Consider the following 110,745-nt stretch of genomic DNA (forward strand, 5'->3'; position numbering starts at 1 on the left):
ATAGAGTGAATAATATAAGTAACAAGGATAGATAAAATAATTTTGGCTAAAAATAGCTTTAAAGGAGAAGTCTCCTACCTTAATCAAGCTCCTTTGGCTTCAAAGAATAGATATCCCAGTGATGTACTATCAGAAGAGAGGCATATTGCATGAATACATAATACCTGGACCTGGAATTGCAGGACTCAGTTTCAAGGCAGCTCCAGGAACTAATTTTTATAGGTAGCTCTGATTCATTCTGCTTGTTTCTTTTAGTATCCAGTGTTTATCAATGGACTCACTTCAGAACTTGTCTATGGGCTATGTTACAAATCATATAAAACCTAATGCAAATTGGCATTAATAATAAAGAACTTTATTGGCTCATGTATTTAGAAAGACTAGAGATGGGGTAGTGTTGAGATAATCTGGAGGCTCAATGGTGTCAACAGGGAATAGAAAGGATTTATTTATTTATTTATTTATTTATTTATTTTTGAGATGGAGTCTCGTTTGGTCATGGAGGGAGCAGCCAGCCAACAAGCCCTTCCTTGGAAGATCTGGGTAGTGAATCTCTCGACCATCCTAGATGAATATTTGGTAATGTAGAGAGATGCTTAAATCCCTGTAAATTTTCTTTTAATCACACACCAAGAGTAAGGAGCAAAAGACTTCTACATCCATGGTAAAATTAGAGAATCTTTTGCAAAAAGTAGTACAGCAGATGCTGTTGAGAAAACTGGGCTTAACTGAAGCAATCTGCTATTGGTGCCATTTACTGTGAAATGCTACTGCAGAAACCTGGTCTGCACAGACAAGCAGAAGGACTCCTCTAGTTATCCTAGTTAGAAAGGTTATTTTGAGAGGTGGATAAGGAGGAAGAAGAAAAAATGACAGTGCTTTGGTCCATTTTTAGGAAATAGCCCAGAATATTAGTTAGCCCTGTAACACCCTGCTAAAACTTGGGAGAGGGGCTGAAAGTGGGCATGACTCAGCTGCCTGAGGCTTTGTTCCCTTGAGAGTAGAGATAGGCAGGTTTCTCACTTCTATAGATGTTCTCCTTAGGCTATGCCCTGAGAACTGACATGTGACCAAATTTTCTAATTTGTTACAGGTGTGGGTCAGCCAGCCACAAATAGTAATGACCAAAAATGCAAATTGCTCCCTCGTGCTCATGAAACAATTAGTTCTGTGTGGGGTGGACTGCTGCCAAGAACTCAGTGACTCGGGGCTTTGTGCAGACATGTCCAGGGATCCCCGAGACACAGAAAAGGGATTATATCCAACTCCAATGAGGAGTGCTCCAGAGCAGGGCCTTGACACTTTGGTGGCAGCAACATCTATTCTTTTAAGTTTCTGAAGAAGACAGACATTTCTAAGCAAACAATTTCCTTGCTGAGAAACCAACTCTGGTTATATAGAATATAAACCTTCCTGAAGGGGACGAAGATGGGAACAGGGCCTTACATGTGAATTCTCTGGACATATCAAGAATGTAGATTACTGGTTGGGCACAGTGGCTCATACCTGGAATCCCAGAACTTTGGAAGGCCCAGGCAGGCAGATCACCTGAGGTCAGGAGTTCAAGTCCAGCCTGGCCAAAATGGTGAAACCCTGTCTCTACTAAAAATACAAAAATTAGCTGGGCATGTTGGCGGGTGCCTGTAATCTCAGCTACTGGAGAGGCTGAGGCAGAAGAATTGCTTGAACCTGGGAGGTGGAGGTTTCAGTGAGCCGAGATTGTGCCACTGCACTCCAGCCTGGGCAACAGAGCAAGACTCTACCTCAAAAAAAAGGATGTAGATTATTATGAAACCACTGGCCTAGCTGCTAGTGAGAGGCACAGATCTTGAGGTGGAGGGTTGAAGAGAGAAGGAGATTCCTAACAATACTTCTTCCCAAGTGTTGGGGTGTGTGTGTGTGTGTGTGTGTGTGTGTGTATGGAGGGGTGCAATTCAACCTCTCTGTTGCCCTCTCAAGTATTAGGTTGACACAAAAGTAACTGGGGTTTTGGTACCAGTCACTGCAAAAACATACCAAATTGTAAAGACCATCGACACTATGAAGAAACTGCATTAAATGACAGGCAAAATAACCAGCTAGCATCATAGTGACAGGACCAAATTCACATAACAATACTAACCTTAAATGTAAATGAGCTAAATGCCCCAATTTAAAGACACAGACTAGCAAATTGGATACAGTCAAGACCCATCGGTGTGCTGTATTCAGGAGACCCACGTTGCATACAAAGACACACATAGGCTCAAAATAAAGGGATGGAGGAATATTTACCAAGCAAATGGAAAGGAAAAAAAAGCAGGGGTTGCAATGCAATCCTAGTCTCTGATTAAACAGACTTTAAACCAACAGAGATCAAAAAAGACAAAGAAGGGCATTACATAATGGTAAAGGGATCAATGCAACAAGAAGAGCTAACTATCCTAAATGTATATGGACCTAATACAGGAGCACCCAGGTTCATAAAGCAAGTTCTTGGAGACCTACAAAGACTTAGACTACCACACAAAAATAGTGGGAGACTTTAACATCCCATTGTCAATATTAGACAGAACAACAAAACAGAAAACTAACAAGGATATTCAGAACTTGAACTCAGCTCTGGACCAAGTGGACCTATAGACATCTACAGAACTCTCCCCTCCAAATTAACAGAATATACATTCTTCTTAGCAACACATGGCACTTATTCTAAAATTGACCACATAATTGGAAGTAAAACACTCTTCAACAAATGCAAAAGAACAGAAATCATAAAGTCTCTCAGACCACAATGCAATCAAATTAGAACTCAGGATTAAGAAACTCAATCAAAACCACACAGCTACATGGAAACTGCACAACCTGCTCCTGAATGACTACTGGGTAAAAAACAAAATGAAGGCAGAAATAAATACGTTCTTTGAAACCAATGAGAACAAAGGCACAATGTACCAGAATCTCTGGGACACAGCTAAAGCAGTGTTTAGAGGGAAATTTATATCACTAAATGCCCACAGGATAAAGTGGGAAAGATGTAAAATCGACGCCCTAATATCACAATTAAAAGAGCTAGAGAAGCAAGTGCAAACAAATTCAAAAGCTAGCAGAAGACAAGAAGTAACTAAGATCAGAGCAGAACTGAAGGAGATAAGAGACACGAAAAACCTTTCAAAAAAATCAATAAATCCGGGAGATATTTCTTTGAAAAGATTAACAAAATAGATAGACCACTAGCCAGACTAACAAAGAAGAAAAGAAAGAAGAATAAAATAGAAACAATAAAAAATAAAGGAGATATCACCACTGATCATACAGAAATGCAGACTACCATGAGAGAATACTATAAATACCTCTATGCAAATAAAGTAGAAAATCTAGATGAAATGGATGAATTCCTGGACAGACACACCTTCCCAAGACTAAACCAGGAAGAAGTCGAATCCCTGAATAGACCAATAACAAGTTCTGAAATTGAGGCAGCAATTAATAGCCTATCAACCAAAAATTGCCCAGGACCAGATAGATTCACAGCCAAATTCTAAGAGAGGTACAAAGAGGAGCTAGTACCATTTCTTCTGACATGATTCCAAACAACAGAAAAAAAGGGACTCCTCCCTAACTCATTTTATAAGGCCAGCATCATCCTGACACTAAAACCTGGCAGAGATACAACTAAAAAAGAAAATTTCAGGCCAATATCCCTGATGAACATCGATGTGAAAATCCTCAATAAAATACTGGCAAACTGAATCCAGCAGCACATCAAAAAGCTTATCCACCATGATCAAGTTGGCTTCATCCATGTGATGCAAGGCTGGTTCAACATATGCAAATCAATAAATGTAATCCATCACATAAACAGAACCAATGACAAAAACCACATGATTATCTCAATAGATGCAGAAAAGGCTTTTGATGAAATTCAATACCCCTTCATGCTAAACACTCTCAATAAACTAGGTATTGATGGAACATATCTCAAAATAATAAGAGCTATTTATGACAAACCCACAGCCAATATCATACTAAATGGGCAAAATCTGTAAGTATTCCCTTTGAGAACCTGCACAAGACAAAGATGCCCTTTCTCACCATTCCTATTCAATATAGTATTGGAGGTTCTGGCCAGAGCAATCAGGCAAGTAAAATAAATAAAGCATATTCAAATAAAAAGAGAGGAAGTCAAACTGTCTCTGTTTGCAGATGATATGATTGTATATTTAGAAAACCCCATCATCTCAGCCCTAAATCTCTTTAAGCTGATAAGCAACTTCAGCAAAGTCTCAGAATACAAAATCAATGTGCAAAAATCACAAGCATTCCTATAAACCAATAATAGACAAACAGAGAGCCAAATCATGAGTGAACTTCCATTCACAATTGCTACAAAGATAATAAAATATTTAGGAATACAATTTACAGGGGACGTGAAGGAACTCTCCAAGGAGAACTACAAACCACTGCTCAAGAAAATAAGAGAGGAAACAAACAAATGGAAAAACATTCCAAGTTCATGGTTGGGAAGAATCAATATCGTGAAAATGGCCATACTGCCCAAAGCAATTTATAGATTCAATGATATCCCCATCAAGTTACCATTGACTTCCTTGACAGAATTAGAAAGAACTACTTTAAATTTCTTATGAAACCAAAAAAGAACTTGTATAGCTAAGATAATCCTACCCAAAAAGAACAAAGCTGGAGGCATCATGCTGACTTCAAACTATACTACAAGGCTACAGTAATCAAAACAGCATGGTACTGGTACCAAAACAGATATATAGACCAATGGAACAGAACAGAGGCTTCAGAAGTAACACCACCCATCTACAACTATCTGATCTTTGACAATTCTGACAAAAATGAACAATGGGGAAAGGATTCTTTCTTTATTTTTTAAAATTTATTTATTATACTTTAAGTTCTGGGGTACATGTGCAGATCATGCAGGTTTGTTACATAGGTATACATGTGCCATGGTGGTGGTTCACTGCATCCATTGCCCCATCATCTACATTAAGTATTTCTCCTAATGCTATCCCTCCCTAATCCCCCCACCCCCTGCTATTCTTCCCTTAGCTTCCCTCCCCCCAGGTCCCAGTGTGTGATGTTCCCCTCCCTGTGTCAATGTGTTTTCATTGTTCAACACCCACTTATGAGTGAGAACATGTGGTGTTTGGTTTTCTCTTCTTGTGTCAGTTTGCTGAGAATGATGGTTTCCAGTTTCATGGACATGAATTCATCCTTTTTATGGCTGCATAGTATTCCATGGTGTGTATGTGTCACATTTTCTTTAACCATTGATAGGCATTTGGATTGGCTCCAAGTCTTTGCTATTGTGAACAGTGCCACAATAAACATATGTGTGCATGTATCTTTATGATAGAATAATTTATAATCCTTCGGGTATATACCCAGTAATGGGATTTCTGGGTCAAATGGTATTTTTAGCTCTAGATCTTTGAGGAATTGCCACACTGTCTTCCACAGTAGTTGAATTAATTTACACTCCCACCAACAGTGTAAAAGCGTTCCTATTTCTCCACATCCTCCCCAGCATCTGTTGTCTCCTGATTTTTTTAATGATCGTCATTCTTACTGGTGTGAGATGGTATCTTAATGTGGTTTTGATTTGCATTTCTCTAATGACCAGTGATAATGAGCTTTTTTTCATATATTTGTTGGCTGCATAAATATCTTCTTTTGAAAAGTGTCTGTTTATATCCTTTGCCCGTCAAACAACGATGGGGTTGTTTGATTTTTTTCTTGTAAATTTGTTTAAGTTCTCTGTAGATTCTGGATATTCTCCTTTTGTTATATGGGTAGATTACAAAATTTTTTTCCCATTTTGTTGGTTGCTGGTTCACTCTGATGATAGTTTCTTTGCTGTGCAGAAGCTCTTAAGTTTGATTAGATCCCATTTGTTTCTATTTTGGCTTTTGTTGCCATTGCTTTTGGTGTTTTAGTCATGAAGCCCTTGCTTATGTCTATGTCCTGAATGGTATTGCCTAGGTTTTCTTCTAGAGTTTTTATGGTGTGAGGCCTCATGTTTAAATCTTTAATCCATTTGGAGTTAATTTTTGTATAAGGTGTAAGGAAGGGATTTAGTTTCAGCTTTCTGCATATGGCTAGCCAATTTTCCCAACCATTTATTAGATAGGGAATCCTTTCTTCATTGTTACTTGTGTCAGGTTTGTCAAAGATCAGATGGTTGTAGTTGTGTGGCATTTTTTCTGAGGCCTCTGTTCTGTTCCATTGGTCCATATTTCTGTTTTGGTACCAGCACCATGCTGTTTTGAGTACAGTAGCCTTGTAAAAAGTTTAAAGTCAAGTAGTGTGATGCCTCCAGCTTTTTTTTTTTTTTTTTAATTAGGATTGTCTGGGCTATGCGGGCTCTTTTCTGGTTCCATATGAAGTTTAAGGTGTTTTTTTTCCAATTCTGTGAAGAAAGTCATTGATAGCTTGATGGGGATAGTTTTGAATCTATAAATTATTTTGGGCAGTATGGCCATTTTCACGATATTGATTATTCCTAACCATAAGCATGGAGGATTCCTTATTTAATAAATGGTGTTGAGAAAACTAGTTATCCATATGCAGAAAACTGAAACTGGACCCCTTCCTTAAACCTTGTACAAAAATTAACTCAAGATGGATTAAAGACTTAAACGTAAGACCTACAACTATAAAAGTCTTAGAAGCAAACCTAGGCAATACCGTTCAGGACATAGGCATGAGCAAAGACTTCATGACTAAAACACCAAAAGCAACGGCCACGAAAGCCAGAATTGACAAATGGGATCTAATTAAACTACAGAGCTTCAACACAGCAAAAGAAACTATCAGCAGAGTGAATAGGCAACTTACAGAATAGGAGAAAATTTTTGCAATCTATCTAACAAAGGGCTAATATCCAGTATCTAACAAGGAACTTAAACAAATTTACGAAAACAAAACAAAACAAAAACATCAAAAAGTGAGTGAAGGTTATGAGCAGACACTTCTCAAAAAAAGACATTTATGCGGCCAACAAACATATGAAAAATAGTTCATCACTTGTCATTAGAGAAATGCAAATCAAAACCACAATGATTTGATGCAAATCAAAACCATCACTAGTCATTAGAGAAATGCAAATCAAAATCACCATCTCACACCAGTTAGAATGGTGATCATTAAAAAATCAGGAAACAACAGATGCTGGAGAGAATGCGGAGAAATAGGAATGCTTTTACACTGTAGGTGGGATTGTAAATTAGTTCAACTATTGTGGAAGACAGTGTGGTGATTCCTCAAGGATCTAGAACTAGAAATACCATTTGACCCAGTAATCCCATTACTGGGTATATACTCAAAGGATTATAAATCATTCTACTGTAAAGATACATGCACACATGTTTATTGTGGCACTGTTCACAATAACAAAGACTTGGAACCAACCCAAATTCCCATCAATGATAGACTGGATAAAGAAAATGTGGCACATATACACCATGGAATACTAGGGAGCCATAAAAAAGGATGAGTTCATGTCCTTTGCAGGGTCATTGATGAAGCTGGAAACCATCATTTTCAGCAAACTGACACAAGAACAGAAAACTAAATACCACATGTTCTCACTCCTAAGTGGGATTTGAACAATGTGAACACATTGACACAGGGAGGGTAACATCTCACAAACAGGGAGGGATAGCATAAGGAGAAATACCTAATGTAGATGATGGGTTGATGGGTGCAGCAAACCACCATGGCACATGTATACCTATGTAACAAACCTGCATATTCTGCACATGTATCTGAGAACTTAAAGTATAATAATAAAAAAAAAGTAATTGCAGTTTTGGGCCATGAATTTTAAATGATTATAACTAGGCTCAAACACATTGTTATTAATCAAAATAGGAACCATCACAATCAACACATTTTTGCCAACGAGAAATAAGTTTATTCCTGTTGTGTAACCATCTGTGCTTCAGGATTCGCTGAACTCTTGAAAAGCATTTTCTGCATCCTGTTGGTTGTAGAAGTGTTTTCCCTGCAAAAAGTTATTGAGATGCTTGAAGAAGTGGTAGGTGGCAACCAGTCAGGTGAATATGGCAGATGAGGCAAAACTTTATAGTTTTCATTTGTTCAACTTTTAAAGGGTTGGTTGTGCATATGCGGTCAGGTGTTGTTGTTGTTGTGGAGAACTGGGCCCTTTCTGTTGACCAATGTCGGCTGCAGGCAATTGCAGTTTTCAGTGCCTCATTGATTTGCTGAGCATACGTCTTAGATGTAATGGTTTCACCAGGATTTAGAAAGCCGTAGTGGATCAGACTGTCAGCAGACCACCAGTGACCAATCACCTGTTTCTGGTGCTTTGGGATGTGCTGTAGAGCTTCTGCTGGGTCCAACCACTGACCTGGTCATTGCCAGTTGTTGTATAAAATCTACTTTTCGTAGCATGTCTCAATCCGATTGAGGAATGTTTCATTGTTGTGTAGAGTAAGAGAAGACAACACTTCAAAATGATGATTCTTTCAATTTTTCAGTTGGCTCACAAGGCATCCACTTATGGAGCTTTTCACCTTTCCAATTTGCTTCGAATGCTGAGTGACCATAGGATGGTCAACATTGAGTTCTTAGGCAACTTGTATAGTTATAAGAGGATCAGCTTCAATGACTGCTCTCAATTGATCATTGTCAACTCTCTATGGTTGGCCACTACGCTCCTCATCTTCAAGGCTCTCGTTTCCTTTGCAAAACTTTCTCTTTCTTTTTTTTTTAATTGCGACAGAGTCTCGCTCTGTTGCTGGAGTGCAGTGGCATGATCTTGGCTCATTGCAACCTCTGCCTACCAGGTTCAAGTGATTCTCCCACCTCAGCCTCCAGAGTAGCTGGGATTACAGGTGTGTGCCACCACGCCCAGCTAATTTTTGTATTTTTAGTAGAGACAGGGTTTCATCATGTTGGCCTGGCTGGTCACGAACTCTTAACCTAAAGTGATCCACTGGCCTTGGCCTCCCAAAGTGCTGGGATTACAGGCATGAGCCACTGTGCCTGGCCATCCTTTGCAAAACTTCTTGAACCACTACTGCACCGTGCGTTCATTAGCAGTTCCTGGGCCAAATGCGTTCTTGATGTTGCCAGTTGTCTCTGCTGCTTTATGGCCCATTTTGAACTTGAATAAGAAAACTGCTCACATTTGATTTTTGTCTAACGTCATTTCCATAGTCTAAAATAAACCACTAGCCAAAAAAAAAACTGCAAGGTGAGAAATGCCCATTAAACTGATGTATAACATACATTTATTAAAGCATGTATTCCAATATCAAACGGCAAATTCCAACAACGCAAAAACCAGAATTACTTTTGCAGTCACCTAACAGTAGTTGTTTTTTGTTCCTTGCCCCTCTGGGTGGAGGTAGGATGGGTTTCCTTCTTGTTATTTGGTTACTCAGTGCTATCGCTAAACTGCCTCCTCCCTTTTTCTTAATCTCACCTTTAACTTTAAACCTCATGTCACCAGACTATACCATGCTTGGCTTTCCAAGCTATACTTATCCACCAACTTCCAAGCCTTTTCCTGAAATTCCTTGAAAATTGTTGCTCCTAGCTCTCTCCAACATCATTCTTATTATATTTTTTGGTGATTTCAGTATCCTCATGGATCATCCATTCAACGCTCTGGTGCTTTTCTCCAGTGATCTTTTTTTTTTTTTTCTGAGATGGAGTTTTGCTCTTGTTACGCAGGCTGGAGTGCAATGGCACGATCTCAGCTCACCGCAACCTCCGCCTCCTGGGTTCAGGCAATTCTTCTGCCTCAGCCTCCTGAGTAGCTGGGATTACAGGCACTCGCCACCATGCCCAGCTAATTTTTTGTAGTTTTAGTAGAGACGGGGTTTCACCATGTTGACCAGGATGGTCTTGATCTCTTGACCTCATGATCCACCCGCCTTGGCCTCCCAAAGTGCCAGTGATCTTTTTCTTTAACCTACCTTAGCTTTCCCTTCGTTGGTCATACCATAGACTTTGACAGCACCAATAACCACAGCCTCTCCATACACTCAGCTTCAAGCATCCTACTGTCAGATCACCAACTCTTATTTTAGCACATTCTTTTGATGAGCTCTAACAAATCTTAGACCCCCACAGGGACGTACAACTTACTGACTCTACTGACTTTTCACTGTCTCTTACCTTTTACTTGTCTCATATAACAAATGACCCTCAAATTTAGCATCTTAATACAACAAACACTATCTCACACAGTTTCTGGTTGGGCGGTCTGGCTCAGGGTCTCTTATGAGGTTGCAGTCAAGTCATTGGTTGAGAGTACAGTCTCTGAAGACTTAATTAGGGCTGCAGGGTCTACTTCCACGTTCATTCACAGGGCTGCTGGCAGAATGTTTCAGTTTCTAGCCATGTGATCCTCTTTATAGAACTACTAATGATGTACATGGCTTCCCTCAGAGCAGATCTGAGAAGGAGGGAGGGAGGGAGGGAGGGAGAGAGAGTGAGCAAGTACACGTGAGCATGTCTATTATAACCTAACTCAGTAGTAATATACCATCCCTTCTGCCATATTCTGTTGGTCATATGGACCAACTTAGGTACAATGTGGGAGGGGACTATACAAAGGTGTGAACACCAAGAGGTGGGGATCATTAGGGGCCATCTTGGAGGATGGCTACAATACTATTTTACAGAGAAAACAGAATAATCTGAAGAAAATTTCCATAAGCTCCTACCACCAGATTACCTAATTATCACTATACTCTAACTTGACTGCTATCATTATAATTAACTACATCTCCTGGTATCTAAAGCCAGTCCCTCCACTTGTTTACTAGATTCCATTTCCTCTGCCCTCTTAAGGATATACAGTCATTTGCCACATAACAACATTTTGGTCACTGAAGGACCACATATATGATGGTGGTCCCATAAAATTATAATAGTGTATTTTTACTGTATCTTTTCTATGTTTAGATATACAAATATTTACCATTGTGTTATAAATGCCTATAGTATTCAATACAGTAACATGCTGAATAGCCTAGGGACAATATGCTACACCATATAGTCTCGATGTGTAGTAGACTATAGCATTTAGGTTTGGGTAAGTACACTCTATGAGGTTTGCACAAAGACAAAATTACCTAACAATGCATTTCTCAAAATGTATCCCCATCTTTAAGTGACATGTGACTGTAGATCCCCAAATTCTCTCATATCTCTCCTGCATTATGTGTTTTCTCCTGTCTACTGGATAATTTGCACCAATGAAGAATATATGCTATGATCTTAAAGACCTCTCCTATGATCCTACCTCTACATTCAGCCACCTGTTTCACTGTGTAACTTCACAACAAAATTCATGGAAAGAATTGTCTAAAATTGCTGTCTCCAATTTCTTCTCCTACTCTTTCTTGCCTAACCTATCAGGTTTTTGCTCTCCAACTGCTCTAAAGACACTGCTCTTTTTAAAGTTGTCAATGACTTCCACGTGGTCAAATGCAAAAGTCAATTTTCAGTCCTCATCTTATTTGATCTATCAGCAGGATTTAACACAGATGGTCTGCCCTCAGTGGACCATTTCTTTTTCACCTGGCTTTCAAGGTATCACATCCCTGTGGTTTTCTTCCTTAGTTTATGGATGAATCCTTCTCAATCTCTTAGCATTGTCCTCCTCTTCTGCTCAGTCTCTGTAACAGTGACATACCCCAGGGCTGTTTTAAGATCTATTCTTTTGTCTATATTCAACCCCTTGATGATTCCATCCAGTTTCATGGCTTTAAATCTACAGGCTAACAACTCTTAGATTTATATTTTCAGCCCAGAACTCTTCTCTGAGCTCCAGACACTTTTCCTTATACTATCTTCTTGGATGTTGATTAGGTAAGTAAAACTTAATCTGCCCCAAACTGAACTCCTGATCTTCCCCTTTCCAAATCTACTCCTTCCACTGTCTTCACTGTGTCAGTAAATAGTAATTTCATCCTGACAGTTGCTCAGGATGAAGCCCCTAGTTTTCCTTGACATCTCTCTTACACAATCCATATCCAAACATTTAACAGATCCTGAAAGTTTTGCCTCCCAAATAGATACAGAATCCAATCACTTAACGTGATCTCAACCACCACTTCCTTGATTCGACATCATAATCCCTTATCCGAATTATTGCAATAGCCACCTAATTGGTCTTCTTTACCGTCTATTTTCACTATAGCACTCAGAATTATTTTTTTAAATTTTAATCACATTATGGTGTTCCTTTGCTCCAAACCTTGCTCCAGTGGCTCCCCATCTCAACATCTATGGTGGCTTACATGTTGGATTCGATTCGGTTGCCTGCCCTTCCATTTTTGACCTGTCTCAGCATTCTTCGCGTCTCCCTCTGCTCCAGTCACACTGTCCCCACCTAAGGGCGTTTGTACTTGCTGTTTTATCTGGAACACGTTTATAAAGCCTCCGTTGAAAAGCACAGTGGCTTCTTCTATTACCTCGCTTAAGTCTTTGCTCAAAAGTACCTCAGTGCAGCTTCTCTGGACATTCTAGTATTTTATCCCTCTCATCCCCACCCTGCCCACCACACTCCCTATACTTTTAGCTTTTACTCCACATCACACACGTTTACTTACTCATTGTTTATTCGCTTATTTCCCCCTCACTCTACTGTGAATTCCCTGAGCAGGGATATTTGTTTCGTTTATACCTGTGTATCTCCGGTGCTTAGAACAGTACGGGTGTACAAAAAAGCTCGCAGTAATGTATGTTAATCGAATGAATAAATTATCCCACAGAGATAATCGAGTGTCTCTGGATTACAGCAGAGCTTGCAGCAGAGAGGAAGACCACTCAGGACGCCGTGATGTCCAAATATAATAACATGCATGAAACAGCGTGGTAAAATGAGCTGCACAAAGAATCCGAAAAAGTTGTTAGCTTAGTTTGTTTCTCCAGGAAGCCGTGCCTCCCTGTTTCATTCTTTTCCAGTGCTTCCCTCTACTGCGACCTCTGCCCCGCCCAGTCGGCCAGATCACAAACCCAACGCATCCCTTTCCCGAGAGATTTAGGAGGTCTCGGGGCTGGAACTTCAGTCCCACCACGCCTCAGATGGCGCATTACCCAGCGACCTCGCGCACCCACACATTCCCGACCCCTCAGCCGGACAGGAAAAGGAAGTGACCAAACCACGGAAGCCCGAGACCCCGCCTCTCACGTCTTCCCAGCTGCGGGAGGGGACGCGGGGTCCGGAAGGGGCGGGCACAAGGCTACGGAAGGGCGGGACGGAGCGGGCTACCCAAAAGTGGCGGTTTACTTGAGGCCGTTACCTTAGTACCCGGAGTAGACTGAGTCTGTGGCTAGCTGCGGGCGGACTCCTGGCCAGTGCTGTCTCAGCCGGAGTGGGCCTCGGGGCCTCAGAAGCAGGCTTTTATCTGGCCCGAGGCACCTAGCCATTTAGCGCGTCTTCCCGTAACCGGATACCGATAATTGGAACTCTCGGCTGCAGACCCAGGTTCCCGCCCCTCCCTTTGCCCCCGGGCTGCTGCTGTCATTCCTCACTTCCCGCCTCGCTGCGCCCACAGCTGGGCACAATCTTCGTTCTTTCATTCCCAACCTTTCTCTTCCCTTTCATCGCCATTTCTTCTAGAAGGCAACTTAAAAACCTTTCTTGCCTTTTTATTTTTTCCCATGTCTCTTCCCTTCTTTTCTTCCTTTTTCTCTAGAATCCTTTTTTTCAAATCCGTGCCAGTCTTCTGCTTCCAGGGCTTCTCTCCTTTTCACCGGCCTATGGCTCATGTGTTAGGAGGTTGAACTTTTAATGCAATCGTTTGAAGATTTTAAGCTTTTTCTTTCCCCTAACCAGGAGTCACGGATGCTGGGAAGTATGGCCCGAAAGAAACCTCGAAATAACACACGGTTGCCCCTGGCTTTAAACCCTTCGAAGAGCAAGGACGTGTTGGCAGTGCTGGCTGAGAGGAACCAGGCTATAGTACCAGTTGGGGCATGGGTGGAACCTGCCTCACCAGATAGTTCGGAAATCCCAGCATATGTGAGTGTCAGTTTGATCCAAATATGGTGGGGTTTCCCACCACCCTTTTTATTAGCCTTCTCTAATCTGGGTTCTTAAAGATGAACAGTCCGAGGATGCTGTTTCTATTCTGCCATAAATAGATTATGTCCTTACATTAGAATTATAGAACAAACAAGTATTTGCCAAAACTTGACTGCAACTTCCGTTGGCATAATCAAATACTACTCACCTACTATAATATATAGACCATAATCTACATGCAACAGGTTATATAGATACATATCTGTATATCAGTTTACTTCGGACTCTTGATTGCTTGCTATGCCCAAGATGTAAGCACTATCTACATCTTCCAGACACTGCAACTTAGTATGGATGATAGTTGACATACTTTAAGTAACATTAATTGGTTGCTTAAGGTTTATGATAAATTTTGTAATGAGGATTCAGGCAAAAATCGGGTGATAAAGGAGAAGGGGATGAACTCTGGTAATCTGAGAAAGTCTAACTAGAAATTCCGCAATTTCTGATAGTCTTTCACTAAACTTTGCCCCTTAGCTATTTGTTCAAATTTAAATTGGCACGTACCACATTGTGTTATAATAGATTGTTTATATATCTTTTCCTGATGCAGTGTGAACTCCTTGAGCTTAGAGGACAAATCTCATTTATCATCACATTCCCACTTTTATCTTAAAGACTGCCTAATAAATATAGACACTCATGAAATATTTATGAAAGGCACAAAATGCCTTCTGTATATATAGACAAGGTGCTGAACATGGATGAAAAAAGTATGAGGTATGTTCCCTCAGTATACTTGATCTCAGAGGAGAAATGAGACATATTTAAAGTAAATGTTAAAGTAATGGAATATACTATATTCATCTTACTTTTGTTTGCACATATGTATGTATATTCATTGATTTATTCCTATTCTGCCTATTTCCAAAACAGATTTTAAGACTCTAGGTGGTGTATCTAAGTTCTAAGAATATAATGCTTAATCAAAGAAGAAGCTCTGACATTGGGTTGATGTGACCCAGGAAAGTGTAATGAAGAATTTGAATCATTGGAGAAGGGAAGGGAATGATTCTCCTATTAAGGAGAATGGGGAGAGTAAGAAGTAAGAAAGGTTCAGGATTCTAAGGGCAGATTAGATCGGTTGGAGTGGAAAATTTAGTAGGAGAATGGTTGTTGACAGGATTATGGAAAATAGAGATGGTAGAGAACCACAGGAAATTTTGGAGAAGGGATTGACTAATTGTTTAATATTTACAGGTGAATTTTATGATCAACCAGTGTTTTGATTAGATTAATTGCTTCAAAGATTTTGAAGGATACAGAGTGATTGGATCCTGGGAATAAATTATAATTATAACAATTTAAGCATGAAGTATGGCATCAAAACTTTGTTAGTGGTAAGGAATAGAGAAGAAAAGCCTTGAAAAAGGATAGTTGAAGTGCTTGACCCCACGAGTTTTAGGCTGCAGTAAGCTGTGATCATGCTACTGCACTTTAGCCTAGGCAACAACAGAATGAGACCCCATCTCTGGGGAAAAACAAAAAGAGAGAAAAGGAATGGAATGAGAAGGGATAAATGCAAGAAACACCCCACAAGACTCAGTAAGATTTGGTATAAAGGTATTTTGGTATTTAAGTTGTTGACACCTCTTTTTGATTGCTCAAATTATATCTGTATAATATCAGTAGTATCATCATGCCTAAAATTTGACACCATCAGGCTTTTTCTATGTTAAGAAGTATTGAATATTGTATTCACAGACACTAACTTAAAATAGTCTTGGAACATGGATAAACGTATCACATTTTCCTGATTTAAAAATTTCTGATCAGTTCCGGCCAAAGGGAGTTTGATCAAACATCTAATAGAACTCCTTATAGCTTTAGCATATCTAGTCTGGGTATCCACCCTTATTAACAGATGTAGCTCTGTCAGCTCAAAATAAATGGTGAATAGTTTACTTCTAAAGCTTGGCCCTTAGATCATGTCTGTTCTAAAGGGAAACTTCTAATCATTTTTCTCCCCAAAATTTCAGGGGTCCATCAGGATTCCTAAAAATATCATAGCTTTAGACTACCTCCCCCCAATAATTACTAATAAATTAACATCAAAAGACACTGCTGTTCTATCATCATATATGGGTATTGCATTACTTTATAATTTGTTTTGGTTATCTTTTGCTATGTAACTAACCACCCCAGAACTTAGTGGTATAAAGCAGTTAATACTATGTATCAGGAATTTGAGTAGGGTACAATGGTAATGGCTTGTCTCTGCTCCATAGTGTCTGGTGCCTCAGCTGGGGCTCAAGTAACTGGACATATCTGGGACATATTGACTGTTTTCTGGCTGTTGGTTGTAGCTAGAAAATAGTCAGGCTATCCCAGTCATGTGGCACCTGCTAGGCTGTAATGTTCAAGATGGCTTTCTTATTCACATATCTGACACTTGGGCTAGGTAGGATAACTAGAATGTCTGGATGCTGGCTAGATATGTTTCTCTTTTCATATGGCTTCTCTATTTGACTGACTTGGGCTTCCTCACAGCAGGGTAATCTCAGGGTAGTCAGAATTTTTGTAAAGTGCTGACTTTCTTCAGAATGAGCACTCTAAGAACCCAGGTGGAAGTTGCTTTGTGACCTGGCTTGGAAAATCACAGAGCCCATTTGCCTCATTTTGTTAGATATTTGGAGTCAGAGCAAATTCAGTATGGGAGAGGACTACCCAAGAGCATGAAGGCTAGGAGACTTGATTCATTGAAGAGAGAGCTAACTGCTTTGTCATTAAGCACCAACTCCATCATATGTGAATGTGTTCTTTAGATGTTGTGAGAAACACTTGATTCCATATGGCCCCCTTGGATAGTCCATAAGGTGCATAAAGGCTATGAGAAGTTAACTGTACAATCAAAACAACATTTCACTGTGTTTAACCCTGTATTTCCAAAATTTATTTCAATCTGGGAACCTCTGAACATCCCACAGAACAAGTGTTCTTGGGTTTTGGTGGCCTTGCACTATGGTACTTGCTAAGAAAAGTACATTTCTTAAATCTTGTATACTCTTATATTTGGTTTACAATTGAGATCCAAAATCTGTAATCAGTCATACATTTCAGCAAGATGTTTGGTAATCTTATGGAGCAAAAGAGGAGCAGAGAAAATGGAAGTAAAACAAAGAGACTGAATGGCTTAAACTTGTCTGGGGCTTGAGTTAATCTGGGTCAGTTGTTCAGGCTTTATTACATATAAGTTTTTCCTTTGGAATTATTTTACCCAATTGTTCTTTGACACTTTATACTCCACTAGAATAGTTTATGCAATAGACTTCTTGGAAATTTTAACTTAAGTTGAAATTTGAATGCATTTGATTTTGAGAATTTAATGGCAGCCTATAAAACGATCTGAGGCACCCTTCAGAATTAGAAATCGGAATCACTGAGTTAGAAGAAAGAATAGGTAGGAGATATTATGATGATTTTATTTAATTAGAAAATTCCTATTGAAAGAGAGATGTAGTCAAGAGAAAAGCAGTGTAGACAGGAACTTAATTGTTGGAGTCAGAAACTTCTAGTTCTGCTACTAGTCAGCTATATTAAAATTACTTAATCTTTCTGAATCCCAGTTTCCTCATCTGTAACATAAGGGATAAGAATACATACTACCAAAGGTGGTTTTGAGAATAGAAAATATAGTTAAAATATTTGTCACATAATAGATCCATAATAATGATAAGTGCTGTTGTGATGATGACTGATTGTTATTCAGAGCACTTAGAGGAGATGAATGCAGATCAAGCACTCAAATGGGATATAGTGTGCCAGATTGTTTAGAATAAGCTTGTCCAACATGTGGCCATGGGCCCAGGATGTGGCATGCTGCATGTGGCCCAGGATGGCTTTGAATGTGCCCCAACATAAATTAATAAATTTTCTTTTTTTTTTTTTTTCAAGACGGAGTCTTGCTCTATTGCCCAGGCTGGAGTGCAATGGCACAATCTCAGCTCACTGCAACCTCCACCTCCCCGGTTCAAATGGGTCACCTGCCTCAGCTTCCCAAGTACTTGGGATTACAGGTGCCCACCACTATGCCTGGCTAATTTTTGTATTTTTAGTAGAGACGGGGTTTCGCTATGTTGGTCAGACTGGTTTTGAACTCCTGACCTCAGGTGATCCACCCGCCTTTGCCTCCCAAAGTGCTGGGGTTACAGGCATGCACCACTGTGCCTTGCCTAAATTAATAACTTTTCTTAAAACACTGTGAGTTTTTTTGTGATTTTTTTTTCTTTTAGCTCATCAGCTGTCCTTAGTGTATTTTATGTAACAGTTCTTCCAGTGTGGCCTGGGGAAGCCAAAAAATTGGACACCCCTGGTTTAGAATATGTTTTGGAATTAAACAATTATATAAATATATATTGACTAGCCTTATAGTCAAGACTCTGTGCTACATGCTGTAGGGGAAACAAGTGAGAATTGAATACATATCCTGCCCTCGAAGAGTTTATAATCTAATAGGGGAGTCAAGAAGTATGATACTCAGTTAACATTGGTGAAATGAGAAGTGTTATAGTGTAAGAGGGCTTAGAGGAGGAAAGTGTTGTGGGAAGTGCTGAGGAGTGGGTATTAAATGGTTGTGAAAACTGAGTAGGCCTTTACTAGGTGGAGATGAGAGGAAGGGCATGCCAAATTAAAAACGGAGCATAATGCAGACTATGAAGACATTTTGCAATAGGACATATTTGGTGAGTGGTAAATAACCTGGTGTGTCTTGACTATTTACTCCATTTTAGAAAATGTGTAACATATGATAGGTTTAATTTGGTTCATTAAGAATTAATGAAGACACCTTTAGTTCTAGTTCAATAAAAATATTAAGATTTGATTTGAGTACTCATGCATTCCAATTTTTTTTTGTACAGAATGGAATTATTTTTTTCAGGATTGTATCCTGACTGCTCTGTGTTTACAACAGCCCTAATGGACAAAACTGCTAACATTTAAGTTCATTTTCTATCTTTCATCTTTAAAGACATCAGCATATTTGATTGAGGAAGAACTAAAGGAACAGCTAAGAAAAAAACAAGAAGCTTTGAAACATTTTCAGAAACAAGTTAAATACCGAGTAAATCAACAAATTAAGTTGAGAAAAAAGCAGCAGCTTCAGAAGTCTTATGAAAGAGTAAGTTCAAAAGTGAGCCTGAGTAAAGATTGAACGGAAAGTATGTGTGTTATGTGATAAGCTATTCGGCGGTAACAGAATTACTTTCCTTTGATTATGTGCTTGACATAATCTGATTAACTACTGAGGACAGTAGATTTTTATGTAGAGAAACCATGTTTTATTCCTATGTCCTGACTCATTTTTTTGCTTTTACCAAGTAAACACAATGTCAGAATTTTGGGTTCAGACTTGAGTTTGAATTCTGGCTTTGCCACTTACTAGCTATTGACTTTTGGCTAATTACTTAACTTCATTGATTGTAGTTTCTTCATCCATAAAATAAGGATATGATACTTCTCTCATAGGATTGTGTGTGAGTTAGATGAGATAACCTAAATTATTAGCACATGGGAGGTACCTGGTAGATATTAGTTCCTCTGCCAGCCAAAGCCTCTCCCCTGCCCCCACCCCAATTTAAAATCCTGAATTGCTTAGAGGCATTATTGGATTGCTCTGTATTGGAGTAGAATGTTACTATCCCCCTTTCTTCTTTTTGTAGGCAGAAAAAGAAGGCTCTATAGCCATGCAGTCTTCACCAGCACACTTAACTTTCAAAAGAACAAGTGTTTTTCCAAACAATTTAAATGCCGCTATTGGAAGTTCTAGGTTATCTCCTTCCCTGATGCTTGGGGAGGGAACAGATGATGAAGAGAATCAGAATGAATTATTCCAACAACAAGCCCAGGCTGTAAGTACCTGTGCATTTTATTTCATGTCTGTGATATTTTCCGCATCCCCTAAACTATAAATATGACATCTATGGTATGAGATAGGGATTAAGAGTTATTGCATTCAGCTTCACTTTTTATAATCAATTCTTTTTTGTTTTAGCTTTGTAAAGTGGAGAATAGTGGGATAATGCTTTTTAAAATTTTTAAATTTACATTTATTTGTTTTTTGTAAGATACTCTAAAATTATCTAAAGAAAAGCGCCAAAGTGTTGGAATTCAAAAGCACTTTAGGTCCAGAACATGGATTTTCCCAATTATACTGAAATTATATTCTGGGTAAGCTACTATTAGTTTGTAGTATACAGAGAGAAATGATTCTTACCTTTGTTTCGAAGAAGTTCAGTACACATGGGAGCATTTCATTTATTGTTTATGTTTGTCTCATTTTTCTGTTTTTTAATCTGATTATCACAATAAATGAATCTATAGTTGTAGGTTAAGGAATAATATAATAAATGCATAACGTATTTAGAGTTTTTGGAAAAATGTAATTGTTATTTAGTGACTCATTTTATATAACTAATATTTAAAAATTAACCACTGTGAGTAGACTCATCTATTCAAATTGCTTGACTTGTCCATTTAGCCCCAAACATAGTATACCTGAGCTTTTGTCCCATTGATATAGTCTTCAAATGTGTTTCAGGAATTGTTCTTCATCTTATTTAAAATGTATTCCTAGAAATAATGAGAGGAAGAGAGAAAACATGGAAAATTATGAGTATTTGAAAATAACAGCTGTATTATTGCTTAAGTTAACATACTTGGTCATAATTTAATTGTGCTATTTGCTATTAATAGGAAAAGCTTTAGAAGCAAACATTATCATGTTGAAATACTATTAAAATTTTTTCTTTGTCCACGACTATTTGACTCCTTCTTGTCATCATTCAGTTTATAAGAATCATTTTTATTTGTTAGGAAATATTTATTGAGCTAGGCACTGCATAAAGTACAAGGAATAGAACATTGACTTAAGACATATAGTTCTTGCTTTTGTGGTGCTTGATAGCTATTACTTCATCTGTATAATATGTAAATAGAACTCATCAGTCAGCAGTGTTTGCATATGCTGTTTGTTATGCATTGTAGTGATACTAAGGAAATGTGAAATAGGACCCTCCATGGGTTTATATTTTCAGGTAGAGATACAAAACTAGTAGACCACTCATTCTGTTGGATAACAATATAGAGAAATTTTCTATATTTTGCAATAAAGTTGTGCTATGGGAGTTCAGAAATTTTTAAGGAAACTGTAGGGGAAGAATTCATGGAAGAGATAGAATTGAACTACACATTACTCTGTTGCCCAGGCTGGAGTGCAGTGTAGAATCTTGGCTCACTGCAGCCTCTTCTTGCCTGGTTCAAGAGATTCTCCTGATTCTCCTGCCTCACCGTCCTGAGTAACTGGGATCATGGTACTCGCCATCGTGCCTGGCTAATTTTTGCATTTTTAGTAGAGATGGGGTTTCACCATGTTGGCCAGGCTGGTCTTGAACTCCTGAGCTCAAGGGATCTGTCCGCTTCAGCCTTCCAAAGTGCTGGGATTACAGGCATGAACCACCACACCTGGCCAAGATATTTTTTTCTTAAAAAAAAAAAAAAACCTAGAAACTGCAGTGAGCTTGGTGTATTTGGGAATAAGTGATGGAGCCTTTCTAATTGATAGTTTAAGTTTTTATAACCATCCCCGCGGCTTTCTTTTGGTGGGAGGAGGGGAAAGGACATGAACTACTGAAGAATATTCAGTGACTTAACTATTTTGAACTTGTAAACTTTGTCTGTATATGACTCCATGACAATAGATGCTTTTTAATCTTACCACTTCTGTTGCAGTTTTTATCCACTAGATGTCACTGTGAAACTAAACAATGACACAGTTCCGGCACTAATTCCCTTAGTTTATCTAAAACTGTTGGGTAAATGGTACACATAATTTACTTTCTGAATGTTAGTACATGTCTCAGGTTTCTTGTGTTGGAGTTATAGAAACATGGAATCTTGGAAGGGTTTTAAAAATTCCTCTGATATGTTGAAACATGCATAAAATGATTTGATGTCTGGAATATACTTAAATGATATAGTAGGAAGTTACAGATGAAGCAAGATTGGCTAGGAGTTGATAATGCTAAAGTGAGGTATCCATATCTGTCCATGGCGGTTCATTATAGTGTTCTGATTACTTCTGTATATGTTTGAAGTTTTCCATAGGTTTGAATTTATTTAAACTTTAATTAAATGTTAAAAAAGGATATTATCTGGTCCTACCTTTCTCTCTCTAAGGAATTCAATTCTCTTTATATTATCTCTAATATATATGTGGCCATCTAATTCCTACCACAGCACCTCCACTATTGGACAACTTACTACTTTTTCAGATGGGTCATTTTATTTTTAGAAGACTTGAAATTATTATAAGTATTTTTTTAATATGTTGAGTCAAAAATCTTCTTTCCTATAACTTTTATCCATTGGTCCTAATTTTGCCCTCTCAAGTAATAAAAAATAAAGTGTTATCTGAGAGCACTTAAGTATTTGATTATAGTTACCATTTTTCTTTTTTGGGTTTCCGTATTCCTAATGCCTTGTTGATTTCTTCTGAATGTTATTTTGTTTTTCAATATTATTCCGAAATAGGGCCTCAAAAACAACAAAACACTGTATTTCAAATATGATTTGGCCAGGATCTCTCTTAATCTGCACCCCCACCTCACCCTCTACTTGATAATACTTGGTATTATCTGCTTGTTCAAAGGTCAGTTAAGATTAGTTGCCTAAAGTTAGGAGCTGGAATTGTAGACAGGAAGAAGTTTCAAGTGATCTTATAATATAGAACCAGTATTTTCTTTTCGTTAAGACTGATACCATCTTTAGGGATTGAGTTTCTGTGATGTCTCTGACAACTGCATTTTGGGGGGGAATTGAAGAACAACTGATCATTGTTTTAATCTCACCATATAACTTTCTATTTTTCTGTCCCTATTCAGTTTTGCTACTATTTTGTAGCATGGTTTATTCCAGCTTTTGGTTTCTCACTGAATCTTTTACTATCTTATTTTTATTTTGATTCTGTCTTTACAGTGCTAGTTCTCCAGCTTTTTAAAACCATGGAAATAATTACTTTTTGTAGTAAAGCTTTAAGTAATGTGAAATAACCTGCTACATTCTTGTAATCTACCATTAAAAAAACGAGTATTTCAGTCAGGCACTTTTGACTGCAAGAACTCAGGCTAACCAAAGCAAGGGAAAGTTTATTTTAAAAATACACATGGGTTAATAAGGGAACAATCAGCTACTTACACAAACCCAAACTCCCTTGAGGAATGCAACTGGAGAGTTTTTCTGGATGAGGTAGCTCCAGTGACCCCAAGAGCATGGGATCTTTGATCTTCACACTAAAATTTGATCATTAGCTTGATTGTCTCAGTTCTTCTCATAGGGTGACCAGCCTTCCCTATTGGTCTAAGATCAAGGGGTTTCCAGGACATGGGATTTTCAGTGTTAAAACTGGGACAGTTCTAGGCAAACTAGTATAGTTGGTCACATTGTGTCTACATGTATGCTTCTCTCTTACGTAATCATTTTTCTACTACTAACTGGTATTGTCATCTCTTTTCATCACAGCTTTGTAACTTTGGTATACTTGAGGTCCCTTTAGCTTTTTTTTTTTTTTTTCCATTTTAGGACCTTTTATGTTCAGGTCCTCTCTCTAACTTTTCTCTGAATATTTCCTAGTTTATGATCTGAGGTAAGGAATATTTATTGGCCCAGCTTGCCTTTTTGCGCTAGGTCTACATTACTGGTGATCTTACAGGTTGATAGCTACAGTGACAAAGAAAAGATACTGCAACTTGCTGCATTACATTGGGATTCATGGGTTATAAAAAATGGCTCATATGAGTTCAACTTTTAATGTGTAGTATTTTCTGGCCACTGAAGTTTAACACATTTAAAAATCAGTATGATATAATTTGCAAATAAACTACATTGTACTTGAATAGAATTCAACTTTGGTTAGATTTTTATGGCATTAACAATACACTTTAAATTGTTAAAGTGGACAATAGTTTATTGTCCATGACAATGAAGTAGGTAAAATTCTATAAATCTCATCTATACTCTTTTCTCATGACCTGCATAATATTATTAATTGATTCATTTTGTTTCATTTATGCAGTTACATATAAATTCTATCTTATCCCTGATTGGCCAAAAATTTACACAAAAAGAACTGAAGAAAATATGAACAATATCATAGTTAGATATCCATATTTTTCAAATTTTATCCTTCATACTTGCTTGATGTTTTAAATTTTACTGTCTAATCATTGTTTGCTTTAGATTTTAAGATTTAAATCTCAAAATGTTTTATATAGTACAATTTTTGTTTTGTTACAAAGAGGTCCTTTTGCTAATTGTTTATGTTTCTGTGTACAAAATAGACATTTGGTGTGCAGAAGACACTGCATCAAGGCCTATTTTTACTTGATATACTGCTGTACAAACCTTGCTCCAATCAGCTAAGGCTAGGTAGGAAGTTGCCTAAGGCTGCCCTTTTAATAAGGCTTGTGGGCCTGGCAGTATTCCTTAGAAGCTACTGTGATTTGGTTGTCTGGTATATCTGGGATATATAGTCTCTAGGGCTCAGTGCAAGCCAAGTTTTGTTGGCAGTGGTTTGCCTACTGAATGGAAGAAAATATTGGCCCATGTTCTCTAGGATATTCCTGAGGTCTGATAAATATTCATATGTATATATGCAATATGAGAACGAAAAATGCATTTATATTCTTATGTTGTTCATGGAGAGGAAGCTTTTTGAGGGATGTTGTCTGGGATTTTTTTCTCATTTTTTATACTTTTAGTTTTATTAAATGTATATATGTACATAGTTTAAATAAGTAAAATAAATAGTTATGTGCATTGTTTGTTATTAAAAAAGAGAAGTACTTTGCCCATTGCCTCATTTCCTCTTCCTCGAAAGCAAGTAGTTTTCTCTTTTGGTGTTAATATTCATATTTCTAAGTAACATGCTAGTAGTGCTCCTTCTTTTTTTTTTTTTCTTCTTTGTATGAGCTGTGTGGCTTTGTTGTAGGAACTCCTTCTTAATAAAATTTTTTTTTGCCAGTTTTATTGATTTCACACTAGGAAGGATGAGGATTTATTCCTCTTTCTGTCCCTTGCTGCCACTACACATGTACTCTTTTCCACCCCCATCCTCTCTTTACAGTTATATTGTAATTTTGCTTAGATCTATATTTAGCATTTATATTGTAATGACTAGAAAAACATTAATCACAGCTGGTCCAGGAGTAAACTATGATTACTTTTCCTTCTATGTGTGGCTTTTTGTTTTATCTGGAGTTATATTGATTTTTCATTTGCTGTGTTTTCTATGTAATTATGAGTAATTCATATGTAATTATGAGTAATTCATCTCTATCAGGGAATCGAAGCCTTGGTTAGAGATTTAGTGGTAGTCTTTGTTAATAACAGTTAACAACTACAAAAAAATCAATAGTATGCCTAAGGTTCTAGATAGAAAAGACTTTTGGTCAAATTTTATGTTTTGAATATTTATACACATACAACACATGCACATATGCATATATACATTTAAACATAAACATGTTAAGTATACATGCAAATGTATGTATACCACAAACATTCACACAATTACACATATATATAATGACCACCATTGTCTTGAAGAGAAATGTACTTATCTACTTGTTCATTTTAATTATTATATAATTTTTAATATCCACCTATGTCTATGTTTTTGTTTAATTGCTTGTTAACATTAACTTCAGTCTTTGTATTAGTTTCTAATGGCTGCTGTAACATATTACCTCAAATTTAATGACTTAAAAAAATGACAGAAATTTATTATGTCACAGTTCTGGAGACCAGAAGTTCAGAATCAGCTTCACTAAACTAAAATGCAGGTTTCATCAGGGCTGTGCTCCATCCTCAAGGGAAAGTTTGTTTCTTGACATTTCTAGCTTTTGGTGTCTGCTGACATTCCTTTTCTTGTGGCTGCATCACATCAATCTCTGCATGCCATTTTCGTATCACCTCCTCTTCTGTATGTTGAATCTCTCTCTACCTCTCTGTTGTAAGGACACTTTTGATGGCATTTAGGACCCATATGGATAATCCAGGATTATCTTCTCAACGTCTTTAAGATCTCAAGATTTTTAACTTAATCACATTTGCAAAGGCCCTTTTTTCTTATAAAGTAATATTCACAGGTTCTAGGGATTAGCACCTGGTATCTTTGGGTGGCCATTGTTCACCCTACGACTGTCCTCTAAGCGTGTAATTGAAAAAGCCCTTCCAAGATTGAGGCTTGGTGAAGGGTCATGGTACCTGCCGAGAAACAGAGGGAAAATACTATATATTTTAGCTGCTGGACCAGTTGAAATTCCTGCTTAAGTGCCTGTAATCAATGCGACTCTAATAGAGGTTTGGACTTGATGGGAAATGAAGATTCTGAACCCCTATTTCAAATTTGTTACAATGGGGATTTTTGAATCCTTGGTCACGTGGTGTGGGGCAATAACACCTACCTTGTCAGTGAATAAAAGCAGGCATCGTCATGGCTCTATTTTTAATAATTTCAACTATACGTATCTCTTTTTGCATTGTGAACAGCTCTATCTTGATCCCTTTGGCCGCTGCAGCTGACTAAATCTAGAAGTCTTCCTTTTGGCAAAACCAAGAGTAGTATGTTTCAAGCTGATTTCTCTAGCTAGAGGTATAAACTTCTAGAAACAGGTATACATAGAGGTGATGTGCTCTAAAAAGTCTGGGCTGTTAGAGTGTTTTCATCCTTAGGTCATTATTAGTAAAAGCCATAAAGTTTTTTTTTTTTTTTTTTTTTTTTTTTTTAAGACAGAGTCGTGCTCTGCTGTCTAGGTTAGAGTGCAGTGGTACAATGTTGGCTCACTGCAGCCTTGAACTCCAGGCTTAAGCAATCCTCCCACCTCTCCCACCTCAGCCCATCGAGTAATGGACTACAGGCATGTGCCACCATGCAAATTTTTTTTGTATTTTCTGTGGAGAAGTCATAGCCATCATTTCTCTTCAAGGGAGAATTGATATTATTAAACTTTCAATGAATGGGTTAGTACTGGTCTTGACTTTGCCATAATTTTACTGACTAGTATGGGATATACTTTTCCTCTATGAGATACAGTGCTTATCTTAAAATTATACATATTTATTTCTTTGTTTCCCTAATGAGATATTCCTTCCAATTTATAAGATATAAAATAGGCGTGCTTCTCTGAAAAATAAATCAAAATAGCTACATACTGAAATTACTAGAGATAGGGAATGAACACAAAATCGACATTTACTATTAGTAGTCATTTATCAAATGTTACTTAAAGTAGTTGAAACAGATTGGTTCTTTTGAGATGTTTGAATTTGTGCACTAAATTAATTTTGAAAGGCTTCCTGGAGGAAGGGAGATTGAAGAAAAGACTTTAAGTAGCTATAGTCTTCAAATGTTGAGGGAGAGAAAGGAGTCGTGTAAATTGGGGATAAAAGGGTTTTAAGGAAACTAAAAATAGAGTCTCCTAGCAAGCAGTGATGAAAGCAATTAAGTATATAAGGACCACTTGAAGAAATAACTCCTTATTGAAAAAGGTGGATAGTAGGTAAGGAATATGTCTGCTCAGTGATCTCCAAGTATATTAATTCAGACTTTAGGTTCTCATATTTTTGTGTACATGTTTTATATAAAGTCTACATTATTTTTTAAAAAACAATTTGAATAACAGCCCTTAAGCCAAGTTACAAAGTATAGTCTAGAATAATGACAATAATGTTATGCCACACTATCAGCAGATAAAAGTCTCCTTCACAAGTAATCCTGTTGTCTTAGATCTGGCATTTTTTTTTAAATAATAGGGACCTGTTTTCCTGTTGAAACACTTAGTACATTTGGTATTAAAACTTACCCTACTTTTGTTTGCTTTTTTTCCCCTTTCCCTGGCAGCTTAGTCAAACTATGAAACAGGCACGTCATCGGCTAGCATCCTTTAAAACTGTGAGTGAAAAAAAGGGATCAGTGTTTCCAGATGATGGAAGGAAAAGCTTTCCCACCCAGGAGGTAAATTAATTTCTAATACATGATTTTAAAAAATATAGGTAAAAAATACAGATAAAGGTTTACTTATATCTCAGCATAATTTAGAATTGTAAAATAACTGGAAATAGTCTTAAATACCCAATAGTAGGGAACGCTTGAGTAAATTGTGATATGTCCATATGCAGTCATTCTAAAAAATATAATTTTCAAAGAATATCTGAAGATAAGGGAAAGTGTCTGTGATACAAAGTTCTGAAGATAAGGGAAAGTGTCTGATACAAAGTTAAGAAAAAAGTTGGATAGAAAATTAAGTATGATATTAATTAAAATATATGTATATATTTTCAACAAATACTTATGGAATGTCTATGATTGCCAGCATTGTTCTAGAAACAAGACTTACAGTGGTGAAAAAACAGACAAAGATCCCTCAAGGAGCTTTTGTGCTAGTAGGGAAAGCGTATAATAAGCAAATAAATATAGAACATAATTTCAAGTGATAAGTGCTACAAAGAGAAATATAGCAAAATAAAGAGATGGAAAGAGTGCTGTGTGCATAGACAAAAGCCCAGGTGGAAATTGCACAAGAGATTTATACTGATTATTTCTGGATAGTAGCATTTTATAGGTGATTTTCTTCTCTTTGTTTTTTATTTTTAAAAATTGTCATAAAATATATTACTTTCTAATCAGGAAAAAAATTGATACTATTAATTTTTAAAAAGATAGACATTCTTTTGATTCAAAACTTGAAAGTGAGAGTATGGAGCTAGGCTTAGGAGGATATGTAAGTCTACACTTATAAAATGACATTGTTTTGGTACCTACCTCAGAATTCACAAATTTGGATCCCAAATTTATGTGTGTTCCTCTGTTTAGTTAATTTTGGCATTAATTTCAAGGTTTGATAGGCAGCATCTAGTAAAATAGACCATTAATTTAGGTTTTAATTATTTTTTTCCTGTCATCAACTGCCTCATTTAGTTCTTTCCTAGTTTTACTTCCTAATTAGTACACTCTTATATTTTCCTGAAATATATCTATATATCTATATATTCCAGGAAAATATAATATATATATCTATATATTATATATCTGTATATTATGATACAATGTATATTATATATTTTTTATTAGTTTTTTATTTAAAAAATGAATTTTTATTAAAAAAACAAAAAAAAAACAAAAACTGGGAAAGAACTAAATGAGGCAGTTGATGGCAAAAAAATTACATATCTATATATTTAGATATATAGATATTATATTACATATAATATATAATACATATAAATATATAATATACAAATGTTATCTAATACATATAAATATATAATATATATTAATATCTAATAAATATAAATATATAACATGTATTATCTAATACATATAAATATATAATATGTATTATCTAATACATATGAATATTAATATTAAATAATATATACACATGTATTATATATAATATATGATTTTTGTATTTTTTTCTTAAGTATCTTGACACAATCATCAAAAATGTTTGTCTCATGTGTGTTGGCAATTGGTTGAATACTAAACTGTAATGTTTTCTCTTTAAGAAATAATCTAATTTAAAAAACAGGTGGGTGTGGGTATGTGTCCACATATGGCAATACATCCCACATGCGTTCAGTATGATTGTCTTTTTCTAGCATTGCCTCGTGGCTCTCCAGATAGAGTTTCTTTTGTACCTAAATTACTTTCAGAGCTTGGTTTCTTGACAGTTTTCATACCTATTGTGATTTGGCAGTACTGTAGTTTGGGCCATTAGACTGACTCCAGGGTACTGTTAGAATGAGGTGTTTAGACACTTTCTACTAAATCAGAAAAAAACAAACGGTTATCAGATCTTAGAGATTGATATTTTATATTGTTTGGAACATGCTCAGACCTTTCAATTGGTATTTTTCCAGAAAGAGTACTATTCACAGGTCTGACTGAAATAATTATTCAGTAGACGGGAGGATTAAGTCTGAGATAACATCTTTGTATAAACCAGTTTTATATGTCAGAGGTGCCATTTAAGTGTAATTCATTATTGTTATGGTGATAACAATGAATTCAGGCTACCTACTTGCTTCTAAATAATGCATATATGGTTTTCAGTTAAAAATATGAAAAATCTACTCAATACAATTGGGAATGATCTAAGAAATTAGTGAAATTTTTCTTATTACTTATATCAAGTCTTTCCTTCAAATCTGAACAATTTTCTACCCTCTGGGTATTTGCCAGTCAGAAAGAACAATCTGTGATTGAGTTGAACCCTGGTTTTATTTCCTTGTTAGTCTTTAGTGACATTAGAATCTGTCCAGTTGTTATTGATCCAGATTTGGAGATACAAGTTGAACACATACTTGCTTGTACTCTGTCAGGTCACCAAGACTAAAATCATGAGTCTTCTGAAATTGTTACTGGCCAGAATAGGTGCAAGTTGTCATTTATAAAGTTAATACATTCTCCTGTCAGTCTGTTTCATTCCATATGTTTTCATATGTGAGTGCTTTGTTTGTACATATGAAGTAGAACTCACTTTTTTCCCCTTTATTGTGTATCAGACTACCAAAACCTACTAAGATAATTTTAGATCTTTTACTGAACCTCAGCTTAGGCTCATGAAGATATTGCTTCCTCTAGACCTATTTATATTTGTATTTCTTTTTTTTTCCAGACAGAGCTTTCTAAGAAACCAGCATCCACTGGGATAAATACAGGAATAAGAGGAGAATTGCCCATTAAGGTCCATCAAGGTTTTTTAACTGCTGTACCTTACCAGAATTATATGGAAAATCAGGTAGCAAAATATAAAAAGTAGAGGGGAAAGACATTGGCTTATTAGAACGATCCACAGCTAGCTAACTAAGGATAAGGTAAAGGGTTAAGATGTTCAGTATTTTTTTTAAAAGACTTTACTGAAAAATAATTCATATACCATACAATTCACCCATTTAAAGTGTACAATTCACTGGATTTTAGTATATTTACACGGTTGTGCGACTGTTACCACAGTCTAATTTAGAACATTTTATTTTTTTAAATTAATTTTTAAAAATAACTTTTACTTTAGATTCAGGGATATGTGTACAGGTTTGTTACATAGGTAAATTGCATGTTGCAGGGGGCTTGGTGTACAGATTACTTTGTCACCTGACAGTACCCGGTAGGTAGTTTTCCATCCTTACCCTCTGTTACCCTTCACTCTCAGGTAGGCCCTGGTGTCTGTTGTTCCCTTCTTTGTGTCCACATATACTGAATATTTAGCTCCCGCTTTTAAATTAGAATATGCAGTATTGCGTGTTCTGTTACTGAATGAGTTTTCTTAGGATAATGGCCTCTAGCTTCGTCATATTGTTGCAAAGGACATGATCTCATTCGTTTTTATGGCTGCATATTATTCCATGGTGTATATGTACCACTTTTTCTTTATCCAGTCTACCATTGATGGGCATTTAGGTTGATTCTGTGTCTTTGCTATTGTGAATAGTGCTGTGATGAACATATGTGTGCATGTGTCTTCAAGGCAGAGCGTTTTATATTCCTCTGGATATATACCAGATAATGGGATTGATGGGTTGAATGGTAAATCTGTTGTAAGTTCTTTGAAAAACCATCAAACTGCTTTCCACAATGGCTGAACTAATTCACATTTTCCCTAGTGGTGTATAAGCATTCTTTTCGTCCACAACCTTGCCAACATCTGTGTTTTTTTTGCTTTTTACTAGTCGCCATTCTGACTGGTGTGAGATGGTATCTTGTGGTTTTGATTTGCATTTCTCTAGTGACTAGCGGCAATGAGCATTTTTTTCACGTGTTGGCCATGTGTATGTCTTCTTTTGAAGTGTCTGTTCATGTCCTTTGCCCTCTTTTAAAGAGTTTTTTGTTTGTTGCTTGTAAATTTGTTTTAGGTTTCTTGTAGATTCTGGATATCAGACCTTTGATGCATATTTTCTCCCATTCTTTTGGTTGTTTGTTTACTCTGTTGATGGTTGCTTTTGCTGTGCAGAATCTCTTTAGTTTAATTAGATCCTATTTGTGAATTTTTTTTGTTGCAATTGCTTTTGGCATCTTCATCATGAAATATTTGCCAGTTTCTGTGTCCAGATTGGTATTTCCTAGGTTATCGTACAGTGTTTTTTATGCTTTTAGGTTTTACATATCAGTCTTTAATCCATCCTGAGTTTATTTTTATATATGATATGAGGAATGAGTCCAGTTTCTGCATATAGCAAGCCAAATATCCCAGCATCATTGGATTGGGAGTCCTTTCCCCATTGCTTGTTTTTGTCAATTATGTTGATGATCATATGTTTGTAGGTGTGCAGCATTATTTCTGGGCTCTCTAGCTGTTCCATTGGTTCATGTATCTGTTTTTGTACTGATACCATGTTGTTTTGGTTACTGTAGCCTTATAGTGTAGTTGAAGTAGGGTAATGTGATGCCTCCAGCTTTGTTCTTTTGCTTAGAATTGACTTGGCTCTTCAGGCTCTTTTTTGTTTTTATGTGAATTTTTAAATAGTTTTTTCTAATTATGTGAAGAATGTCATTGGTATTTTGATAGGAATAGCATTGAATCTATACACTGCTGTGGGCAGTATGTCCATTTTAACAATATTGATTCTTTTTATCCATGAGCATGGAATTTTTTTCCATTTGTTTGTGTCATCTCTGATTTCTTTGAGCATTGTTTTATAATCTTATTGTAGAGGTCTTTCACCTCCTTAGTTAGCTGTATTCCTAGGTATTTTATTCTTTTTGTGACTATTGTGAATGGGATTGCATATTTGATTTGGCTCTTAGCTTGGATATTGTTGGTATATAGGAATGCTACTGATTTTGTGTTCTCAAACTTTGCTGAAGTTGTTTATCAGATCAAGGAGCATTTGCAGATATGATTCTATACCTAGAAATCCCCGTAGTCTCTGCCCAAAAGCTCCTTGGGATAGTTTGACTTTCTCTCTTCCTACTTGGATGTCATTTATTTCTTTCTCTTGCCTGATTGCTCTGGCTAGGACTTCTAGTACTATGTTGTGAGAGAGGACATCTTTGTCTTGTTCTGATTTTCAAGGGGAATGCTTCCAGTTTTGCCCATTTAGTATGATGTTGGCTGTGGGTTTGTTATAGATGGCTCTTATTATTTTGAAGTATATTCCTTCAATGCCTAGTTTATTGAGGGGTTTTTTTGAACATGAAAGGATGTTGAATTTTATTGAAAGCCTTTCCTGCATCTGTTGAGATCATCATGTGTTTTTTGTTTTTAGTCTGTTTATGTAGTGAATCACAATTAATGATTTGTGTATTTTGAACCAACCTTGCATCCCAGGGATAGATTTATCATGGTGGATTAGCTTTTTGATGCACTGCTGGATTTGGTTTGCTAGTATTGTGTTGAGTATTTTTGCATCTATGTTTATCAAGAATATTGGCCTGAAGTTTTGATTTTTTGTTGTGTCTCTGCCAGATTTTGGTATCAGGATGATGCTGGCCTTGTAGAATGAGTTAGGGAGGAGTTCCTCCTCCTTAGTCTTTTGAAATAGTTTCAGTAGAAATGATACCAGCTCTTCTTTATATTATCTGGTAGAATTCAGCTGTGAATTTGTCCAATCCTGGGCTTTTTCTGGTTGGTAGGCTTTTTATTACTAATTCATTTTAAGACCTTGTTATTGGTCTATTCAGGGATTCAGTGTTTTCCTGGTTCAATCTTGGGAGGTTGTATGTTTCTAGGAATATATCCATTTCTTCCAGATTTTCTAGCTTGTGTTCATAATAGACTCTGAGGTTTTTTTTTTTTTTTTGTATTTCTGTGGGACCAGTGGTAATGTCCTCTTTGTCATTTCTGATTGTGTTTGTTTGGATAGTCTCTCTCTTTTTAATTTGTCTAGCTAGTGCTCTATCTTATTAATTCTTTCAAAGGACCAGTTCCTGGATTAATTTACTTTTTGTGTGTTATTTTGTTTCTCTGTTTTTATCAGTTCAGCTCTGATTTTGGTTATTTCTTGTCTTCTACTAGCTTTGGGATTGGTTTGCTCTTGTTTCTCTAGTTCTTCTAGTTTGATGTTAGGTTGTTAATTTGAGACCTTCCTAACTTTTTTTATGTGGATGTTCAGAGCTATAAACTTTCCTCTTAACACTGTTTTGGCTGTGTCCCACAGATTTTGGTATGTTGTATCTTTTTTCTCATTAGTTTCAAATAATTTCTTGATTTCTGCCTTAATTTCATTGTTTACCCTGAAGGCGTTCAGGAGCAGGTTATTTAATTTCCGTGTAACTGTATGATTTTGAGTGATTTTCTTAGTACTGATTTCTATTTTTATTGCATTGTGATCTGTAAATGTGGTTAGTTTGATTTTTTTTTTAATTTGCTGAGGATTGTTTTATGGCTGATTGTGTGGTTGATTTTAGAGTATGTGCCATGTGCAGATGAGAAGAATGTATACTCTGTTATTTTGGTGGGGGGAGAGTTTTGTAGATGTATATAAGGTCCATTTGGTCAAGTGTTAAGCTCAGGTCCTTAATATCTTTGTTAGTTTTCTGCCTCAGTGATCTCTTTAATCCTGTCAAGGGACTGTTGAAGTCTCCCACTATTATTGTGTAGTTATCTCAGTCTCTTTTATTTATTTATTTATTTTTTTGAGACAGGGTCTCACTCTATCATCCAGGCTGGAGTGCAGAGGCATGATCTGAGCTCACTGCAGCCTCTGCCTCCTGGGTTCAAGTGATTCTTCTACCTCAACTGCCTGAGTAGCTTGGACTACAGGTACACACCACCATTCCTGGCTAATTTTTGTATGCTTTGGTAGAGATGGGGTTTTTCCAGGTTGGCCTGACCTCAAGTGATCCGCCCAACCTGGCCTCCCAAAGTGCTTGGATTACAGGCATGAGTCCCCTGCACCTGTCCTATCTGAATTTTTTCATAGGTTTCTAAGAACTTGCTTTATGAATCTGAGTGCTCTTGTATTGAGTGCATATATATCTAGGAGAGTTAGGTCTTCTCATTCAGTTGAGCCTTTTACTATATTATGTAATACCCTTCTTTGTCTTTTTTTTTAATCGTTTGTTTAAAGTCTGTTTTGTTTGAAATTAGAATGGCAACTCCTGCTTTTTTATGTTTTCTGTTTGTTTGGTAGATTTTTCTCTATCCCTTTACTTTGAGCCTATGGGTGCCATTTCATGTAAGATGAGTCTCTTGAAGACAGCATACCTTTGGGTTTTGCTTCTTTATCCAACTTGCCACTCTGTGCCTTTTAATTGGGGCATTTAGTCCATTTACATTGAAGATTAGTATTGTTTTGTGCAGATTTGATCCTGTCATCATGTTGTCAGCTGGTTATTATACAGACTTGTTTATGTGGTTGCTTTATATATCACTGGTCTATGTACTTAAGTGTGTTTTTGTAGTGGCCAGTAATAGTCTTTTCTTTCCATATTTAACACTCTCTTTAGCATCTCTTGTAAGGCAGGTCTGATGGTAACGAATTCCCTTAGCATTTGCTTTTCTGTAAAGGATCTTATTTCTTATTCACTTTATGAAGCTTAGTTTGGCTGGATGTGAAATTCTTGGTTGTAAATTCTGTTCTTTAAGAATGCCCCAATCTGTTCTGGCTTTTAGGGTTTCTGACAACAGGTTTGCTATTAGCCTGATGGGATTCCCTTTGTAGATGACCTGCCTCTTTTCTCTGGCTGCCTTTAACATTTTTCCTTTTTATTCAACCTTGGAGAATCTCATGGAGAATCTCATAACTACGTGTTTTGGGGATGGCCTTCTTGTGTAGTATTTTGCAGGGGTTCTCTGCATTTCCTGAATTTGAATGTTGGCTTCTCTAGCCAGGTTGGAGACTTTTCATGGATTATATGAAAATATGAAATACGTTTTTCAAGTTGCTTGGTTTTTTACCCTTTCAGGGATGCCAATGAGTCATGGATTTGGTCTTTTTAAATAATTCTATATTTCTTGGAGATTTTGTTTATTCTTCCTTATTCTTCTTTCTTTATTTTTGTGTGACTGAGTTATTTTGGAGAGGCAGGCTTTGAGCTCTGAGATTCTTTCCTCAGCTTAGTCAATTCTGTTATTAATACTTGCTGTTGCATTATGAAATTCTTGTAGTGTGTATTTCAGCTCTGTCAGATCAGTTTGCTTCTTTCTTATAATGGCCATTTTGTCTATCAGCTTCTGTATCATTTTATTATAATCCTTAGATTCCTTGGATTGGGTTTCAACTTTCTCCTGAATGTTGATATTTTTGTTCCTATCCGTGTTCTGAATTCTATTCCTGTTATCTCAGCCATTTCAGCCTAGTTAAGAATCATTGATGGGAAACTAGTGCAGTCATTGGGAGGTAAGAAGACATTTTGGCTTTCTGAGTTGTTGAAGGTCTTGTACTGGTTCTTTCTAATGTTTGTGGGCTGTGTTGTTCCTTCACTCTTTGAAGTTGCTATCATTTGGATGCTTTTTAAAAAAATCCTCTTCGATACCCTTGGGGGTTTGATTCTGATATAAGGTGGATTCATTTGACTGGCTTTATTTCTGGAAGATTTTAGGGGCAAAGACTAAGCTCAGGACTCTTGGACTGCGTGCTCTAACTCTGGGGGGCTGGTATTAGCCCTTGCTTTGTTCTCTGGCCCCTCAAGGTTAGGAACCTTCTGCCCTGGAGGAGCTGAGGTGTTCCTAGGCTGCTGGTCACAACACTCCAATGGATGGTGCCAGCCAAAATGCTTTATTGGGTGGTAGCAGTGGGATTTGTGCTTGTTTTCATGTGCCAGCAGCAGTGGCAGCATGGCAGGGTGCATGCTGTGGTAGAGTACTGGCAGGTCAGGGATGCTGGCCTCCTTGTGGGCGTTTGCAGTGGTGGCAGTTGCAGTGCTGCACTGGAGGGTGGAGCAGGGGTGGGGCCTGCTGGCATCAGTGTACATGTTCACTCTGGTGACAGTATCAGCATGTGGTGGGGCGCTCATGGGCATGGGGCTGGTGCCCTCCATATAGGCGTTCATGTGCAGCAATGGCCATGCAGAGCAGGGAGATGGGGCTGCTCATCTCCTTGTGTGCCTTCGCATTGGCAGTAGTGGCACAGCATTGTGGGCAGGGTGCTCTTACACTGGCAGCAGTGGCATGGTGGGGTACATGCACACTGGTGGGGAAGGGGAAGCAAGGTCTGCCTGTGCACACACATGAGAGCAAAACAATGTGGGGGTTGCCGTGGGTGAGTTCATGCTGGAAAAGTGGCACAAGGGAGGATGCCATTGGAGAAGGGCATAGGCAGGCTCATGCTGATTGGTGAGGGCTGCTTTGATGGTCAGGCATGGTCTGCCAGCACAGGAGTTATTATGTGGGCCTCTGGGAGGCACCTCTGTGGTATCTGAGGTTGCACTTCTAGCAAGTGCAGCCAGGCTGGGGCCCTGGGAGAGGCTAGTAGACAGGGGTGCACTCAGGTAAAACTGGCCCTGTCTCATGGGCAAGATCACCCTGCACTGTTCATGTCTGACAGTTCCCCTATGGCTAATGTCTCCTAGGGGAGCAAGGTGGGCCTTGGGGATGGGAAGCCTGACCATGCCCTACTGCAGATACTCCTGTACCAAACCCTCTAGGCTCTGCATCGGCTGGAGTTCTGCCCCACCACCTCTCTAAGCAGCTCTCCCTGCCAGTGCAAGTTTTGGTGGGGGTTGTGGGGTCTCCTGCTGCCGGGATTCCAGAGGTCTGTGGAGTGAGCAGGTTGTTCCTCACTTGTTCAACTCACCCTTTCTCCAGGAGTCACTGGGTGCCAGGAACAAGTCCTGGTGCATGGTAGCTCCATTCAAGGTTCCCAGGTTCCTCCCCTTCAGCCCAGCATCTGTGTCTTCCCTCCGTCCACTATTAATGCCTTCTCTCCAAAGATCTGCTAGGAGTGTACCATCTTCCTATTGTCCCAGTCTCTCGGTAGCAGATGTTCCTCCTGGCTGCTTCTAGTCAGCCATCTTGCCTTTGGGATTTGCTCTACAGCATTTTCTTCATTTCTTCATTCCTAAGAGAAACCCTGTACCTCATTCTCTCCCTGCCCTTAACCTCAGTCCTAGGCAACTACTAATCTACTTTTTGTCTGTATAGGTTTACCTATTCTGGACATTTCATATGAAAGGAATTATATATAGTCTTTTGTGACTGTTTTTTTCTCTTTGCATAATGTTTTAAAGTTCATCCATATTGTAATGGATGTATCAGTACTTCGTTCCTTTTATAGCTGAATAATTGTATGGATGTACCACATTTGGTTTATCCATTTATCAGTTGGTAGACTTTGGGGTTCTTTTCACTTCTTGGTGTTTATGAATTATGAATGATTGTGTATGAGCAGTTGTATACAAATTTTTTTGTGCACATTCATTTTTTAGGACATTCATTTCTAGGAGTGAAATGGCTGGATCATACAGTATTTATATGTTTAACATTTCGAAGAACTACTAAACAGTTTTCCACCAGCACTATGTGAGGGTTCCAGTTTCTCTATATCTTTTCCAATACTTATTATTGTTCATCTCTTCTGTTATAGCTATCCTAGTAGATGTGAATTGGTATCTCACTGTACTTTTGATTTCTATTATATTTTCCTGATGACTAGTGATCTTCAGTATCTTTTCATGTGCTTGTTGCCCAGTTGTGTAACTCTTGTGGATAAAATGTCTATCCATATGTTTTGCCCATTTTTTTAATTGGGTTGTCTTTTTATTATCAAATTGTTAAGTAAGTGTGTGTGTGTATTCTGGATACAAATTTCTTATCAGATAGTTGATTTGCAAATAAATAATTTCTCCCATTCTATAGACTATTATCTTTATTAGTAGTATTGTTTATAGCATAACATTTTTAAATTAGTCACTTCTTTTTTTCTTATGTTGCGTGTGCTTTTGATGAAGTATCTCCCAATCATTGTTTATCCTAAGATCGTGAAGATTTATTCCTGTGTGTTCTTTTAAGAATTTTATAGTTTTAACTCTTAGTTTTAGGTCTGTGATCCATTTTGAGTTAATATTTATGTATGCTATAAATAAATGGTTCATCTTCATTCTTTTGAAAGTAGGTATCCAGTTGTCTCAACATCACCTGTTGAAAAGACTGTTCTTTTCCCATTGAATTTTCTTGGTACTCTTGTCAGAAATCAACTGACTATAAATGTGAGGGTTTATTTCTGAACTTTCAGTTCTGTTCCATTGTTCTGTATGTGTCAGTATTATAATGTCTTGATTCCTATAGCTTTGTGGTAGCTTTTGAAATTGGGAGGAATGAAACCTTCATCTTTGTTCTTCTTTTTCAAGAAAGTGTTTTGCTACTATGGGTCCCTTGCATTTCCATATGAATTTTATGATTAGCTTGTTAATTTCTGCCAAAGAAAAGTCAAGTGGCATTTTGATAGGGAGTGTTGAATATATAGGTAAATTTGATAAATATTACCATCTTACCAATGTTGTCTCTTGATCCATAAACATATTATGTCTTTCTTTTTAGTTGGATCATCTGTCATTTCCTTCAATTATCTTTTTAGTTTTCATTATACAATCCTACACTGTAAAGATTTTATAACATTTGACTATGCTGACCTCCTAACATTATATTAGCAGTGACCTGAAACCTAGAATTTTATTGCAATCATGTTGTTTCTGCCTACAATAGCTACATTTTGCGTGTGTGTGTGTGTGTGTGTGTGTGTGTGTTTTCATTATTTTTTCTTTAGGAACTTGACTATGAGGAACCTGACTATGAGGAAACTTCATCTATTATAACTGATGAGAAAGGGAAAGAAAATTTGTTTGGGAGAGACCAGCAGGACGAGCAGGATATTCTTTCTGAAGATAAGAACAAACTTTTCAGCAGAGTTCAGGTAAAGTAATAAGAGAAATTAAATGAATTGCGACTTGGACTAGGTATTGCCAGTACCATTGTACTGATTTAGGATTGTAGATTTAGCTTTTGTTAAGTTGGACAAAGATTGTAATTTCACATTTTATTCTAGTAATTTGCTTCACTGCCACGTCATTTTGAGATTATTTTAGGAACCTTTTGGAAAACTTAAGAGTATTACTACTACCTCACATTCTATATTTGGTGTTTATGTTCACTTTTAGAAAGTAAAATTCAAAAATCCATTATTTGTTGTGATGGAAGAGGAAGAGCAAAAGCAGTTACATTTTGAGGGCCTTCAGGATATTCTGCCAGAAGCCCAGGATGATTTTCCAGAAGCCGAAGATGATTTGCTGGAAACCCAGGGTGATTTGAAAGGAATCCAGAATATTGAGCCAGATACCCAGGCTGTTGAGCTGAATGTTCAAGTTACTGAGCCAGAAGGCCAGGCCATTGAACCGGAAGGCCAGCCTGTTAAGACAGAAACTCATGGTATTAGGCTGAAAGCCCAGAGTATTGAACTAGAAGAAGGGAGTATTGTATTGGAAACCCAGGATTTTCTACCCCCAAATCAGGTTTTTCTGTCTGAAAACCAGGATGTCTTACTCAAAGGCCACTGTGTTCTCCCTAAAGACCAGAATATTCTACTCAAATATCAGAACCAGGACTTCCTACCCAGAGACCAGCATGTTCTCCCCAAAGACCAAGATATTCTGCCAAAATATCAGGACCAGGATTTTCTACCTAGAGACCAGGATTTTTTATCTAGAGACCAGCATGTTCTCCCCAAAGACCGGAATATTCTACCCAAATGTCAGGACCTGGATTTTCTACCCAGTGACCAGCATGTTCTTTCCAAAGACCAGCATATTCTACCCAAATGTCAGGACCAAGATTTTCTACCAAAGTATCAGGTAAAATAGAATGGAAAGGAGATTAAAAAAAGAAGAAATAATCTACTTAGGGTTTGGAGTGGGATTTGTAGGGACTACAGGTATACCTTGCAGATATTGTGGGTTCAGTTCTAGGCCATTGCAATAAAGCAAATATTGGAATAAAGTAAGTCACACAAATTTCTTGGCTTCCCAGTATATATAAAAGTTATGTTTATACTATACTGTACTCTATTAGTGTACAATAGCATAATGCCTAAAAAAAGTTCATGCCTTAATTTAAAAATACTTTATTTCTAAAAAATGCTTACAATTAATCTGAGTCTTCAGCAAGCCATAATCTTTTTGTTGGTGGTGGGTCTTGCCTCAATGTCGATATCGGCTAACTAATCAGAGTGGTGATTACCGAAGTTTGGGGTGGCTGTGGAAGTTACTTAAGACAATAATGAAGTTTGCCACATCATTTGACTCTTCCTTTCATGAAAGATTTCTCTGTAGCATGTGATAATGTTTGATAGCATTTGATCCACAATAGAACTTCTTTCAGAATTGGAATCAGTTCCCTCAAACCCTGCCACTGCTTTATCAAGTAAGTCTGTGTAATACTCTAAACCCTTTGTTGTCATTTCAACAATGTTCGCAGTAGATTCCATCTCAAGAAAACATTTTCTTTGTTCAGCATAAGAGGTAACTCCTCATCCATTTAAGTTTGAACATGAGATTGTTGCAATTCACTCACATCTTCAGGCTCCACTTCTAATTCTAGTTCTCTTGCTGTTTCTACTACATTGCAGTTACTTCCTTCACTGAAGTCTTGAATGCCTCAAAGTCCATGAGGGTTGGAATTAACTTCTTCCAAACTTCTGTTAAAGTTGATATTTTGGCCTCCTCTCATGATTCATGAATGTTCTTAATGGCATCAAGAATGGTGGACCCTTTCCAGAGGGTGTCAAATTAACTTTACCCATATCTATCAGAGGAATCACTGTCTATGACACATATGGCCTTATGAAATGTGTTTTATAAATAAGAAGACTCAAAAGTCAAAATTATTTCTTGATCCACAAGCTACAGAATGGGTGTTGTGTTAGCAGGCATGAAAACAACATTAATCTCCTTGTATGTCTTCATCATAGCTCTGGGGTGACCAGGAGCATTGTCAATGAGCAATTTAAAAGGCATCTTTTCTTCTTTTTGGATCAGTCTCAACAGTAAGTGTAAAATACTCTGTAAACCATGCCGTAAACAGATTTGCTGTCATCCTGGCTTTGTTATTCCCTTCACAGAGCACAAGAAAAGTAGATTTAGTATCATTCTTAAGGGCCCTAGGACTTTTGGAATGATAAATGAGCATTGGCTTCAACTTAAAGTCACCAGCTGCATTAGCCACTAACAAGAGAGTCAGCCTGTCCTTTGAAACTTTGGCCAGACATTGACTTTTTCTCCCTAGCTGTGAAACTCCTACTCATCTTCTTCCAACATAAGGTTGTTTTGTCTACACTGAAATCTGTTGTCTAGTGTGGTCACCTTCATTAGTAATCTTAGCTAGATCTTTGAGATAACTTGCTGCAGCTTCTACATCAGCACTTGCTGTTTCACCTTGCCCTTTGATGTTATAGAGACAGCTTCTTTCCTTAAACCTGATGAACCAACCTCTGCTAACTTTCAACTTGTCTTCTGTAGCTTTTTCAACTCTCTTAGTCTTTATAATATTGAAGAGAGTTAGGGCCTTGCTCTTATCAGGCTTTGGCTCAAGGAGATATTGTGGCTGGTTTGATCTATCCATACCTCTAAAACATTTTCCATTTCAGCAGTGAGGCTCTTTTGCTTTCTTATCATGTATTCACTGGAGTAGCTTTTAATTTCCTTCAAGAACTTTTCCTTTGCTTTCACAATGGGGCTGTTTGGTACAAGAGGCCTAGCTGTCAGACTGTCTTGGCTTTCAACAGGCCTACTTCACTAAGCTGAATAATTTCTAGCTTTTGCTTTAAAGTGAGAGACATGTGGTTCTTTCTTTTACTTGAATACTTAAGAGGTCATTGTAAGCTTATTAACTGGCCTAATTTCAACATTGTTGTGTCTCAGTGAATAGGGAGGCCTAGGGAGAGGTGAGGGCATGGCCAGGTGGTAGAACAGTGAGAACACATACATTTATCAGTTAGGTTTGCTGTCTTACATGAGTGTGGTTATGGTACCCCAAAACAATTAGGATAGTAATATCAAAGATCACTGATCACAGATCACTGATCACCATATCAAATATAATAATAATGGAAAAGTCTGAAATATTGTGAGAATTTCCAAAATGTGACACAGAGACATTATGCGAGCACATGCTGTTGGAAAAGTGACGCCAATGGATTGGCTTGACATATGGTTGCCACAAACCTTCAGTTTGTGAAAAACTACAAAACATAATAAAATCAAGTATGCTGTATATCTGCAAAGTATGCTATATATCTGCAAAGCATAATAAAACCAAGTATGCTATATATTGTACCGGATTTGGAGATCCATACTTGGAAAAAAACAGTTTCTTGATTGGTCTCTTAAAACTTTGGTGCTCTTACTAAGTGTTAAAGTATTATCAGCAGCATATTACTCCTAATGAACAATTTGCTGTTTCTTTTCTTTTCTTTTTTAAATCAACACTCTACTCAGATTTTATGAACAATTTAATTTTTTATTTTTAATCTTCTTCATTAGGAAAAATATTTCTGGCAGCCATTATCTGCTTAGACAACTGAAAGGTGGAAAAAGGAGTGGCCCATAAGTACTCAGCAGTATTTTTCACACAGGTTCCAAGGCCAGCTCTCCACCAGAGATCAGTTAGACTAAAGGGAAGAAGAAAGAGAGCAATAGGAATTAGATTATGTAGGGCTGTGGTTGGACTTTTGTGGAATGTAGTATAGTTTTTTGTTTTATTCCATAAGGTGCCCAATTATATTCTGATCTCAGTTAACTCCAGAATTCTCACTAAAGCCTGAAGTATTAACCTGTCATTCTTAACTGAACAATGATATTTTGTGTTTGTTCCTTTTTAGAAAGCAAATCCAAAGCAGCCAATATCTATTTTGATAGGTAGGAGAGGGAGAGAGGTGCCTTCTCTGGATGTCCATCAGGATCTTCTATGCAGGCATCATCAGGCCTCCATCGGAGGCAAGGTAGAAAAGAAAAAGGACAGAGACCAACAGGGACCAAATTGTTTAGTTTGAAGCTTTCAAAGGTTATTCCCAGCTAAACTTCAGAACTGACAAAAAATATGCGTTTCTGTTTTATTCCATAATGTTTTATATTATCCTGAAAAAGCTATGCTTAGGTCTTCAATGAAGCCTAGAGTATTATTGCCATCATGTTACTCTTACTAGACAATTTCTAGTTTTATGATAATTTTCTCTTTTAGAAAGTACACTTTAAGGAGTCATACTCTGATACGACAGTTGAGAAAGGGAGAGAAGACTTTTTTTCTGGCAGATTATCAGTGTCTACCTCCCAAATCCCAGGGCCAGGATAACATCAGAAATCAGGTAGAGCAGAATAAAAAAGATAGAAACAGGAAGAAAGTACCAGGTTTTATAAATCCCAAGCAGTAATTTAGAATGAGGGACTTTGGAGCTAACCTAAGAATATAGTGTTTGGTTTTTTCAGACGGAGTCTTGTTCTGTCACCCAGGCTGGAGTGCAGTGGCACAATCTTGACTCATTGCAACCTCCGCCTCCTGGGTTCAGGCGATTCAGCTTCCTGAGTAGCTGGGATTACCGGCGCACACCAGCACGCCTGGCTAATTTTTTTTTTTTTTTTTAGTAGAGATGGGGTGTCAACATGTTGACCAGGCTGGTCTTGAACTCCTGACCTCAAGTGATCCACCCGTGTCTTCCTCCCAAAGTGCTGGGATTACAGGCATGAGCCACCATGCCTGGCCAAGATATAGTATTTTTTATTCCTTCCTACATTAGTGGGAAGATGGTCCCTGAGTCCTTTTAGAACAGAGGCCCTGCTTTAGGAGCATACAATGTTAAATCCTAAACAGTTCAGTTCTTCCTGGTCTCTCTCCTCTTTTTTTTCTTGTCTCTTCTACTTTGTATTTCAGTGGTACAAAAGACCCTGGTCTAGGGAACAATATGAGTCAAAATCAGTTCTGTGATTTCTAAGGCTGATGTATCACATTCATATCTTATTCCAGAATCAGTTGACTATTTTAGCAATATTACTCTTTAACTCTTACCAGAGCCAACAGTATCACTGCAAGCATAATGCCCTACATGAACAATGTAGGAACTAGCAGATACTTAAGATTTGGTGAGTTTTCAGACTATTCTGTCTATGGATGGAATTAAGAATTAAGGTCTACATAGTTGAGCTAAAAGTGTAACATCATCCTCATATCAAAATGTATCAGCATATTTTTACTTGGTTTCATTTCTCTGGAGTTTTCACTGAAGCTTATGATATTATGATTAGCATTACACAACTTTTTTTTCCTGTTGTTGTTTTTCCTTTAAAACATGTTTCTAAAGCAATCTGTATCTTTTAGTGAAAGAAGAGAGTGAGAGGAATTGCTTCTGGACTATCACCAATATGTTGTACCTAAAATTCAGGACCAAGACTCCCCTAGAGAACAGGTAGAACAGAATACAGTAGGAAGACTGTATACTTTCTAAAAGAGGAACAAGGCTAAATTACATAACATTGAGGCCGAAGCCTGTCAAGCTAGCTTGTTTGTGGGATACATAGAATTAAGGCCTTCAGAATTAAGCTAAGAGTGTAATGTTTTTGGTTATTTCAAAATGTGCCAGAATAATCTTTTAAATAAATTCACTTTAAAATACTCCAGGAAAAACATTGGAGAAGAGACAGATGAAAAAGCAAAATGTTGCTAATTGTTGAATCTGGGTAATTGTTGAACTTTGGGATTCATTATACTGTTTTTGTTTTTTTCTGCTTTGATGCATGTTTGGAAATTTTTATACTGAAAACAAACCACACACACACACGCCTTTAGCTGTGTTCTGTTATCCTCACCTAGTGTCATTACTGTGGGATTGCCACCGCAGTCTATAATATTGTCATTAGCCCATCATTTCTGCTTAGACAATCAGTTTTGTATTTTGTTGTTCCTTTAGAACAAGCATATCAAACCACCCTCATCTTTTGCGAAATGGAAGATTGCAAGAAGAAATACTCCTGGAGTGCCATTGGTATGTTTCACCCAATATTCAAGATGTAGTGTCTCCTAGAGAAGTAGAGCAGAATATAGTGAGTAAGTAGCAGAGTGTAAATTGCTTAGGTTTTGGTTCAAGATTGACAGGGCAATGTAACTGCTTCAGGATTTTAGTGTTAAGGTCAGTAATAACAGGCTAAGAATATAATGGTTTTCTCTTCTGTGATGCATCACACCATTCTGACCTATTGAAACTACTTCAGTCTTCTCCACTGAAGCTTTTACTACTGCTACAGGAATGATGTTCCTGCTTAGATAATTTATGTTCAATGTTTATGTTGTCTTTTAGCACAGGAACTATGAGCAGGCCTTGCATGATATGACAGATAAGAGATGGAGAAAACTTTCAGAGCACCATGGATATATTTTACATGAAAGCCAAGATACAGGCTCTGCCAGAGAGCAGGTAGAGCAGGGTACAGTAAAGAGTAAGCAGCAGAAAGCATATTAGAGTTTGGGCAGGGCTTGTCAGAGCTTCCATTACCAAAAAAGATCATGATGATCATGTTATCTGTTATTAATATTAGCAATAGTATTATTAATATTATTATGAATAACAGCTTACTTTCATTGAACACTTATCACCGCCAAAATGGTTTTAGAATTTTATATGAAGTATCTTATTTGATTTTCATAATAACCATAGAAGATAGATACTATTATTATCCTTGTTTTATAGATGAAATTTAAGATTGCTTTGCATGTAGAGTTAAGATCCAGAATGGTGACAAGAAGTATGTCTACTTCCATGCCATCATATATCAGACCATTCTGACTTAATTAGATTATTATCCTAATTCTAAAATTATTTTAGGTCTCTCATTGAAACCTATGGTTATTTGGGGAGCATTTGTTGCCCATTTGAAAAACTATACTTTATATATATTTTTATAAAAGTTATATTTCTGATGGCCATTGTCTTTTACAGTGTGAGAGGGGAAGAAATGAGCAGTTTCTGAGGGGCAGAGGTTATGAGGATCTTCTACCGCATGGCCAGGATTAGATCTCCATCAGTAAGCTGGTAGAGCACAAGGCAGGATTGCTAAGAAATAAACTAATCAGGTTTGGGCTGAAGCTTGTTAGGTTTCTCTTGCCTAAGGTTTGGGGTCATTGAGTTAAGATCTGTAGTTTTTCAAGAAAATGTTACAATATCCTGGCCTATTAAGATTTTTCTGTGGCTTAAATGAAGTTTAGTTTATTATCACTGGAATTTTGCCCCTCTCTGGATAATTTTTATTTTCCGATTTTAAGTTTTTAAAAACAAAGGCTTAAGGCCACCAGCAGAGTTAGGCTGTATGAAAGAGATTGAAGAGAAATTTTCTCTTGGCCTCTTTGAGAGAGCAGAATTCAAAGGCAAAGAAGCAGAAAACAGAGTTTGGACTGAGGTTTTCAGGACTAAACTGCAACTCTTCATGATTTTTAGTTTGGGTCTATAAGGTTGGTGTAACAGTATGGTGCTGTGTTTTAGTCTGCATTGTTATTTATACATCCTGAGCCTTGCCAGACTCTCTCCTACCTCAGGTCTTTTGCATATGGTTTTTCCTCTTGTCTGGGTAGTCTTCCCTTTTTTCTTCATGAAGTCGGTCCCTTCTTATCCTTGAGGTTTCAGCTTAAATGTCACCTTCTTGGAAAAGACTATCCTTACCACCTTATCAAAAATAGATCTCCCCTTTTTTGTTTTTCTCTATGCTTGCATTCTATTTGTTTCCTTCTCAGTACAAAACAATTTGTAGTTATTTATTAATTTATGTGCTTTTGTATTGTCTAGAGTTTCCCACTAACCCATAAGCTTCATGAGAGAGGTACCATACCTGTTTTGTTTACCATTATATGAACAGCGCTTGGCACAGTGGCTGGTACCTAGTATCACTCGGTAAATATGTTTTGAATGGATTAGCCAGTCAAACATCTATTGAGCACCTTTGAGGTGTTAGCCATTGTTTAAGTACTAAATATAAAAGATACAGCTGTGAGCAAGACACAGCACTCAAATTTCAGACAATCTAAAGAAGAGAGACTGATACATAAACATAATTATGAAGCAGTGTAATTAGTGATAGAGGATGCATAGGGCATTCACAAAGCCCATGAGAGGGGTACTTACTCTAGACTGTTCAATTCAGGATACAGCTTTGGTGGTCTGAATCTCTTCTTGTCCTTCTGCTGTTACTATCCCTGGAAATTTTCAATCCTGGAATAGCCTTTTCTCCTTTTTTTTGAGACAGTCTCACTCTGTCACCCAGGGTGCGGTGCAGTTGTGCGATCTTGGCTTACTGCAACCTTCTCCTCCCAGGTTCAAGTGATTCTCGTTCCTCAGCCTCTTGAGTAGCTGGGACTACAGGCATGTGCGACCACGCCTGGCTAATTTTTGTATTTTTTAATAGAGACGGGGTTTTGTCATGTCTCTATGCTGGTCTCGAACTCCTGACCTCAAGTGATCCACCTGCCTCGGCCTCCCAAAGGTGCTGGGATTACCGTTGGGAGCCACTACACCTGGCCATCTTTTCTCCCTTTATGTTGCCAAATAATCCAGCCTTACTGAACAAAACACTTTAATAGTGTAGATTTATACCACATTCATACTAAGGGTTTCCAGTCATAACTGGGTTCCCAGGGCTGCTTAACATTTTTTCCTGCTTATTCCCTAGCACCTTGCTCTCCAGTGCCCTACACTGACTGTTCTAAATCTTAAACACTCCTAAAGCTTCTTGCTGCACCCCCATATTCTCAACTTTCGTACAGAAAATAAAAGCTATCACACACTACCTTAACCATTTACTTTTTTTGGTTGCCGTTATTACTTCTTACTATCTCAGAGGAAAAGTTTTCTCTTCAAGCTCCCACCTGCTAATTCTCTCCTTTCAAAGTTAATCACTATCAAGAGTTGTATGCATCCTTTGAGTCCTCTTTATAAGCATTTATACAGATGTACATATAGACACATTTTTAAAAATTGTGATTAAAATATACATAACATAAAATTTCCCATTTTAATCCTCTAAGTATACAGTTCAGTGCTGTTAAGTACACTCACATTGTTGTGCAACAATCACCACCATCCATCTCCAGAGTTGTTTTTTTCATCTTGTAAAACTTAAACCATATACATGTTAAACAATAATTTCTCAGTCTCTTCTCCCCATGTTCCTGGCAACCACTATTCTACTTTCTGTCTTCATGAATTTGATTAGATACCTAATATGAGTGAAGTCATACAGTATTTGCTGTTTTGTGACTGCCTTATTTCACTTAGCATAATGTTATAGCATATTGTAGGAGTTACCTTGTTTTTAAGGATGAATAATATTCCTTTGAAATGTATATACTACATTTTGAATCCATTTATCCATTGACTGTTCCACAGTTTTCTCTGTTCTAGACCTTCCTCTACAGTATGAATCTTGTTGTATAAGGTTCCTTTTACTCAGCATAATGTTTCTGAGATTCATTCATGTTGCTGCATCAATAATGTGTTCTTTGCATTGCTGTATAGCATTCCATTATTTGAATATATCACATTTTGTTTATTTAATCTCCTATTGATGGACATTTGAGTTGTTTCCTGTTTGTGGCTATTTGGTACTGGGAATGGGGTGCTGCTACAACAAATACCTAAAAACTGTAGAAATGGCTAAAAAATAGGTAATGGATAGAGGTGAAGAATTTTGAGGCCCATGACAGAGAAAGCCTGTATCATTTTTTAAATTACTGTTATTTTTTCAGTCTCACTTGGTTGCCCAGGCTGGAGTGCAGTGGTGCAATCATAGCTCACTGAAGCCTCAGTGGGTGACTCAAGTGATCCTCCTGCCTCAGCCTCCTGAGTAGTTAGGACTACAGGTGTGTGCTACCTACGCTTGGCTAATTTTTGTATTTTTGTAGAGATGGGGTCCTGCTGTGTTGCCTACTCTGGTCTTGAACTCCTGGCCTCAAGTGATCCTCCTGCCTTAGCCTCCCAAAGTGTTAGGATTACAGATGTGAGCCACTGCTCCTGGCCATCATTTTAGAGATATCTTTGTTGTTATAAGCAAAGTATTGGTTGAAATGTGTACATTAAAGATACTGCCACCTGAGTGTGGTGGCTCATGCCTATAATCCCAGCATTTTGGGAGGCTGAGGTGAATGGATCACTTGAGACCAGGAGTTCAATACCAGTCTGGCCAACATGGTGAAACCCCGTCTCTATCAAAGATATAAAAATAAGACAGGCATGGTGGCATGTACCTGTAATTGCAGCTACAAGAGTGGCTGAGGCATGAGAATCACTTGACCCTGGGAGGCAGAGGTTGCAGTGAGCTGTGGTTGCACCATTGCACTGCAGCCTGGGTGACAGAGCAAGACTCTTGTTTCAAAAAAAAAAAATACTGCCAGTGAATCTCAAGGAAATGAGGAACATGTTATTGGAAACTGGGGGAAAGGTATTCCTTGTTATTTAGTAGTAGGAAGCTTAGTTAAATTGTGTTCTATAGTTGTATGGAAGGCAGAACTTGTAAGCAATGAACTTGGAAATTTAGCTGAGATTTGCAAGCAAAGTGTTAAAGGTACAGTGTGGTTTCTTCTTGTCATTCCTCAGAGAGGTTGCCAGGGTCTGTCTGGAATCCCTCTCTCCATCTTGTGGACTAGAAATTATTCAGGCAGTAAGCTGGGGCAATGGTTGTGCTGACTACATTTGTTTCCTATCTATGAGGAATAACTATACTGTGCCTCCTTATAGCCAATGTATGAAAACCATTCTTTAATAGATTTTTTTTGTTTTTTATTTTTTCAGTCTTCAGGCAGGAAGATAAATTTGTTTTATTATTGCATTGTGGCTTCAAGCAGAAGTCTCTTTATTTAAATATTATTTAATTTCATTCTAATTGATCTGTTATCTTTTTGACTCTATCTCGTCATCTTATCTTATAATAGTTGCTCTGAAGATTACAATATACATACCAAACCTTTCACAGTCTACTTTGAGTTAATAGTTTACCATATTAAGTAAATGTAGAAGCTTTATAATCATACAGGTCCTTTTACCTTTTCCTCTTCATAATTGTCATAGATGTTCCATCTCCCCACACTGAAGACTCCATCATTTTTTTGCCTTCAATAATCATACATGTTTCTGTGAAAAACTTGAGAGAGAGAGTCTCTACTTATTGAATCTTTTTGTTGCTTGTCTTTCATTCCTGAAGTTTCAGATTCCTCCTGGTATCATTTTTCAGCTAACTTTCTTTACCTTTTCTTGTAATGCAGGTTTTCTAGCAAGCATTTGCTTGATTTTCTTTCATCTGAGAATATCTCTTTTGTTATCAGTCCTAAAGTATATTTTTACTGGATATAGATTTCTGGGTTGACAGTTATTTTCTTTCAGCACATTAAAAATAGTGTTCCACTGTCTTCTGGTTTCCATAGTCTTTTTTTAAAAAAATTTTGTTTTAGTGTACTATACTTTAAATTCTGGGGTACATGTGCAGATCATGCAGGTTTGTTACATAGGTATACATGTGCCATGGTGGTTTGCTGCATCTATCAACCTGTCATCTACATTAGGTATTTCTCCTAATGCTATCCCTCCCATAGCCCCCCCACCCACCAACAGGCCCCAGTTTGTGATGTTCCTCTTCCTGTGTCCATGTGTTCTCATTGTTCAACACCCACTTATGAGTGAGAACATGCGGTGTTTGGTTTTCTGTTCTTGTGTCAGTTTGCTGAGAATGATGATTTCCAACTTCATCCGTGTCCTTGCAAAGGAAATGAACTCATCCTTTTTTATGTCTCCATAGTATTCCATGGTGTATATGTGCCACATTTTCTTTACCAGTCTATCATTGATGGGAATTTGGGTCGGTTCCAAGTCTTTGCCATTGTGAACAGTGCCACAATAAACATATGTGTGCATGTATCTTTATAATAGAATAATTTATAATCCTTTGGGTGTATATCCAGTAATGGGATTGCTGGGACAAATGGTATTTCTATCTCTAGATCCTTGAGGAATCGCCACACTGTCTTCCACAATGGTTGAAATAATTTACACTCCCACCAACAATGTAAAAGCATTCCTATTTCTCCACATCCTCTCCAGCATCTGTTGTCTCCTGATTTTTTGATGATCGCTATTCTAGCTGGGGTGAGATGGTATCTCATTGTGATTTTGATTTTCATTTCTCTAATGACCAGTGATGATGAGCTTTTTTTCATATGTTTGTTGGCTGCATAAATGTCTCCTTTTTAGAAGTGTCCATATCCTTTGCCCACTTTTTGATGGGGTTTATTTTTTTCTTGAAAATTTGTTTAAGTTCTTTGTATATTTTAGATATTAGCCCTTTGACAGATGGGTAGATTCCAAAAATTTTCTTCCATTCTATTGGTTGCCTGTTGACTGATGACAGTTTCTTTTGCCGTGTGGAAGCTCTTTAGTTTAATTAGATCCCATTTGTCTATTTTGGCTTTTGTTGCCATTGCTTTTGGTGTTTTAGTCATGAAGTCCTTGCCCATGCCTTTGTCCTGAATGGTATTGCCTAGGTTTGCTTTTAGGGTTTTTATGGCTTTAGGTCGTATGTTTAAATCTTTAATCCAACTCGTTAATTTTTGTATAAGGTATAAGGAAGGAATCCAGTTTCAGCTTTGTGCATATGGCTAGCCAGTTTTCCCAACAGCATTTATTAAATAGGGAATCCTTTCCCAATTGCTTGTTTTTGTCAGGTTTGTCAAAGATCAGATGGTTTTAGATGTGTGGCATTTTTTCTGAGGCCTCTGTTCTGTTCCTTTGGTCTATATCTCTATTTTGGTACCAGTATCATATGGTAGCCTTGTAGCATAGTTTGAAGGCAGGTAGCATGATGCCTCCAGCTTTGTTTTTTTTTGTTTTGTTTTTTTTCTTTGCTTAGGATTGTCTTGGCTATGCGGGCTCTTTATTGGTTCCATATGAAATTTAAAGTAGTTTTTTCCAATTCTGTGAAGAAAGTCAGTGGTAGCTTGATAGGGATAGCATTGAATGTATAAATTACTTTGGGCAGTATGGCCATTTTCACGATATTGATTCTTCCTAACTGTGAGCATGGAATGTTTTTTCATTTGTTTGCGTCCTCTCTTATTTCTTTAAGCAGTGGTCTGTAGTTCTCCTTGAAGAGGTCCTCTACATCCCTTGTAAGTTGTATTCCTAGGTATTTTATTCTGTTTGTAGCAATTGTGAATGGGAGTTTGCTTATGATTTGGCTTTCTGTTTGTCTGTTGTTGGCATATAGGAATGCTTGTGATTTTTGCACATTGATTTTGTATTCTGAGACTTTGCTGAAGTTGCTTATCAGCTTAAGGAGATTTTGGGCTGAGACGATGTGGTCTTCTAAATACACAGTCATATAATCTACAAATAGAGACAATTTGACTTCCTCTTTTCCTAATTGAATACCCTTTATTTCTTTTTGTTGCCTGATTGTGCTAGCTGGAACTTCCAGTACTATGTTGAGTAGGAGTGGTGAGTGAGGGCATCCTTGTATCGTGCCAGTTTTCAAAAGGAATGCTTCCAGCTTTTGGCCATTTAGTGTGATATTGGCTGTGGGTTTGTCATAAATAGCTCTTATTATTTTGAGGTACATTTCATCAATACTTAGTTTATTGAGAGTTTTTAGCAGAGAGGGCTGTTGAATTTTGTCAAAGGCCTTCTCTGCATCTATTGAGATAATCGGAGAGAGATCCAAGATGGCTGATCACTAGCAGCTTGGGATTGTAGCTCCCAGTGGAAGTACAGAGAACCAGAGGATGCCACACTTTCAGATGAATTTTTGTTGCCCACGGACCAGGAGATTTCCAGCAGAGGAGCCCCACGGGTCACCAGCGTGACTATTGTGGCTGGCGCGGCGGTTTTGCCGGCGCCTCAGCACGGCAGTTCTTGGTACAGAGTGAGCGGGACTGGGTCCCCTTTTGGCCGATTCCCGGGCAGAAAAGCACCATCAATCTTAACACCGCTGTTTTGGCCGGCACAGTGGATTGCTCAGATTTCGGTGCTGGGAATCAACAAGTTGGATGTCCACTCAGAGACCTAATTTGAAAGTCAGAAATCACAAAGATGAGAGGTGGATAAATTTACAATGATAGGAAGAAACCAGCGTAAAAAGGCTGAGAATACCCAAAATCAGAATGCCTCTCCCTCTACAGGGGATCACAGTTCCTCATCAGCAATGGAACAAGCCCTGATGGAGAATGAGTGTGTTCCATTAACAGAAGTAGGCTTCAGAAGGTGGATGATAAGAAACTTCTGTGAATTAAAAGAACTTGTTCTAACTCAATGCAAAGAAACTAAGAACTTTGAAAAAAGGTTTGATGAAATGCTAACAAGAATAGACAATTTGGAGAGGAATATAGGTGAATTAATGGAGCTGAAAAACACAACATGAGAACTTCGCGAAGTATGTACAAGTTTTAACAGTTGAATTGATCAAGCAGAAGAAAGGATATCAGAGGTTGAAGACCAACTTAATGAAATAAAACGAGAAGTCACGATTAGAGAAAAAAGGATAAAAAAGAATGAGCAAAGTCTCCAAGAAATATGGGACTATGTGAAAAGACCTAATCTATATTTGATAGGTGTACCTGAATGTGACGAAGAGAATGAATCCAAGTTGGAAAATACTCTTCAGGAGATTATTCAGGAAAACTTTCCCAACCTAGTAAGACAGGACAATATTCAATTCCAGGTAATACAGAGAACACCACAAAGATATTCCTCAAGAAGACCAACCCCAAGGCACATAATCGTCAGATTCATTAGGGTTGAAATGAAGGAGAAAATACTAAGAGCAGCCAGAGAGAAAGGTCAGGTTACCCACAAAGGGAAGCCTATCAGACTTAACAGCAGATCTCTCAGTAGAAACCCTACAAGCCAGAAAAGAGTGGGGCCAATATTCAACATCCTTAAAGAAAAGAACTTTCAACCCAGAATTTCATATCCAGCCAAACTAAGCTTCACAAGTGAAGGAAAAATAAAATCTTTTGCAAACAGGCAAGTAATTAAAGATTTCACCATCACCAGGCCTGCTTTCCAGGAGCTTCTGAAAGAAGCACTATACATATAAAGGAACAACCAGTATCAGCCTTTTCAAAGATATATCCAGCTAGCATCAAATAGCAGTATTAAACTCATATATATTATTTACTGGATAAAAAGCCAAAACCCATCGGTATGCTGTATCCAGAACCATCTCACATGCAACGATACACAAAGACTCAAAACAAAGGGATGGAGGAAGATTTACTAACCAAATGGAGAGCAAAAATAAATAAATAAATAAAAAGCAGGAGTTGCAATTCTCACCTCTGATAAAATAGACTTTAAAGCAACAAAGATCAAAAGAGGCAAAGAAGGACATTACATAATGGTAAAAGGATCAATGCAACAAGAAGAGCTAACGATCTTATATATACACGTACCCAATACAGGAGCACCCAGATACATAAGACAAGTTCTTAATGACTTATAAAGAGTCTTAGCCTCCCACACAATAATAATGGGAGACTGTAACATCACATTGTCAATATTAGACCGATCAATGAGATAGAAAATTAACAAGGATATCCAGGACTTGAACTCAGACCTGGAACAAGTAAACTTAATAAACATTTATAGAACTCTCCACTTCAAATACACAAAACATACACTCTTATCAGTACCATATCACACCTATTTCAAAAGTGACTACATAATTGGAAATAAATCACTCCTCACTAATTGCATAGTATTTCATAGGTTTAAATGAAATATTGGTTGGCTGCTTGTTTATTATTTTCTTCCCTTATTCCTTCCTGTCTCCAGTGTTAAGCACAATTATTGGCATAAAAGAGGTTTTCAATTCCCATTTTTAGACTGCATTCTAGCCCGGGCAATAAAGCAATACTCCTGTTCTCTCTCCCTCTTTCTCTTCCTTTTTCTTCCTCTTCTTTATTCTTTTTTTCTTTCTTTCTTCCTTTTTTTTTTGTCTTTAAAAAAAAAAAGATAATCATGTGGTTTTTGTCTTTGGTTCTGTTTATGTGATGGATTACGTTTATTGATTTGTGTATGTTGAACCAGCCTTGCATCCCAGGGATGAAGCTGATTTGATTGTGGTGGATAAGCTTTTTGATGTGCTGTTGGATTCAGTTTGTCAGTATTTTATTGAGGATTTTCACATCAATGTTCATCATGGATATTGGGCTGAAACTTTCTTTTTTAGTTGTATCTTTGTAGGTTTTGGTATCAGGATGATGCTGGCCTTGTAGAATGAGTTAAGGAGGATTCCCTATTTTTCTATTGTTTGAATAGTTTTAGAAGGAATGGTACCAGCTCCTCTTTGTACCTCTGGTAGAATTACGCTGTAAAACCATCTGGTCTTAGACTTTTTTTGGCCGGTAGGCTGTTAATTGCTACCTCAACTTCAGAATTTGTTATTGGTCTATTTAGGGATTCGACTTCTTTCTGGTTTAATGTTGGGAGGGTGTAAGTGTCCAGGAATTTACTGATTTCTTCTAGATTTTCTGATGTATTTGCATACAGGTGTTTATAGTATTCTCTGATGGTAGTTTGCATTTCTGTGGGATTGGTGGTGATATTCCCTTTATCATTTTTCATTGCATCTATTTGATTCTTCTCTCTTTTCTTCTTTATTAGTCTGACAAGTGATCTATCTATTTTCTTGATCTTTTCAAAAAACCAGCTCTCAGATTCATTGACTTTTGAAGGTTTTTTTTGTGTCTCTATCTCCTTCAGTTCTGCTCTGATCTTAGTTATTTCTTGTCTTCTGCTAGCTTTTGAATTTGTTTGGTCTTGCCTCTCTAGTTCTTTTAATTGTGATGTTAGGGTGTCAGTTTTAGATCTTTCCTGCTTTCTCTTGTGGGCATTTAATGCCCTTTACACATTGGTTTAAATGTGTCCCAGAAATTCTGGTATGTTGTGTCTTCGTTCTCACTGGTTTCAAAGAACATCTTTGTTTCTGCCTTCATTTCGTTTTTTATCCAGTAGTTATTCAGGAGCAGGTTGTTCAGTTTCCATGTAGTTGTGTGGTTTTGAGTGAGTTTCTTAATTCTCAATTCTAATTTGTTTGCACTGTGGTCTGAGTGACTGTTATGATTTCCATTCTTTTGCATTTGCTGAGGAGTGTTTTACTTCCAATTATGTGGTCGATTTTAGAATAAGTGTGATGTGGTGCTGAGAAGAATGTATATTCTGTTGATTGGGGTGGAAAGTTCTGTAGATTTCTATTAGGTCCACTTGGTCCAGAGCTGAGTTGAAGTCCTGGATATTCTTGTTAACTTTCTGTCTCATTGATCTGTCTAATATTGATAGTGGGGTGTTAAAGTCTCCCACTATTATTGTGTAGGAGTCTAAGTCTCTTTGTAGGTCTCTAAGAATTTGCTTTATGAATCTGGGTGCTCCTGTATTGGGTCCATATATATTTAGGATAGTTAGCTCTTCTTGTTGCATTGATCCCTTTACCATTACGTAATGCCCTTCCTTGTCTCTTTTGATCTTTGTTGGTTTAAAGTCTATTTTATCAGAGAGTAGGATTACAACCCCTGCTTTTTTTTTTTTTCTTTCCATTTGCTTGGTAAGTCTTTCTCCATCCCTTTGTTATGAGCCTATGTGTGTCTTTGCATGTGAGATGTATCTCCTGAATATAGCATGCTGATGGGTCTTGACTCTATCCAATTTGCCAGTCTTTGTCTTTTAATTGGGGCATTTATCCCATTTACATTTAAGGTTAATATTGTTATGTGTGAATTTGATTCTGCCATTGATTCTAGCTGGTTATTTTGCTTGCTAGTTGATGCATTTTCTTCTTAGGGTCGATGATCTTTATGATTTGGTATGTTTTCCCAGTTTCTGGTACCAGTTGTTCCTTTCCATGTTTAGTGCTTCCTTCAGGAGCTCTTGTAAGGCAGGCCTGGTGGTGACATAATCTCTCAGCATTTGCTTGTCTATAAAGGATTTTATTTCTCCTTTGCTTATGAAGCTTAATTTGACTGGGTATGAAATTCTGGGTTGAAAATTCTTTTCTTTAAGAATGTTGAATATTGGCTTCACTCTCTTCTGGCTCATAGGGTTTCTGCAGAGAGATCCACTGTTAGTCTGATGAGCTTCCCTTTGTGGGTAACCCAACCTTTCTTTCTGGCTGCCCTTAACATTTTTTCCATCATTTCAACCTTGGTGAAAATAACGGTTATGTATCTTGGGGTTGCTCTTCTTGAGGAGTATCTTTGTGGTGTTCTCTGTATCTCCTGAATTTGAATGTTGGCCTGCCTTGCTAGGTTGCGGAAGCTCTCCTGTATAATATTCTGAAGAGTGTTTTCTAACTTGTTTCATTCACCCCATCACTTTCAGGTACACCAATCAAATGTAGATTTAGTCTTTTCACATAATCTTCTATTTCTTGGAGTCTTTGTTCTCTTCTTTTTACTCTTTTTTCTCTAATCTTGCCTTTTCACTTTATTTCATTGAGTTGATCTTTAATCTCTGATATCTTTTCTTCTGCTTGATCAATTCAGCTATTGAAACTTGTGTATGCTTCACGGGGTTCTCGTGCTATGTTTTTCAGCTCCATCAGGTCGTTTATGTTCTTTTGTAAACTGGTTATTCTAGTTAGCAATTTGTCTAACCTTTTTTCAAAGTTCTTAGCTTCCTTGCATTGGGTTAGAACATGCTCCTTTAGCTGGGAGAAGTTTGTTATTACTCACCTTCTTAAGCCTGCTTCTGTGAATGTGTCAAACTCATTCTCTGTCCAGTTTTGTTCCCTTGCTGGTGAGAAGTTGTGATTCCTTGGAGGAGAAGAGGGGTTCTGGTTTTTGGAATTTTCAACCTTTTTGCATTGGTTTCTCCCCGTCTTTGTGGATTTATCTACCTTTGGTCTTTGAAGTTGGCGACCTATGGATGGGGTCTCTGAGTGGGCGTCCTTTTTGTTGATGTTTATGCTTAGTTTTTCTTCTAACAGTCAGGTCCCTCTGCTTCAGGTCTGCTGGAGTTTGCTGGAGGTCCACTCCAGATCCTGTTTGCCTGGGTATCACCAGCAGAAGCTGCAGAACATCGAAGATTGCTTATGAGGTGTCTGTCAGGCCCTACTGGGAGGTGCCTCCCAGTCAGGATACATGGGGGTCAGGGAGCCACTTGAGGAAGCAGTCTGTACCTTATCAGAGCTCAAACGTTGTGCTGGGATATCTGCTGCTGTCTTCAGAGCTGCCACCCAGGGACATTTAAGTCTGTTGAAACTGTCCACAACTGCCCCTTCTCCCAGGTACTCTGTCCCAGGCAGGTGGGGCTTTTTTATAAGTCCCTGACTGGAGCTGCTGCCTTTTTTCAGAGATGCACTCAGTTGGAAATGTGAAATCACCTGCCTTCTGCATTGATCTCCCTGGGAGCTGCACACCAGAGCTGTTGCTATTTGGCCATCTTGGGAGATTCTCCTGGTTTCCATAGCCTGTGAGCACATTTGTAATTATTTGAGTCATTGTTCTTCTATATGTAATATGTCTGTTTTTTCTGGCTACTTACCAAACTCTTAGTTTTTGGTTTCCAGAGTTTAATTATGATGTGTCTGGGAATAATGTTTTTTAGTTTATCCCGTCTCGGGTATGATGAACATTTTCAGTCTGTAAATCTAGATCTTTTACCAAATTTGGGTAGTTTTTTGCCATTATGTCTTCAAATGTTTTTTGTGTACCAATTATTTTCTCCTTTCCTTCTGCAACTCCAGTGACCCAAATGTTAAACCTTTTGCTATTGTCCCACAGAGGCATAATTGACATTAATTGGCTGTTCATTTTTTTTCCGGTCTTATTTTTTTCTCTTTGTGCTTCACACTGGGTCATTTATGTTGATCCAGTAGATTCAAGTTCACTGACTTTTTTTCCATTCTTCTATTGAGTCTATCTAATATTTCACATACTGTGTTTTTCTGTCTCTAAAATTTGGATCTGTATTTTTTTATATAGTTTTTGTTTTTGTGCTGAGAACTTCTGTATTTTCTTTCACTTCAATTGTGTTTGCCTTTGCCTCATAGATATAGTATTAATCTCTGCTTTAAAGGTTTTGCCTGTTAATTCAACATCTGGGTCACTTTGGAGTTGGGATCTGTTTATTATCTTTACCCTTCAAAATTGGTCACATCTTCCTGGTTTCTTTTATGTCAACTAATTTTAAGTTGTATCCTAGACTTTTTTTTTTTTTTCTTTGAGATGGAGCCTCACACTCTGTCACCAGACTAGAGTGCAGTGGTGTGATCTTGGCTCACAGCAAACTCTGCTTCCTGAGTTCAAATGATTCATGTGTCTCAGCCTCCCTAGTAGTTGGGATTACAGGTGCCCACCACCATGCCAGCTAATTTTTTTTTTAATTTTTAGTGGAGACAGGGTTTTGCCGTATTGGCCAGGCTGGTCTTGAACTCCTGACCTCAAGTGATCCACCTGCCTTGGTGTCCCAAAGTGCTGGGATTATAGGCTTGAGCCACCGTGCCTGGCTAACATTTTAGATATTATATTGTGAGACTCTGGTTTCTGTTAAAATCCTCTGAAGAATATTGTATCTTTTGTTTGTTTGTTTGTTCTAGCAGGTAGTCAACCTGGTTAAATTCCAACTGTAAGTGATCTCTCCTGTGCACAGTGACTCTAATGTTAGTTTTCAAACTTTTCATTATATTTCTATAGGCCTGTCCCATGCATACTCAGTACAGGGGTGATTCTGAGGTATATGCCAGTTTACGCACAGAATTAAGGGGGTCTACTTTCTAGCACACCTCTGTTTAGGTTACCCCCTATACTGTCCAGATCCCAGGAGCTACATTTCCCAGAAGTCTTAGAATCAATGAGAGAGAGAGAGAGAGAGAGCCCATAGCGTGCTTTGTCATTGACCAGTACTGGGAGTCCAGTTTTCTTTATTGAAAACAGAAAGGAATTTCATTTTTATTGTGAAGAAGATAAACACAAATGAAAAAGATAACCAAAAATTTTAGAGATATTTCTTGTTAACATTTTGCTTTATACATTTTCAGACTTTTAGAGTCATAAAACAAATAACTTTAAAAATAATAACAGCTTTATTGATATATACAATTTATTCTTGTCATTCATAGTAGTTGTGTTATGAAAAGTTGTTAGAAACACTGAATCAGCAAATACTGAATTTTGGCTCCGAGGGGAGAAACTGGGGTAGGTTCCTGCAAGCCTACACCATTTTTATCAACTAATCAATATATAACCTTATTTTTTATATATTTCTCTTTAAAACACCTTTTTAAATATATATGGTTGATCTGTTAACATGAAATCATAGCCAACAACACTGTAACTCATGCTGGAATGAAGCTTATCTAACATACATATTTTTTCCATAAGGCACACCACTGCCTTTTTGTGCTTAGGAATAATAGATAGTACTTCAGCTGTGCACGGGGACCATTTTTAACAGTGAAATCACCAACATAGAAAACAGAAATGCAGAAAAACTTGACAATAAATAGACTGCAAAAAGGACACTTGTTTACAGTATGAAAGCTGAACCAAAAAGGCAGAGTATCACCTTGTTCAGCCTCAGTTGGCAGCATGCATATTGGGTGACTCAAATTTTTCACAGCTCAGTGCATGTCTGTAAAGGACTGCAAAAGTACCTTGAGTATTGGGATTACACATAAATTTCAGTGAATAGGCAAATTTGCAAATATGTAATATGCAAATAATGAATGTAATTCACATACGTACAATTAACCTATTTAAAATATACAGTGTTTTTAGTATTTACAGGGTTGTGTAAAAATCACAGGTTGTGTTTGTGGTATTAACCATAATCAATCTGAGAACATTTCATCACCTCCAAAAGTCTGTACAACTTTCTTTTCCCCTTAGCCCCACCTCCAGTCCTAGTCGACCACTAAACTGTTTTCTATCTTTACAGATTTGCCTATTCTGGATATTCTGTATAAAGGGGATCATGAAATAAGTGGCTTTTTGTGACTGGATTCTTTTACTTAGCATACATTTTCAAAATCCATTGATGTTGTAGCATATAGCAGTACTTTGTTCGTATCATTGCTGAAAAATATTTCATTTTGTGCATATAGCACATTCATCAGTTGATGGAAGTTTGGCTTATTTCTTCTTGGCTATTATGAATAATACTGCTGTGAACATTTGTGTACAAATCTTTTTGGGGGCATATTTTTCACTTCTCTTGGGCATATACCTCATAGTGGAATTGCTGGAACATATGATAACTCTGTGCGTAACATTTTGAGGACCTGTCAAACTGATTTCCAAAGTGGTTACACCATTTTTCATTCCCACCAGCAGTATACAAGGGCTCAAATTTTTCTATATCATCACCAACACTTGTTATTTGTATTTTTAATTATTGCCATCCAAGTGGATGTGAAGTAGCATCTCACTGTACTTTTGATTTGTGTTTTTCTGATAGCTAATGATGTTGAACACCTTTTCATGTGCTTACTAACCATTTGTGTATCTTGTTTAGAGAACTGTTAGATCCTCTGCCCGTTTTGTAATTGAGTTATTTATGTTATGATTATTGAGTATGAGAGTTCATAATATGTTCCACATGCAAAGTTCCTTATCAGATACATATGATTTGCAAATGTTCTCCTGTTCTGTGTGTTATTCACATTCTTGATGGTTTTCTCTGAAGCACAAAAGTTTTTAATTTTGATAAAGTCCCATTTGTCTACTTTTTCTTTCATGGTTTGTGCTTTTACTGTCATATCTAAGAACCTAAATTTGTTTATTGATTTGGGGAATGCTGCCATCTTAACAGTATTAGGTATTCCAGTCCATAAACATGGGATGTCTTTCCATTATGTAGGTCATCTTTCATTTTTTTAAAACAATGTTTTGTATGTTTCAGAGTATAAAATTTACATTTCCTCTGTTAAATTTCTAAGTGTTTTATTCTTTTTGAAGATATAAATTTTTTCTTAATTTTGTTTCTAGATTGTTCATCACAAGTCTAGAAATACAGGCCAGGTGCAGTGGCTCACGCCTGTAATCCTTGCACTTTGGGAGGCTGAGGCAGGCCGATCACCTGAGGTCAGGAATTCGAGACCAGCCTGGCCAACATGGTGAAACCCTGTCTCTACTAAAAATACAAAAAATTATCTGGGCATGGTGGCAAGTGCCTGTAATCCCAGCTACTCGGGAGGCTGAGGCAGGAGAATTGCTTGAACTTGGGAGGTGAAGGTTTCAGTGAGCTGAGATCTTGCCGTTGCACTCCAGCCTGCACAAGAAGAGCAAAATGCCATCTCAAAAAAAAAAAAGTATAGAAATACAATTGTCTTTTGTATATTGATTATGTTTCCTGCAGCCTTGAAAGATAAATTGACTTTTAAACTAAAGAGATGAAATAATTTTAAGCTTTTTATTTCTAAAAGTTAGAGATCATTATTTGACCCATGTAATGTTCAAGTAGATATACCAAGTTATGTTATAATCCTTTCCCAGTAAATATGGGTGGAAATTAGCCTGTTTCCTCTGTACCATGCCAGTTGATTGATATAATATTTTCTCTGGACTTGTGCCCACTAAAAGGGTTGTATAAATTCAAGGTGATTATATATAGAATTGAAATATTAAGGAATCTGACTATATATCCTAGATTCTAATCCAAGCACGCTTATGACAGTGATTTCAAGTGAACACTTTAAAAGAACTTTCCTTTTGAACATTTTAAAATTTTTTGTTTATTCATGTTTTTGACCTGAACCCTTTTCTTTGATTTATTATTTTATGTTTGGTTAATTCCTTAAGAGCTTCCTTTCATTTTTTTGATTTATTTCTTTAAATTTGCTTTTTTTTTGTTTCTTTATCTGATTGAGCTCAAGTTTGTTTGCAGAAGAATAGATAAAAATATCAAAATGGTTCATGGGTAGCTTTGGTAATTTTGTCACTTTGTGTGACTGGACCTTCCAACAGGCTTTTGATGGATATCAATCAGGATTGAGCACTGAATTCCAGTTGCCACTGGCATTTCGGTCTGGCATAGATAAAGAAGAAGATAAGAAAGAGGTATGTAATGATACTGCTTTTGGACACCAATATTTCTACTGTAATAGTATTAACATAAGAAATTGGAAGCAGTTTATTGTGTCCTAACACATAAAAAGCTAATACCACAAATTTCATAAATAAAAGAAGAAAAGTTGCTTGACTCATTATAATGTGTTGAATTTCTTTTCCAAGATCCTAGGAGTCAGGGTACATTGTTGTGAAATCAATTATTTGATACTAATAAATTTCTCCAGCTAGTGTATATTTGCCACTGTAACTTATTTAAAGGAAGATAATTACTTTATGGCTTTCTTTGTTTTTTTTTTTTTTCTTTTCAATCTAAAGTTTGTTTAAACCAATAGATCTTAACCCTGGCCATGCACCAGAATCAGATGGGGAGCTTTGTTCAAAATACAAGTATGCCTAGATCTAAACAAGACATACCAAATCAGTATCTGAAAACAGAGGTTTAGGGCATTTGTGTTTTTTAAAAATACTGCTGGTGATTTTGATGCAGCCTCACTATTGAGGTACTATTTAGACCTTCGATAATTTTTACCAGAAAGCCCTGCACTACTCTGGTATATACATAGACATGCTTTTTGCTCATTGAATGGCTTGTGTATTTAAAAGTGTATATATAAATCCAGAAGTATGAACAGATCAGAGTCTAGTAGCATGTGCTTTTTTTTTGAGACGGAGTCCAGTCGTGCAATCTAGGCTCACTAAAACCTCCACCTCCTGGGTTCAAGCAATTCTACTGCTTCAGCATCCTGAGTAGCTGGGACTACAGGCATGCACCACCACGCCCAGCTAATTTTTGTATTTTTGTTTTTTTTAGTAGAGATGAGGTTTCACCATATTGGCCAGGATGGTCTTGATCTCCTGACCTCATGATCTGTCTGCCTCGGACTCCCAAAGTGCTGGGATTATAGGCCTGAGCCACTGTGCCTGGCCACACTTGCTTTTATTGTATTTGTTTTGTTTATGAGTCTGAGGTTTTAGTATACCTCAGCCCTTCTACCCTCCTTCGTGCCATGTTAGGCTAGGCTTCGAGTATGCTTTTGTGATGCTTTTCTTGTTGTTGTTGTTGTTTTAATGAGACGGAGTTTCACTCTTGTTGACCAAGATGGAATGCAGTGGTGCAATCTCGGCTCCCTGCAACCTCTGCCTCCCGGGTTCAAATGATTCTCCTGCCTCAGCCTCCCAAGTAGCTAGGATTACAGGCGTACGCCATGACGCCTGGCTAATTTTTTTGCATTTTTAGTAGACATGGGGTTTCACCATGTTGGCCAGGCTGCTCTCAAACTCCTGACCTCAGGTGATCTGCCCACCATGGCCTCCCAAAGTGCTGGGATTACAGGTATGAGCCACCGTGCCTGGCCTGTGATACTGTTTTAATTTTGAAAAGTTAAAATAACTGTTGGTTCTGTTATAAAATACCTTCTACATTCTTTCCGTGGCTCTGCTTTTATGGTACTTACTACTTGGAAACACAGAGTAAATACAGTATATATCTTATCATATCAAATATCACTTCCTCAAGTACTACTGACAAGGGGCTATACAAAAGACAAACTAAATTAGTACTTCTTTCTTTGGTTTGCCTATTAACATATAAATAGCTATGTGCTTGAAAATATAAAATTCCTGTGTATGTGACATCCTGAGTTACGGTAGACAGAAGGAAATCACAAGTAGTTTCTATATCATCTATTTTTGTTTGCTTGTTTTTTGTTTTTGTCTATGGCATAAAAATATTTTTCGTCCTTGGAAATTCCTCTGAAAGCAGAATCTTAGTAATCTTAACTTCTTTCCTTTAGCGTCAAAAGCAGTACCTGAGACATAGACGACTTTTCATGGATATTGAGAGAGAACAAGTAAAAGAACAACAAAGGCAAAAAGAACAAAAGAAGAAAATTGAAAAGTAAGTTATTTGATCCGCCCTGTGAGCCTTAAATTGCCAATTAGGATGTTTTTGGAAGACAAACTTTAGAAAAAAGTAACAGTTTTGCCTTCTGATCCATATTGAAAACAGCTGTTTTTTATCTTGGTAAAGTATTGGAAGATGGTGAACAGCTATGGTTTGTTTTTTTGGTTTGATTTTCTAATAGACTTGATTTTTTAGGGCAATTTTAGGCTCACAGCAAAACTAAGCAGAAAGTACAGAGAGTATACTTTGTGCCCCACAAATGCATAGCCTCTTCTCCTACCATCACTATCCTGCACCATACTCGTACGATTTGTTAAAACTCATGAACCAACATTGACACATTATTATTACCCAAAGTCCATAGTTGACATTAGGGTTCACCTTTGGTGTTAGGCATTCTATGGGTTTTGACAAATACATAATGTCATTATGTCTACCATTATGGTATTATACAGAGTAGTTTGACTGCCCTAGTATCCTCTGTGCTCTGCCTATTCCTCCCTCTTTAAACCCTATCTTGTGGGAACCGCTGAACTCTGTACTGTCTCCATGGTTTTGCCTTTTCCATAATGTCATATACTTGGAATCATACAGTATGCATGTAACCTTTTCAGATTGGCTTTCTGTACTTAGAAAAGAATGCATCTACATTTCCTCCAGTGCTTTTTAATGGCTTGATAGCTCATTTATTTTTAGCACTGAATAATATCCCGTTATCTAGATGTATCACAGTTTAGTTATTCATTCACCTACTGAAGGACATATTGTTTGCTGCCAATATTTGGCAATTATGAATAAAGCTACTTTAAAACCGATGTACAAGATTTTGTGGAGGCATACATTTTTAGCTCATTTGAGTAAATAACGAGGAGTGCAATTGCTGGATCATATGGTAAAAATACATTTAGCTTTATAAGACACTACCAAACTTTCTTCCAAAGTGGCTATACCATTTTGCCTTCCCACCAGCAAGGAATGAGAGTTCTTGTTGCTCCACATCCTTGCTGCCATTTGGTGTTGTCAGTATTTTGGATTTTGGACATTCTGGTAGGCGTGTAGTAGAATATCATTGTTTAAATTTTCACTTCCCCAATGACACATAATATGGAGCACCTTTTCATATGCTTCTTTGTTATCTGTATATCTTCTTTGGTGATGTGTCTGTTCGTGTATTTTGCCCATTTTTTTGAGTCATTTGTTTTTCTTACTGAATTTTAAGAGTTTTTGTATATTTTGAATAACAGTTCCTTATCAGTCTTTCATAAACATTGTTTCCCCAGTCTATAGCATGTCTTCCCATCTGGTGACAGTATTTTTTGCAGAGCAAAACAAAGTTCACCTTATCAGCCCTTTCTTTCATGGATTGTGCCTTTGGTGTTATATATCTTAAAAAGTCACTGCCATACCCAAAGTTACTTAGATTTTTTTCCTATGTTATCTTCTAGGAGTTTTGTAGTTTTGCATTTTACATTTTTCTCTATGATCCATTTTGTTTATTTTTGTGAGAGGTGTAAGGTCTGTGTTTAGAGTCATTCTTTTTGCATGTGAATTCCCAGTTGTTCCAGCACCATTTGTTGAAAAGACCATCTTTTATTAATTGTATTGACTTTGTTCTTTTGTTAAAAATCAGTTGACTGCATTTGTGTGGTTCTGTGTTTTGGACTCTCTATTCTGTTCCATTTATCTATTTGTCTATTCTTTTGCCATACCACACTGTCTTGATTACTGTAGCTTTACTTGTGTATCTTTATTGATACATAATAATAGTACATACTTATAGGATACATGTAATATTTTGATGCCATGCAATGTGTATGATCAAATGTATGATGTATAATGATCAAATCAGAGTAATTAGGATATCTGTCATCTCAAACATTTATGATTTCTTTGGGGAACATTTCAAATCTTCTAGCTATATATACAATTAATTATTGTTAACTAGAGTCACCCTACTGTGCTACCAATAAGTAGAATTTATTCTGCCTATCTAACTTTATATCCTCCATTCTCACCCTCTGGTAACTATCATTGTACTTTCTACCTCTATGGGATCAACTTTTTTAGTTCCCACATGTGAGTAGGAACATGCGATGTTTGTCTTTCTGTACCTGGCTTATTTAACATGACTTCCAGTTCCATCTGTGTTGCAGCAAATTACAGGATTTCATTCTTTTATATGGCCAAATAGTATTCCATTGTGTTATATTATACCACATTTTCTTGGTGTCCATCTGTTGATGGATACTTAGGTTGGTGCAATATCTTGACAATTTTGAATGGTGCTGCAGTAAACATGGGGGTACAGGTATCCCTTTGATATACTGACTTCCTTTCCTTTGAATAAATACCCAATAGTGGAGTTGCTGGATCATCTGAAGTTCTGTTTTTCATTTTTTTTTTAGAAATCTCCGTACTATTTTCCATAATTTCTATACTAATTTGCATTCCTACCGATAGTGTATGAGTTCTCTTTTCTCTATGTCCTCACTAATTTACATTCCCACCAACAGTGTATGAGTTCCCTTTTCTTTACATCCTCAGCTTTTGTTGTTTTGATAATTGCCATTCTAACTGGGGTGAGATGCTATCTCATTGTGGGTAAGGAGGGTTGATCCCTAGGCACCTGGATGACAAGCATGAGTGTCTGCAGTGGCGGCAGTGGGTAAGGCAGGCCCGTCCGCAGGCCCTTTGGTTCTATACCTGGGTGCTGGTGACAGTGGGTGTGGTATGTATGTAGCTTTATAATAAGTCTCAAAGTCAGGTAATTTCAGTCTTTCAGTTTTGTTTTTCTTTAATGTTGTGTTGGCTTTGCCTCTCTACATAAACTTTAGAATAAGTTTGTCAATATCCACAAAATAACATGAGATTTTTATGGAGATTGCGGTTAATGTATATATCAGGTTGGGAAGAACTTGACATCTTGACAATATTGAGTCTTTCTGTCCATGACCATAGGTTATCTCTCCATTTTATTTAGTTGTCCTTTGATTTCTTTCATCAACGTTTTGTTGTTTTTGCTCATAAAGATCTTGTATATATTTTGTTAGACTTATAAGCATTTCATTTTGGAACTACATATAAATGGTGGTGTGCTTTTAATTTTAAACTCCACCTGTTCATTGCTAGTATATAGGAAAATGATTGACTTTTGTACATTAAACTTATATCCTTCAGCCCTGCTGTAATCACTTATTAGTTCCAGTAGCTTGTTCGGTGATTCTTTTGTTATATGATCATGTCACCTGTTAACAAAGATAGTTTTATTTCTTCTTTCGCAATATGTATGCCATTTATTTCTTTTCCTTGGCTTATTTCATTAGCTAGGACTTTCAGTATGATATTAAAAAGGAGTAGTGAGAGGGTACCTCTCACTTTGCCTTGTTTCTGATTCTAGCAGGTAAACTTATAGTTTCTTACCATTAAGTGTGATGTTAGCTGTAAATTTTTTGTCGATAGGCTTTATCAAGTTGAACAAATTCTCCATCAGTTGCATTTTTTAATCTATGGGTTATTACTGTGCCTATTAAAGCTCAACCCCAGTTGTTTTGAAAAGCTTCTTTGTATTTGTACCTACTGATTTCTAAACAATGCATAAAACGTTATAATGAAATCTAATATGAGGATTTACTTCATCAGATGTTATTGACATCCTATGGATAAGGCACTAAACAAAGTGCTAATATGTGTAATAGTTTGAAATTTGTGAAGTGCTGTAAAATATAAGGCAATAACACTTTTATTTTGAAATACTGTATGTAATACTGTAACAAAATTGCTACAGTTTACTGTAAAGTGCTAGAAATGTGTTCAAATAGCATAATGAATAGTCTTTGGAGTTTTTTGGTTTTGTTTTTTATAATTTCAACTTCTATTTTAGATTCAGAAGTATACATACAGGTTTGTTACATGGGTTTATTGTGTGATGCTAAAGTCTGTGGTACAAATGATCCTGTCACTCAATAAGTATAGTACCCAATAGGTAGTTTTGCAGCCCTTGCCCCACCTTCTCCCCGCCCCATAGTAGTCGTCAGTGTTTATTGTTTTCATTTTTGTGTCTATGTGTACCCAAAGTTTAGCTCCCACTTATAAGTGAGAACATGGAGTATTTGGTTTTCTGTTTCTGTGTTAATTCACTTAAGATAATGGCCTTCAGCTACATACATGTTGCTGTAAAGGACATGATTTCATTCTTTTATATGGTTGCATAGTATTTCATGGTGTATAATATCACATTTTCTTTATCTACTTCAACATTGATGGACACCATCAATATCACAAGGTTGATTCTGTGTCTGGTGTTGTGAATGGTGCTGCAATGAACATATGAATGCAGGTGTCTTTTTGGTAGAAGGATTCATTGTACCTAGTAATGGGATTGCTGGGTCAAATGGTAGTTCTGTTTTAAGTTCTTTTACAAATCTCCAAACTGCTTCTTTCCACAGTGGCTGAACTAATTTACATTTTCAGCAACAATGAATAAGCGTTCCCTTTTCTCTGCAGCCTTGCAATTATCTGTTATTTTTTTGACTTTTTAGTAATAACTGTTTTGACTGGTGTGAGATGGTATCTCATTGTGGTTTTGATTTGCATTTCTCTGATGATTAGTGATGTGGAACATTTTTTCATGTTTACCACTTGTATGTCTTCTTTTGAGTCCTTGTTCATGCTCTTTTGCCTACTTTGCTTGTCTTTTTCCTTTTTTTTTTTTTTTTTTTTTTTTGAGATAGTCTTGCTCTGTCACCTAGGTTGGAGTACAGTGGCACATTCTCAGCTCACTGAAACCTCTGCCTCCCGGATTCAAGTGATTCTTGTCCCTGTCTTCTGAGTAGCTGGGACTACAGGCATGTGTCACCATGCCTGGCTAATTTTTGTATTTTTAGTAGAGACAGGGTTTCACCTTGTTGACCAGGCTGGTCTCGAACTCCTGACCTCAGGTGATCCACTTGCCTTGGCCTCCTAAATAATGGGAATTACACGCGTGAGCCACTGCGCCTCACCAAATTGTTTAAATTCCTTATAGATGCTGGATATCAGACCTTTGTCAGATGCTTAGTTTGCAAATATCTGCTACCATTCTGTAGGTTGTCTGTTTATGTCCTTGATAGTTTCTCTTGCTGTGAGGAAGCTCTTTAGTTTGAGTTCCATTTATCAGTTTTTGCTTTTGTTGCAGTTGCTTTTGAGGATTTAGTCATAAATTTTTTGCCAAAGCCGATGTCCAGAATGGTGCTTCCTAGATTTTCTACTAGGATTTTTATAGTTCGAGGTCTTACATTTAAATCTTTAATCCATCTTGAGTTAATATTTGTGTATAGTAAAGATAGAGGTCCAGTTTCATTCTTCTGCATTTGCCTAGCCAGTTATCCCAGCACCATTTATTGAATAAGGAGTCCTTTCCCTAATGGGTAGTCATTGGACCTAAAAGTTTCCTAGTTCCTTTTCAGTGCTGTTTCATCTCAATGAAAGAAGTAAACCTTTTAATTAGTAATCCATTTCTTCTCTTGTATTACTAATAAGTTTTCCTTCATCTTAATGGGCAACTGTTTCTGTAACTGAAATGTTCTTTATTTAGAAGAATTCTTTAAAAAAAAAAATGACCGCTGATGTAGTAGCCACATCAAAGGAAATATTTATTGGCTTATTTTAAGTGCTTTCATACATACTTTTATTTATTTATAGTTTATTTATGGGATAATTGATTTAAGCCTGCCTCTAATATTTGTGGGACTGGGCTCACATACAAATAAAAGTTTGTATACCTTACATCTAAGTATTTAAATGTCATAAGCTGAGCTAAAAAACTGTTAAATGACATATATTCTGTTGTCCTACTTTTTTTTCTATTTCCGCTCAACCAGTATTTACTTCAAATTAATCAAAATACATCCTCCATTAAAAGACAATTTTATATATGGTTGCATTTAAAAAATGTATTAACAGTTGCTTTACATATATATATGTGTGTGTGTGTATATATATATTTTATTGTACTTTAGGTTCTGGGGTACATGTGCAGAACATGCAGGATTGTTGCATAGGTACCTACGTGGCAATGTGGTTTGCTCCCTCCTTCCCCCTGTCACCTATATCTGGTATTTCTCCCCATGTTATCCCTCCCCAACCTCCCTACACCCAGCTGTCCCTCCCCTGTTCCCCTCAACAGACCCCAGTGTGTGATGCTGCCCTCCCTGTGTCCATGTGTTCTCATTGTTCAACACCCGCCTATGAGTGAGAACATGCAGTGTTTGATTTTCTGTTCTTTATTTATTTATTTATTTATGTTTACTTTTTTTTTTATTGCATTTTAGGTTTTGAGGTACATGTGAAAAACATGCAAGATTGTTGCATAGGTGCATACGTGGCAGTGTGATTTGCTGCCTTCCTCCCCTTCACCTATATGTGGTATTTCTCCCCATGTTATCCCTCCCCAACCTCCCTACACCCAGCTGTCCCTTCCCTGTTCCCCCCAACAGACTCCAGTGTGTGATGCTGCCCTCCCTGTGTCCATGTGTTCTCATTGTTCAACACCCGCCTATGAGTGAGAACATGCAGTGTTTGATTTTCTGTTCTTGTGTCAGTTTGCTGAGAATGATGGTTTCCAGATTCATCTATGTCCCTACAAAGGACACAAACTCATTGTTTTTTATGGCTGCATAGTATTCCATGGTGTGTATGTGCCACATTTTCCTTGTCCAGTCTGTCATCGATGGGCATTGGATTGTTTCCAGGTCTTTGCTATTGTAAACAGTGCTTCAGTGAACACACTTGTGTGTGTGTCTTTATAACAGAATGATTTATAATCCTTTGGATATATGCCCAGTAATGGGATTGCTGGGACAAATGGTATTTCTGTTTCTAGGTCCTTGAGGAATCACCACACTGTCTTCCACAATGGTTGAACTAATTTACACTCCCACCAACAGTGTAAAAGTGTTCCTATTTTTCCACATCCTCTCCAGCATCTGTTGTCTCCAGATTTTTTAATGATTGCCATTCTAACTGGTGTAAGATGGTATCTCAATGTGGTATTGATTTGCATTTCTCTAATGACCAGTGATGATGAGCATTTTTTCATATGTTTGTTGGCCTCATAAATGTCTTCTTTTGAAAAGTGTCTGTTCATATCCTTCGCCCACTTTTCAATGAGTTTGTTTGTTTGTTTTGTTGTCAATCTGTTTTAGTTCTTTGTAGATTCTGGATATTAGCCCTTTGTCAGATGGGTAGATTGAAAAAATTTTTTCCCATTCTGTTGGTTGCGGGTTCACTCTAATGATTGTTTCTATTGCTGTGCAGAAGCTCTGGAGTTTAATTAGATCCCATCTGTCTATTTTGGCTTTTGTTGCCAATGCTTTTGGTGTTTTAGTCATGAAGTCCTTGCCTATGCCTATGTCCTGAATTGTTTTGCCTAGATTTTCTTCTAGGGATTTTATGGTGTTAGGTCTTAGGTTTAAGTCTTTAATCCATCTGGAGTTAATTTTAGTGTAAGGTGTCAGGAAGGGGTCCAGTTTCTACTTTCTGCACATGGCTAGCCAGTTTTCCCAACACCATTTATTAAACAGAGAATCCTTTCCCCATTGCTTGTTTTTGTCAGGTTTGTTAAAATAAGATGGTTGTAGATTTGTGGCATTTTCTCCGAGGCCTCTGTTCTGTTCCATTGGTCTATGTCTCTGTTTTGGTTCCAGTACCATGTGGTTTTGATTACTGTAGCCTTGTAGTATAGTTTGAAGTCAGGTAGCGTGATGCCTCCAGCTTTGTTCTTTTTGCTTAGAATTGACTTGGCTATGTAGGCTCTCTTTTGCTGCCGTATAAAGGTTAAGGTGGTTTTTTCCAGTTCTGTGAAGAGGGTCATAGGTAGCTTGATGGGGATAGCATTGAATCTATAAATTACTTTGGGCAGTATGGCCATTTTCACAATATTGAATCTTCCTAACCATGAACATGGTATGTTTTTCCATCTGTTTGCGTCCTCTCTTAATTCCTTGAGCAGTGGTTTGTAGTTCTCCTTGAAGAGGTCCTTTGCATCCTTTGTAAGTTGTATTCCTAGGTATTTTATTCTCTTTGTAGCAATTGTGAATGGCAATTCGTTCTTGATTTGGCTCTCTTTCAGTCTGTTTTTGGTATATAGGAATGCTTATGATTTCTGCACATTGATTTGTATAATGAGATTTTGGTGAAGTTGCTTATCAGTTTCAGGAGATTTTGGGCTGAGACCATGGGGTCTTCTAAATATACAATCATGTCATCTGCAAATAGAGACAATTTGATTTCCTCCTTTCCTATTTGAATACCCTTTATTTCTTTTTCTTGCTTGATTGCTCTGGTTGGAACTTCCAATACTATATTGAATAGGAGTGGTGAGAGAGGGCATCCTTGTCTAGTGCCAGATTTCAAAGGTATTGCTTCCAGTTTTTGCCCATTCAGTATGATATTGGCTGTGGGTTTGTTGTAAATAGCTTTTATTATTTTGAGATATGTTCCATCGATAACCTAGTTTATTGAGAGTTTTTACCATAAAGGGCTATTAAATTTTGTTGAAGGCCTTCTGTGCATCTATTGAGATAATCATGTGGTTTTTGTCTTTGGTTCTGTTTATGTGGTGGATTACGTTTATAGACTTGCATATGTTGAACCAGCCTTACATCCCAGGATGAAGCCTACTTGATCGTAATGGATTAACTTTTTGATGTACTATGGCAATCGGTTTGCCAGTATTTTATTGAAAATTTTTGCATCTATGTTCATCATGGATATTGGCCTAAAGTTTTCTTTTCTTGTTGAGTCTCTGCCAGGTTTTGGTATCAGGATGATGTTGGTCTCATAAAATGATTTGGGAAGGATTCCCTCTTTTTGGATTTTTTGGAATCATTTCAGAAGGAGTGGTACCAGCTCTTCTTTGTATGTCTGTTAGAATTTGGCTATGAACCCATCTGGACCTGGGCTTTTTTTGGTTAGTAGGCTATTAATTGCCGCCTCAACATCACCCCTTGTTATTGGTCTATTCAGGGTTTTGACTTCTTCATGGTTTAGGCTTGGGAGGGTGCAAGTGTCCAGGAATGTATCCATTTCTTCCAGGTTTATTGGTTGATGTGCATACAGTTGTTTGTAGTAATCTCTGTTGGTAGTTTGTATTTCTGTGGAATCGGTGGTAATATCCCCTTTATCAGTTTTTTATTGCATCTATTTGATTCTTCTCTCTTTTAATCTGGCTAGTGGTCTGTCTATTTTGTTGACCTTTTCAAAAAACCAGCTCCTGGATTTATTGATTTTTTTTTTGAAGGGTTTTTTGTGTCTCTGTCTCTTTCAGTTCTGCTCTGATCTTAGTCATTTCTTGTCTTCTGCTAGCTTTTGAGTTTTTTTGATCTTGATCCTCTAGCTCTTTCAATTTTGATGATAGGGTGTCGATTTTAGATCTTTCCTTGCTTCTCTTGTGGGCATTTATTGCTATAAATTTTCCTCTAGACACTGCGTTAAATGTGTCCCAGAGATTCTGGTATGTTCTGTCTTCATTCTCATTGGTTTCGAAGAAAATCTTTATTTCTACCTTCATTTCATTGTTTATCCAGTCAGCATTCAAGAGCCAGTTGTTCAGTTTCCATGAAGTTGTGTGGTTCCGAGTGAGTTTCTTAATCCAAAGTTCTGATTTGATTGCAGCGTCATCTGAGAGACTGTTTGTTATGATTTTTGTTCTTTTGCATTTGCTGAGGAGTGATTTACTTGCAATTATGTGGTCAGTTTTAGAGTAGGTGTGATGTGGTGCTGAGAAGAATGTATATTCTATGGATTTGGGGTGGAGAGTTCTGTAGATGTCTATTAGGTTTGCTTGGTCCTGATCTGAGTTCAAGTCCTGGATATCCTTGTTAATTTTCTGTTTCATTGACCTGTCTAATATTGACAGTGGAGTGTTAAAGTCTCCCATATTATTGTGTGGGAGTCTAAATCTCTTTGTAGGTCATTAAGAACTTGCTTTATGTATTTGGATTCTCCTCTTTTGGGTCCATATATATTTAGGATCATTAGCTCTTCTTGTTGCATTGATCCTTTTACCATTATGTAATGCCCTTCTTTGTCTCTTTTGATCTTTGTTGGTTTAAAGTCTGTTTTATCAGAGACTAGGATTGCAACTCCTGCTTTTCTTTGTTCTCCATTTGCTTGGTAAACCTTCCTCCATCCCTTTATTTTGATCCTATTTGTGTCCTTGCATGTGAGATGGGTTTCCAGGATACAGCACACTGATGGATTTTGACTTTTTATCTAATTTGCCAGTCTGTGTCTTTTGATTGGGCATTTAGCCCATTTACATTTAAGGTTAATACTGTTATGTATGAATTTGATCCTGCCATTTTGATGCTAGCTGGTTGTTTTGCCCATTAGTTGACACAGTTTCTTCGTAGTGTCGATGCTCTTTACCATTTGATACGTCTTTGGAGTGGCTGGTACTGGTTGTTCCTTTCTATGTTTAGTGCTTCTTTCAGGAGCTCTTGTAAGGCAAGCCTGGTGGTGATGAAATCTCTCAGCAATTGTTTGTTCGTAAAGGATTTTATTTCTCCTTCGCTTATGAAGGTTTAGCTGGATATGAAATTTTGGGTTTAAAGTTATTTTCTTTAAGGATGTTGAATATTGGCCCCCACTCTCTTCTGGCTTGTAGGGTCCAGCTGTGCTTGCTGTGAAACTCTCAATCCAGAGTGTTTCAGATTGCTTGTCTTTGTGGGGGTGGGACCTGCCAAGCCAGATCACCTGGCTCCCTGTTTAAGGCCCCTTTTTTTCAGTTGAATGGGCAACTCTATCTCTCAGGCATTCCAGGTACCAGTTGAAACGGCTGCCCAAATTTGTGTAAGTTTTTGGATGGAGACCCGCTGTGCCGGCCGTGCTGGAAACTTGTGGCATTTTTCAGCCCAGGAATCTCCTGGTCTGTGGGCAGTAATAACTCATTTGGAAACATAGTGATCACTCACCCTCTGCGTTGTTCTCATTGGGAACTGCACTGCATAGCTGTTCCTATTCAGCCATCTTGGATCCCTCCTGTCCTACCTTAACAAATGTGATTTCGTAGTGAGTAGAAGGTCGGACTCAAATTTGTAATTCTTCAACTCCTTTGAGTTACATGCAGGAACATGAATGACCATTTGGGGAGAGAAAGCCTCCAGTTCACCCCCTTTCTGTTCTGACTCATAGCTGTATTTTGTAGTTGAAGAATTTTGCATACATCCTATGTTCAACTCAGTCCAGATATCCAAGTTCTAGGTACATGCCCTGTAAGTAGTCACCCCTTAATGTCCCATTAAGCCTAGATGCACATGAGGTGCAGCCTGCTCTGAGGAAGACAAAGGTGAGGAACAGAACTGTGTATACCCTAAAAATGGCTTTAGAAAGTTGGAGTAAAGAATTCCAGGAGCATGGATACCTGGAGCAGAGTCTAGATTGGCAGTCATAGGCTTCAGGTTTGTACCTTTCCCTAGTCGCTTAGTCTCGAGGACTAAGGGAAGAGATATGGTCAGAGACAAGCTAAAGTGGGACTATTAAAAATGTGGGTCTCATTATAAGGGCTTCCCTCTTATCCAGGTCTAAGAGTGATTCTGCATTTATTCAGAAAACATTTTTTTTATCTTCCATATCATAGGCACTGTCCTAGTCTCAGATAATACAAAGATAAATAAAATTCATTTCTTTTCTTGAAGAACTCATAATCTAAGTTGGGGAGGGAGGATGAGAAACAAATACATTCAAAAAAGTGATATGATTAGTGCAATTGCAGAGATAGGAACAGAGTCCAGATAGCACAGAAGAAGGGATTAACGATTTTGTCTGGAGAGTTAGAGAAAATACTACATTTCAGTTGGGTTTGGGTGGATAAATATGTGTTTTGCAGGGAAGGGTACAAGGATGGTGAATTAGAAAAACAAATATAGAGTCAAGGTGGGAGGAAATAATAGTAGTATTAATGCAGGATTTTATAATTCACAAGGACTTTCATATATTATCTTGTTTAGTACTTTTGAACAACAAAGCAAACATTTATTGAAAACTTACTACATGCCAGGCAATGTTCTATATGCTGAGAATATAAAACTTGAATATATGACAGGATAGTACATATTTAGAATCAAATGGTCTTAAATGTGAATGTACCCATTATTAACTGTGTAACCTTAAGCAAGTATCTGTACCTCTGAGCCTCAATATCCTTAATTATATAATGGGGATTATAACATTGATCTTCTAGTTTAGTGATAGCATTAAAAGGAGAAATGTATGTAAAGTACTTAGCATTGTATCTGACATTTAGTAAGATCACAATAAAAAGTACCTGTTACTAACATAATGATGGTAGTGGTAGTGGTGGTAGTAGTGATGATGATGAAGATTAATAGGATGAGTGCCAAGAGAGGACAGACAAATGGAGAAAAAGAGACAAAAAATAATTATAATGCTAAAAGTGAGGCAGGGATAGTCTAGGGAGGTCAAGAAATGCTTTATAGGTAAGTTAATACTCAAGTTACATCTTAAAGGTTGGATTGAAGTTTACCAGATGGTTAAGGAACTTAGTATGAAGCATTAGATATGTCTGGGAAATAAAATAAAAATTTGGGGTGGCAAAACCCCAAGTGAAGTGAGGTAGCAGAGAATCTATAACAAAGTTGTTGAAAGATTTTAAGGCAAAAGTCCTATAATCTGATTAGTATCTTATAAAGATCACTCTGGAGCTGCATGTAGAATAATCTAAAAAAGAAAACTAAAGCAGAGTTCAGTTAAGAAATTATTATAGTAGTTGTGGTGGAGGATGAGGGCACTGGGAACAGAGAATGACATAGTTAATAATATTTAAGAAGTAGAATCCATAGAATTTGATGACCAAATTCTCAGTATTGATGGGTTTGGTGTTGGGAGAGGGGTCAAGGGTAGTTTCTAACTTTCTTCTTAGATAACTAAATGAATGGTTAGTACCATTAACATAAATAGAGAATGTTCAAAGAACAAAATTTTCAGGAAGGTAGTGAGTTCAGTTTGCAACCATGAGTTTGAGGAGCACATGAAATGTTAAGGAAGGTCTGATTTATATACATATGAAAATAAAGAACTAAAGTTCTAGGAACAATAGGAATTAAATATTTCTTTAGAAGTGTTCAAAATATGTTTCAGCATGACATTGGATCAGGCACAGGACTATTGCTGGGTGACAGAGAAACAAGCAGAGATTTTGGTGTTCTTGAGCTACAGTAACAGAATTGGAGACTTGAGGGTCTCAAACATTTGATCAGTTTTTTCCTCAAGACATTTGCCAAAGTCTAAGAAAACATGAAGGCTAAGTGGAAAATATGTGGAAAGCAGACCAAGAATCTATTAGTCTATGATGATGAGGAGTAGAGTTTAGGATCCACTGGGTTGGGGGAGGGGAGAAAGGGCCCAATGTACATACCAGGCTTTCAGTTGAAAGCTAGGGAGAGCTTACACTAAGAAGATGGTCTAACTGGCGATAGAATAAACCTTACCTAAATTACAAAGCAGCCTTGATTCTGCTGATGTCTGGACTAGATTAAGATGATGAACTGTGTACTTTCTTCCTAGCCGAGAAAAGTGTTAACTCTCTCTGGTTATGGATAACATCATTTAGAGCCTCTAAAAATTTTAAAACAATATTCAGTATTTAATCAAAAGTTTCTAAGTACATCCTTAGAAAGATGTCCAAAAGCCTAGAGAAAGAAGACAACAGAAGCAGACTCATATGTGATACAAGATACTGGTATTAGTAGACTTTAAAATAATTGATTAATGTGCTCCAGTAACTAGAGGAAGACATGGAGAAAATGGATGGAAATATGGAGAATTTCAGCAAAGAACTAGAATCTATAAAATAGAATCAAATAGAAAAACATAATCTCAAAATAAGAACTCACTATATACACAATGAGGTACCACTTCAGACTCATTAGACTAGCTTGGGGAGGTAAAGGCAACAAACTTAACAGTACCATATAGTGGCAAGGATGTAGAACAGCTATAACTCAAGTATTGGTAGTAGAAAATGAGCTGTAACTCATGCATATGTAGAAAAGAGCACAAACACTTTGGAAAACTGTTTAACATCTTATACAGTTAAGTATAGACCTACTGTATGACACAACCAATTTATGCCTAGAAACTTAAGAAAAGTGGAAACATTTGTAAAAACACTGAATTGTGACAGAATATATTCCTTTCAAGTGCCCATGGAACATTTTCTAAAGTTGATCTCACTTTGGGTTATTTTTCAGAGTGTGTTCTGTAACTCTAGTGATATTACTCTAGAAATCAATAAGCAGTGTAATTCTAAAGGATCATGGATCACAAAAAAAAATTATAATGGCAATTAGGAAATACTTCTGAGAAAATAATAATGAAGATAAATCATATTAAAACTTTTCAGATGCCACTAAAGCAGTGCTTAAAGGGAATGTCAAAGCCTTGATTACAATTAATAGAAGATAAGAAAGGCTACAAGTCAGTGTTTTAACTTTCCATCTTAAGCTTGGGAAAAGCTGCAAATTACATCAGAAAAAAAGAAGCCATAGGAATAAGTGCAGAAGTCAGTGAAATATAAAACAAATGTACAACAGAGGAAATCAAAGACAAAAGTTGATTCTTTTGAAAATTTTGTCTTGCCAAGGATATATCACTTTTACTCATCAGTAAAAAGAAAAAACCCAATTACCAATTATTAGGAGTAGAAAAGGAACCATTACTACAGAGTCTACAAACATTAAATCACAGTAAGAGAACATTATAAACAACTTTACATTTTAAAAATTAGACACTTAAACTCCTGTGGGGATAAAACAACTAAAATAGACACAAGAAGCAATAGAATATTTGAGTAATCCCATATCACTGAAAGGAATAAAATCAGTTATTAAATATCTCAAAAGGAAAATCTAGGTTCAGATTCAGGCTCATATATCTTCACTGGCAAATTCTTTTTGAATATATAAGGGAAAAAGTAACATGAAGTTTTACATAAATTATTCCAGAGAATGGAAAATGGAATATTTCTCAAATAATTATAGAAACCAGCATAATCTTAATACCAACCTGACAGGGACATTACAAGAAAGCAGCATTTCAGACTAACTTTTCTTGTGAGTATAAATGAAAAAACCTCAATTAAATATTGGCACAATGATCTTTGAGGGGCACTGCTGCAGGCCACTGTACTTGGAGCCTCTGCCTGAGCCGCCTCCTCTTGCCCCAGGGCAGCTTCTTAACCACCCCTGAATTTCTCCCAAACTATGGACCAAATGGAAACAAAGTTTTTGCAATGACAGCAATCATACAATAAACAACCTACTGAAATAAAATATTCTAAGATGTTAAAGAATTGTCTTTGGATGATAAATCTTTTTTTTTCTATGTTTCCTTTATTTCTTAATTTCTCAAATTTTTTATCACTAGTTTATTTGACATTGGAGACCAAGCAGTATCTGCATGGTCGAGGGCCCTTTGCTTCTGAATATCCTATTTATTGTGCATAAGAGGGTACAAGGACTCCTGAAATTTTCATGTGGCAACCCACTAGTGAAAATAGATTTCCTGTGAGGTGTTTAATATTTCCCTTGCGTATTTTTTTTCTCACATGCTTTTTCCCCCCTTGAAATATAATACTGTTGTTCTAAAAGCAACCTGACAAAAACTGTCACAATAAAAAAGTATGTGGACTGGGGTTGGGGATGCTTGGAAAAAAAGTCTATCAAGTTGTCTAGTGTGACTTTTAAGCAGAATTCTGTTTAAATATTTCAAAGACCTTTTCTGTTTTTAATGTTCTTTAGAGTTGTAGTATAACAATTTCAGTATCTAAGGACGTTGATGCTCAGCTCAGGAAGTTCATTCTCTTACCTAGGTCAGGTTTGTCTTATGATAGCCTAATCTTTTAACCATAATTGTGATCTGATCTGCATCGAAAAATCTTTTCAGTTCTATATTGCTCATATGTAAGCATTTTACAGGCTAGCAGGTAAAAGACAAAATAGAAATTTAGTTCAGTTCATTTAACTGAAGCCAACATACCCCTGCTGTGGGTGTTTTATGTCTAACCTAAATCTTCTTATGACATGCCTACCACATGGCATAGTCAGTGGGAAACTTTTCTTTAGCAATACTACTGACCTTCTTTGGAAGCTTTTTTGCTAAAGGCTTTTGTTTTATTGCCATTTCCTACTAGACAATGTTTTTCTTCTTGGGTTTATACTCTTGACCTCAGAAAAAAATATGAAGGTCTGATTGCTTTACAGATGGTATCAGAAGACTTAATCTTGTATTGATAGTTGGCAAATAATTAAAAATTAATTTTGCCTTTTACTTATTGAAGAAACTAAATCATTTATGCCTTCTTTGTATGGAAGTTATATGATTTAACTTGAAGACAAAACCACCTTAGCATTCTAAAATAATCATACATCTGTTTTATAAACAGGAATTGATAACCACTTTACCTCACTCAGTTGTTATAAGAACAAAATGACATGATTTCATTCATTGATTTAGCAGCTATTTCTTGAGCATCTGTTAACTGGTAGAGATGATGCTAGACATAGGCTATGCAAGAAATTAAAAGACATGATCCCTATCGTCAAGGGTTTTACTAGATAAATTTGACTAGCCAATGGGGAAGCAGATAAATACAGTCATGCACCACATAAAGATGTTTTGGTTAGTGGTGGACTGCACATACACTGTTGGTCCCATGAGATTATAGTGGACCTGAAAAATTTTTATCACCTTGTGATGTAGCCATTGTAATGCATTTCTCATGTGTTTGTGGTGATGCTTGTATAAACAACCCTTCTGTACTTCCAGTTGGGTAAAAATATAGCACATACAATTATATATGATGCATAATAGTTGATGATGATAATAAACACTTATATTACTGGTTTATATATTTACTATACTGTACTTTTTATCATTATTTTAAGTGTATTTATTCTACTTCTAAAAGAAAAGTTAACTGTAAAACAGCCTCAGTCAGGTCCTTCAGGAGGTATTCCAGAAGAAGGCATTATCATAGGTGAATACAGCTCTGTGAGTGTTACTGCCTCTGAAGACCGTCTAGTGGGATAGGATGTGGTGGCAGAAGACAGTAATATTAATGATCCTGACCCTGTGTAGGCCTAGGCTAGCATGTAATTATGTTTTAGTTTTCAACAAAATAGTTTAAAAAGTTAAAAAAATTAATAGAAAACGTTTATAGGATAAGGATACAAGGAAAGAAAATATTTTGTACAGCTGTACAATATGTTTGTATTTTAAGCTAAGTATTATAAAAAAGTCAAGTAAAAAAATTTAGTTTATAAAGTAAAAAAGTTACAGTAAGCTGAGATTAATTTATTATTGAAGAAAGAAAATTTATTTTTATAACTTTAGTGTAGTATAAATATACAGTGTTTATGAAGTCTACAGTAGTAATATCATAATGTCCTAGACCTTCACATTCAGTCACCACTCGCTCAGTGACTCATCCAGAGCATCTTCCAGTCCTGCATACTCCATTCCTGGTAAGTGCCTTATTCAAGTATACTGTTTTTTAACCTTTTATACTGTATTTTTGCTGTATTTTGTCTATGTTAGGTACACAAACACTTACTATTGTGCTGCAGTTGCCTACAGGATCCAGTTCAGTAATGTGCTGTATAGGTTTGTAGCCTAGGAGCAATAAGGCTATACCATATAGCCTGGTTGTGTATAGGCTATACTATCTAGGTTTGTGGAAGGTCACTCTAGGATGTTTTCATGACAAAATTGCCTAACCATACATTTTTTAAAAGAAGGTATCTCTATAATTGAGTGACACATAACTGGAAATAGACCATTATAATATCATATGTTTAATATTACAAGACAATACAGCATGTGGTTAAGAACATGGGGAGATAGGCGTCTAAGTCCCAGCTCTGCTACCTACCGGCTGTGTGACTTTTGGAGTTACTTCTGTAATCCTCAATTTCCTCTTTATACAATAAGGATAATAACGATTTATACCTCATAAAGTTGCTGCAAGGATTAAATGAGGTAACATGTAGTTGTGCGTAGTACAGAATTACAAATATAGTATGTGCTCAATAAATGTTAGCTGCTGCTTATCATTAGAAGGAAAAAAGTACAAGAATATGTGGTAACACAGAGACTGTTTTAAAGCCAAAGTTGGGGTGGCAGAAGGAAAGGGAAGACTTCTGAGCTGAGTTTTGAAGGTTTTGTGGGAATAGTATAGGACAAAATGGGAATTGGAGAGGGGAAAGGCTGAACAGGAATTCTAGGCAAAAGGAATAGCATTGCAAAATCAGTGCTTCATGAAAGAATGTGACACTTCTGAATTTGATTAGATTGGAGCTAAAGGAATGGCAATAGGTAAGCCTTAAAAAATAAGGAAAGACCATGATAGACTTTACTATGTCATGAGAAGAAAATTTGACTTTGTCCTAAAAACAGTTAGGGAGCTCAGTGGCATCATGAGGATAAGATAAAATGACTGTTAGGAGGTTGTTGAAATAATATATGTAGAGAAGAGAGGTGAAATTAATTTTTAAAAGATCATTATATTTTAAGTCCTTACAATGTATCAAGCACTTTGCATAGATGATCTCCTCTTAGTGGATACAATAATCCTGCAAGGTAGCATAGTTAGCATTCACTGAATGCTTACAACGTGCTGGGCATAGTGTTGAGTGCTTTAGAGGCATTAGGTTATTTACTTGTTTCAATAACTTTTTAAGGTAGATTTTATTGTTCATTTATTTTTACAGATGAGAGAAAATGAGCCCTACAGAGGTTAGGTAATTTGCCTAGGATTAAGACTACATTTAGCAAGTGACAGAATTGGGATTCAACCCCAGACTTGACTTTATCACCTAATGTCTTTGAAGTTTACAACATGGCCTGCCACATAAGGCCAGGGAAGCAAAGAGGAAGAGGTAGTTTTAAGAGTGATTAAGAGACTTGATAGGATTTTGTTGGACAAGAATTCAAGGATAACTCCCAGATTTATGGCTTAGGCCACCAGGTACATGGGATATTATAAAACAGATTTGCCAGGAAGGTGGTAGAGATGACGAGGATAAGTTTAGTTTGCAGCTTATTGGACTTGAAGTCCTTAAAGGAATACAAGTAGAGAGTACCAGTAGGAAATGTTAAATTGTTCTTAATAGTGATTTCTCTCCTTTTTGATACATTGTATTTGTACTTATTAGTGGTGTACATGTGAAATTTTGTTAGATATGTAATGATCAAGTCAGGGTATTTGTCATTTCTATGTTGTGGGTACATTTCGAGTCCTCTCTTCTAGCTATTTTGAAAGATACAATACATTTTGCTAACTATATTCACCCTACTCTGCTATCAAACGTTAGAATTTATTCCTTTGGAAGTCATAAGGAAGAATACTGTCAGAATCTTGGAACTGGGGGAGAAGAGAAGAAAGATTGAACAGAAAAACAAGATCAGCAAGAAAAAAGTTAGACTGCTAAATTAGAGCTTAATCCTGTTATACCAAAGAGGCATATTTCTTCCACGTCCTTGAGAAATTGCACCTCTTTTCACTCCTGAAGTAAATAAACCTGTTTCTTAATCTTAGAAGCAGAAATCCTTTTATTTGAAAGTATTGATGTTGGCAGATTTCTGTGATTGCTTCGGAAATAGCCCTTGCTTTTGGTTCTAGGTCTCTATTTTAATTTAACTTTGTAAAGGATTAGTGCTGTGGCACTATCATATGAAAGATGACTAACAAGAGTTTTTAGGTTGTTGAAATTATAAGAATATATATTTTAAATCCAGTTTCCCTGTGATAACACTTTATTTTCAGGGTTCTCTTCAAAATGTAAATATCGACATCTACTTGTTTTTTAGTTGTACAAATACCCATTTGCAGTCTTTTATATTCTTACTTCTCTTTTACTGAAAGCCTGATGCTGGTTTTAGAATACCTTTTAGCATAGCCAGAGAATCACTGTAATTGTATTCACGCCATGGCTCTAGGAGAAACAGATAAATTGTCATACTGATTTCTGACCTAGTCTAGTTTCTATTGTGTATCAGCTAAAACGTGTATTTACAACAAAGGCTTTGAAGACATTAGAGAAGAAAAGAGACTTATAGAATAATTGTTTATATTACTTTTTAAATTTAGCGTTATCATTTTTTATTCTATGATTCCTTCCGAAACTACTATTTGGCAGTTGTTCTTAACCTGTGAATCTGACCAAAGCTGTTTATTTTTTTCCTAGGAGAATACCTGTGAGACATCAAAGGAGAGATGTCAAATTGGCAGGTAGATAAGTAGGGTTGAATCTCAGGGAAATGATCTGTGGTGGTGCTATAGCTTTGTGAGTTACAGATGGTAGTATATAGTAACTGAAGCAGAGGGCATACGTAAAGTCACCTGGGGAGAAGGTATAGAGTAAGAAAAGGAGAAGGCCTAAAATTGAGCTTTGAGGAACACCTAGTGTAGAGCAGATGGTCTTGAAAGAAGACAGAGAAAGGTCTAGGGACAGTATTATGTCACAGAGACTGAGGAACAGAAAAGTTTCAGGAAGGAGGGAGTGATTAGCAATATTAAATGTGTCTGAGAGTGCAAGTAAAATTAGGACTGAAAAGTGTTCCATCAGTGTTTCTCAACTTTGCCTTCATTATTGTTCCCCTATTGAACCTTTTTAGACATTTTTTCTAACTGCCCCCCAATATAATTTTAATACACGGATATAATTCTGTTTATGTACTGTGAGTTTTTGGAGAGCTACAAACTACTATAATATCTAAGGTGTTTTTTTTGTTTCTTTGTTTTGCCTCCTTGGGGACAGTACAAATAAAAATGCATGTACTGCATGGATTAAATGACCTGTAGGTCACCAGTTGTTTTGGTGGAGTGATGGATCTTAAGGCCATATTGGAGCAGATGGATCTTAAGGCTATACTGGAGCAGATGAAGCAGTGAGGAAATAGAGACAGAATATCTACTCACTCTTGAAATGTTTGTGAAGAGAGGAATATCTGTGAGGAGAGGAGTAGCTACCAAGAGAAGGGTGAGCTGATTCCATCATTTCTAGTAACCATTCTATTACCAAGCTCTAAGGTGTTGACATTTGAAAAACAATGCTGATGTGTTCCCTTAGCCCTTAGTTTACTGGTATAGAGAATAATTAGTATAGATAATTATACCAGTAACTAAGCTTTTCTGTCATCATTGACTTGACTCCGTTTAAATTTCATAATGGAAAACTTCAATTTGATTCATTATTTACAGGAAAATCTTTTACCATTTCCTTTTTTCACAAGATTGGGAGTTACTGAACTTAACAAATATGTCTTCAAAATGGTTACTTTTCTTTACTGGCTCTCACTGAAATAAGATCTCTATATATGCATATCCCTAGCCAAGAGCACCTGTGATCTTAGGCTTTTTTTAACTTTTGTACTCTTAATAGTTTTCGTTCATTCTTTAACTCATTTCACACATGATCTTTTAAGCAAGTAAGATGACATATATTTTAAAGTCAAGTATGACATGTATATATGCCTTTTTTTGTATTACCTTCCTCTCATTCCTAGTACACTGATTTATATGCCTTTAAATCTTATCTTCACTAGTATAAAAACATCTTCCTCTGCCCAAGCTGCAATAATATTTTTCTCTTCTCCCCCGTAAAACTTTATATTGCATTTGAGTTTGAATCATACCATAAAAATGATGTTTATGTTCTGTACTCTTTGAGGAATACCCAGATTTACAGTTGTAGCTCAGGAAAGGCTGGCAAATATGGGAGAGTAGCCATAAGAAAATCTTTGTTTAAAGTGGCTTTGTCACTTTACTAGAGATGGCCTATGATTAGCTGTCAGAATCTGGACAGATTTGGTTTCACAAATACCACCTCTTGTCTGTGATCTTTCAGCCTTTGTAGGATGCCTTCCTGGTTTTTAACTTATACCTCTGTTAATGTAACAAAATGGAAGGCTGTAATTTCCCTGGAGTCGATAGTGCTCCTCCTTTCTGTACATTGATTTTGTATCCTGAAACTTTACTGAATTCATTTATCAGTTCTAGGAGCTTTTTAGATGAGTCTTTAGGGTTTAGTCTCTCTTTTTACATTTTTCTGCCTGTTTATTCTAGCCTTGTTGGCAGCTGATTAGATTGTGCCAACCCAGATTAAGGGTGGGTCTCCCTTTCCAGCCCACCAACTCAAATATTAATCTCCTTTGGCAATACCCTCATAGACACACCCAAGATCAATACTTTGTATCCTTCAATCCAATCAAGTTGACACTCAGTATTAACCACCACAAGTTCACCCCTTGTTAACCTGAGCCCATACACATCTCCTGAGATCATACATAATCTTCAAATAAAGACAATAATAAGGTCATAATTATGCCTAACATAATAAAACTATTCTTCATACAACTAGAAATGTACCAGTCCCCAACCCAAATACTATTACATAAAGTTAACAATACTTAAATGATGATGTGAAGTCAAGAAATCTTATGTCACATGATAAAGGAGAGAAGAATAAAATGGAGATATTTTCTTAGTACAAGTGTATACATGCACAAACATGTTTTTAACAAAAGGAGGAAATACTCATGACAGTTGCAGTGCTTGTTTCTGCACTAGTCATGTGGTCACAGCTGAAATTGATGACTACTTTCTTCTACCCATTCTGTATTCCTTTTGCCTTCAGCAAGCACCTCAGCAAGTCATGTTTTTTTTTTTTCCTGGTGGAATGACCCAAACCTTCACTCCTGAAGGGTCTGGGTCATTTGTAGTCCTTCCTGGTTTGGACTGTTGTAGTTTCCCATTAACCTTAATCACAGGGCATGGTAATACTAAGAGATGCCCTAATGGATCTCCTGTATTCCGTGCATATTCTTCCTTACCTCTATGGTGGAGTAGTAGACTGATTTAATCTTGAAAGGCTGGATCAGTCACCCCAGCCAACACAGTAACTCCCTTTTTAGCCTATTGACTTAAAGGTAGGAGGAGCCCAAAGCATCCAGGTGGCAATCTTAACTTCCGCTTTAATGGAATCCTTGTTTTGTCTACTGGTGGCAGCATTCCTCCCTCTGGATCTAAGACCTCTAGGCCCGCAGAATGTAATATTGCAGGAACAGGAAGCAAAAATTTTGCTAGTGGATCTCTAGGGGTGATGGTAAGTAGTGCTGCTTCCACTTCTACTCCTTGATTCCTGGACTTGTGAATCCTGGCTATAGGAGAAACAGTACCATATGTTGGACTCTGAATCAGAGCATACACAGCTTTCTGGAGAACTTTGCCCTAGCCCTGCAAAGTATTGTCACCTAGTTGGCATTGTAATTGTGACTTCAAAAGGCCATTCCACCATTCTATCAGTCCATCTGCTTCGGGATGATAGAGAACTAGTAAAACCAGTGAATTCCATGAGCAGGAGCCCACTGCTCTGCACTTCTTCAGCTGTAAAGTGAGTGCCTTGGTCAGAGGTAATGCTGTGTAGAATACCGTGACGGTGGATAAGGCATTCTGTGAGTCCACAGATGGTAATGTTGGCAGAAGTATTGCATGCAGGATAGGCAAACCAATATCTGGAGTAAGTGTTTATTCCAGTGAGGACAAACCTCTGCTCTTTCCATGATGGAAGAGGTCCAATATAATCAACCTGCTACCAGGTAGCTGGCTGATCACCCTTAGGAACGGTGCCATATTTAGGGCTCATTGTTTCTCTGCTGCTGGCAGATTGGGCACCCAGCAGTGGCCATAGGCAGGTCAGCCTTGGTGAGTGAAAGTCCATGTTGCTGAGCCCATGCCTAACCTGCATCCCTGCCACCATGGCCACTTTATTAATGGACCCATTGGATGATGACAGGGGTGGCTGGGGAAAGAGGCTGAGTTGTGTCCACAGAATGGGTCATCCTATTCACTTGATTATTAAAATCCTTCTCTGCTGAGTTCACCTGTTGGTGAGCACTCACATAGGATACAAATATCTTCATAGTTTTTTGCCCCTCAGAGAGGTCCATCCACATACCTCTTTCCCAGATTTCTTTGTCACCAGTTTTTCAGTCATGCTTCTTTTTTTTTTTTTTAATTGTATTTTAGGTTTTGGAGTACATGTGGAGAACATGCAAAATTGTTGCATACATACACACATGGCAGTGTGATTTGCTGCCTTCCTCCCCTTCACCTATATCTGGCATTTCTCCCCATGCTATCTCTCCCCATCTCCCCACCCCCTGCTGTCCCTCCCCTGTTTTCCCCCAACAGACCCCAGTGTGTAGTGCTCCCCTCCCTGTGTCCGTGTGTTCTCATTGTTCAACACCCGCCTATGAGTGAGAACATGAGGTGTTTGATTTTCTGTTCTTGTGTCACTTTGCTGAGAATGATGGTTTTCAGGTTCATCCATGTCCCTACAAAGGACACGAACTCATCGTTTTTGATGGCTGCATAATATTCCATGGTATATATGTGCCACATTTTCCCTGTCTAGTCTATCATTGATGGGCATTTGGGTTGGTCCCAGGTCTTTGCTATTGTAAACTGTGCTTCAATGAACATTCGTGTGCATGTGTCCTTATAGTAGAACGATTTATAATCCTTTGGATATATGCCCAGTAATGGGATTGCTGGGTCAAATGGAATTTCTATGTCTAGGTCCTTGAGGAATCGCTACATTGTCTTCCACAATGGTTGCACTAATTTACACTCCCACCAACAGTGTAAAAGTGTTCCTGTTTCTCCACATCCTCTCCAGCATCTGTTGTCTCCAGATTTTTTAATGATCGCCATTCTAACTGGCGTGAGATAGTATCTCAATGTAGTTTTGATTTGCATTTCTCTAACGACCAGTGACGATGAGCATTTTTTCATATGTTTGTTGGCCTCATGTATGTCTTCTTTTGTAAAGTGTCTGTTCATATCCTTCGCCCACTTTTGAATGGGCTTGTTTGTTTTTTTCTTGTAAATCTGTTTTAGTTCTTTGTAAATTCTGAATATCAGCCCTTTGTCAGATGGGTAAACTGCAAAAATTTTTTCCCATTCTGTTGGTTGCTGATTCACTCTAATGACTGTTTCTTTTGGCATGCAGAAGCTGTGGAGTTTGATTAGGACCCATTTGTCTATTTTGGCTTTTGTTGCCAATGCTTTTGGTGTTTTGGTCATGAAGTCCTTGCCTGCACCTATGTCCTGAATGGTTTTGCCTAGATTTTCTTCTAGGGTTTTTACGGTGTTAGGTCTTAGGTTTAAGTCTTTAATCCATCTGGAGTTAATTTTAGTGTAAGGTGTCAGGAAGGGGTCCAGTTTCTACTTTCTGCACATGGCTAGCCAGTTTTCCCAACACCATTTATTGAACAGAGAATCCTTTCCCCATTGCTTATTTTTGTCAGGTTTGTCAAAGATCGGATGGTTGTAGATATGTTGTGTTGCCTCCGAGGCCTCTGTTCTGTTCCATTGGTCTATATCTCTGTTTTGATACCAGTACCATGCTGTTTTGATTACTGTAGCCTTGTAGTATAGTTTGAAGTCCAGTAGTGTGATGCCTTCCGCTTTGCTCTTTTTGCTTAGAATTGACTTGGCTATGCGGGCTCTCTTTTGGTTCCATATGAAGTTTAAGGTGTTTTTTTCCAGTTCTGGGAAGAAGGTCATTGGTAGCTTGATGGGGATAGCGTTGAATCTGTAAATTACTTTTGGCAGTATGGCCATTTTCATGATATTGATTCTTCCTAACCATGAACATGGAATGTTTCTCCATCTGTTTGTGTCCTCTCTTATTTTGTTGAGCAGTGGTTTGTAGTTCTCCTTGAAGAGGTCCTTTACATTCCTTGTTAGTTGTATTCCTAGGTATTTTATTCTCTTTGTAGCAATTGTGAATGGCAGTTAGTTCTTAATTTAGCTTTCTTTAAGTCTGTTATTGGTGTATAGGAATGCTTGTGATTTTTACACATTGATTTTGTATCCTGAGACTTTGCTGAAGTTGCTTATCAGTTTCAGGAGATTTTGGGCTGAGACGATGGGGTCTTCTAGATATACAATCATGTCATCTGCAGATAGAGAAAATTTGACTTCCTCCTTTCCTATTGGAATACCCTTTATTTCTTTTTCTTGCCTGATTGCTCTGGCTAGAACTTCCAGTACTATATTGAATAGGAGTGGTAAGAGAGGGCATCCTTGTCTAGTGCCAGATTTCAAAGGGAATACTTCCAGTTTTTGCCCATTCAGTATGATATTGGCTGTTACTTTGTTGTAAATTGCTTTTATGATTTTGAGATACGTTTCATCAATACCTAGTTTATTGAGGGTTTTTAGCATAAAGGGCTGTTGAATTTTGTCAAAGGCCTTCTCTGCATCAATTGAGATAATCATGTGGTTTTTGTCTTTGGTTCTGTTTATGTGGTGAATTACGTTTATAGACTTGCATATGTTGAACCAGCCTTGCATCCCTGGGATGAATCCTACTTGATCATGGTGGATAAGCTTTTTGATGTGCTGTTACAATCGGCTTGCCAGTATTTTATTGAAGATTTTTGCATCTATGTTCATCATGGATATTGCCCTGTAGTTTTCTTTTCTTGTTGAGTCTCTGCTGCGTTTGGTATCAGGATGATGTTGGTCTCATAAAATAATTTGGGAAGGATTCCCTCTTTTTGGATTATTTGGAATAGTTTCAGAAGGAATGGTACCAGCTCCTCTTTGTATGTCTGGTAGAAGGGCTTTTTTTGGGTGGTAGGCTCTTAATTGCTGTCTTGACTTCAGACTTTGTTATTGGTGTATTCAGGGTTTCGACTTCTTCCTGGTTTAGGCTTGGGAGGAGGCAAATGTCCAGGAATTTATCCATTTCTTCCAGGTTTCCTAGTTTATGTGCATAGAGTTGTTTGTAATAATCTCTGATGATGGTTTGAATTTCTGTGGAATCTGTGGTGATAGCCCCTTTCTCGTTTTTTATTGCATCTATTTGGTTATTCTCTCTTTTCTTTTTTATTAATCTGGCTAGTGGTCTGTCTATTTTGTTGATGGTCTGTCTATTTTGTTGATCATTTCGAAAAACCAGCTCCTGGATTTATTGATTTTTTTGAAGGGTTTTTTGTGTTTCCATCTCCTTCAGTTCTGCTCTGATCTTAGTTATTTCTTGTCTTCTGCTAGGTTTTGAGTTGTTTTGATCTTGCTCCTCTAGCTCTTTCAATTTTGATGGTAGGGTGTCAATTTTAGATCTCTCCTTTCTTCTCATGTGGGCACTTATTGCTATATATTTTCTTCTAGAAACGGCTTTAAATGTGTCCCAGAGATTCTGGTATGTTGTGTCTTCGTTCTCGTTGGTTTCAAAGAACATCTTTATTTCTGCCTTCATTTCATTATTTATCCAGTCAACTTTCAAGAGCCAATTGTTCAGTTTCCATGAAGCTGTCCGGTTCTGAGTTAGTTTCTGAATTCTGAGTTCTAACTTGATTGCACTGTGGTCTGAGAGACTGTTTGTTATGATTTCCGTTCTTTTGCATTTGCTGAGGAGTGATTTACTTCCAATTATGTGGTCAATTTTAGAGTAGGTGTGATGTGGTACTGAGAAGAATGTATATTCTTTGGATTTAGGGTGGAGAGTTCTGTGAATGTCTATTAGATTTGCTTGTTCCAGGTCTGAGTTCAAGTCCTGGATATCCTTGTTAATTTTCTGTCTCTTTGATCTGTCTAATATTGACAATAGGGTGTTAAAGTCTCCCACTATTATTGTGTGGGAGTCTAAGTCTCTTTGTAAGTCATTAAGAACTTGCGTTATATATCTGGGTGCTCCTGTATTGGGTGCGTATATATTTAGGATCGTTAGGTCTTCTTTTTGCATTGATCCTTTTACCACTATGTAATGTCCTTCTTTGTCTCTTTTGATCTTTGTTGATTTAAAGTCTATTTTATCAGAGACAAGAATTGCAACTCCTGCATTTTTTTACTCTCCATTTGCTTGGTAAATCTTCCTCCATCCCTTAATTTTGAGCCTTTGTGTATCCTTCCATGTGAGATGGGTTCCTTGGATACAGCACACCAATGGGTTTTGGCTTTTTATCCAATTTGCCGGTCTGTGTCTTTTGATTGGGGCATTTAGTCCATTTACATTTAGGGTAATATTGTTATGTGTGAATTTGATACTGCCATTTTGATGCTAGTTGGCTGTTTTGCCTGTTAATTGATGCAGATTCTTCATTGTGTTGATGCTCTTTACCCTTTGGTATGTTTTTGAAGTGGCTGGTACTGGTTTTTCCTTTCTATGTGTAGTGCCTCTTTCAGGAGCTCTTGTAAAGCGAGCCTGGTGGTGATGAAGTCTCCTTTATAGGAATTCGAGTGCTGAGCTGACAGCCCCTTAGTTTGGCTGGATATGAAATTCTGGGTTGAAAGTTATTTTCTTTAAGGATGTTGAATATTGCTCCCCACTCTCTTCTGGCTTGTAGGGTTTCTGCTGAGAGATCTGCTGTAAGTCTGATGGGCTTCCCTTTGTGGGTAACCCGACCTTTCTCTCTGGCTGCCCTTAGCATTTCCTCCTTCATTTCAACTCTGGTGAATCTGACGATTATGTGCCTTGGGGTTGGTCTTCTTGAGGAATATCTTTGTGGTGTTCTCTGTATTTCCTGGACTTGAATATTGGTCTGCCTTGCTAAGTTGGGGAAGTTTTCCTGGATAATATCCTGAAGAGTATTTTCCAGCTTGGATTCGTTCTCTTCGTCACATTCAGGTACAACTATGAAATGTAGATTAGGTCTTTTCACGTAGTCCCATATTTCTTGTTGACTTTGTTCATTCCTTTTTACCCTTTTTTCTCTAATATTGCCTTCTTGTTTTATTTCATTGAGTTGATCTTCTGATATCCTTTCTTCTGCTTGGTCAATTCGGCTGTTGAAAGTTGTGCATGCTTCGCGAAGTTCTCGTGTTGTGTTTTTCAGCTCTATCAATTCACTTGTATTCCTCTCTAAGTTGTCCATTCTCGTTAGCATTTCATCAAATCTTTTTTCAAGGTTCTTAGTTTCTTTGCATTGGGTTAGAATGTGTTCTTTTAGCTCACGAAAGTTTTTTATTACCCACCTTCTGAAGCCTGATTCTGTCATTTCATCACATTCATTCTCCATCCAGCCTTGTTCCCTTGCTGGTGAGGAGTTGTGATCCCTTGTAGAAGGAGAGGCATTCTGGTTTCAGGTGTTTTTATCCTTTTTGCGCTGGTTTCTTCCTATCTTTGTGGATTTATCCACCTGTCGTCTTTGTAGTTGCTGACTTTCAGATTGGGTCTCTGAGTGGACATCTGGTTTGTTGATGATGAAGTTATTTCTGTTTCTTTGTTTTCCTTCTAACAGTCTGGCCCCTCTGCTGTAGGACTGCTGAGGTCCACTCCAGGCCCTGCTTGCCTGGGGATCACCTGCAGCAGCTGCAGAACAGTAAGGGTTGCTACCAGTTTCTTCTTCTGCTATCTTTGTCCCAGAAGGATACCCACCAGATGTCAGTCTGATCTCTCCTTTATGAGGTGACTCTTTGGATATACGGGGGTCAGGGAGCTGCTTGAGGAGACAGTCTGTCCTTTATAGGAATTCGAGTGCTGAGCTGACAGCCTCGTTGTTCATTCAGAGCTGCTGGGCAGGTATGTTTAAGTCTGCTATAGCAGAACTCATAAACCCCTTTTTTTTCCCAGATGTTCTGTCCCGGGGAGTTAGGGCTTTATTTATGAGTTTCTGTTGTGCTGCTGCCTTTTTTTTCAGGGCTGCTCTGCCCAGCAAGGAGGCAGCCTAGTCACTGTCTGCCTGCAGAGGCTTTGCTGAGCTGCTATGGGCTCCACCCAGCTACCATGTGAACTTCCCTGCAGTCCTGTTTATATGGGTGTAGTTAGAACTGCCTCGGCAATGGTGGCCAACCTCTGTAATGGCGGACTCTCTCTGTAATGGTGGGTTGCCTTGGCAACGGCAGGCTGCCTCAGCAATGGCGGACTACCTCCGTAGTGGTGGAGTGCCTCGGTAATGGCGGACGCCCATCCCCCACAGAGCTGGACCATCCCGGGTTCAGCTGTGCTTGCTGTGAAACTCTCAACCCAGAGTGCTTCCAATTGCTGGGTTTTTTTTTTGTTTTGTTTTTGTTTTTGTTTTCTTTTGTGGGAGTGGGACCAGCCGAGTCTGATCACCTGGCTCCCTGCCTCAGAGCCTTTTTTTTTTTTTTTAGTTGAATGGTTGACTCTCTCCCAGGTGTTCCAGTCGCCTGTTGAAAAGGCACCAGGATCTGTGTGATTTCCCGTGCGGCAACCAACTGCGCCGGCTGAAACAGCGATGCTGAGATTCGTGGCACTTTTTTGCCCGGGAATCTCCTGGCCTGGCTCCCCGTTTCAGTCCCCTTTTTTAATCAGCTAAATTGGCGGCTGTGCCTTCCTGGAGCTCCTCTGGCCAGCTAAAACGGCACCCAGACCAGAGTATTTTGTATGGAGAACCGCTGCACCGGGGCTCCAGCCAAAACAGCTGTGCTGGCGACCCATGGGGCTCCTCTGCCTGGGAATCTCCTGGTCTGTGGGCAATAAAAATCCATCTGGAAATGCGGCGTCCACTCACCCTCTGCGCTTTTACTGGGAGCTGCAGCCCTGAGCTGCTCCTAATCAGCCATCTTGGATCTTCTCCCTCAGTCATGCTTCTTTTAGCCCCCTGATCATCCAGCCAAACCGTTGTCTACAGCCCATGAGTCAGTATATAATTGCACATTTGGCCATTTCTCCTTCCATGCAAAGTGCACAAGCAGGTGCACTGTTCTAAGTTCTCCCCACTGGGAAGATTTCCCTTCACCATTGTCCTTCAGGGATATCCTGGAAAGGGGCTGAAATGCTATAGCTCTCCACTTTTGGGTGATGCCTGCATACTGTGCAGAACCATCTGTGAACCAGGTCCTAGTCTTTTCTCCCTCTGTCAGTTGATCATAAGGAACTCCCCATGAGGCCATCGGTGCAGGCTGGGGAAGAGAAGGCAGGGTGGCAGGAGTGGAGACCATGGGCATTTGAGCCACTTCCTCATGTAACTTAATTGCACCTTCAGGACCTGCCCAAGCCTGATCTTGTGTATTCCACTTCCATTTGATGATGGAATGCTTCTGTGCATGACCCACTTTATGGCTAGATGGGTCAGAAAGTACCCACTTCATGATAGGTAGTTCAGGCCCCATGGTAACTTGATGACCCATAATCAAATGTTTCGGTTTTCACCAGAGCTCAGTAACAGGCTAAGAGCTGTCTCTCAAAAGGTGAGTAGTAATCTGCAGAAGATGGCAGGGCCTCGCTCCAAAATCCTAGAGACCACTGCTGTGATTCACCTTTGGGGGCCTGCCAAAGTCTCCAAACAGCATCCTTATCTGCCACTGACACCACAAGTACCATTGGATCTGCTGGATCATATGACCCAAGGGGCAGAACAGCTTGCACAGAAGCCTGGACCTGTTGTAGAGCCTTCTCTTGTTCTGGACCCCACTCAAAACTGGCAGCCTTTCAGGTCACTCGATAAAGAGGCCGAGGTAACACACCCAAATGAGGAATGTGAGGGCACCAAAATCTAAATAGGCTCACTAGGCATTGTATCTCTTTCTTAGTTGTAGGAGGGGCCAAATCCTTTACCTTGACAGGCCCAGCACCACTGGACCCCTAGAAATTTTACTGAGGTAGAAGGTCCCTGAATTTTAGTCAGATTTATTTCCCATCATCTGGCACACAAATGTCTCACCAATAAGTTCAGTGTGTTTGCTACTTCTCAATCACTGGATCTAATCAGCATAATGTCATCAATGTAATGGACCAGTGTGATGTCTTGCAGAAGTGGAAGGTGATCAAGGTCTCTCCAAATAAGATTATGACACAAAGCCGGAGAGTTGATATACCCCTGAGGTAGGACGGTAAAGGTATATTTGAAGGCAAATTGCTTCTGGTGGGCCTTGTGCACAGGAATGGAGAAAAAGGCATTTGCCAAGTCAATGGCTGCATATCAGGTACCAGGAGATGTGTTAATTTGCTCAAGCAATGAAACCACATCTGATACAGCAGCTGCAATTGGAGTCACCACTTAAGCTTATGATAATCCACTGTCATTCTCCAAGATCCATCTGTCTTCTGCACAGGCCAAATGGGAGAGTTGAACAAGGATGTGGTGGGGATTACTAACCCTGTGTCTTTTGATTCCTTAATGGTGGCACCAATCTCTGCAGTCCCTCCAGGAATGCAATATTGTTTTTGATTTACTATTTTTCTAGGTTGAGGCAGCTCTAATGGCTTCCATTTGGCCTTTCCTACCATAACAGCCCTTACCCTACCAGTCAGCCAATGTGGGGGTTCTACCTGCTGCTAAGTATGTCTATGCCAATTACGCATTCTTGCACTGGGAAAATGACCCTAGAATGAGTCCAGGCACCCACTGGACCTACTGTAAGTCAGACCTGAGCTAAAACTCCATTAATTACTTGACCTCTATAAGCCCATTTTTAAACTGGAGGACCACAATGACATTTTGGGTCCCCTGGATTCAGTGTCAGCTCAGAGCCAATGTCCAGGAGTCCCCGAAATATCTGATCATTTTCCTTTTCCCAGTGCACAATTATCCTGGTAAAAGGCTAGAGGTCTTCTTGGAGAAGGATGGGAGAAAGTTTCACTACATAAATTATCGGTAATGTAGTAGGGTCCTTCCTCGAGGGGACTGGACTCCCCTTCATTCAAGGGGTTCTGGGTCTGTGAATTGGCTCAGGCCTGGAAATTAATTGAGGGGCCATGATTTTCTGTTTTTCTGCTTCAAATTAATCTTTTGTTCTTTTGACCTAGAATGTTTCTGCCTATATAAATTAAGTAGGAATGTGGTAGGCTTCCTGTCAGTTTCACTTCTGGGAACACCGTGAGTAATTAGCTGTGCCAGAGCTCTGCACGAGTCAGACTATTCTAATTGCCGTTTTGCCTCTGCTGTCCATTATGATAGCTACACCCACCTTGCCTTTGATCCTTGAGTGCTACCTCTTGCCCCTGCCACCTCAGGATCCAATTATTCCCATCATGTTTAAATTTTGTAGTTGAGTGACTGTGATTCCCACTGTTAGATCTGGCATACAGAGAAGAGCAATTATAGGACTCTTCAAAATGCAGGTGCTGCCCTCACAAATCTGTTTCTCAAGGCATTGGTCAAGGGTATATCTTCTGGAACCTCCCAGCTGGGATGAGTAGGTCTAAAGTCACTAATCCACTCCACCATCCCAATTTCCCTAAGCCTTTGATTCCCTTCCTCTACATTAAACCAAGGGAGATCAGGCATTTCCAGTTCGCTCACAGTGGACCATCTTTTACTCCTTATTTCAGCTAACCAAGCAAATAAGCTATTAGAAACTTTTTTTAACTCTCTGAGCTGAAACATTAAATGCAGAGTCCCTACTTGGTGGCCCCAAATCAATAAATTCAGCCTGACGCAACTGTTTTTTCCACCATTATCCCACACCCTTAATATCCATTCCTATGCCTGTTCTTCAGATTTCTGTTTATATAAATTAGAAAACTCAAGCAGTTCTTTTTGAGTGTAGCACACTTCCTCATGGGTCACACTCTGAACCTGACCTCTAGAGCCCCACCAGGACGTTAATCTAGTTTTAGATCTAGAAGCAAACAGGGTGTTTGGGGTGGCTCCTGAGGAGAATTAGCATTATCTTGCCTGGCAGCTGCCTCAGGGGAGGCCATCACTGTTGCCTCGGGCATCACAGGGTTTATTTATCTCCTCAGACAAAGGGAAAAAGGCTGATGGTAGCATGGGTTGGGGACTGGATGTTGCCACTATCCTCAGGGATGGGAAAGCTGTTTCTTCTGGCAAAAAAAGTTTATCAGAGTTTACAAATTCAGTGTCCCCAGCTTCGTCAGGGTCCTCCCACAGGTCCCATTCCAAGTTGCAGGGTCCCATTCTTTTCCAATTAATGCCCTCACTTTAACAGCAGACACCTGGTGAGGCTGTGCATGCACCTTTCATTGTAGGTCAGCCACTCTCATGATAAGATCTTGTGTCTGATTTTCCACAATTTCAGCTTTTTCTCTATAGGAGATAAGACTTATTCAGGGCAGTCTTAGAAGATCTGAGGCTCAGTATCTGTCTGCTTCTGAAGCTGAGAGTTAGAGTCCCTGAGTTTATCATTTTCTTTTATCACTTTGACCAGTGAACTTAAGAGCAACCAACCAACTTCATTGTGTTCTTTGGTTCTCCACATATGGTCAAAGGTATTATGTAGAGTCACTAAACTCCTTGCCTCTCATGAGCAATGATTTGCAAATGTCAAATGCATTTATTTTGCATAACTCTAAACAGTTCACATCAAGGACTATCAGTGTTCTTCATACTATTAGAAGTAGAGTCCTTAGCATTTTTGGGTTTAATCATATTAAGCAGCCAACTCTAGAAACCCCAAAACCAACTAATGAACTCCATCTTTAATATTCTGTTCCTCGGCTAGGTGCAGTGGCTCATGTCTGTAATCCCAGAAGTTTGGGAGACTGAGGTGGGCAGATCATGAGGTCAGGCAATCAAGACCATCCTGGCTAACATCGTGAAACCCCATCTCTATTAAAAATAAAAAAAATTAACCAGGTGTGGTGGCATGCACCTGTAGTCCCAGCTACTCAGGAGGCTGAGGCAGGAGACTCGCTTGAACCTGGGAGGCGGAGGTTGCAGTGAGCTGAGATTGTGCCACTGCACTCCAGCCTGGATGAGAGAGCGAGACTGCATTTAAAAAAAAATTATATTTCTCTGGAACTACTTCTGGTACCAAAATCTGTATTAGCCAGGGTTCTTTAGAGGGACAGAACTAATGGAGAAAGAGAGAGAGAGAGAGAGAGAGTGTGTGTGTGTGTGTGTGTGTGTGTATAATAGGGAGTTTATTAAGTATTAACTCGTGTGTGTGTTTGTGTGTGTGTATGTGTGTGTGTATACTAGGGAGTTTATTAAGTATTAACTCACATGATTACCATCTGCAACTGAGGAGCAAGGAGAGCCAGTCCAAGTTCCAAAACTAAAGAACTTGGAGTCTGATGTTTGAGAGCAGGAAGCATCAAGCATGGGAGAAAGATGTAGGCTGAGAGGCTAGGCCAGTCTCTTTTTACGTTTTTCTACCTGGGTATATCCTAGCCTTGCTGGCAGCTGATTAGATTGCACTCATCCAGATTAAGGGTGGGTCTACTTTTCCCAGCCCACTGACTCAAATGTTAATCTCCTTTGGCAACACCCTTAAGGACACATCTAGGATCAATACTTTGTATCCTTCAATCCAATCAAGCTGACACTCAGTATTAACCATCACAACTACTTTAGACCTTCATGTAAGTAGAATTATACATTATTTTTCTTTTTGTAACTGTCTTATTTCACTTAGTGTTATGCCCTTAAGTCTCATCCATGTTGTTTAATGTGACTGAGGCTAAATAATATTCTATTTTATGTCTATATTACATTTTGTTTATTCATTCATCCATCAGTGGACATTTGGATTGCTTCCACCTCTTACCTATTAAGAATTAGCACTGTTAGGAACATGTGTATATAAATATCTCTTTGAGACTCTGCTTGCTTTTGAATATGTACCCAGAAGTAAGATCATATGGTGACTATATTTATAATTTTTTACAGAATGTCTATACTGTTTTCCATAGGGATTATACCATTTTACAGTCCCAACAACAGTGTACAAGGGTTTCAATTTGTCACATCCTCAACAACACCTGTTATTTTTTATTTTTTTGATAGTAGCTATCCTAATGGGTATGAGGTAATAATTTCATTGTGGTTTTAGTTTGCCTTTCTCTGATAATTAGTGATACTGAGCATCTTTTCATATGCATGTTAGCCAATTTGTGTATCATCTTTGGAGAAATGTTTATTCAAGTCCTTTGTCCTTTTATTTTTTTTTTTTTATTTGAGATGGAGTCTAGCTCTTTGCCCAGGCTGGAGTGCAGTGGCGCAATCTCGGCTGACTGCAACCCCCACCTTCCAGGTTCAAGCGATTGTCCTGCCTCAGCCTCCCAAGTAGCTAGGATTACAGGTGCCCGCCACTGCGCCTGGCTAATTTTTTGTATTTTCAGTAGAGATGGGGTTTCACCGTGTTGGCCAGGCTGGTCTTGAACTCCTGACCTTGTGATCCACCCACTTCAGCCTCCCAAAGTGCTGGGATTACAGGGATGAGCCACCATGCCCGGCCCCTTTGTCCATTTTTAATATGATTAGTTTGGTGTTATTTTGTGCTTCTTTTGTCATTTCAGATTTTTTTGTGTGTTTCATTTTGGATAGTTTCTATTGTTATGTTTTCAGATTTACTTCTGCAACATCTATGCTGGTAGTATTCCTATCCACTGTTTTTTTAATCTCAATTTATAGTCTTGAAACTGTAGTTTTCATCTTTAGGAGTTTGATTTTAGTCTTTTTATATTCTAACTTTTGGAACATATAGAATATGATTATAATAACTGTTTTAGTGTTCTTCTCTGCTAATTCTAACAACTGTGTCAGTTCTAGGTCATTTTGTTTCATTGATTATTCTCCTGATTGTGAGTTGTGTTTTACTACCTCTTTGTGTGCTTAGTAGTCTTTGGTTGGATGCCCAACTTTGTGAGTTTTACCGTGTTAGTTGCTGGATGTCTTTACATTCTTGAACCTGGTTTCAGTATACAGTCAAGTTCATTTGAGGACTTGCTTTTGTAATTTGGGTCTGGAGCAGTACTTAGTCTAGGACTGGTTTTTATTCCCTACTGCTCAGATAAGATCATTCTGAATACTTTACCTAACGTTCTGTGGATTATGAGTTTTTCAAGTTTGATTGGTGGACATAAGGACTAATATTCCTGGAGCTGTGTGGACTCTAGTCAGTGTTCTCTCTTATCTTGTATGGTTCTCTCCCTAGCCTTAGGTTATTCCATTGTGTACATGCACCAGTCAGTGCTCTGCTGTATACCAGGAGATTCTCTGCTCATCTCTGGGGTGCTGTCTCTGGGCAGCTCTCTTCTTTCTGATATTTTGTCCAGTGAGCTCTAATTGCCTTTGTCTCCTTGCACTCTTAACTCCATCTCTTCAATTCATAGAGCCCATCAGGCTTCACTTCAGTTTCCCTGCTCTGTGCCACTTCCTGGAACCTTCCAAGGCAGTAATCTCTGGCAGTTATAGGGTTTATCGCTTGTTTTCCATCTTTTAAGGAGCAGTATCTTGTGTTACCTGGTGTCCAGTATCTTGAAAACCATCATTTCTTGTATTTGTCTGATTTGTGTACTTTTTAACTTTTTAAATGTTTTTGGTGGTTTATGGTGGGAGGGCAAATTTGGTCCCTGTTACTCTGTTTTGGCCAGAAGCAGAAGCCCTGTTTACTTGTAGTTTTAATCTAAAAGAAACTGTTGTGCTAGATTCTTACAGAAAAACTGTTTTGTTTTGTTGTGTGTTTTTTTTTTTTTTGAGATGGGGTCTTGCTCTGTCACCTAGGCTGTAGTGCAGTAGTGCAATTTCAGCTCAGTGCAGCCTCCTCCTCCTGGGCTCAAGTGATCCTCCCACCTCAGCCTTCTGAGTAGCTGGGGTTGCAGGCCTGTGCCACCACTGCCTGGCTAAATTTCTGTATTTTTAGTAGAGATGGGTTTTCACCATGTTGGCCAGACTAGTCTTGAACTCCTGGCCTCATGTGATCCACCTGCCTCAGCCTCTCAAAGTGCTGGGATTACAGGCATGAGCCACCACGCCCAGCCGAGGAAAACTCTTTTAAGAGTAGCTATTGCTCATTTCCCTTTGAGAGAAGATAAATCAGCCAGCAGAAATTTTTGAAGATATTCTTGGAGGTATTAAACTGACTTCTTGACTCTTTTTTCTGGGAATTTCTTGAGTTATTTGGATAAAGAAGCTAATTTTAAATAAGAATTTTATGAAATTCCTAACCATGTTATGACGTTATTCTCAGAATTAAGAAAAAGAGAGAGCAAGAACGTTATGCTGAAGAGCAGAGGATCCTAAGAATGAACTTTCATGAAGAACTGTATTCAGGAGAGAAGATGAGTGAGATATTAGCCCAGTTACAACTTGAAGAGATCAAAGTAGCCAGAGAAAAACAACAACAGAAAGAAAAAGAATACGTGAGGTAATTTGAAAAGGTCTTCATGATATTCTGGCTCTAGAGGAGACTTGGTAGAAAGTCATTGTTCTCATTTTTCTTAAAAGAGAATGGACTGTGTCTTCTCATACTTTTGCTCATTTAGGAATTCATAACGTCATCAAATTTTTTGATTGCCTAATACTTCTCAGGTGTAGCCCTGCATTTTCCCCAGTGCTTTTTCCCAGTTCAAAGAGGAAGAGTCAAGGCCCAGAGATATGGAATAGATTTAACAGTTAAAGCTGGCTGTACAATGAGGGTTCATGCTCACTCTCTTTCTAGTAGTTCGCTTTGCCTAATCATACTTTATTTTTACAGATATGTAGAAGCTTTACGAGCCCAAATCCAGGAGAAAATGCAGCTGTATAATATTACTTTACCTCCACTATGCTGTTGTGGTCCTGATTTTTGGGATGCTCATCCTGATACCTGTGCCAACAATTGTATTTTCTATAAAAACCACAAAGGTAAGTTACTTGAAGGAATCGTCAGGGCCTAATAGCAATAAAAAAAATCAGTAAGAGTAGCGATAGTAGTAATTTACCATTTATTGAGTGCTTACTATGTATCAGAGACTGTTATAAACCCTTTACAAAATAACTATATGAGGCAATGAAAATAATTACAATTAGTTATGGTTCTCTTTGAGATCTGTTATCTTCATCTGTTATCTTTTCAGCTCATTCTACTGTAGGAGGACTTGAGTTCCAGGTCCTTTAACTGAAGACTATTAGAATTTGCCTTTTATGTAAGTTAGGACTCTATACAGTTGAATTCCCTGTTAGCCAAATACTTTAATGGTATGTAACATGGATGTATTACCATATATAGCCACATTAGATTGCTCGTTCTGCCAGGAGGCACTGAGGAAAATAAGAAACAGTATAAACTCTATCAGGAGTCCCAGCTAGAGAAAACTTAGTCGTTCATATTGTCATTAATATTTCTGTTTCCTGTCCATCCTTAAATATATTGATTTATATAGTGTACAGATTATGTAGCCCTCATGTATGCACTAGAAATACTGCCAGTATATATACTCCTAGTGCTGCATCTGTATGATATGAGTTTCTTACCAGCTTTCTTTTTAAAAACACAAATCTAATTATGCCATTTCCCTGTTCTAAAACTTCTAGGGCACTCCATTGCAGTATAAGATACATGACATATTTGGTGTATTTTCTCTCTGGCTCCGGGCCCTACTCTAGCCTTATGATAGTTGCCATATTTTTTACTCCTTTTATACCTCACACACTCAGTTCTGTGTTCTTTCCTTTACTCCTGTTATTTCTTCAAAATTCATCTTTAATGTTACCGCTTCTGGGAATCTTTTTCATCCTGTCCTAGGTAGTTGTACATTCATTCTCAACTTCATTCTGTGATGACATTTTGTTTTTTGGGGTTTTCTTTTTTGAGACAAATTCTTGCTCTGTCGCCCAGGCTGGAGTGCAGTGACACCATCCTGGCTCACTGCAACCTCTGCCTCCTGGGTTCAAGTGCCTCAGCCTCCTGAATATCTGGGATTACAGGTGTGCACTACCACATCCAGCTAATTTTTGTATTTTTAGTAGATATGGAGTTTCACCATGTTGGCCAGGCTGGTCTCGAACTCCTGACCTCAAGTGATCTGCCCACCCTAGCCTCCCAAAATGCTGGGATTACAGACATGAGCCACTGTGCCTGGCCTATGATAATATTTTGTATATGCCTCTGGTTTGGAAGTATTACATGGCAACTTAATTATTTTTGTGTCCGTACTCTTCATTATCTTTTCTGTCCTCACAGAGTGTTTGTCATATAGTAAGTAGTCAATAAATATTTATTTGATGGATAGCTAAAGTTAATACTTGAGAGACTCTTGGTAGAGAAGCAATACTAATAAGATAGAGGCCAGTAGAGTTGTTTAGAATTTGACTTTATTCATTGCTGTGCAAACGTTCTTTTGCAGCATATACTCGGGCACTGCATTCAGTCATCAATTCCTGTGATGCCTCCGCGGGTAACTCAACTCTTCGAGTTACAATTCATAATTTTGCTTCTGCACACAGACGGACTTTGAAAAATCTGTAGTAGGAATCTGAAATTAACTGGTAGTATTTTGGCTTTTATTTAAAATCAACCCTGAGAGATTATTTAAGAAAAGCTGTTCAAGTGTGTAAAATACATAATCTGGAAAGAAATATAATCTGGAAAGAAGTACTGTCTCATATAATAACTCTTTTTATAATTAGATTGTAATCATTGTTTTAATCTCTGCCTTGGAACCAAGATTGAAATTTGACTTGCTCATCTCTTCTTTCTTATGAACCATATGGACCCTATTATTTTAAAACATGATCAGACAAGTAAGGCTTCTTTTACTTTGCTCTGGTCTGATCAAAAGAGCTCATGTGAAATCTTTGAGATTCTCTCAGTTTTCATCTTTCTAAAACTGTATTTTTGAGCTTGACAGTACTGAAAATGTCTGAATGAAGCAGAAAAGAAAGTAATGAAATGTGTTTCTGAGCATCAGTGGCCATCTATACTGCCATTAGCTTTTCTAGTTGTATATAAGAATTAGAGATTAGAAGAATTTAAATTTGATGCACATTTTTCTCTCAGAATTTTTTCTCTCGTTTTTTATAAGTTATTGCCTCTTTCCTCATTCAGTGACACTGGACATAGGAATTTTTAATTGTGTAATTTTCTTTTGCTAAAAAGGTAAATAAATCCTCTGTCTTTTGAGTATCATCGATGTGAAATAAGTGTGAGTGACATTTGAAAAAGTGAATCTCAAGTCAAAGTGAGTAAATTCCTTAGATTCCCTTTTCTTTTCTTTTCTTTTTTTTTTTTTTTTTTGAGATAGAGTTTCTCTCTTGTTGCCGAGGCTGGGGTGCAATGGTGCAATCTCAGTTCACCACAACCTCCGCCTCCTGGGTTCAAGCAATTCTCTTGTCTCAGCCTCTCAAGTAGCTGAGATTGCAGGCATGCACCACCATGCCTAGCTAATTTTGTATTTTTAGTAGAGATGGAGTTTCTCCATGTTGGCCAGGCTGGTCTGGAGCTCCGGACCTCAGGTGATCCACCCGCGTTGGCCTCCCAAAGTTCTGGGATTACAGGCGTGAGCCACAGCACCCAGCCTATTTCCCTATTTTTAAAAAACCTGGTGAATGACATGGCCACAGGGCAAATGAAATAAAAATTGCCATAGTTGGTATGAATTTGTTATTTCCTTGCAGTTTTTCCTGATACAAAATATGAAAAAGTTTAATGTTATGAATTAGAGGTACATACTGACAGTTTATTTTTTCTGCATTCTCTAATGTACAGTGCTGAAGAAGCACCTAGGTTTGTGCTCAGAAAAATGCCTACACATCTAGCAAAGGCTTGGAAAATAGTTAGAATTACATAAACAAGATTGAATAGTTATTTAACCAGATTATCTAAGTTCAGCCAAAATTCTTGAAGTAATTATAACTTGATTCAGCCTTTTAGTGTTGTAGTTTTAATAGCTCTACTGAGGTATCATTCACATATTCTATACAATTGATATATTTAAAGTGTATAATTCAGTGGTTTTTAGTATATTTACTGGTTGTGCAGCCATAACCACTATAAAATTTTTACTCTAAAAAAAAGGATTATGGCCAATTAGGAACAGCTCTGGAGTGAAGTTCTCAGTGAGAACACAGAGAGTGAGTGATCACTGCATTTCCAAATGAATTTTCACAGCCCACAGATAGCAGATTCCCAGGCAGAAAAGCGCCATGAGTCTCCAGCATGGCTATTTCAGCTGGCGCAGCAGGTCTTCACACAAAACTCACACAAATCTGGGTGCCATTTCAACTGGCACCTGGAATGCCTGGGAGACAGAATCACCCATTCAACTGAAAAAAAAGGAGCTGAAACAGGGAGCCAGGTGATCTGGCTCAGCAGGTCCCACCCGCACAAAGACCAGCAATCTGAAATACTCTGGATTGATAGTTTCACAGCAAGCACAGCTGGACCTGGGTTGGTCCAGCTCTGTTGGGGGAAGAACATCTGCAATTACTGAGGCAGTCCACTACTACCAAGGCAGTCCGCCATTACCGAGGCGTCCACCATTATAGAGGCAGTCTGCCATTACTGAGGCAGTCCGCCATTACTGAGGCAGACTGCCATTACCAAGGCAGTTCTAACTATACCTCTATAAACAAAACCGCAAGGAAGTTCACACAGCTGCTGGGCAGAGCCCATGCAGCTCAGCAGTACCTTTGCTGGCAGATAGTGACTAGGCTACCTCCTAGCTGGGAAGGGCATCTCCGAGAAAAGGCAGCAGCACATCAGAAACTTATAAATAAAGCCCCACCTTCCCAGGAGAGCACCTGGGGAAAAAAGGTGGTTATGAGTTCCGCTGCAGCAGACCTAAACGTACCTGCCCAGCAGCTCTGAATAGAACAATGGAGCTCACAGCTCAGCACTTGAGCTCCTGTAAAGGACAGACTGTCTCCTCAAGCAGCTCCCCAACCCCTATATATCCAAAGAGACACCTCATAAAGGAGATCTCAGGCTGACATCTGGCAGGTATCCTTCTGGGACAAAGATAACAGAAGAAGAAACTGGCAGAAACCCTTACTGTTGTGCAGCCACTGCAGGTGTTCCCCAGGCAAGCAGGGTCTGGAGTGGACCTCCAGCAGTCCTACAGCAGAGGGGCCTGTTAGAAGGAAAACTAAAAAACAGAAATAACTTCGTCATAAACAAAAAGGATGTCCACTCAGAGAACCCCATCTGAAAGTCACCAACTACAAAGACCACAGGTAGATAAATCCACAAAGATGGGAAGAAACCAGCGCAAAAAGGATGAAAACACCCAAAACCAGAAAGCCTCTCCTACTCCAAGGAATCACAACTCCTCACCAGCAAGGGAACAAGGCTGGATGGAGAATGAGTCTGATGAATTGACAAAAACAGGCTTCAGAAAGTGGGTAATAACAAACTTCTCTGAGCTAAAAGAACATGTTCTAACCCAATGCGAAGAAACTAAGAACCTTGAAAAAGGTTTGACGAAATGCTAATGAGAATAAACAGCTCAGAGAAGAATATAAATGACCTGATGGAGCTGAAAAACAACACGAGAACTTTGTGAAGCATACACAAGTTTCAATAGCGGAATTGACCAAGCAGAAAAAAAGGATATCAGAGATTGAAGATCAACTCAATGAAATAAAACAGGAAGGCAATATTAGGGGAAAAAGAGTGAAAACAAATGAACAAAGCCTCCAAGAAATATGGGGCTATGTGAAAAGACCTAATCTACATTTGATAGGTGTACCTGAATGTGACGGAGAGAATCAAGCTGGAAAACACTCTTCAGGATTTTAACCAGGAGAACTTCCCCAACCTAGCAAGGCAGGCCAATATTCAAGTCCAGAAAATACAAAGAACACCACAAAGATATTCCTCAAGAAGAATAACCACAAGGCACAAAATCGTCAGATTCACCAGGGTTGAAATGAGGGAAAAAATGCTAAGGGCAGCCAGAGAGAAAGGTTGGGTTACCCACAAAGGGAAGCCCATCAGACTCACAGCAGATCTCTTGGCAGAAACCCTACAAGCCAGAAGAGAGTGGGGGTCAATATTCAACATCCTTAAAGAAAAGAACTCTCAACCCAGAATTTCATATCCGGCTAAACTAAGCTTCATAAGCGAAGGAGAAATAAAATCCTTTACGAACAAGCAATTGCTGAGAGATTTCATCACCACCAGGCCTGCCTTACAAGAGCTCCTGAAAGAAGCACTAAACAAGAAAAGGAACAACCAGTACCAGCCACTCCAAAAATGTACCAAATGGTAAAGAGCATCAACACAATGAAAAAACTGCATCAACTAATGGGCAAAACAACCAGCTAGCATCAAAATGGCAGGATCAAATTCACACATAACAGTATTAACCCTAAATATAAATGGGCTAAATGTGCCAATCAAAAGACACAGACTGGCAAATTGGATAAAAAGTCAAAACCTGTCGGTGTGCTGTATCCTGGAAACCTATCTCACATGCAAGGATACACATAGGCTCAAAATAAAGGGATGGAGAAAGATTTACCAAGCAAATGGAGAGCAAAAAAAAGCAGGAGTTGCAGTCCTATTCTCTGATAAAATAGACTTTAAACCAACAAAGATCAAAAGGGGCAAAGAAGGGCATTACGTAATCGTAAAACGATCAATGCAACAAGAAGAGCTAGTGATCCTAAATATATACACACCCAATACAGGAACACCCAGACACATAAAGCAAGTTCTTAATGACCTACAAAGAGACTTAGACTCCCACACAATAATAGTGGGAGACTTTTAACACTCCACTGTCAATATTAGACAGATCAACAAGACAGAAAATTCACAAGGATATCCAGGACTTGAACTCAGATCAGGACTAAGCAAACCTAATAGACATCTACAGAACTCTCCACCCCAAATCCACAAAATATACATTTTTCTCAGCACCACATCACACCTACTCTAAAACTGACCACATAATTGGAAGTAAATCACTCCTCGGCAAATGCAAAAGAACAGAAATCATAACAGTCTCTCAGACAACACTGCAATCAAATTAGAACTCAGGATTAAGAACCTCACTCAGAACCGCACAACTTCATGGAAACTGAACAACTGGTTCTTGAATGTTGACTGGACA

General features: G+C 37.9%; 1 protein-coding gene across 4 annotated transcripts; it reads left to right on the plus strand.

The window, feature by feature from the left end:
* The first annotated feature begins 13,259 nt into the window (after window positions 1-13,259).
* Window positions 13,260-106,814, plus strand: CCDC15 (coiled-coil domain containing 15). 4 transcript variants are annotated; one of them, XM_064375532.1, is made up of 14 exons: window positions 13,260-13,483; window positions 13,835-14,020; window positions 19,053-19,202; window positions 19,744-19,932; window positions 27,981-28,094; window positions 30,760-30,882; window positions 39,785-39,931; window positions 40,176-40,865; window positions 45,968-46,042; window positions 63,985-64,077; window positions 65,883-65,986; window positions 103,899-104,075; window positions 104,406-104,554; window positions 106,036-106,814. In XM_064375532.1, exons 2-14 carry the CDS (start codon window positions 13,844-13,846, stop codon window positions 106,155-106,157), a joined length of 2,310 nt encoding a protein of 769 aa, XP_064231602.1. In that variant the 5' UTR covers window positions 13,260-13,483; window positions 13,835-13,843; the 3' UTR covers window positions 106,158-106,814. The 4 variants fall into 4 exon arrangements, 3 of the variants coding, with proteins under 3 accessions (XP_064231602.1, XP_064231601.1, XP_064231603.1); XM_064375531.1 differs by lacking the exon at window positions 13,260-13,483 and having other exon boundaries at window positions 13,754-14,020; XM_064375533.1 differs by lacking the exon at window positions 13,260-13,483 and having other exon boundaries at window positions 13,755-14,020; window positions 30,760-30,828.
* Window positions 106,815-110,745: the final 3,931 nt, after the last annotated feature.

The sequence above is a fragment of the Aotus nancymaae genome, unplaced genomic scaffold, assembly GCF_030222135.1.
Source record: "Aotus nancymaae isolate 86718 unplaced genomic scaffold, 86718_ANA_hifiasm-v0.15.2.pri h1tg000012l, whole genome shotgun sequence".
Lineage (NCBI taxonomy): Eukaryota > Metazoa > Chordata > Mammalia > Primates > Aotidae > Aotus > Aotus nancymaae.

Coding starts and splice junctions, on each gene's coding strand:
- CCDC15 (XM_064375531.1), top strand. CDS start 13,790: ATGCAATCGTTTGAAGATTTTAAGCTTTTTCTTTCCCCTAACCAGGAG. Junction 14,021..19,052: donor GTTCGGAAATCCCAGCATAT/GTGAGTGTCAGT, acceptor TCATCTTTAAAG/ACATCAGCATATTTGATTGA. Junction 19,203..19,743: donor TTCAGAAGTCTTATGAAAGA/GTAAGTTCAAAA, acceptor TTCTTTTTGTAG/GCAGAAAAAGAAGGCTCTAT.